This window comes from Elgaria multicarinata, chromosome 11 (genome assembly GCF_023053635.1).
Source record: "Elgaria multicarinata webbii isolate HBS135686 ecotype San Diego chromosome 11, rElgMul1.1.pri, whole genome shotgun sequence".
Classification (NCBI taxonomy): domain Eukaryota; kingdom Metazoa; phylum Chordata; class Lepidosauria; order Squamata; family Anguidae; genus Elgaria; species Elgaria multicarinata.
In genome coordinates this window covers 41,414,108-41,557,280 of record NC_086181.1, presented here as the reverse complement: position 1 = coordinate 41,557,280, position 143,173 = coordinate 41,414,108, and the positions used below count along the sequence as shown (strand labels likewise).

Here is a 143,173-nt window from a genome sequence, read left to right as displayed (position 1 = left end):
AACCCCCTGCCCAGCAATCCAGCCTATCAAGATCACTTTGAAGTTTGTTTCTGTCTTCCAGGGTATTAGCTATCCCATCCAATTTTGTGTCATCTGCAAATTTGATCAGCGTTCCCTGCACCTCCTCATCCAAATCATTAATAAAAATGTTGAAGAGCACTGGGCCCAGGACTGAGCCCTATGGCCTAAGTCTACTCTAAGGATAACTAGGGCTGAATTCCACCCATTCTTTTATGCACAAATATCCACTCTGAAAAAATGATTTTTTAATTTTCTTATTTTGTAGGTTGCAATCACAGAATACACTGAACACAGCACGGATAATGTATGTGACCCCATTCACCAATTATTTGGGAAACAAGTGTTACCTGCCAAGGTTGCAGATTCTTTAGTTCAACACTTTTGGCACCCACCATTCCTCTGTGGTTGGCCCGAGATGAGCAAAGGGCATGTAAAGCATGTGCTACAGCATAAGCTGCATTATAAATACTGTAGCTGTGGCCGGTCATGGGCATTTCAAAAGCATGCGCAGGGAGGTTCTCCAGCCTCTCCTCCCCAGTGCATCTTCCAGAGACCTTGTAAGGTACCAGGGGATCTGGGAAAGAACAGTCAAATGCTTGTTCCCAGAACAGCTCCAGAAAGTCATCTGCTTTTGACCAATCAGGTTTTAGCATCTGAAGAAACTTCTCAAACCCAAAAAGTTCATTTGAGTGAATCTTGAAGTATATGGCACCTTGGAACACTTGCAAATTGGAATCCCGGCTTACATCTGCTAGTATAAAATCAATCTGGGCTGTTATAATCCATACCTTTCCAACAAATATATTTTCCTTATGTTCAGGAATTTCTATTTCATATAAATGATAATACATATGCATTAAGGTATATATTTCACCATAGATGACAAATATTTTAGATTTCCCAAAATTGATAAGCCTATAATAATTATTGGCTATAAAATCTGCTATAGTTGGTTTAACGTTAATATTTCCTCGGGCAGGGATTGGTATTGTGAAGTCTGAACAGATTCCATTCTCGGAAAGCAATGGCTCAAAGTCCTGCAGGAAACGTTCTCCTTGATCATCATCCACCACAAAGAGCCCAACCCACGTCCATCCGAAATACTTAAACAAGCGGATAATTCCCTTATACTGGTGGAATTCACTTGGAACCATGCGGTAAAAAGAGGGGAACTGCATCATTTCACTCTCTGCTTGGGCATATGAGCCATAGGTGAGCTGAAAGAATTGTCATCATCAGCATCATCAGCATCAGCAGCAGCTTCACAACCACCATCACCATCTGTGCTACTAGTATGCTATAATATGAGCAAAATAATAAATTCATCAAATATTATTGAAGCCACAATCAGACTGGGGATAAGTGAGAAACATGAATTCATCCAGAATATTAGGTCCCATTTAAAAACAACAACTCTTAGTTATTTTTTTTAATGAAATATATATGCATCTCTAGGGCATACTAAGAATGAGATCGTAGATTCCTGACTCTTATCCTTAAAAAAGTGGTGGGAGCAAAGTGTCAGTGGTGAAGGGCAGTTGTCCTTCCCAGTTCTACCTCTCTCCCATTTGCTGCCCCAACTGCTCCCATTGCTAGCCTGTAGAGATGTTGACCCCCAAGAAAAGGTCTTACCTGTGGAATCTTGTAGATATTTAATAGTTTTGCCATGTGTAGTGAGGCATCAAAGGCAAGTGCCCCAATGATGGCTATTAGTTTTTTGTTGGCATCACATTCATAGTTGGGGACAAATCTGTGGGATTTGAAGAGAAGGTCCAGGGTGGTACGATAGGTCATCTGAGCATCGTTGTAGCTGTCATAGATGTGGAATCCAAGTGTGACATTCGGTAAGATCTTGGGATTCTTATTGATCTCATTGACAGCAAAATCCAAGGCCAAGATGTGCTGGTAGAACTTTGTCACCACCCTGCAAATCAAGACAAACAGCCTTTCATTGGAGAATTCTACTACACAAAAATTCTAATTGTATTTCTGCTTGGGCCTGATGGGTGTTGGAATCCAGCAACATTTGGAATGACACAGCTCCTCCACCCATGCTTCAGCATCTGTGCATTAAATCCATGCTGCACATGACAATAATGCTGGTGTTCACGTTCCAGTTTGCCTTTAACTATGAAATCAGGCCACCATACATTTTTTTAAAAAAAACCAAAATCATTGCTAATTTTAAGAACACATTACGAGAGCAAGTTAAGAAGTAATTTTCAGTTAAGAAAGGATTATGAGAAAAAAATGTGAGATTGTGGGAAAGGAGTGCAGAAAATTTAATTTGATGAAATGGTATTTATTATTATTATTATTATTATTATTATTATTATTATTATTATCAATTACATTTATATACCACCCCATAGCCGAAGCTCTCTGGACAGTTTACAAAAGTTAAAAACAGTGAACAATTGGAAAAAGGAAGTACAGAGCTATACAAGAGGGGGAAAGGTGTAGAAGTTAACCAGGTGAGAAAAAGTTCCGGATTTGTGTACATAACCGAAAAGAGAATATTGGGGAATCAAGGAAAAGGCATAGTAAGCAATGTAATGTCTAGGAGGCATTAACTTCTACCATTTAAATGCCTAGAAGGTGTTCCATTTCTAATACAGATAACTACATGTGGAGTATTGAGTGGCTCACGTTTTCTACATGTTATCACATCACTGACAGATGAGTATATGTGGTCTATTGCTCCCAAATGGAACATCACATTCTTTGGCTGTAAGATTCATCATTTAGAGAAAGACGTTGGACCTCCAGTTAAACGTATCCTCACCTCGCAGTTGGACAGCTCCAGATCAGAGATCCAGGCAGCCAGACCCCCTAATCCAGGATATTGTAAGCTTTAAGAATCTCAAGCAGAACATTCTGATCTATTCCCACCCAATTGTTCCCTCCCCGCCCCCTGCCGCAGGTGATCCTCATCATTGTCCCTGTTCAGATGAAACACGAAGCCATAGTGATTAAGCACTGTGTAGTTCTGACATCTACACTGATGAGTATTTTTATACAATTTTTGGCTGCTGCTTTATTTATTTTTAGATTTTTATGTTTTCTTGCTTGTTAGACTTAACCTGATTATTATTATTATTTTTAAAAAGTAAAAACTTTTTCTTCTTCTAATTCTTCAAATTTCAATATAGTTTGTAATGTCTGCAAGTGGTGACACACACCCTGAGGAATTATTTCATTTAGACGGAGAATGTATAAGCATATATGTCAAGTGTCGATCCTTTAAATGAAATTGGTATTTAGTGTTTGAGGTTTATGATCTGGCCATGTGGAGGAGGAGAAATTCTTACATTCTGAATTCAGAGAACTCCTGCCAAGGACATTCCTTGAAATTAAATGCTGGGGAAAAGGTACAAATCTGAGAAACCATCCCACCGATAATGAAGTCCCCTGACTGATATGACTCAAATGCAAGAGGGGCAGGATCAATAGTGAGACAATTCATTGTATCGACTTCACACACCAAATGGAGAAGTAGCAGCAACAACAGTAACACTGGAAATCCACTATTTTGATGCCAAGCCTTCTCTCTGGATGCAAACCGTCCTGCATCCATCTTCAGTTTATGCTTGGATTCAGGAGGCTACCTTGGCTGGCACCAGATTTTGCCAATGTACTATGTAGTTGGAGACTTCTCTGCCTTCTCTATAGTAGCAACATGGTTACAAATGCCAACAGAGATTAGAAGCCTGGCCTAGAAAAGGGGGAGGAAAAGCAACCATTGGAGATCAAAGTGACAGAGCCCTGCCTGCCTCTTGCCCTCCATGGCACACGTGGAGGGCTATTTGTAACATGTTTCATGACAGTTTTCAGCTTTCTAAAAACCCATTGGACCTGGGGAAAACAAATTACAGTGGTTTCAGTAATGACAGGGAAGATAATCATTTCTTTTCTCTGAGTGGCAACATGGTTCACAAACATGTTTTTTTCAATTCTGAGAAAAGTTTGATTTGCTCATTAGTGGGACAAAAAACAGATGGGTTTAACGTATCAGTCATGAGGAAAGAGCAGAAGTTATTTCTGGCCATCAGATGAAGTCATCAGCTTGGTGTAATGTTTCCTGGTGAAATGAAGCCCACACTGCAGCTCCATTTAAAAAAAAAAAAAAGTTGTAATCAAATAGGGGTGTGCACGAACCCCCCCCCCGATCCGCTTCTCTTCCAGATTCACAACTTCCGGATTGGGTCCACTCCGCTCCGCCTATGGTCTGCTCCGCATCGCTGCGAAGCTCCGGATCCGGATCGGAGCTCCGCTGTCCCCCTCCATAGCCTTGCATTGAAATCCAAAAAAGCCTACAACTTTTTTTCTGTTAATGTTAGAAACCTCAAACTAGGCACCATGATAGCTTATCCATGTATACACATGCATGCCAAGCCTCAAGCAAATCCAAGCATCCCCTGGTTTTTGGGGAATTTTTGAATATCTTTCACCCCATTTGCAGACATGGGATTTACTCCTACAATTTGACAGATAAAAACTTCAAAGCAGGCACCCTCACAGTTGCCATCTAGATCCACGTTCGTGGCATGTTTCAAGTAAATCCCATCATCCCCTGACTTTTGGCAGGGGTTTAACCTCTAAAGCATCACCCCAATTCACACCCCTTTCGATATCTCTGTCAATTTTCATGTTAGAAATGTCAAATTAAGCACTGTGACACCTAATGCATGTTTACACATGAATGCCAAGCCTCAAGCAAATCCAAGGCTCCCCTGATTTTGGGGGGATTTTTGAAAATTGGACACCCCATTTTCAGACATGGGATTTACTCTGACATTTTGACAGATACAAAATTTGAAGTGGGCACCCTCACAGATGCCATCTAGATCCACATTCATGGCACGTTTCAAGCAAATCCCATCACCCCTGATTTTTGGAGGGGTTTCACCTTTTAACTCAACCCAATTCAAGTCCCATGCTAGAACTCTGTCAATTTTCAAAGAGTACTTATCAATGGAACCTTCTCAAACTGGGGAGAGGCAACGAGTGGGGTACCACAGGGCTCAGTCCTGGGCCCATTGCTCTTCAACACTGTTATTAATGAGGTGCAGGGAACGCTTTTCAAATTTGCAGATAACACAAAATTGGGTGGGATAGCTAATACCCTGGAAGACAGAAACAAACTTCAAAGTGATCTTGATAGTCTTGATAGTGCTGGGCTGAAAACAACAGGATGAAATTTAATAGGGATAAATGCCAAGTTCTACATTTAGGAAATAGAAACCAAAGGCACAGTTACAAGATGGGGGATACTTGGCTCAGCAATACTACAAATGAGAAGGGTCTTGGAATTGTTGTAGATTGCAAGCTGAATATGAGCCAACAGTGCGATATGGCTGCAAGAAAGGCCAATGCAATTTTGGGCTGCATTAATAGAAGTATAGCTTCCAAATCCCGTGAGGTACTGGTTCCTCTCTATTCGGCCCTGGTTACGCCTCATCTAGAGTATTGTGTCCAGTTCTGTGCTCCACAATTCAAGAAGGACGCAGACAAGCTGGAGCGTGTTCAAAGGAGGGCAACCAGGATGATCAGGGGTCTGGAAACAAAGCTCTATGAAGACAGACTGAAACAACGGAGCATGTTTAGCCTGGAGAAGAGAAGATTGAGGGGAGACATGATGGCACTCTTCAAATACTTAAAAGGTTGTCACACAGAGGACAGCCAGGATCTCTTCTCGATCCTCCCAGAGTGCAGGACATGGAATAACAGGGTCAAGTTAAAGAAGCCAGATTCCAGCTGGACATCAGGAAAAACTTCCTGACTGTTAGAGCAGTACGACAATGGAATCAGTTACCTAGGGAAGTTGTGGGATCTCCCACACTAAAGGCATTCAAGAGGCAGCTGGACAAGCATCTGTCAGGGATGCTTTAGGGTGGATTCCTTCATTGAGCAGGGGGTTGGACTCAATGGCCTTGTTGGCCCCTTCCAACTCTGCTATTCTATGATTCTATGATTCTTTTTTCATTTGTATGAACATTTTGTAAATATTTTCTCCAATGTATGCAGCAGTTTTGAATGTCTTGGAATGCACATTTATTTTAGTCATAGAACACAAGAGGAAAGAAAATCCAAGAGTGAATCTGCTATCCTACCACGGGATAATGTGGTTGGGCTTTTTATACTGGTTGTGTTTTTTATACTGTATTTTGTAATTGTGCTTTTAACCTGTTGGTTGTTTTATTGTGGTTTTAATTTTTGTGAACTGCCCGGAGAGCTTCAGCTATTGGGCGGTATAAAAATGTAATAAATAAATAAATAAATAACCACATAGCTCATTCCACCATAAAATCATAGAATAGTAGAGTTGGAAGGGGCCTATAAGGTCATCAAGTCCAACCCCCTGCTCAATACAGGAATTTACATTAAAGCATACTTGACAGATGGCTGTCCAGCTACAACTTGAATGCCTTTAATGTGGGAGAGCCCACGACCTCCCTAGCTAATTGGTTCCATTATTGTACTGCTCTAACAGTCAGGAAGTTTTTTCTGATGTCCAGCTAGACATCATATCTTTCAGCCCTGTGTTCCAACCTATCAAGGCCACTTTGAAGTTTGTTTCTGTCTTCTAAGTTATTAGCTATCCACCAATTTCCAGTTTTTCTTGCCACTGTTGCCTTTTTTAATATGTTGAGACTTGGGAATTTGAAACTCCCTGCACAAGGCTGTCTCATCTCTGCCAGGTGTTTCCATGTAGTTATGATAAGATCAAGGTCTCATAGTCTTGATGTTATGATAAGATCAAGGTCTTGATGTTATGATAAGATCAAAATTTCCCCTGCTATAGCTAGGGAGTGTCTTCAAATTATCCATGAGGCATAGAAAGCGATAACAATTCCAGAACTTCATTTTGGCCACACTTGCCCATGAAACCCAGAAAAAAGTGGATTAAAGCCATGGTGATTAAGCCAGAAAGCCAGGCCATGTTCAGAAGACACCTTAAACCATGGTTTTAACTATGGTGAATAAAGCAAAAAAGCCTCTTTCACTTTGGTTAAAGCTGTGGTTTAAGGTGTCTTCTGAACACAGCCTGGCTTTCTAGCTTAATCGCCATGTTTAAAGACATGGTTTAAGGTGTCTTCTGAACAGGCCCAGTGCATGTTGCTTTCCTTCCCATTTGTGCTTCTAGTCATAGATCTAGGCCTTAGCTAGACCTACCTGACAGTCCGTGATGGAGGGGTGAAGATCTCGTGATGGTTTTATCACAAGATACCCCTCTGTTTACACGTGGCACGCGTCACCCTCAGACGGACAGGCATGTTGCCCACCATTTTCTTTTCTTTTCTTAAAGAGGCAGCAGCACACAAACACTCATGCGCAAAAGTTTGTGGGTTTTTTTTTTAAAATCCCCGCTTCCCCCACCCGAATGGGCAAAGTGCTCCTGAGGATCTCTGTGCCTCATGCGCGGGTCACAGCTCCTCGCGAGTAACTACAAGGAGCTGTGACAAACCGTGGCACCGAACCACTTGTTCTGTTGCCTCAGGCTTAGCCCAAGGCTGAAGAAAAACATGGCCTAAAGGGGAGGGTGAAATCCCGGAGCAAGGGAGGGATGATCCCTCCCTGATCCTGGGATCCCCTGTGTGTCATGTGGATGCACAGGGATGATCCTGGGGATGGGCCAGGGATTTCACCCAGTCTAGCTATGGCCCTAGTTTCTGATGCTTTTAAATAAACAGCTTTTATAAAATTCTAATGGTGATTTTTATTGAAGTACATGGAATTCTTTTAGAGCTTCCCCCCCCCATTTGTATAACAGCTTGATAGTGTGTCTAACTAGTTTCAAAGAGGCTACACATGAATAAGATGGTTTATCTGGGATAGTAGATAGATACTACTATCTCTTAGTAGTAGTTCCATTGCCTCAGTTCCTTAGACACCACAGAAGTAATGCATTGATTGGGAAGAGTGACGGTTATTATTTTCTCCTTATGAGCTGCTCCCTGTTGTTCAACTCAGGATTGAAGAGATTAATATAACATTTGGGGGGAAAGATACAGCCCAACAACTCAGCACTAGAAGCTAAGATAGAGAAGATCTCCTCAGCTACTATGTATGTTCCATTGGTACTCAAGGAGGTTGGAACAAAAGTCAACCAAACACTCCAAAAACCAGCATGCTGAAGGAGACAAACTTGGATTCATTAAAAGCAACTGGCAAATTTCTAGCTAAAAAAAGCCCTTTCCTTTGTGGTGTGTAAAGAGGTCACATACCCCTCTGGAGAGGGGATCCTGGTTCCACCTGGAGTCCATATCCCAATACTACTGATTAGTGCTTCGCCAAAAATTCTCCCACATATTTTTGACCATTCTCATTCAATTGGGCGATATAGAGGTGCAATAAAATAAATAAATAAATAAATAAATAAATAAATAAATTTGATGTAAAATTGCTTTCAAAAAGTAATTGAAAGAAGAAATATTTTGGAGAAATTCTCTTGAGTTTGGTTTGGGGTTCTAGTACTTTCTTGACTTATGAAATGGCTGAGGAGTGTGAATAGTTGTTTTTTCTTTCTTTGTACAATTATCTCTTTGATAGCCTGTAGCCTCCTTGGCTTCCCACATTTCCCACACAGGGGAGGAGGTCATGAATTTATCCCTCTCTAGGGACTTTTATGATCAAGAAGTGCAGGTAGTCTTGGAGACTGCAGAGCAATGTATAGAAAGAAAAAATACAGACAGTACCCTCAGCCAGCTCATGTTGATTAGGTAAGGTAAAAAAATATATATGCCACCAACACACATTCAAAGTAAATTATATAAAAATAAATAAATAAATTCTGGCTACAGGGAGGGATGGAGGGAGGGTGGGAGCCAGAAAGCAAAAGTGGTTTATCCCTGGGTCGCCATGGGGTCAAACCTGTTCATGTAGGTGATACACAGGGGATCCAGTGCTCAGGCAGAAGTGAACCCTGGGTGATCCCAGGATAAACCTTAGGTCTAGCTTTGGCCTGGGTTGCTGGTGTACTTTGCCTTTATAAGCATTGCCCCACCCATACCTCATGCTGCACACATGCTGAGCATGCGTGCAACATATATTCCCCTTCCTTTCCCACCGGCACATGCTGGTAGGTTGGGCTTGGCAGCCCCTGCATTGGAGACAAGATGTAGCCAGAGTTTCCTTTTGGAAATGTAACATTAGGACAACCCTGGGGAAGGTGCTACACCCTGAAGAATGACAAAAAGAGCTCAACAGAATTTCAGTCAAGCAGTTTAAAAACCAAGTTAGGAGAATAGAAAATGCCTATCACGTTTCTTGTTTCTCTATTTTAATTGGGATGACTCTGAGAAGGACCAAACTTCCGGCTTTTGTTCACAGGCAGTACTCCTGTACATTTGATAAGAGAAGTTGATCTTCATGTTTTTGTCCTTATAAGCTGCTCCCTGGTGTTCATCTCAGGCTTCAAGCGAATAATGTAACATTTTGGAGGAAAGATACAGCCTAACAACCCAGCACTAGAAGCTAAGATAGTGAAGATCTCCACAGCTACGATGTATTTGCCCTTGGTGCTCAGGTAGGTTGGAACAAAAGACAGCCAAACACTGCAGAACATCGGCATACTATGGGTGATACATTTGGATTCATTAAAGGTAGGGCTATGCACGGACCCCCCGATCTGCTCTGGATCCCGAACCGCAACTTCCAGATCGAGTCTGCTCTACCATGCACCAATCCGCCTATGGTCTGCTCCGCTCCGCGGTGGGGCTCTGGATCTGGATCGGAGCTCTGCGTTTCCCCCCCCCCATAGACTTGCACTGAAAATCAAATGCTTGTAAGTTTTTTACTTTTAATGTTAGAAACCTCAAAATCAGCACCACAAGAGCTTATACATGCATCCACATTCATGGCCAGTTTGAAGCAAATCTGAGCATCCAGTGATTTGTGGCAAATATGTAAATACCCCCACCCCATTTTCAGAAATGCAAGTATCTCTTTCATTTTTCAATATACAAATTTGAAAATGGGCACTATTATTTATTTATTTATTTATTTATTTATTTATTTATTTTAGAGTATTTTTATCCCGCCCCTCAGCCAAAAGGCTCTTGGAGCGGCTGACAATTTATCAATAAAGAAGACAGTCCCTGCCATCAGGCTTACATTCTAAAAAAGACACAAAGCACAAGGAAAAAGGGATGGGGAGGGAAGAAGGAAACTATCTCAGGTTCCACCTAGATACACGTTCTTGCCAAGTTTCAAGGAAATCCAACCATGTCCTGATTTTTAGCGATTAAAAAAAAACTTTTTAACCCTCCACCCTAACCCCAATTAACAAACCTTTCTACATCTCCATCACTTTTAACGTTATAGAAACCTCAAAACTGGCACCGTGAGAGCTTATCCATGTATCCACATTCATGGCCAGTTTGAAGCAAATCCAAGCATCCAGTGATTTTTTGGAGAATATGTAAAAATCCCCCACCCCATTTTCAGAAATGTATCTATCTCAGGGACATTCTAAAACATAGGACAGTACTTGCCCATGGGGAAACCATACTTGCCCATAGGAATTCATTGCAAAGTGCCTGCCCATAGGGAAACAGGACAATTCCCACCTATAGAGTGCTATGGGCAAGCGCTTTGCAATGGATCCCTATGGGCAAGTACTGTCCTTTGTTTTAGTACATCCCTTTATCTCATGGATTTTGTAAGCTGCAGACAGCTAAATGGGCTTCTAAATAAATAGATGCCTCTTCATGGCCATTTGAAAGGAAATCCCGACATGCCATGAATTGTAGGGAATATTTAAAGATAAACCTAAATAAGAATCTTCAACACTTCAAAAATTAAGAAGGAACTTCAACAGGGTGAGCGCAGCAGCAATGCAGCTGCCTTTTCATCCCCAGGAAGGACTAATGCCCTGAGTCAAAGCAAGACACCCACAAACCAGCCCTGTGAGGTTGGCACAGAAGAGGAGAGGCAGCAGCAGGTGGCAGCTATGCCCTGGCCTGAAACACTGGGAGCAAGCATACAAGAGGCTTGTGGGGTGACCCACACAGCCCATCTACATCTCCCAGGCACCAGGAGGGCAGAGTGGCAGGCAGAGAGGTGACACACACACACACACACACACACACGATATGCCATAGATCCATGGGGAAGTAAGTCCCAGGCAGCAGATCCCAATACTCCACAATGACAGCACCCAGGCGGAGGTAGGAAAGCAAGCATGCAGCAGACAATTCTGGGGGCACAAGTAAGTGAGCCAAGGATTGTTTCCACTTTCCAAGCCATCAAAGCCAGTTAAGCAAACCAGCCCTGTGAGGTGAGAATAGCACAGAGAGATCCCTTTTGCATCCCATAACTAATAGCAGACATTTCTGGTGGCACAAGGAAGTGAGCCAAGGATTGTTTCAAAGCCAGTAATGCAAACCATCCCTGTGAGGCGGGAGCAGCACAGAGAGATGCCTTTCCTTTTGCATCCCATAACTAGGAGGCTAGGAGGATAAGAGTAAAGCTTTGTGATCCTTGCTTCAGAGTTGATTGACTGCACTGTGATCATAGCCATTATTAAACAATGGCTGTCTGTCTGCCTGCCTGCCTGCCTGCCTTCCCCCCGAGGTGCTGCTGTGGTGGGGCTGACTCCCCCATAGATCTATGGCATATCTCTGCCTGCCTCTCTGCCCACCTGGTGCCTGGGAGCTGCACTACATGATGGGCTTTGTGGTTTGTACCCACCAGCCTCTGGCATGCTTGCTCCCAGTCCTACTCCTCTGTGCCCACCTCGCAGGGTTGGTTTGCAATGCATTACTGCTGGCTTAGAAAGAAACAAACAATCCTTGCCTCACTTCCTTGTGCCCCCAGAAATGTCTGCTGCCTGGCTGCCTGGCTGCCTTCCCTCTCTCCTTCTCCTGGGAGCTGCACTACATGATGGGCTTTGTAGTTCGTGCCCACCAGCCTCCAGCATGCTTGCTGCCAGTCCCCCTCCTCTGTGCCCGCCTCGCAGGGATGGTTTGTGTGTGTGTTGCTTTGAATCATGGGATAAGTCCTTCCTGCGCTCACTTAGACTTTTTGACGTTCCAAATAAATTTTTCAAGTGTGGAAGAAGGGTTTAAGGTAATCTTCTCCCCAATTCATATTTAGGGCTATCTGCTCCCCAATTCATGGCATGTTGGGATTTCCTTTGAAATGGCTCCATTGAGCTGCCTGCAGCTTTACATCCCTGAGATATTGGGGTGTCCGATATTCAAAAATTCCCCAAAAATCAGGGGATGCTTGGATTTGCTTGAGGCTTGGCATGCATGTGTATACATGCATCAGGTGTCGTGGTGTCTAATTTGACATTTCTAACATGAAAATTGACAGAGATACCGAAAGGGGTGTGAATTGGGGTTAGGGGTGATGCGTTATTTTTATTTATTTATTTATTTATTTATTTATTACATTTTTATACCGACCAATAGCCAAAGCTCTCTGGGCGGTTCACAAAAGTTAAAACCATCATAAAACAAACAACATGTTAAAAGCACAATTACAAAATACAGTATAAAAAGCACAACCAGGATAAAACTACATAGCAAAATTGATATAAGATTAAAATACAGAGTTAGAACAGTAGAATTTAAATTTAAGTTAAAATTAAGTGTTACAATATCGAGAGAATAAAAAGGTCTTCAGCTGGCGATGAAAGCAGTACAGTGTAGGCGCCAGGCAGACCTCTCTGGGGAGCTCATTCCACAACTGGGGTGCCACAGCATAGAAAGCCCTCCTTCTAGTTCCCACCTGCCACACTTTCTTTGGCAGGGGCTCACAGAGAAGGGCCCCTGTAGATCATCTTTAGGTCCGGGCAGGTACATATGGGAGGAGGCATTCCTTCAGATAACCTGGCCCCAAGCCATTTAAGGCTTTAAATGTTAATACCAGCACTATGAATCGAGCCTGGACTTGGACTGGCAGTCAATGAAGCTGGAAAAGGACTGGCGTAATGTGGCCTCGTCGGCCAGTCCCTGTTAGTAAATGTGCTGCCCTGCTATGTTGAAGTTTCTGGACCATTTTCAAAGGCAGCCCCATGTACAACACATTGCAGTAATCCAAACGAGAGGTTATCAGAGCATGGATAACTGTAGCTAGGCTACCTCTGTCCAGATAAGGGAGTAGTTGGTATATTATTATTATTATTATTATTATTATTATTATTATTATTATTATTATTATTATTATTTTATATAGCACCATCAATGTACATCAACCTAAGCTGATAAAAGGTGCTCTTTGCCACTGAGTTCACCTGTGCCTCAAGTGACAGTTCTGGAGCCAAGAGCACCCCCAAAGTATGGACCCGATCCTTTAGGGAGAGTGCAACCCCATCCAGGACAGGGCAAACATCACCTCGCCGGACAGATGAACCACACACTAACAGTACCTCCGTCTTGTCTGGATTGAGTCTCAGTTTGTTAGCCCTCATCCAGTCCATTACCTTGCCCAGGCACTTGTTCAGAACAGTCACTGCCTCACCTGGGTTTGATGAAAAGGAAATGTTTTAGCTGGGTATCATCCACATATTGATGACACCTCAGTCCGCATCTCCGGATAACCTCCCCCAGCGTCTTCATGTATATGTTAAACAGCATAGGGGATAAGATAGAGCCCTGTGGAACCCCAGGGTTTAGGAGCTACGGCACAGAGTAATAATCCCCCAGCACCACCTTCTGGAATCGGCCATTCAAGTAGGAGCGGAACCACTGCAACGCAGTACCTCCAACTCCCAGTTCAGACAACCTATCCAGAAGGATACCATGGTCGATGGTATCGAAGGCTGCTGAGAGGTCCAGGAGAACCAACAGGGTCGCACTCCCCCTGTCTCTCTCCCGGCAGAGGTCATCCCACAGGGCGACCAAGGCAGTTTCCGTTCCAAAACCAGGCCTGAAACCTGATTGAAATAGATCTAGATAATCTGTTTCATTCAAGAGTGACTGGAGTTGTCCTGCAACCACCTGCTCAAACACCTTGGCCAGGAAAGGGATATTAGCCACCGGCCTGTCGTTGTTAACGTCCTCCGGGTCCAGATTAGGCTTCTTCAGTTAGAGGTTAAAGCCCCGCCAAAAATCAGGGGATGATGTGATTTGCTTGAAACTTGCCATGAATGTGGATCTAGATGGCATCTGTGAGGGCGCCTGCTTCCAAGTTTTTATCTGTCCAAATGTTGGAGTAAATCCCATGTCTTAAAATGGGGTGTCTGATTTTCAAAAATTCCCCGAAAATCAGGGGATGTTTGAATTTCCTTGAGGCTTGGCATGCATGTGTATAAATGGATATGCTATCATGCTGCTGAGCTTGAGGTTTCTTACGTTAACAGGAAAAAAGTTGTAGGCTGTTTTGGATTTCAATGCAAGTCTGGGGGGGGGAATCTGGAAGAGAAGCGGATTGGTGGGTTCGTGCACACCACTAGTGGGTACCTTGCAGTGGTGCATTGCCTATTAGTTATTTTACTTAGTATATGATTTAAGGTTGTGCATGTGAATTTACTGGGGCTACTGCTTCAAAACACTGAAAAAAGTCCAATCAAAAGACAGGGTCACTGCAATTTATATAGAAAATCCAACACAGCTGTAGAATTATACAAAAGGCTTGCATTTATAATTATTACAGAAATAAATTGTCAGATTCAGAACATATGCTTGATATTTGATATGTGAAGGCTATACAATTATGCAAATGAAAGGAAAGTTTTGAATTCCTACACTTCAGAAGGACACTATTATGACATACCAGAAGGGAAGAATGAAAACTAGGGATGTGCTCCGCTCCGATTAGGAGCGTAGAAGCAGTAGCGGATTGGCCTGCTCTGCCTTACCCAGAGGCGGAGTAGGAGCGGACCGTGGACCCCCTAGAAGCAAGGCGAAGAGAAGCGACCATTTTTCGGAGCTCCGAGTTCAGGCGGAGCGCTCCGGTCGCCATCTTGAAAACATTTCACCATAGGATTGCATTGCGGCAAATAATCGCGCATAACTACGTTGTTTTTGAAGCTATCTCTCTGGAAATTCTTGTGCTCAGAGAGTCGTGGATGGGGGTCATTTTGAGACCACTCTCACCTCTCTGCGTTGTCCGTGTTGCGTGCTATATTTTTTTGAAAATCGGGTCAACCGCGCGGCTCAAACTGCGTTTCGGCTTTTCGCCCATAGGATTGCATTAAGGGAAAAAATCGGGGATAACTGGGGGGGGGTTTAAGCTATCGTTCTGAAAATTCTTGTGCACAGAGAGTCGTGGATGGGGGTCATTTTGAGACTACTCTCAACTTTCTGCGTGCTGTGGTTCACGTGCAATGTTTTTGTGAAAATCGGGTCAACCGCACGGCTCAAACTGCGTTTCGGCTTTTCGCCCATAGGATTGCATTGAGGGAAAGAATCGGGGATAACTGGGGGGGGGGGGTTCAAGCTATCATTCTGAAAATTCTTGTGCACAGAGAGTCGTGGATGGGGGTCATTTTGAGACCACTCTCAACTTTCTGCATCGTACGGGTCGCGGGCTAGAAGTTTTTAAAAAATCGGCGGGAAAAATACCTTTTTCAAAGGGCTGAGGGGCAGAGTCAGCTCCCGGTCATGATGATCCCAAAGTTGGAGGAGGGCATAGGCAAAACAGGTAACTTGGGATTCTGGGAAACTTCTCTTTCTTCATCTGAACGGGCTTTTCCCCGTGTTTTTTAACACAGTAGCCCCACCAAATGCACAAACACAACCTGAAATCATATACTAAGCCAAGAATAAGAGATAGAAACACAGCACTGCTCCCCACCCTAACCTTGGTGAACAACTGAATCTATGTGGTGCAAGGGGATGAGCTCCCCTAGGGCATCTCATCGTGGACGTGCCCCCACTCTCTCCTGCACTGGAAGGCCATAGAGCCTGTCTTGAACTGGCAGCTACTTCCCCCTCCCCCGGGCACGTCCCCCTATTGCTTGTAAAAGACAGATATAGCCTTTTTAAAAAAATTCTTCTTGCTGTTTACTGAGCAACACTGCTGCTTTTAATTCCACCCCTCCTTTGTTTATTGATTGATTTATTCCATTTTATATGCATTACTGGCTTATCCTTGGCTCACTTCCTTATGCCCCCAGAAATGCCAGCTGCATGCCAGCCTGCCTTCCCTCCCTCCTCCCCTGCCCACCTCGCAGGGATGTTGTGTGTGGGGTGCCCGATTTTCAAAAATTTGCCAAAAATCAGGGGATGATGGGATTGCTTTGAAACTTGGCATGCGTGTGTATATCCCCATGAGGTGTCATGGTGCCAAACATGAGGTTTCTAACTTGAACAGAAAAAAAGTTGTATAATTTTTTAGCTTTCAATGCAAGCCTATGGGGGGGGGGGAAACGGAGCTCCGGATCCGGATCCGGATCCGGAGCTCCGGGCGGAGCGGAGCGGAAGTGGGCGGAGCGGGGGCGGGGCGGAGCGGCCCGATCCGGAAAATGGCGGATCTGCAAGTGAAGCGGAGCGGGGGGTCCGTGCACACCCCTAATGAAAACCATTTATGAATTATGATAGGGCTGATTTTGCTATGGAGGAGGAATGTTTCCAATACTTTTAAAGGAATATATCTTACTGAACATTTACTGTGGTGCCCCCCCTCTCTCCCCCCAGAGCTGTTTCCACCCTATCTATACCAGCTGGCTCAATTCCAGTGTCAACACATTTTAATGAGACATTGTACTGTTTCCTGAAATAGGGATGGGTGAATTTGTTATCTTTGGCTTCTCTTCCGTTTTGATTGATTTTTAATCAAAACTATTGTTTCATCAAATTATGAAAAAAAATGTTCATTTTGATAAATTCTTATCTAAAAATAAACTGGAAACATGCATACACATCTGTTCCAGCTCATACGGTTGATATAAAATGAAAATTATATGATACACTAGCTGCACCCAGCGTAACATACGCCGTTGTAGCATATCTTAACAATGCTGCCCCTCGCCTGACTCCTCCGGACTTTCCAAGGTAAACCTCAACCCTTTCTGCCTCTTCGCTCCCCCCCACCATGAAGGGGGCAGCACCATGGTCCAGAGCATGAGCAAGGCACGGCTGGGCCTGGGGCTATCAGGAGGCAAGCAGCCTCCCACCCAGCCACCAAGGGCCCTGGCCATGCCTCACTCATACTCTGGAACATGGTGCTGCCCACTTCATGGGGTTGGGGAGTGAAGAGGCAGAAAGGGGGGAGGTTTACCTTGGAAATCCCGGAGAAGTCGGGTGAGGGGCAGCTTTGTTAAGATATGCTACAACGGCGTATGTTACGCCGTGAGCAGCTAGTGTATCATATAATTTTCATTTTATATCAAATGTATTTTGAGCAGCAGAAAGTAAGAGCATCCTGATCATGCTTGTACAGAAGCATTAAGATATTACGTGTTGTTACTGTTGCTTAGCAACCTGTATCAGCTGAAGCCTGTACGGAAACATACCTAAGTGACAAAATGGAGACAGCAGAGGAAGGAACATCAAGTTTGGTTATTGATTTTGTGGTGGCCATCAGGAATGGTGAATGAAGACATAGTTCTGGGAGAGGACGAGTAATATTGATAGTTGGACTCAGCTGACACAGCTGTTGGTCCAAGTTGGGTCTCCTTGGAAACAGCTGCTGAGTTAATCCATTCTGGGAAAGGAGGAGTGAAAGAACATTTGTCTGAAGTGAGGCTAACATGAAAGGTCTCAATTATCGTGGTAATTGCTTACCCAAAAAATTTAGCAGAGTGCGGATAGCAGCAGCAGCGTGGAGCTGGAAATGGTTTCAGCTTGGAGTTAAGAACAAAAAAGAAGCACTCACGGTCTTTGGTCAGTAAGAAACTTTACTGACACTAAATAAATTCCTTACAGAATAAATGGTCATATATACAGTCCTTTCACCAACAGTACAGCAACGTAGCAGCAGTAATAAATCATCAGTAAGATCACATCAGCAGTATAACAGCAGTCTGATAATGTCATAGCAGTAAGAAGCCTTACAACATGGACTTCTTAAATACACTTTTCTCCTTGGCCCAATTAACCAATAGTCTCTTCATCTTGTACTTCTCGTACTGCACGTAGGCCAGGGAAGAATCTGCTTCATACTGGACTTCTCCTGGCAGAGACAATCTGGCCAAGGACATCTTTTTAACTCTTTAGAGTCCTTTTCCTTCTGTGGGTAAAAACCTAACCCCAACACCCTTTCATTTTTAACTACAGAAAAAATACAATTTACATTTCATTACATTTCACCTGTAAGAAATCAACTTTACATGTTTACAACAATCCCATCATTGTAACCTTTCTCTGTGTGTTACATTTCCCAGAGACTTATTTATATGTAAGTTTTTCTTTTCTTCTTCTTCCAAGCACTGTTGAAAAACATGGTGCTTTGGGGCATTGAAGTACTTTGCAATCTTCCAACTTGCAAACTTTCAGCAATTTTTAAACTTTTCTGTTTCTGGCTTTTTAGGTAATTTCCTTTGGAAACTTTTCTACCTCTACACCAAGGTAACACCTAACTTTCCCCAGAGACTTCAGTTTCAACCCTTCCTGCAGCTTTGGGCTGAGTTTTCTTGAATGTGGTCTTGGGAACTCCCTGCCACCAGTAGACGAACCACTAGCTCCACAATCATGTACTCTTTTGCTTGCCCCTTTGCATACAGACACGTGTGTTTGAAAACACCCCCTTTCAGTTTTCGCTGCCTGAAAACACTTTTCTTGCTCTTGTTCAGACAATTTCAACACATCACTGTAACTTTCAGGTTCAGACTTCACGTAACAAACACTGAATTCATCTGAATACTTTAAAGATGGAATTCCTTTGTTTTTTCTTTGTGAACGACGAGGTACACTGGAAATTTCTTCCTCCCTTTCATTTCCCTCCTCCCTTCCACTTTTGGGAGTGGAAACACTTTTCTCAGAGATGTGAGGGCTCTGAGAAGTTAACCCCTGAGTTACTGTTTTCTCCTGGTTGTTCACGGTTTCTAACAGAACTTGGGAACCTTGAATCCTGTCCCAACCTGCCTCCTGAAAAGTAGCAGACCTAGAAACAACCACCTTCCCATGACTTAGGGAAAAACGCCAAGATTTGGATTGCATGCCTGAATAACCCACAAAACGTAATTTCACAGACTTGGCTTCACCTTTGGACCTTTTGGACTTTGGGATATACACGTATGCCCAAGACCCCCATGTTCTCAAGTGAGACAAATCTGGCTTTGAACCAAAAAGAAGACAGTAAGGCGAACTGCCTGTAACCCTGCTCCAGGTTCTATTACACAGATAGTTTGCGGTTAAAAATGCTTCTCCCCACAAATCTTGCTCAGCATTTGCATCAGCCGTGAGAGAATCTTTCTTCATTTGAAGTACTCCAATTCTTCTCTCAACTGATCCATTTTGAAAAGGAGTTTGAGGATCTATTAACCTGTGTGTGATTCCTGTTTTCTTAAACCACTTACAGAACCCTCCAGAGACAAACTCACCCCCACGGTCCGACTGCACGGAAATAATGGGCTTGTTAAAGAACTTTTCCGCCCAAGTTTTCCAATCCTTAAAAGTTTCAAAAGCTTCTGATTTTCGCTTCAGTAAATAACACCAACTAAAGCGTGTGTAATCATCCAGAATTACAAGCACGTAACTGGATCCCCCTTGTGTAGGCGTGAATGGCCCTACCAAGTCAATAAACACCAATTCAAAAGGCTTTTGTGACACCCTGTCACTTTTTTTGCAGATGTTCTGCACCCGGGATTTGGTCTGATGACAGATTGAACAATCCAAGAAATTTTTACAGTTTTGCAAGCTTAACCCTGTACACACTTGAGGCATGTGACTTAACACTTTAAAACTTGCATGACCTAGACGCCTGTGCAACTCATGAACACAATTTTTATGGTCTGGCACGTTACCAGTTTGTGCCACCCTTTCTTTACCTGCACCCATGTCGAACAGTCCATTTTTAACATGTCCCAGTGCCACTTTTTGTCCATCCTTAATCACTTGGCACTCATCCTTCTGAAACGTAACAACGTATCCTTCAGACGTTAGAGCACTAACAGAAAGGAGACAAAAATCTAAATCTGAAACATACAGAACCTGTTCACACTCCTTTTGCAGACATGGAACGTAGCAACAGCCAATTCCTTCCACCCTCGACGTTCGTCCATCTGCAAGCGTGATTGACTTCACCTTGCTTGGTTCCAACTTCCGAAACGCCTCTGGATTATTAGAAATTGTTCTGGACGACGCAGAATCAATCAGCCAAACCTCTTGGGCCTCGTTACACCTCACTGTGGCCGAGACAAATGCATTCGAGCATTCCTTCACCTCTCGAGCCTGTGTAACTCCCTTCTTCTTTTTACAGAAGCGTTTGATATGGCCCGACTGCTTACAAAAGAAACACTTTTTTACTGCAACTGCGGCTCTCTCCATTCCGTCACCTTGGAAACTCTTATCTTTCTGCATTCTTTCTCCGCTGCCAAGGGCTGACTGCTTAACCCTTTCCTGGCAGTTTTCCTCCTTCCTGGAAAGACGCCGTTTCTCTTCTTGAAGCAAACGACCCGTCAAATAATGAAGAGTGAGTTCATCAGTCTTCATACTTTCCAGACTGGTTGTCAGAAAGTCCCAGCTTTGAGGCAACGACCCCAAAATCAGGTAGCACTTATGCTCTTCCGTAAAAATGATTCCGACCTCCTGCAACTGGACAAATAGAGATCTCACCTGTTGGAGATGATTTGCCAAACTTCCAGCCTCCTCCAACTTTAACCGATACAGCTCTCTGGTGAGGCTCAGCCGTGTGCTTGCCGACGCACGCACATAAATCTGTCTCAGCGCATTCCAGCTGTCTCTTGCCATCTCATCTCTGGTGATATGGACAATTTGCGAGTCCTCCATACTCAAGACAATGTTTGCTTTGGCCCTTTCATTCTGCTCTTCCCACACTTGTGCTTCTTGAGCAGTCTGACCAGCCGGCCTCGGGACACTCACGACGTTCCAACATCTGTCCCGCTTCAAAAACATTTCCATCTTGAATGACCACATTAAGTAATTTCTCTCATTCAGCCGTTCCACCGGAATACTGGATGCCATCTGAACCTGGGCCATCCTCACCGGCTGGGCTGGAGCGCGACTCACACTGGATACAGACCCGTCTGAGCTTGATGAACTGCCTGAGCTAGACTCCGTCTTTCCCTCCAGCGTTCCTTTGCTCTCAAGCTTTCCAGCAACCAAAAATTATGCCTTCCAGACTTTCTCTGGGCCCATAACCTATCGTGGTAATTGCTTACCCAAAAAATTTAGCAGAGTGCGGATAGCAGCAGCAGCGTGGAGCTGGAAATGGTTTCAGCTTGGAGTTAAGAACAAAAAAGAAGCACTCACGGTCTTTGGTCAGTAAGAAACTTTACTGACACTAAATAAATTCCTTACAGAATAAATGGTCATATATACAGTCCTTTCACCAACAGTACAGCAACGTAGCAGCAGTAATAAATCATCAGAAAGATCACATCAGCAGTATAACAGCAGTCTGATAATGTCATAGCAGTAAGAAGCCTTACAACATGGACTTCTTAAATACACTTTTCTCCTTGGCCCAATTAACCAATAGTCTCTTCATCTTGTACTTCTCGTACCGCACGTAGGCCAGGGAAGAATCTGCTTCATACTGGACTTCTCCTGGCAGAGACAATCTGGCCAAGGACATCTTTTTAACTCTTTAGAGTCCTTTTCCTTCTGTGGGTAAAAACCTAACCCCAACATCAATGTCCTACTTCTAAGCCCTCTGGTGATAGACAGAGATGATAGGTGAATTCTGTAACATGAGTTGAACACGGTTGTCTGATATCTTTTAAAATTACCCCCACTGCCTCAATGCATTGGACACCAGGGAAGTAATATATTGAACTGTAAAGTTTGATGCTCTAATTCTTTCTCCCCATTATCAGTTCCCTGTTGTTCAGCTCAGGCTTGAAGAGAAGAATGTAACATTTTGGAGAGAAGATACAGCCTAACAACCCAGCACTAGAAGCTAAGATAGAGAAGATCTCCACTGCGACCATGTATTTGCCCTTGGTGCTCAGGTAGGCTGGAAAAAATGACAACCAAACACTGCAGAACATCAGCATACTAAAGGTGATAAATTTGGATTCATTAAAGGTGTCTGGCAAATGCCTAGCTAAGAAAGCCACGGAAAAGCTGATGATGGACAATAGTGCCATGTAGCCTAGGACAAGATAAAACATGATGGCAGAACCTACATGACATTGCATAGTGATTTCTTCAGGGACTGACTGCATGTCTAAATCCAGGAATGGGGGAGAGGTTGTGAGCCACACAACACAAATGCCAACTTGAATGAGGGAGCAAGAAAGGACAATGGAGGTGGCCAGTCTTTTTCCCACCCACTTCCTCATGGTAGACCCTGGCTTGTTGGCCATGAAAGCTACAACCACAGTGATGGTTTTGGCCAACACACATGAAACAGCCACTGAGAAGATCAAACCAAAAACTGGTTGTTGAAGAAGGCAAGTCAGTTTCTCAGGCTTTCCGAGGAACAACAAAGAAGAGAGGAAGCAAAGCAGGAGAGAGATGAGGAGAGTGTAAGTGAGGCCCCGATTGTTGGCTTTGACTATGGGGGTATCCCTGTGCTTAATAAAGGTGTGCAGCACCAAGACTGTGATCAAGGAAAAAGAAACAGCAATGGAAGCTAAACTTTTCCCTAAGGGTTCTTCAAAGGACAGGAAGCTTATGACTTTTGGGATGCATTCATCTTGGTCTTTGTTTGGATATAGATGTTCTGGGCATTCAGAGCAGTCATCAGGGCCTGAAAAAGAAAGAAATGGGTTCTCATCTGAATGCTGAGTTATGTGAACTTAGGGCTTTGCTAGACGAGGCCTTAGCACACCTTGAGACCCGGTTTCCCTGATGACGCACAGGGGAATCTGGGCCCAGGCCGCACTGCGGCCTCCTCTAACGTGCCATAAGCAAGTCGCTTATGGCACGCCTTTTTCGCAGCCCCGGCCTCAGGCTGGAGCTGCAAAACGTCTAGCTACTTCCGTGGCTTTTTGCGGCTACTCGTTTACTCTCGAGTAGCGCCAGAAAGCCGCAGACCTGGCACAGCGCTCATACGAGCGCTGTGCCCATCGTGCCGGGGGTGTGTGTGTGATCTGGGGGGGGATATGGGGGAGGAAAGGCCGGACCGGCAGGAGAGGGGAGGGCGGGGGGCGACGAACAGGAGATCGCGAAGGGGGACGGAGGGCGACGAACAGGAGATCGCGAGGGAGGGCGGGGGACGACGAACAGGAGATCGTGAGGGAGGGCGGATGGGGTGGGTTACATAAAAAAAAACCTTACCTTCTCCGGAGTCTTTGGGCCGCACCTGGCCCCTTTAAACTAAAAAAAAATGGCGGATGCTGCAGGGCTTGCGTCGTCCCTGCGCGTCCGGCGTCTGGAAGCTGAGGCGGCGCGCGCTAACGTTAGTGTGCCTTGGCCCCGCCTCCCTGCCGGAATAAGCCGGCAGGTCTAGCAAAGCCCTTAGTTATGTGAACCCTTTCCACCACTAACTTCATTTGATTTTATCAGTTCTTCTGCAGAAAACTATCTTATGGTTTGAAATTCTGAGTTTGTCTAGTCCACAATTACTTTGGTATACTAGAGGGATACTCCCAAATCCCAAAAGTCGTTACAGTACATGCACATGGTGGGAGTTCCCTCTTCCAGTGTGTTGAAGGACATTAATCTTAGGGCTCAACTACACCAAGCAGCATAGTCCACTATGAAAGCAGTATGAACATGGTATATGAAATAGGCATGTGCTCCACTCCGATTAGGAGCGTAGAAGCAGTAGCGGATTGGCCTGCTCCGCCTTACCCAGAGGTGGAGTAGAAGTGGACCGCGGACCCCTAGAAGCAAGGCGAAGAGAAGCGGCCATTTTTCGGAGCTCCTAGTTCAGGCGGAGCGCTCCAATCGCCATCTTGAAACATTTCGCCCATAGGATTGCATTGCGGAAAACAATCAGGGATAACTGGGTTGATTTTTAAGCTATCGTTCTGAAAATTCTTGTGCACAGAGAGTCGTGGATGGGGGTCATTTTGAGACTACTCTCACCTCTCTGCGTGGTGTGGGTCGCACGCTAGAATTTTTGGAAAAATCGGCGGAAAAAAAAACCTTTTTCAAAGGGCTGAGGGGCAGAGTCAGCTCCCAGTCATGATCACATGATCCCAAAGTTAGAGGAGGGCATAGGCAAAACGGGTAACTTGGGATTCTGGGAAACTTCTCTTTCTTCATCTGAACGGACTTTTCCCAGTGTTTTTTAACAAAGTAGCCCCACCAATGCACAAACACAACCTGAAATCATATACTAAGCCAAGAATAAGAGATAGTAACACAGCACTGCTACCCACCCTAATTTTGGGGAACAACTGAAAAGATGTGGTGCAAGGGGATGAGCTCCCCTAGGGCATGTCATTGTGGACGTGCCCCCACTCTCTCCTGCACTGGAAGGCCATTAGAGCCTTCCAAAGAGAGTAAAACGGTGGAGCAATGCCTATCATGAGTCGAAGTCAGTGTTTACTTCTTAGTGGTGGAGCGATGCCTATTATGAGTTGAAGTGAGCATTTACTTCTCAAGCTCAGAGCTGTTGGTGAAGCAATGGCTTTCTTGAGCTGAACTGGCAGCTGCTTCCCCTTCCCCCGGGCACGACCCCCTATTGCTGGTAAAAGACAGATATAGCCTTTTTAAAAAAATTCTTCTTGCTGTTTATTGAGCAACAATAATGTGCAAATTGATGGAGCTATCGGAAGGGGTGTGAATGGGGTGTTGGATTTTCATAAATTCCCCCCAAATCAGGGGATGATGGGACTGCCTTGAGTCTTGGCGTGCATGTGTATCCCTGGATAAGCTGTCATGGTGGCAAGTTTGAGGTTTCTAACGTGCAAATTGACGGAGCTATCGAAAGGGGTGTGAATTGACGGAGCTATCGAAAGGGGTGTGAATTAGGGTTATGGGTGGTGCGTTAGAGGTTAGAGCCCCGCCAAAAATCAGGGGATGATGGGACTGCCTTGAGTCTTGGAGTGCATGTGTATCCCTGGATAAGCTGTCATGCTGGCGAATTTGAGGTTTCGAACATGCAAATTGACGGAGCTATCGAAAGGGGTGTGAATGGGGTGTTGGATTTTCATAAATTCCCCAAAAATCAGGGGATGATGGGAATGCCTTGAGTCTTGGCGTGCATGTTTATCCCTTGATAAGCTGTCATGGTGGCATGTTTGAGGTTTCAAACATGCAAATTGATGGAGCTATCGAAAGGGGTGTGAATGGGGTGCCCGATTTTCAAAAATTCCCCAAAAATCAGGGGATGATGGGATTGCTTTGAAACTTGGCGTGCGTGTGTATACCCCCATGAGGTGTCATGGTACCAAACATGAGGTTTCTAACTTGAACAGAAAAAAAGTTGAATTTTTTTTAGCTTTCAATGCAAGCCTATGGGGAAAAAAACGGAGCTCCGATCCGGATCCGGAGCTCTGAGCGGAGCGGAGCGGAAGTGGGCGGAGCGGGGGTGGGCGAAGCGGCCCGCTCTGAAAATCGCGGATCTGCAAGTGAAGCGGAGCGGGGGGTCCGTGCACACCCCTAATATGAAAGGCAGGAGCCACACTACTGCTTTATAGTGTAATTGAAGTGCACTGACAACTGTTGGGGCCCATGACACATCTACACCAAGCAGGATATAACACTACAAATGTGGTCTGAAAGCGGTATATGGTATGTGTCATGGCAATAGTTCTCAGTGCACTTCAATACCACTATAAAGAATTAGTAGGGATGTGCTCCGCTTCTAATCGGATCGGAGAAGCAGTAGCAGAGCGGGGGGCTTCGCCTGCCCTTAAGGCAGAGGCGAAGAGGATTGGGGGGCCGGCGGAGCGTGGCGAAGAGGATCGAGGTGAAGGCGGATCCTTCGCCTCGATTCGGAGCTCCGCCAGAAAGGTAAGTGGGGTTTACCGGGCCCTGCTGCTGTCGCTGTCGCCCCCCGCCCTCCTCTCCCTTACCTGCCTCCGTCCGGGGTCTGTCAGCGTCTCCAATTGAGCCCGTGGTTCCAGCAGGAAGTCTGGGCCGCACTTGCGGCCCAGACTTCCTGGTGGAACCACGGGCTCAATTGAAGATGGCGATGGACCACAGACGGAGGCAGGTAAGGCCCCCCTCCTCCTTACCGGGCTCTTCCGCCGTCGCCGCATGGGCGGTGATGGCGGCAGGGCTCGGTAACCCCCCCTATGGGGGGGGGACCGGAGCTCCAATCCGGATCCGGAGCTCTGAGCGGAGTGGAGTGGGCACAGACGGAGTGGGGGCGGGGTGGAGCGGGCCGATCCGAAAATGGCAGATCTTAAAGTGAAGCGGAGTGGGGGGTCCGTGCACACCCCTAAGAATTAGTATGGCTTTTGCTTTTTATACACTGCTTTCATACCGCTTTCATAGTGGGATATCCTGCTGGGTGTAGATGAGCCCTTAGTTACTGTTATACATGGTGCATCATATCACCTACTAGTTTGATTTGAAATCTTCCCTTTTGGACATCGATTACAATCGTAACAGCAAAACTTCTTCCCTTCCACCTTTGTCTTCCGATATCCAGGTTGGCAGGAATCACTACATACAGAAATTGGCAGGATCTGTATTTAAAGATGTACAGTAATTCTGATGAGAGTGTACAATAGGTGTCAGCTGGTATACAAATAAACTGGTGATCATTTGGAATGGAAAAGTGCAGATAATAGTGAATGCAACAGTCAACCAGAACTTTCCAGATCATTTGAGCAATCCAGTCGTGAAAGTGATATTTCTTATTTCTGACTTATAATGATGGCCCCACCAAGAATATTTAATATCATAAAATCCACACCTGATTATAGCCGCTGTGCCAAACAATCATGTCCTTATTAATGGTGAATTCTTCTCCTTCAAGACCATTGGGATCAACCCATCCAATTTTAACTTTAAGGAAGGAGCTGTTTGGAAATGTAACCAAGTTTGTAATATCAAATCCCCCTTGTATTTCCCTGTTATCATTCAAAGATATTTTTTCTCCAGCGGAGTTGTTAAATGAAAAGTGTTGAAGAAATTGGTGGAGCTAGTTGAGAGGGAAAGAGGGAGAGAGAGAGAAAATATTGTTTGCTTAATATAAAAAAATAATCAAAACATCTTAACCTGTTAATATGGAGAACAATCCAGACTTTGGCCATTGCTAGATGAGGAGTTAGTGCGGTATGAGGCCCGGTGTCCCTCATAGAATCATAGAATAGCAGAGTTGGAAGGGGCCTACAAGGCCATCGAGTCCAACCCCCTGCCCAGCACTCCAGCCTATCAAGATCACTTTGAAGTTTGTTTCTGTCTTCCAGGGTATTAGCTAACCCACCCAATTTTGTGTCATCTGCAAATTTGATCAGCGTTCCCTGCACCTCCTCATCCAAATCATTAATAAAAATGTTGAAGAGCACTGGGCCCAGGACTGAGCCCTGTGGCACCCCACTCGTTGCCTCTCCCCAGTTTGAGAAGGTTCCATTGATAAGTACTCTTTGAGTCCGATTCTCTGCATCCAGATGATGCACAGGGGATCCCAGGGTCAGGCCGGGCTAAGTCCTCCCTTGACCCGGGATAACCGAATGTGGTTATGGCCCAGCTTTTCTGCAGCCCCGGGCTGAGGCCAGGGCTGCAGAAGGTCTAGCAGGGTCCATGGCTTTTCCTGGCTGCTCGCTTACTCGTGAGTAGCCGGGAGAAGCCGCGGACTGGGCACACCATTCCATAGGAGTGCTGTGTCCATCGGGCGAGGGGGATCATGGGGGGGGGAGGGGGGCCGGGGGAAAGAGTGGACACGGCAGGAGAGAGGGGGGAGAAGAATGGGGATAGGGCATGGCAAGCGGGGATGGGTATGGTGAGCGGGGATGGGCATGGTGGATGGGGGGGAGAAGAATTGGGACAGGGCATTGTGAGCGGGGGGAAGAAGAACGGGGACAAGGCATGGTGAGCGGGGGGTAGAAGAACGGGTACAGGGCATGGCTCGCGGGGGGAGAAGAAAAGGGACAGGGCATGGCGAGCGGGGATGGGCATGGCGGACGGGGACAGGACATGGCAGATGGGGGAGAAGAACAGGGACAGAGCATGGCGGACGGGGGAAGAAGAACAAGGACAGGGCATGGCTAGCGGGGGTGAGAAGAATGGGGACAGGGCATGGTGAGCGGGGATGGGCATGGCGGATGGGGGTGAGAAGAACGGGGACAGGGCATGATGGACGGGAGGAAGAAGAACAGGGACAGGGCATGGCGGACGGGACAGAACATGGCGGATGGGGGGAAGAAGAATATGGACAGGGCATGGCGAGCCGGGGGGAGAAGAATGGGAACGGCATGGCGGGTGGGGACAGGGCATGGCGAGCGTGGAGAGGACAGGTGAGCCAGTGGGCTGGGGAGCATCAGGCATTGTGGGGGGAGGAAATCAGGGGCACGGGGAGTTGGGTAACCCTTTATTTATTTATTTTTTAAAAAACTTCTTACCTTTCCGTTGGTGTGCTCCTGCGCACATGGCCCTTAAAGTCCTAAAAACACTGGACAACGTGACGGGGCTTTCCCTTACCCTGTCGCATGTTACGTCTAGAAAAGGGCGACAGCGCGCGCTAGCTGTAGCGCAGCGTCGCTCCTACTTCCCACCGGATTATCTGGTAGGTCTAGCAAGGCCCTTAGTCACATGTAGAGTAAATCTACTAAAATCAATAGGACAAGTCAGACATGACAAAAACTTTTAATGTTTTCACCAAGGCCGTAGCTTGACCCAAGGTTTATCCTAGGATTGTCCTGGGGTTGAACCTGTTCAACTAAGTGCCACACAGGGTATCCAGCGCTCAGGCAGGGAAGATGATCCCAGGATGATCCTGGGATAAACCTTAGATCTAGCTATGGCCTAAGTCTACTCTAAGGATGACTAGGGCTGAATTCCACCCATTCTTTTATGCACAAATATCCACTCTGAAAAAATGTTTTTGTAATTTTCTTATTTTGTAGGTTGCAATCACAGAATACCCTGAACACAGCACGGAGAATGTATGTGACCCCATTCACCAATTATTTGGGAAACAAGTGTTACCTGCCAAGGTTGCAGATTCTTTAGTTCAGCACTTTTGGCACCCACCATTCCTCTGTGGTTGGCCCGAGATGAGCAAAGGGCATGTAAAGCGTGTGCTACAGCATAAGCTGCATTATAAATACTGTAGCTGTGGCCGGTCATGGGCATTTCAAAAGCATGCGCAGGGAGGTTCTCCAGCCTCTCCTCCCCAGTGCATCTTCCAGAGACCTTGTAAGGTACCAGGGGATCTGGGAAAGAACAGTCAAATGCTTGTTCCCAGAACAGCTCCAGAAAGTCATCTGCTTTTGACCAATCAGGTTTTAGCATCTGTAGAAACTTCTCAAACCCAAAAAGTTCATTTGAGTGAATCTTGAAGTATATGGCGCCTTGGAACACTTGCAAATTGGAATCCCGGCTTACATCTGCTAGTATAAAATCAATCTGGGCTGTTATAATCCATACCTTTCCAACAAATATATTTTCCTTATGTTCAGGAATTCCTATTTCATATAAATGATAATATATATACATTAAGGTATATATTTCACCATAGATGACAAATATTTTAGATTTCCCAAAATTGATAAGCCTATAATAATTATTGGCTTTAAAATCTCCTATAGTTGGTTTAACGTTAATATTTCCTCGGGCAGGGATTGGTATTGTGAAGTCTGAACAGATTCCATTCTCGGAAAGCAATGGCTCAAAGTCCTGCAGGAAACGTTCTCCTTGATCATCATCCACCACAAAGAGCCCAACCCACGTCCATCCGAAATACTTAAACAAGCTGATAATTCCCTTATACTGGTGGAATTCACTTGGAACCATGCGGTAAAAAGAGGGGAACTGCATCATTTCACTCTCTGCTTGGGCATATGAGCCATAGGTGAGCTGAAAGAATTGTCATTATCGTCATCATCATCATCAGCAGCAGCAGCTTCACAACCACCATCACCATCTGTGCTACTAGTATGCTATAATATGAGCAAAATAATAAATTCATCAAATATTACTGAAGCCACAATCAGACTGGGGATAAGTGAGAATCATGAATTCATCCAGAATATTAGGTCCCATTTAAAAACAACAACTCTTAGTTATTTTTTTAATGAAATATATATGCATCTCTAGGGCATACTAAGAAGGAGATCGTAGATTCCTGACTCTTATCCTTAAAAAAGTGGTGGGAGCAAAGTGTCAGTGGTGAAGGGCAGTTGTCCTTCCCATTTCTACCTCTCTCCCATTTGCTGCCCCAACTGCTCCCATTGCTAGCCTGTAGAGATGTTGACCCCCAAGAAAAGGTCTTACCTGTGGAATCTTGTAGATATTTAATAGTTTTGCCATGTGTAGTGAGGCATCAAAGGCAAGTGCCCCAATGATGGCTATTAGTTTTTTGTTGGCATCACATTCATAGTTAGGGACAAATCTGTGGGATTTGAAGAGAAGGTCCAGGGTGGTACGATAGGTCATCTGAGCATCGTTGTAGCTGTCATAGATGTGGAATCCAAGTGTGACATTCGGTAAGATCTTGGGATTCTTATTGATCTCATTGACAGCAAAATCCAAGGCCAAGATGTGCTGGTAGAACTTTGTCACCACCCTGCAAATCAAGACAAACAGCCTTTCATTGGAGAATTCTACTACACAAAAATTCTAATTGTATTTCTGCTTGGGCCTGATGGGTGTTGGAATCCAGCAACATTTGGAATGACACAGCTCCTCCATCCATGCTTCAGCATCTGTGCATTAAATCCATGCTGCACATGACAATAATGCTGGTGTTCACGTTCCAGTTTGCCTTTAACTATGAAATCAGGCCACCATACATTTTTTAAAAAACAAACAAAATCATTGCTAATTTTAAGAGCACATTACGAGAGCAAGTTAAGAAGTAATTTTCAGTTAAGAAAGGATTATGAGAAAAAAATGTGAGATTGTGGGAAAGGAGTGCAGAAAATTTAATTTGATGAAATGGTATTTATTATTATTATTATTATTATTATTATTATTATTATTATTATTATTATTATCAATTACATTTATATACCACCCCATAGCTGAAGCTCTCTGGACAGTTTACAAAAGTTAAAAACAGTGAACAATAGGAAAAAGGAAGTACAGAGCTATACAAGAGGGGGAAAGGTGTAGAAGTTAACCAGGTGAGAAAAAGTCCTGGATTTGTGTACATAACCGAAAAGAGAATAATGGGGAATCAAGGAAAAGGCATAGTAAGCAATGTAATGTCTAGAGGCATTAACTTCTACCATTTAAATGCCTAGAAGGTGTTCCATTTCTAATACAGATAACTACATGTGGAGTATTGAGTGGCTCACGTTTTCTACATGTTATCACATCACTGACAGATGAGTATATGTGGTCTATTGCTCCCAAATGGAACATCACATTCTTTGGCTGTAAGATTCATCATTTAGAGAAAGACGTTGGACCTCCAGTTAAACATATCCTCACCTCGCAGTTGGACAGCCCCAGATCAGAGATCCAGGCAGCCAGACCCCCTAATCCAGGATATTGTCAGCTTTAAGAATCTCAAGCAGAACATTCTGATCTATTCCCACCCAATTGTTCCCTCCCTCCCCCCTGCCGCAGGTGATCCTCATCATTGTCCCTGTTCATATGAAACACAAAGCCATGGTGATTAAGCACTGTCTAGTACTGACATCTACACTGATGAGTATTTTTATACAATTTTTGGCTGCTGCTTTATTTATTTTTAGATTTTTATGTTTTCTTGCTTGTTAGACTTAACCTGATTATTATTATTTTTTTAAAAAGTAAAAACTTTTTCTTCTCCTAATTTTTCAAATTTCAATATAGTTTGTAATGTCTGCAAGTGGTGACACACATCCTGAGGAATTATTTCATTTAGAAGGAGAATATATAAGCACATATGTCAAGAGTCAATCTTTTAAATGAAATTGGTATTTAGTGTTTGAGGTTTATGATCTGGCCAAATTGAAATGAAGCAGAAAGAAGGAGGAGGAGGAGAAATTCTTACATTCTGAATTCAGAGAACTCCTGCCAAGGACATTCCTTGAAATTAAATGCTGGGGAAAACGAAGCAATCTGAGAAACCATCCCACCGATAATGAAGTCCCCTGACTGATATGACTCAAATGCAAGAGGGGCAGGATCAATAGTGAGACAATTCATTGTATCGACTTCACACACCCAATGGAGAAGCAACAGCAGCAACAGTAACCCTGGAAATCCACTATTTTGATGGCAAGCCTTCTCTCTGGATGCAAACCGTCCTGCATCCATCTTCAGTTTATGCTTGGATTCAGGAGGCTACCTTGGCTGGCACCAGATTTTGCCAATGTACTATGTAGTTGGAGACTTCTCTGCCTTCTCTATAGTAGCAACATGGTTACAAATGCCAACAGAGATTAGAAGCCTGGCCTAGAAAAGGGGAGGAAAAGCAATCACTGGAGATCAAAGTGACAGAGCCCTGCCTGCCTCTTGCCCTCCATGGCACACGTGGAGGGCTATTTGTAACATGTTTCATGACAGTTTTCAGCTTTCTAAAAACCCACTGGACCTGGGGAAAACAAATTACAGTGGTTTCAGTAATGACAGGGAAGATAATCATTTCTTTTCTCTGAGTGGCAACATGCTTCACAAACATGTTTTTTTCAATTCTGAGGAAAGTTTGATTTGCTCATTAGTGGGACAAAAAACAGATGGGTTTAACGTATCAGTCATGAGGAAACAGCAGAAGTTATTTCTGGCCATCAGATGAAGTCATCAGCTTGGTGTAATGTTTCCTGGTGAAATGAAGCCCACACTGCAGCTCCATTTTTTTTAAAAAAAAAAAATAGTTGTAATCAAATAGGGGTGTGCACGGACCCCCAGATCTCCTTCTCTTCCAGATTCACAACTTCCGGATTGGGTCCACTCCGCTCCACTCCACTCCACCTATGGTCAGCTCTGCTTCGCTGCAAAGATCTGGTTCGGAGCTCCGCTGTCCCCCTCCATAGGCTTGCACTGAAATCCAAAAAAGCCTACAACTTTTTTTCTGTGAATGTTAAAAACCTCAAACTAGGCACCATGATAGCTTATCTATGTATACACATGCATGCCAAGCCTCAAGCAAATCCAAGCATCCCCTGGTTTTTGGGGAATTTTTGAATATCTTTCACCCCATTTGCAGACATGGGATTAACTCCTACATTTTGACAGATAAAAACTTCAAAGCAGGCACCCTCACAGTTGCCATCTAGATCCACGTTCATGGCATGTTTCAAGTAAATCCCATCATCCCCTGACTTTTGGAAGGGGTTTAACCTCTAACGCATCACCCCTAACCCCAATTCACACCCCTTTCGATATCTCTGTCAATTTTCATGTTAGAAATGTCAAATTAGGCGCCGTGACACCTAATGCATGTTTACACATGAATGCCAAGCCTCAAGCAAATCCAAGGCTCCCCTGATTTTGGGGTGATTTTTGAAAATTGGACACCCCATTTTCAGACATGGGATTTACTCTGACATTTTGACAGATACAAAATTTGAAGTGGGCACCCTCACAGATGCCATCTAGATCCACATTCATGGCACATTTCAAGCAAATCCCATCACCCCTGATTTTTGGCGGGGTTTCACCTTTTAACTCAACCCAATTCAAGTCCCATGCTAGAACTCTGTCAATTTTCAAAGAGTACTTATCAATGGAACCTTCTCAAACTGGGGAGAGGCAACGAGTGGGGTACCACAGGGCTCAGTCCTGGGCCCAGTGCTCTTCAACATTGTTATTAATGAGGTGCAGGGAACGCTTTTCAAATTTGCAGATGACACAAAATTGGGTGGGATAGCTAATACCCTGGAAGACAGAAATAAACTTCAAAGTGATCTTGATAGGCTGGAGTGCTGGGCTGAAAACAACAGGATGAAATTTAATAGGGATAAATGCCAAGTTCTACGTTTAGGAAATAGAAACCAAAGGCACAGTTACAAGATGTGGGATACTTGGCTCAGCAATACTACAAACGTGAAGGATCTTGGAATTGTTGTAGATTGCAAGCTGAATATGAGCCAACAGTGTGATATCGCTGAAAGAAAGGCCAATGCTATTTTAGAAGTATTAATAGAAGTATAGCTTCCAAATCACGTGAGGTACTGGTTCCTCTCTATTCGGCCCTGGTTAGGCCTCATCTAGAGTATTGTGTCCAGTTCTGGGCTCCACAATTCAAGAAGGATGCAGACAAGCTGGAGCGTGTTCAGAGGAGGGCAACCAGGATTATTATTATTATTATTATTATTATTATTATTATTATTATTATTATTATTATTATTATATATTTATATAGCACCATCAATGGACATGGTGCTGTACAGAGTAAAACAGTAAATAGCAAGACCCTGCCGCATAGGCTTACATTCTAATAAAATCATAATAAAACAGTAAGGAGGGGAAGAGAATGCACCAAACAGGCACAGGGTAGGGTAAAACTAGCAGTATAAAGTCAGAACAAAATCAAGTTTTAAAAGCTTTAGGAAAAAGAAAATTTTTTAGCTGAGCTTTAAAAGCTGGGATTGAACTTGTAGTTCTCAAATGTTCTGGAAGAACGTTAGCAGCAGAGTGGTGAACAGAAACCAACGAACTGATGTGAGAAGAAGGAAGGATGATCAGGGGTCTGGAAACGAAGCCCTATGAAGAGAGACTGAAACAACTGGGCATGTTTAGCCTGGAGAAGAGAAGATTGAGGGGAGACATGACAGCACTCTTCAAATACTTAAAAGGTTGTCACACAGAGGAGGGCCAGGATCTCTTCTCGATCCTCCCAAAGTGCAGGGCATGGAATAACAGGGTCAAGTTAAAGGAAGCCAGATTCCAGCTGGACATCAGGAAAAACTTCCTGACTGTTAGAGCAGTACGACAATGGAATCAGTTACCTAGGGAAGTTGTGGGATCTCCCACGCTAAAGGCATTCAAGAGGCAGCTGGACAAGCATCTGTCAGGGATGCCTTAGGGTGGATTCCTGCATTTAGCAGGGGGTTGGACTCAATGGCCTTGTTGGCCCCTTCCAACTCTGCTATTCTATGATTCTATGATTCTTTTTTCATTTGTATGAACATTTTGTAAATATTTTCCCCAATGTATGCAGCAGTTTTGAATGCCTTGGAATGCACATTATTTTAGTCATAGAACACTAGAGGAAAGAAAATCCAAGAGTGAATCTGCTATCCTACCATGGGATAATGTGGTTGGGCTTTTTATACTGGTTGTGTTTTTTATACTGTATTTTGTAATTGTGCTTTTAACCTGTTGGTTGTTTTATTGTGGTTTTAATTTTTGTGAACTGCCCGGAGAGCTTCGGCTAGTGGGCGGTATAAAAATGTAATAAATAAATAAATAAATAAATAAATAACCACATATCTCATTCCACCATAAAATCATAGAATAGTAGAGTTGGAAGGGGCCTATAAGGCCATCAAGTCCAACCCCCTGCTCAATACAGGAATTTACATTAAAGCATACTTGACAGATGGCTGTCCAGCGACAACTTGAATGCCTCTAGTGTGGGAGAGCCCATGACCTCCCTAGCTAATTGTTCCGTTATTGTACTGCTCTAACAGTCAGGAAGTTTTTCCCGATGTCCAGCTAGACATCATATCTTTCAGCCCTGTGTTCCAACCTATCAAGGCCACTTTGAAGTTTGTTTCTGTCTTCTAAGTTATTAGCTATCCACCAATTTCCAGTTTTTCTTGCCACTGTTGCCTTTTTTTAATATGTTGAGACTTGGGAATTTGAAACTCCCTGCACAAGGCTGTCTCATCTCTGCCAGGTGTTTCCATGTAGTTATGATAAGATCAAGGTCTTGATGTTATGATAAGATCAAAATTTCCCCTGCTATAGCTAGGGAGTGTCTTCAAATTATCCATGAGGCATAGAAAGGGATAACAATTCCAGAACTTCATTTTGGCCACACTTGCCCATGAAACCCAGAAAAGAGTGGATTAAAGCCATGGTGATTAAGCCAGAAAGCCAGGCCATGTTCAGAAGACACCTTAAACCATGGTTTTAACTATGGTGAATAAAGCAAAAAAGCCTCGTTCACTTTGGTTAAAGCTGTGGTTTAAGGTGTCTTCTGAACACAGCCTGGCTTTCTAGCTTAATCGCCATGTTTAAAGACATGGTTTAAGGTGTCTTCTGAACAGGCCCAGTGCACGTTGCTTTCCTTCCCATTTGTGCTTCTAGTCATAGATCTAGGCCTTAGCTAGACCTACCTGACAGTCTGTGATGGAGGGGTGAAGATCTCGTGATGGTTTTATCACAAGATACCCCCTCTGTTTACACGTGGCACGCGTCACCCTCAGACGGACAGGCATGTTGCCCACCATTTTCTTTTCTTTTCTTAAAGAGACAGCAGCACACAAACACTCATGCGCAAAAGTTTGTGGTTTTTTTTAAAAAAAATCCCCGCTTCCCCCACCCGAATGGGCAAAGTGCTCCTGAGGATCTCTGTGCCTCATGCGCGGGCCACAGCTCCTCGCGAGTAACTACAAGGAGCTGTGACAAACCGTGGCACCGAACCACCTGTTCTGTTGCCTCAGGCTTAGCCCAAGGCTGAAGAAAAACCGGGCCTAAAGGGGAGGGTGAAATCCCGGAGCAAGGGAGGGATGATCCCTCCCTGATCCTGGGATCCCCTGTGTGTCATGTGGATGCACAGGGATGATCCTGGGGATGGGCCTGGGATTTCACCCAGTCTAGCTATGGCCCTAGTCATATAGTTCCCATGGAGAGCTGAATGTCTGCCAGAAGCCCACCCAGATTACATTCCAAGGTTTCTGACCTTGCTAAGCTACTAACATTGGTCTTACTTTAGATTATTGGATAGTGTATAGTAGGATCACTGTAATTTTGCATAGTAAGTCCTGCATGGCTGTGCAATTATACAAATGACTTCAATTTATAATCCAAATGCATTGTCACTTGCAGAATCTAAGAAGAATATGAAGATAAGAAGTGATAAAATGGTTTTTATTTGGTACATAATGTTTGTACTATTATGTAACTGGCAGGGACAAACTTATAACAGGAAAGAATGAACAAATGAAAAGTATTTTAAAATTACTTTTTTTATGTATTTCAAATCACCATGCTGTTGTTTTCTACATGAAGAAGGAGTGTTTCTGATGCTTTTAAATAAACAGCTTTTATAAAATTCTAATGGTGATTTTTATTGAGGTACATGGAATTCTTTTAGAGCTGGTTTTTTCCCCATTTGTATAACAGCTTGATAGTGTGTCTAACTAGTTTCAAAGAGGCTACACATGAATAAGATGGTTTATCTGGGATAGTAGATAGATACTACTATCTCTTAGTAGTAGTTCCATTGCCTCAGTTCCTTAGACACCACAGAAGTAATGCATTGATTGGGAAGAGTGACGGTTATTATTTTCTCCTTATGAGCTGCTCCCTGTTGTTCAACTCAGGATTGAAGAGATTAATATAACATTTGGGGGGAAAGATACAGCCCAACAACCCAGCACTAGAAGCTAAGATAGAGAAGATCTCCTCAGCTACTATGTATGTACCACTGGTACTCAAGGAGGTTGGAACAAAAGTCAACCAAACACTCCAAAAACCAGCATGCTGAAGGAGACAAACTTGGATTCATTAAAAGCAACTGGCAAATTTCTAGCTAAAAAAAGCCCTTTCCTTTGTGGTGTGTAAAGAGGTCACATACCCCTCTGGAGAGGGGATCCTGGTTCCACCTGGAGTCCATATCCCAATACTACTGATTAGTGCTTCGCCAAAAATTCTCCCACATATTTTTGACCATTCTCATTCAATTGGGCGATATAGAGGTGCAATAAAATAAATAAATAAATAAATAAATAAATAAATAAATAAATTTGATGTAAAATTGCTTTCAAAAAGTAATTGAAAGAAGAAATATTTTGGAGAAATTCTCTTGAGTTTGGTTTGGGGTTCTAGTACTTTCTTGACTTATGAAATGGCTGAGGAGTGTGAATAATTGTTTTGTCTTTCTTTGTACAATTATCTCTTTGATAGCCTGTAGCCTCCTTGGATTCCCACATTTCCCACACAGGGGAGGAGGTCATGAATTTATCCCTCCCTAGGGACTTTTATGATCAAGAAGTGCAGGTAGTCTTGGAGACTGCAGAGCAATGTATAGAAAGAAAAAATACAGACAGTACCCTCAGCCAGCTCATGTTGATTAGGTAAGGTAAAAAAAAAAATATGCCACCAACACACATTCAAAGTAAATTATATAAAAATAAATAAATAAATTCTGGCTACAGGGAGGGATGGTGGGAGGGTGGGAGCCAGAAAGCAAAAGTGTTTTATCCCTGGGTCGCCATGGGGTCAAACCTGTTCATCTAGGTGATACACAGGGGATCCAGTGCTCAGGCAGAAGTGAACCCTGGGTGATCCCAGGATAAACCTTAGGTCTAGCTTTGGCCTGGGTTGCTGGTGTACTTTGCCTTTATAAGCATTGCCCCACCCATACCTCATGCTGCACACATGCTGAGCATGCGTGCAACATATATTTCCCTTCCTTTCCCACCGGCACATGCTGGTAGGTTGGGCTTGGCAGCCCCTGCATTGGAGACAAGATGTAGCCAGAGTTTCCTTTTGGAAATGTAACATTAGGACAACCCTGGGGAAGGTGCTACACCCTGAAGAATGACAAAAAGAGCTCAACAGAATTTCAGTCAAGCAGTTTAAAAACCAAGTTAGGAGAAATAGGCTTACCGCCCAACCTGAAAGTTTGGGCGGGAAGGCAACAGTTGTGGGTTGGGAGTGGCTGGAAAGGTGCAAGAACTCACGTGGCTCTGGGTGCGAGCCTCGTGTGCTTAGGGCGGCGCCGCGGCTATAAAAGCTGCACCGCCCGAGGCTCGGCCTCTTTTGGTTTTTCGGCTGGCTATCAGGCAGCTCGGGCGAGGAGGCTTTCTTGGCAGCAGCGGCGACTCTGAGGCCAGGCGTCGTCGTTTCCCGCAGCAAGCACCTGAGAAGCGCGGCGGCTCGTACGAGTGGCGTTGACTCTTTAATTTAAAGTGGTTTGGAGCAAAAGGGGGTGGTTTGAAGGGAGCAGGGTGAGGCAGGGCGGCCTTCGGGCGGGCTCTTCGCCCAGCCTTATCGCAGTACGGGGTATGCTGCAGCTTTGGGATAAGTCTCCCGGTGAGGTGCGTTGGTACGGCCTGGTTCATCTATATCACCAACGATTGCCCGTCCTCTGGGGAACTTTGCCACAAGCTAGTATCCCGTACCTAATCTCAGCCTCCTTATTCTTTGTATTACATCGTTCCCGCTTTTCTCCCTTTATTTTAGTGAAGTGCCCTGCTCTTGGTATTTGGGGTTGTGTGCGAACCCTGATTCATTTAGCTCGTTTGCCCCGCGGCAGGGGGCATTGGGTTTTGAATGCCTTAAGAACAGTCATATTGTTGAAGTTAAGAAGAGTTGAGCTTCGTCTGGGTTTGAATAATTTAAGTCTAGTTTCGCTTTTGTTTTACACCCCTGCCTTAGGCAGTTTGCCAGTGTTTGTTTCTGTTTAAATTTCTTTAAGTTTTCTAGTTAAATTAATACATTTAGTTTTATTTGGTGGCCTTGAATAATTTTCCATTGAGTAGTTAAGTTTGTTTTAATTTTATTTGGCTGTTTATTCGATTTACAGTGCCATGTGCATTGATGTTGCTATGTAGGTGGATAGTAATAGTGATAATGGTTTAGGATCACCAGTTTGAATTGGGAGTTGAAATTAGTCGAGTTTAATTGAATCAAATTATCTGAATTTAATTTTTCAAGTTTGGTTTAATTAAAATCGATTGGTTAATTCAAATTAATTGATTTAATTAATAGCTGTCCTAAGTAGATCTCTGAATTAATGGAATTATTGTATTAAATTTTAATTAATTCATAATTAATTAATTGGTTTAATTTTTTTTTAACACTGTAGATTTATATTTTAACTAGTTATTATTGGCTATCTCATTAAATTTTACTTGGTTTAAATTAGGATTAAATTTAATTTATTATTATTATGATTATTATTTTCTGTTACATGCCTCCCAAGTAAGGTTGCGGGGGGAGTAGTGGAAAGGGCAATGCACCTAGTTTGCCTGCAAAGCGCCCTATCCTAGTACCATCGTCATCTTCATCTGACGATGAAGAATCTTCAATTATTGTTATTGTTGTTGTTCATTTGTAGGGCGCCATCAGTGTATAGGGTGCTGTACAGAGTAAAACAGTAAATAGCAAGACCCTGCCGCATAGGCTTACATTCTTGGTCCTTGGTTTTACAACGCATTGCTGTTTTATAGCAAGACAATGCAGCCCTCAAACAACAACTGAAAGCAAGGTATACGAAATACAAGGGTAATAAGCAGAAGAGTAAAAGAGCTAGTGTTTTATCTGTAGTTACTTTTTCAGAACAATCTTCTGTGGTGCAAGCAGCAGACGTCACACAAGACGAGTCAACTTCAGTGCAAGCTTTTGAGGCTTCCCAAGTTACAGAACCCTGCAGCGGTGGCCATGTCCACCTTGGCATCATCTGCAAGTCCTCACATAGTGAGTATCAGTGCACCACAGCAGGTCATACACGTCCACCAGTTGCACTTGGGGGAACGCCTCCGTGGGCCATGAGCCCAGTCTGGCCTTTTCTAGACCCATTGAGTTAGGAGATACACAGGAATTTGAAACCCCTCTGCAGGCAACCCCAGAAGCATGTGTGTCTGTTTGGCAACCCACACCCACTTCTACCAGGCAAGCAGTTTCTGAGACCCAGACATCTGCAACCCCTATTATTGAATGCACTGCTCCTGTGCCAATTAGACCTTCGTAAACTATACAAACTGAATTAGAAACCAATAAAGAGGAGCCAAGGTGTGATCCTTATTCCTCTGCTAAGCGGTGTAATACCCTTATAGAGCAATTTCTACGCCTATCGGATGTCATCTATTACATGCCACCAAAGAAAGATTTGAAAGGGTGATTTTTTGATCTGTCTCTCTCTTATTTAGAGAGGAAGAACAGAAAGACAAAGATAATAACAATGAGAGAAATCAGGAGCGTAGTAAGAAGAGAAAGGTTGAGAGAACCTGGGCCAATTAGTTGGCCGGATATATAATATTCATAAGAGTGGCTTTATTGAAGCACCACGAAAAGGCAACAGTGTTATTTAAATGTTTGGATAATTTAGATGTTATACTGAATATGTATGCCCAGCATGGCTGGGGTAGGATGAGGCTTTTCAGATTGAAGGCCCAGTTTAACCTAGAAGTTAAATGGGACGTGTAAGAGCCAGATTTATGGCTACAATTTATGACCCCAGCTAGACTAATCTCTGGCGAAAGAGCGGATAGTGGGCATATTCTGTCACGCCCGGATGGCCCCTTTCAGCATAAAGGGCATGATGAGCAATCAGTTCAGCCCCAATTATTGTGTGGGGAGTTTAACTCCAAGGGCACGTGTGCGCGGACACAGTGCAAGTTCAAGTATGAATGCTCTATTTGTGGTGGGGATCACCCATACTCTGGATGTCCCAAGATCAAGAAGGGTGGAATGGAATTCCGCCCTAGTAACAAGCCCAATGTATCCAGCCCTGTTACAAAGGGCCCCAGCCCAATTAAGACCCCGAACTATCCTTAGCTTTACACGATTATATACCTCAGGATGTCGCGTCTTTTCTTTTCGAGAAGTTTATGTTTGGCTTTAGAATTCCTTTTCAGGGTCCTCCGATCCAAGTTTCTAAGAATCAGGCTTCCATTAATTCAATGGAGGATCTGGTTCGAGGGGGGGGGGGGAATTCTAAAGGAAGTGATTGCTTGTAGGGTTTTAGACCCTTTTTTGCGCAACCTCCCCTGCCTCGTTCGAGGCTTTCTCACCTGGGCAATGTGCCCAAGAAATCCACGAGAGAATATCGATTGATTTGCTGGATTTCAGTAAGCAGTCTTGCAGTCTGCCCAGAGATAAGCTAGAATATCTCAACGACCTCGTAGAAACCATATCCAAGGCCCATAAGATCACTATGAGGCAACTTCAGGAGCTGACAGGCTACCTGAATTTTACCTACAGAGTGATAGCACCTTGAAAGGCATCGTCCAGGCTATTATACGATGCGATGAAAGGGGTCAAGCGACCCCTTCATCGCATACAGGTATTGGTTGAAAGGAGAGCTGACCTGGTGGTATAGGCGTCTTTTTTGAACCAATTCAATGGCATTCCTTTTCGAGTGCTGACTTTCTTCTAGAAGTTCAGTTACAAGGGCACTCAGATGCGTCTGGGTCATATGGCTTCGGGGTGATCCTTAATGAACGCTGGTGCGCTCAACAATGGCCAATGAGTTAGAGAGAAGAAGACCTTGCTGGAATTTTTCCTATTGTCATAGCAGTCTGGCAGTGGGCTGACCTCCTTTCCAATTCATCCATACACTTCGGTGTGATAACCAAGCCACAATGCAGGTTGTCAATTCTATTTTCCAAACAAGCGAGTAATGAGACTAGTCAGAGCTTTGATGCTCCTTTGCCTCCAGTTTAATATCACCTTTTATGCAAGGCATGTTCCCGGGCTAGATAATGGAATTGCTGATGCCTTGTCGCGCAACCGGATTTCCAGGTTCCCGGAATTGGCCCCAGCAGATAGATAGTTTCCAGATCCCATGCCCAGATACTTGGGGGATCTTGGAGGGACAAAGCGTTGGAAGCCATGAACAGGTCTGTAGCCCCAGGTACCAGAGCGCTACATGAGCGCGCAGGTAGAGAATTCCACGCTTTTCTGATCTCCTCAGATTTAGCAGCTCAATGGCCTATTCCCATGGACCACATAATGCAGTTCCACGTGGCTTCGCACAGTAGAGGCGTAGCCATCGGGACTTTGAAATGGAAATTGGCATTTTTTGTCATTTGAGGCTAAGACTATGGGGTTCGAGGGCACACACCTCGGACACTAGACTCAAGCGTGCGCTTGAGGGCTGGGGCTGGAATTGCTCCAGCCCCTTCCGGCAAACGCAAGCCAAATAACCTGGATATACTGTTGGGACTACGTCAACAGTAGATAGCAATATGTTCATCACCTTATGAACAGGATTTATTTCATGCCAGTGCCTTGATAATGTTTTTTAGTGTGTTCCGAGTTAGCGAGGTACTGGCATTCTCTATGAAGGTCGTGTCTAACAAAGCTTTTCAAATTAAGGACATTCAATTCTCGGGGACGAGATTAGGATTGCCTTTAGGCAATCTAAGATGGATCAGAAAGCTAGAGACTCTAGTATAATAGCGTCTGCTAGATGTTTTGAAATTTGCCCAGTAGCAGCAATGAGAGCCTTGTTTACTAGAAGACTCGGCAGGGCTACCATTCCGACAGGTGGACAAGTCCCCAGTGACCGAGTTCCAGTTTTGGTCTGTAGACAAGAAGGCGTTACAGGCTACGGGACTAGATAATTGCCAATTTGGAACACACCCCTTCCAAATTGGAGCGGCAACTACAGCGGCAGTGGCCGGGATGCCTGAAACAAAGATTGGGGCCATAGGTAGATGGCGTTCCAGAGCCTTCAAGACCTATGTGCGTTACTAATTGGATGTGGAATTAATGTTTTTCATTTCCACCAGATTTTGAGTCAAGATTTGAACCTCCCCTGATTCTAATGTGAACACAGTGTGGTGTTCTGGGCCAGTCGCAGAGCGTCTCAGACAGACATGGGTCTTTGCTGAGGCTTGGACTGGCAGCCGTCGTTCACTGGGTTGGACGACGAGGTTGAGATGGGGAGGTCTATTTCATACAAGATTGGAACATCCCCTGATTCTAATGTGAACACAGTGGTGTTCTGGGCCAGTCGCAGAGCATCTCAGACAGACATGGGTCTTTGCTGAGGCTTGGACTGGCAGCCGTCGTTCACTGGGTTGGACGGCGAGGTTTGAGATGGGGAGGTCTATTTCATACTCTATCACAGTTTGAGGTTAAGTTTGGCCCTCCACAGGTGTTGGTGATTCACCTGGGAGGCAATGATTTAGGCCTTCTAAAAGGAAAGGCCCTGATTATACAGGCTGAAGAGGATTTCGAATATATTTGGAGACGATGGCCACTGTCGTGGATCGTCTGGTCTTGCATGTTGCCTCGGCGCCATGGGCGTGAGGGACTTAATATTAAAGGTTTAAATAGGGCGGTTCACAAGGTGAACAGAGAAATTAGAGAGTTTTGTGGGGAAAGCGGGGATGGGTCATCCCGCACCCCGATATTGCACCGGACAGAACAGAGCTTTATAGGGCAGATGGAGTCCACCTTTCCGATGCAGGAAATGATAATTTCCTGCAGGATCTGAGTGTGGGACTGCGGGATTTTTTCCCTGGTCGGTGGGGGAAAGAGGACCTAAGCTGAGGCTTGGTCCCCTTTTGTGGCAGGAAGGTGCGGGAATCTAAACCTAAGACAGGGACGGTGAGCCCACTGGCACCCTGGGCGGTGAGCTGCATAGCCAGAGGACCTGCTCCTCGGGGTTGTGCGGCTTGCGAGTCAGGCTATGGCGTGCAGTTGGAGACCATACTGACTGCATCTACCCACTGTCCCTTATGGCAGTGGGCGGGGGCTGCAGTGGGATGGTCTCTCCACACTCTCAGAGTGTCGTACAGGCAGGGAGCCGGTGAAACGGCTTCTTGCCTGGAGAGTGGCTCGCCCTTTGGCAGGCAGTAGGCCTGAGTAGATGTGAGATTCCCGCACTGTCACACTCAGATCCGGGGAGGGTTGGATTAACAGAATTATTCAATAAAAGAGGCCCTAGTTATACCCAATGCTCTGGTGTCTGTGTCTTCTTTCATGCGTCCTCCCTCACCCACAATAGAAAATGCCTATCACGTTTCTTGTTTCTCTATTTTAATTGGGATGACTCTGAGAAGGACCAAACTTCCGGCTTTTGTTCACAGGCAGTACTCCTGTACATTTGATAAGAGAAGTTGATCTTCATGTTTTTGTCCTTATAAGCTGCTCCCTGGTGTTCATCTCAGGCTTCAAGCGAATAATGTAACATTTTGGAGGAAAGATACAGCCTAACAACCCAGCACTAGAAGCTAAGATAGTGAAGATCTCCACAGCTACGATGTATTTGCCCTTGGTGCTCAGGTAGGTTGGAACAAAAGACAGCCAAACACTGCAGAACATCGGCATACTATGGGTGATACATTTGGATTCATTAAAGGTAGGGCTGTGCACGGACCCCCCGATCTGCTCTGGATCCCGAACCGCAACTTCCAGATCGAGTCTGCTCTACCATGCACCAATCCGCCTATGGTCTGCTCCGCTCCGCGGTGGGGCTCTGGATCTGGATCGGAGCTCTGCGTTTCCCCCCCCCCATAGACTTGCACTGAAAATCAAATGCTTGTAAGTTTTTTACTTTTAATGTTAGAAACCTCAAAATCAGCACCACAAGAGCTTATACATGCATCCACATTCATGGCCAGTTTGAAGCAAATCTGAGCATCCAGTGATTTGTGGCAAATATGTAAATACCCCCCACCCCATTTTCAGAAATGCAAGTATCTCTTTCATTTTTCAAGATACAAATTTGAAAATGGGCACTATTATTTATTTATTTATTTATTTATTTTAGAGTATTTTTATCCCGCCCCTCAGCCAAAAGGCTCTTGGAGCAGCTGACAATTTATCAATAAAGAAGACAGTCCCTGCCATCAGGCTTACATTCTAAAAAAGACACAAAGCACAAGGAAAAAGGGATGGGGAGGGAAGAAGGAAACTATCTCAGGTTCCACCTAGATACACGTTCTTGCCAAGTTTCAAGGAAATCCAACCATTCCCTGATTTTTAGCGATTTAAAAAAAAGCTTTTTAACCCTCCACCCTAACCCCAATTAACAAAACTTTCTACATCTCCATCACTTTTAACGTTATAGAAACCTCAAAACTGGCACCATGAGAGCTTATCCATGTATCCACATTCATGGCCAGTTTGAAGCAAATCCAAGCATCCAGTGATTTTTTTGGCGAATATGTAAAAATCCACCACCCCATTTTCAGAAATGTATCTATGAATTGTAGGGAATATTTAAAGATAAACCTAAATAAGAATCTTCAACACTTCAAAAATTAACAAGGAACTTCAACAGGGTGAGCGCAGCAGCAATGCAGCTGCCTTTTCATCACCAGGAAGGACTAATGCCCTGAGTCAAAGCAAGACACCCACAAACCAGCCCTGTGAGGTTGGCACAGAAGAGGAGAGGCAGCAGCAGGTGGCAGCTATGCCCTGGCCTGAAACACTGGGAGCAAGCATACAAGAGGCTTGTGGGGTGACCCACACAGCCCATCTACATCTCCCAGGCACCAGGAGGGCAGAGTGGCAGGCAGAGAGGTGACACACACACACACACACACACACACGATATGCCATAGATCCATGGGGAAGTAAGTCCCAGGCAGCAGATCCCAATACTCCACAATGACAGCACCCAGGCGGAGGTAGGAAAGCAGGCATGCAGCAGACAATTCTGGGGGCACAAGTAAGTGAGCCAAGGATTGTTTCCACTTTCCAAGCCATCAAAGCCAGTTAAGCAAACCAGCCCTGTGAGGTGAGAATAGCACAGAGAGATCCCTTTTGCATCCCATAACTAATAGCAGACATTTCTGGTGGCACAAGGAAGTGAGCCAAGGATTGTTTCAAAGCCAGTAATGCAAACCATCCATGTGAGGCGGGAGCAGCACAGAGAGATGCCTTTCCTTTTGCATCCCATAACTAGGAGGCTAGGAGGATAAGAGTAAAGCTTTGTGATCCTTGCTTCAGAGTTGATTGACTGCACTGTGATCATAGCCATTATTAAACAATGGCTGGCTGGCTGCCTGCCTGCCTGCCTGCCTGCCTGCCTGCCTTCCCCCCGAGGTGCTGCTGTGGTGGGGCATCTGTTGGGACTGACTCCCCCATAGATCTATGGCATATCTCTGCCTGCCTCTCTGCCCACCTGGTGCCTGGGAGCTGCACTACATGATGGGCTTTGTGGTTTGTACCCACCAGCCTCTGGCATGCTTGCTCCCAGTCCTACTCCTCTGTGCCCACCTCGCAGGGTTGGTTTGCAATGCGTTACTGCTGGCTTAGAAAGAAACAAACAATCCTTGCCTCACTTCCTTGTGCCCCAAGAAATGTCTGCTGCCTAGCTGCCTGGCTGCCTTCCCTCTCTCCTCCTCCTGGGAGCTGCACTACATGATGGGCTTTGTAGTTCGTGCCCACCAGCCTCCAGCATGCTTGATGCCAGTCCCCCTCCTCTGTGCCCGCCTCGCAGGGATGGTTTGTGTGTGTGTTGCTTTGAATCAGGGGATAAGTCCTTCCTGCGCTCACTTAGACTTTTTGACGTTCCAAATAAATTTTTCAAGTGTGGAAGAAGGGTTTAAGGTAATCTTCTCCCCAATTCATATTTAGGGCTATCTGCTCCCCAATTCATGGCATGTTGGGATTTCCTTTGAAATGGCTCCATTGAGCTGCCTGCAGCTTTACATCACTGAGATATTGGGGTGTCCGATATTCAAAAAATCCCCAAAAATCAGGGGATGCTTGGATTGGCTTGAGGCTTGGCATGCATGTGTATACATGCATCAGGTGTCATGGTGTCTAATTTGACATTTCTTACATGAAAATTGACAGAGATACCGAAAGGGGTGTGAATTGGGGTTAGGGGTGATGCGTTATTTTTATTTATGTATTTATTTATTTATTACATTTTTATACCGACCAATAGCCGAAGCTCTCTGGGCGGTTCACAAAAGTTAAAACCATCGTAAAACAAACAACAGGTTAAAAGCACAAATACAAAATACAGTATAAAAAGCACAACCAGGATAAAACTACATAGCAAAATTGATATAAGATTAAAATACAGAGTTAGAACAGTAGAATTTAAATTTAAGTTAAAATTAAGTGTTACAATATCGAGAGAATAAAAAGGACTTCAGCTGGCGATGAAAGCAGTACAGTGTAGGCACCAGGCAGACCTCTCTGGGGAGCTCATTCCACAACTGGGGTGCCACAGCATAGAAAGCCCTCCTTCTAGTTCCCACCTGCCACACTTTCTTTGGCAGGGGCTCACAGAGAAGGGCCCCTGTAGATCATCTTAAGGTCCGGGCAGGTACATATGGGAGGAGGCATTCCTTCAGATAACCTGGCCCCAAGCCGTTTAGGGCTTTAAATGTTAATACCAGCACTATGAATTGAGCCTGGACCTGGACTGGCAGTCAATGAAGCTGGAAAAGGACTGGCGTAATGTGGTCTCGTCGGCCAGTCCCTGTTAGTAAACGTGCTGCCCTGCTTTGTTGAAGTTTCTGGACCATTTTCAAAGGCAGCCCCATGTACAACACATTGCAGTAATCCAAACGAGAGGTTATCAGAGCATGGATAACTGTAGCTAGGCTACCTCTGTCCAGATAAGGGAGTAGTTGGATTATTATTATTATTATTATTATTATTATTATTATTATTATTATTATTATTATTATTTTATATAGCACCATCAATGTACATCAACCTAAGCTGATAAAAGGTGCTCTTTGCCACTGAGTTCACCTGTGCCTCAAGTGACAGTTCTGGAGCCAAGAGCACCCCCAAAGTATGGACCCGATCCTTTAGGGAGAGTGCAACCCCGTCCAGGACAGGGCAAACATCACCTCGCCGGACAGATGAACCACCCGCTAACAGTCCCTCCGTCTTGTCTGGATTGAGTCTCAGTTTGTTAGCCCTCATCCAGTCCATTCCCTTGCCCAGGCACTGGTTCAGAACAGTCACTGCCTCACCTGGGTTTGATGAAAAGGAAAGGTTTTAGCTGGGTATCATCCACATATTGATGACACCTCAGTCCGCATCTCCAGATAACTTCCCCCAGGGTCTTCATGTATATGTTAAACAGCATAGGGGATAAGATAGAGCCCTGTGGAACCCCAGGGTTTAGGAGCTACAGCACAGAGTAATAATCCCCCAGCACCACCTTCTGGAATCGGCCATCCAAGTAGGAGCGGAACCACTGCAATGCAATACCTCCCACTCCCAACTCAGACAATCTATCGAGAAGGATACCATGGTCGATGGTATCGAAGGCCGCTGAGAGGTCCAGGAGAACCAACAGGGTCGCACTCCCCCTGTCTCTCTCCCGGCAGAGGTCATCCCACAGGGCGACCAAGGCAGTTTCCGTTCCAAAACCAGGCCTGAAACCTGATTGAAATAGATCTAGATAATCTGTTTCATTCAAGAGTGACTGGAGTTGTCCTGCAACCACCTGCTCAAACACCTTGGCCAGGAAAGGGATATTAGCCACCGGCCTGTCGTTGTTAACGTCCTCCGGGTCCAGATTAGGCTTCTTCAGTTAGAGGTTAAAGCCCCGCCAAAAATCAGGGGATGATATGATTTGCTTGAAACTTGCCATGAATGTGGATCTAGATGGCATCTGTGAGGGCGCCTGCTTCCAAGTTTTTATGTGTCCAAATGTTGGAGTAAATCCCATGTCTTAAAATGGGGTGTCTGATTTTCAAAAATTCCCCGAAAATCAGGGGATGTTTGAATTTCCTTGAGGCTTGGCATGCATGTGTATAAATGGATATGCTATCATGCTGCTGAGCTTGAGGTTTCTTACGTTAACAGGAAAAAAGTTGTAGGCTTTTTTGGATTTCAATGCAAGTCTGGGGGGGGGGAATCTGGAAGAGAAGCGGATTGGTGGGTTCGTGCACACCACTAGTGGGTACCTTGCAGTGGTGCATTGCCTATTAGTTATTTTACTTAGTATATGATTTAAGGTTGTGCATGTGAATTTACTGGGGCTACTGCTTCAAAACACTGAAAAAAGTCCAATCAAAAGACAGGGTCACTGCAATTTATATAGAAAATCCAACACAGCTGTAGAATTATACAAAAGGCTTGCATTTATAATTATTACAGAAATAAATTGTCAGATTCAGAACATATGCTTGATATTTGATATGTGAAGGCTATACAATTATGCAAATGAAAGGAAAGTTTTGAATTCCTACACTTCAGAAGGACACTATTATGACATACCAGAAGGGAAGAATGAAAACCATTTATGAATTATGATAGGGCTGATTTTGCTATGGAGGAGGAATGTTTCCAATACTTTTAAAGGAATATATCTTACTGAACATTTACTGTGGTGCCCCCCCTCTCTCCCCCCAGAGCTGTTTCCACCCTATCTATACCAGCTGGCTCAATTCCAGTGTCAACACATTTTAATGAGACATTGTACTGTTTCCTGAAATAGGGATGGGTGAATTTGTTATCTTTGGCTTCTCTTCCGTTTTGATTGATTTTTAATCAAAACTATTGTTTCATCAAATTATGAAAAAAAATGTTCATTTTGATAAATTCTTATCTAAAAATAAACTGGAAACATGCATACACATCTGTTCCAGCTCATACGGTTGATATAAAATGAAAATTATATGATACACTAGCTGCACCCAGCGTAACATACGCCGTTGTAGCATATCTTAACAATGCTGCCCCTCGCCTGACTCCTCCGGACTTTCCAAGGTAAACCTCAACCCTTTCTGCCTCTTCGCTCCCCCCCACCATGAAGGGGGCAGCACCATGGTCCAGAGCATGAGCAAGGCACGGCTGGGCCTGGGGCTATCAGGAGGCAAGCAGCCTCCCACCCAGCCACCAAGGGCCCTGGCCATGCCTCACTCATACTCTGGAACATGGTGCTGCCCACTTCATGGGGTTGGGGAGTGAAGAGGCAGAAAGGGGGGAGGTTTACCTTGGAAATCCCGGAGAAGTCGGGTGAGGGGCAGCTTTGTTAAGATATGCTACAACGGCGTATGTTACGCCGTGAGCAGCTAGTATATCATATAATTTTCATTTTATATCAAATGTATTTTGAGCAGCAGAAAGTAAGAGCATCCTGATCATGCTTGTACAGAAGCATTAAGATATTACGTGTTGTTACTGTTGCTTAGCAACCTGTATCAGCTGAAGCCTGTACGGAAACATACCTAAGCGACAAAATGGAGACAGCAGAGGAAGGAACATCAAGTTTGGTTATTGATTTTGTGGTGGCCATCAGGAATGGTGAATGAAGACATAGTTCTGGGAGAGGAAGAGTAATATTGATAGTTGGACTCAGCTGACACAGCTGTTGGTCCAAGTTGGGTCTCCTTGGAAACAGCTGCTGAGTTAATCCATTCTGGGAAAGGAGGAGTGAAAGAACATTTGTCTGAAGCGAGGCTAACATGAAAGGTCTCAATGTCCTACTTCTAAGCCCTCTGGTGATAGACAGAGATGATAGGTGAATTCTGTAACATGAGTTGAACACGGTTGTCTGATATCTTTTAAAATTACCCCCACTGTCTCAATGCATTGGACACCAGGGAAGTAATATATTGAACTGTAAAGTTTGATGCTCTAATTCTTTCTCCCCATTATCAGTTCCCTGTTGTTCAGCTCAGGCTTGAAGAGAAGAATGTAACATTTTGGAGAGAAGATACAGCCTAACAACCCAGCACTAGAAGCTAAGATAGAGAAGATCTCCACTGCGACCATGTATTTGCCCTTGGTGCTCAGGTAGGCTGGAAAAAATGACAACCAAACACTGCAGAACATCAGCATACTAAAGGTGATAAATTTGGATTCATTAAAGGTGTCTGGCAAATTCCTAGCTAAGAAAGCCACGGAAAAGCTGATGATGGACAATAGTGCCATGTAGCCTAGGACAAGATAAAACATGATGGCAGAACCTACATGACATTGCATAGTGATTTCTTCAGGGACTGACTGCATGTCTAAATCCAGGAATGGGGGAGAGGTTGTGAGCCACACAACACAAATGCCAACTTGAATGAGGGAGCAAGAAAGAATAATGGAGGTGGCCAGTCTTTTTCCCACCCACTTCCTCATGGTAGACCCTGGCTTGTTGGCCATGAAAGCTACAACCACAGTAATGGTTTTGGCCAACACACATGAAATAGCCACTGAGAAGATCAAACCAAAAACTGGTTGTTGAAGAAGGCAAGTCAGTTTCTCAGGCTTTCCGAGGAACAACAAAGAAGAGAGGAAGCAAAGCAGGAGAGAGACGAGGAGAGTGTAAGTGAGGCCCCGATTGTTGGCTTTGACTATTGGGGTATCCCTGTGCTTAATAAAGGTGTGCAGCACCAAGATTGTGATCAAGGAAAAAGAAACAGCAATGGAAGCTAAACTTTTCCCTAAGGGTTCTTCAAAGGACAGGAAGCTTATGACTTTTGGGATGCATTCATCTTGGTCTTTGTTTGGATATAGATCTTCTGGGCATTCAGAGCAGTCATCAGGGGCTGAAAAAGAAAGAAATGGGTTCTCATCTGAATGCTGAGTTATGTGAACTTAGGGCTTTGCTAGACGAGGCCTTTGCGCACCTTGAGACCCGGTTTCCCTGATGACGCACAGGGGAATCCGGGCCCAGGCCACACTGAGGCCTCCTCTAACGAGCCATAAGCAAAGTCGCTTATGGCGTGCCTTTTTCGCAGCCCCAGCCTCAGGCTGGAGCTGCAAAATGTCTAGCTACTTCCATGGCCTTTTGCGGCTACTCGTTTACTCGCGAGTAGCCACAGAAAGCCGCGGACCTGGCACAGCACTCATACGAGCGCTGTGCCCATCGTGCCGGGGTGTGTGTGATCCAGGGGGGAGATGGGGGAGGAAAGGCTGGACCGGCAGGAGAGGGGAGGGCGGGGGGCGACAAACAGGAGATCGCAAAGGGGGACAGAGGGCGATGAACAGGAGATCGCGAGGGAGGGCGGGGGCCAACGAACAGGAGATCGCGAGGGAGAGTGGGGGGCGACGAACAGGAGATCGCGAGGGTGGGCGGATGGGGTGGGCTTACATAAAAAAAAACTTACCTTCTCCGGAGTCTTCGGGCCGCACCTGGCCCCTTTAAACTAAAAAAAAATGGCGGACGCTGCAGGGCTTGCGTCGTCCCTGCGCGTCCGGCGTCTGGAAGCTGAGGCGGCGCACGCTAACGTTAGTGTGCCTTGGCCCCGCCTCCCTGCCAGGATAAGCCGGCAGGTCTAGCAAAGTCCTTAGTTATGTGAACCCTTTCCACCACTAACTTCATTTGATTTCATCAGTTCTTCTGCAGAGAACTATCTTATGGTTTCAAATTCTGAGTTTGTCTTGTCCGCAATTACTTTGGTATACTAGAGGGATACTCCCAAATCCCAAAAGTCGTTACAGTACATGCACATGGTGGGAGCTCCCTCTTCCAGTGTGTTGAAGGACATTAATCTTAGGGCTCAACTACACCAAGCAGCATAGTCCACTATGAAAGCAGTATGAACATGGTATATGAAAGGCAGGAGCCACACTACTGATTTATAGTGTCATTAAAGTGCACTGACAACTGTTGGGGCCCATGACACCTCTACACCAAGCAGGATATAACACAACAGAAGTGGTCTGAAAGCAGTATATGGTATGTGTCATGGCAATAGTTCTCAGTGCACTTCAATACCACTATGAAGAATTAGTATGGCTTCTGCTTTTTATACACTGCTTTCATACCGCTTTCATAGTGGGATATCCTGCTGGGTGTAGATGAGCCCTTAGTTACTGTTATACATGGTGCATCATATCACCTACTAGTTTGATTTGAAATCTTCCCTTTTGGACATGGATTACAATCGTAACAGCAAAACTTCTTCCCTTCCACCTTTGTCTTCCGATATCCAGGTTGGCAGGAATCACTACAGACAGAAATTGGCAGGATCTGTATTTAAAGATGTACAGTAATTATGATGAGAGTGTACAATAGGTGTCAGCAGGTATACAAATAAACTGGTGATCATTTGGAATGGACGAGTGCAGATAACAGTGAATGCAACAGTCAACCAGAACTTTCCAGATCATTTGAGCAATCCAGTCGTGAAAGTGATATTTCTTATTTTTTACTCATAATGATGTCCCCACCAAGAACATTTAGTATCATAAAATCCACACCTGATTATAGCCCCTGTGCCAAACAATCATGTCCTTATTAATGGTGAATTCTTCTCCTTCAAGACCATTGGGATCAACCCATCCAATTTTAACTTTAAGGAAGGAGCTGTTTGGAAATGTAACCAAGTTTGTAATATCAAATCCCCCTTGCATTTCCCTGTTATCATTCAAAGATATTTTTTCTCCAGCTGAGTTGTTAAATGAAAAGTGTTGAAGAAATTGGTGGAGCTAGTTGAGAGGGAAAGAGGGAGAGAGAGAGAAAATATTGTTTGCTTAATATAAAAAATAATCAAAACATCTTAACCTGTTAATATGGAGAACAATCCAGACTTTGCCCATTGCTAGATGAGGAGTTAGCGCGGTATGAGGCCCGGTGTCCCTCATAGAATCATAGAATCATAGAATAGCAGAGTTGGAAGGGGCCTACAAGGCCATCGAGTCCCACCCCCTGCCCAGCACTCCAGCCTATCAAGATCACTTTGAAGTTTGTTTCTGTCTTCCGCGGTATTAGCTAACCCACCCAATTTTGTTTCATCTGAAAATTTGATCAGCGTTCCCTGCACCTCCTCATCCAAATCATTAATAAAAATGTTGAAGAGCACTGGGCCCAGGACTGAGCCCTGTGGCACCCCACTCGTTGCCTCTCCCCAGTTTGAGAAGGTTCCATTGATAAGTACTCTTTGAGTCCGATTCTCTGCATCCAGATGATGCACAGGGGATCCCAGGGTCAGGACGGGCTAAGTCCTCCCTTGACCCAGGATAACTGAATGTGGTTATGGCCCGGCTTTTCTGCAGCCCCGGGCTGAGGCCAAGGCTGCAGAAGGTCTAGCAGGGTCCGTGGCTTTTCCTGGCTGCTCGCTTACTCGTGAGTAGCCGGGAGAAGCCGCGGACTTTGCACACCATTCCATAGGAGCACTGTGCCCATCGGGCTGGGGAGATCACGGGGCGGGGGGGAGATGGGTGCCGGGGGAAAGAGCGGACACGGCAGGAGAGAGGGGGGAGAGGAACGGGGACAGGGCATGGCAAGCGGGGATGGGCATGGTGAGCGGGGATGGGCATGGTGGATGGGGGGAGAAGAATTGGGACAGGGCATGGTGAGCAGGGGGAAGAAGAACGGTGACAGGGTATGGCGGAGGGGGGGAAGAAGAATGGGGACAGGGCATGGTGAGCGGGGGGAAGAAGAACAGGGACAGGGCATGGCTAGCGGGGGGAGAAGAACAGGGACAGGGCATGGCGAGTGGGGATGGGCATGGCGGACGGGGACAAGACATGGCAGATAGGGGGAGAAGAACAGGGACAGGGCATGGCGGATGGGGGAAGAAGAACAAGGAGAGGGCATGGCAAAGGGGTGAGAAGAACGGGGACAGGGCATGGTGAGTGGGGACGGACATGGCAGACGGGGGGAGAAGAACGGGGACAGGGCATGATGGATGGGAGGAAGAAGAACAGGGACAGGGCATGGTGGACGGGACAGAACATGGTGGATGGGGGAAGAAGAATGTGGACAGGGCATGGCGAGCGGGGGGGAGAAGAATGGCAACGGGCATGGCGGGTGGGGACAGGGCATGGCGAGCGGGGAGAGGACAGGTGAGCCAGTGGGCTGGGGGGCATCAGGCATTGTGGGGGGAGGAAATCAGGGGCAGGGGGAGTTGGGTAACCTTTTATTTATTTATTTTTTAAAAAACTTCTTACCTTTCCATTGGTGTGCTCCTGCGCACATGGCCCTTAAAGTCCTAAAAACACTGGACAACGTGACGGGGCTTTCCCTTACCCTGTCGCATGTTACGTCTAGAAAAGGGTGACAGCGCACGCTAGCTGTAGCGCAGCGTCGCTCCTACTTCCCACCGGATTATCTGGTAGGTCTAGCAAGGCCCTTAGTCACATGTAGAGTAAATCTACTAAAATCAATAGGACAAGTCAGACATGACAAAAACTTTTAATGTTTTCACCAAGGCCGTAGCTTGACCCTAGGTTTATCCTAGGATTGTCCTGGGGTCGAACCTGTTCAACTAAGTGCCACACAGGGCATCCAGAGCTCAGGCAGGGAGGAACCCGGGATGATACTGGGATAAACCTTAGATCTAGCTATGGCCTAAGTCTACTCTAAGGATAACTAGGGCTGAATTCCACCCATTCTTTTATGCACAAATATCCACTCTGAAAAAATGATTTTGTAATTTTCTTATTTTGTAGGTTACAATAACAGAATACCCTGAACACAGCATGGAGGATGTATGTGACCCCATTCACCAATTATTTGGGAAACAAGTGTTACCTGCCAAGGTTGCAGATTCTTTAGTTCAACACTTTTGGCACCCACCATTCCTCTGTGGTTGGCCCGAGATGAGCAAAGGGCATGTAAAGCGTGTGCTGCAGCATAAGCTGCATTATAAATACTGTAGCTGTGGCCGGTCATGGGCATTTCAAAAGCATGCGCAGGGAGGTTCTCCAGCCTCTCCTCCCCAGTGCATCTTCCAGAGACCTTGTAAGGTACCAGGGGATCTGGGAAAGAACAGTCAAATGCTTGTTCCCAGAACAGCTCCAGAAAGTCATCTGCTTTTGACCAATCAGGCTTTAGCATCTGAAGAAATTTCTCAAACCCAAAAAGTTCATTTGAGTGAATCTTGAAGTATATGGCGCCTTGGAACACTTGCAAATTGGAATCCCGGCTTACATCTGCTAGTATAAAATCAATCTGGGCTGTTATAATCCATACCTTTCCAACAAATATATTTTCCTTATGTTCAGGAATTTCTATTTCATATAAATGATAATACATATGCATTAAGGTATATATTTCACCATAGATGACAAATATTTTAGATTTCCCAAAATTGATAAGCCTGTAATAATTATTGGCTATAAAATTTCCTATACTTGGTTTAGTGTTAATACTTCTTCGGGCAGGGATTGGTATTGTGAAGTCTGAACAGATCCCATTCTCGGAAAGCAATGGCTCAAAGTCCTGCAGGAAACGTTCTCCTTGATCCTCATCCACCACAAAGAGCCCAACCCACATCCATCCGAAATACTTAAACAAGCGGATAATTCCCTTATACTGGTGGAATTCATTTGGAACCATGCGGTAAAAAGAGGGGAACTGCATCATTTCACTCTCTGCTTGGGCATATGAGCCATAGGTGAGCTGAAAGAATTGTCATCATCATCATCATCAGCAGCAGCAGCAGCTTCACAACCACCATCACCATCTGTGCTACTAGTATGCTATAATATGAGCAAAATAATAAATTCATCAAATATTATTGAAGCCACAATCAGACTGGGGATAAGTGAGAATCATGAATTCATCCAGAATATTAGGTCCCATTTAAAAACAACAACTCTTAGTTATTAATTTTTAGGAAATTTATGTGCATCCTAAGGGCATACTAAGAATGAGATTGTAGATTCCTGACTCTTATCCTTAAAAAAGTGGTGGGAGCAAAGTGTCAGTGGTGAAGGGCAGTTGTCCTTCCCAGTTCTACCTCTCTCCCATTTGCTGCCCCAACTGCTCCCATTGCTAGCCTGTAGAGATGTTGATTGACCCCCAAGAAAAGGTCTTACCTGTGGAATCTTGTAGATATTTAATAGTTTTGCCATGTGTAGTGAGGCATCAAAGGCAAGTGCCCCAATGATGGCTATTAGTTTTTTGTTGGCATCACATTCATAGTTGGGGACAAATCTGTGGGATTTGAAGAGAAGGTCCAGGGTGGTACGATAGGTCATCTGAGCATCGTTGTAGCTGTCATAGATGTGGAATCCAAGTGTGACATTCGGTAAGATCTTGGGATTCTTATTGATCTCATTGACAGCAAAATCCAAGGCCAAGATGTGCTGGTAGAACTTTGTCACCACCCTGCAAATCAAGACAAACAGCCTTTCATTGGAGAATTCTACTACACAAAAATTCTAATTGTATTTCTGCTTGGGCCTGATGGGTGTTGGAATCCAGCAACATTTGGAATGACACAGCTCCTCCACCCCTGCTTCAGCATCTGTGCATTAAATCCATGCTGCACATGACAATAATGCTGGTGTTCACGTTCCAGTTTGCCTTTAACTATGAAATCAGGCCACCATACATTTTTTTTAAAAAAACCAAAATCATTGCTAATTTTAAGAACACATTACGAGAGCAAGTTAAGAAGTAATTTTCAGTTAAGAAAGGATTATGAGAAAAAATGTGAGATTGTGGGAAAGGAGTGCAGAAAATTTAATTTGATGAAATGGTATTTATTATTATTATTATTATTATTATTATTATTATTATTATTATTATTATTATCATCTATTACATTTATATACCACCCCATAGCCGAAGCTCTCTGGACAGTTTACAAAAGTTAAAAACAGTGAACAATAGGAAAAAGGAAGTACAGAGCTATACAAGAGGGGGAAAGGTGTAGAAGTTAACCAGGTGAGAAAAAGTTCCGGATTTGTGTACATAATCGAAAAGAGAATAATGGGGAATCAAGGAAAAGGCATAGTAAGCAATGTAATGTCTAGGAGGCATTAACTTCTACCATTTAAATGCCTAGAAGGTGTTCTATTTCTAATACAGATAACTACTTGTGCAGTATTGAGTGGCTCACGTTTTCTACATGTTATCACATCACTGACAGATGAGTATATGTGGTCTATTGCTCCCAAATGGAACATCACATTCTTTGGCTGTAAGATTCATCATTTAGAGAAAGACGTTGGACCTCCAGTTAAACGTATCCTCACCTCGCAGTTGGACAGCTCCAGATCAGAGATCCAGGCAGCCAGACCCCCTAATCCAGGATATTGTAAGCTTTAAGAATCTCAAGCAGAACATTCTGATCTATTCCCACCCAATTGTTCCCTCCCTGCCCCCTGCCGCAGGTGATCCTCATCATTGTCCCTGTTCAGATGAAACACGAAGCCATGGTGATTAAGCACTGTCTAGTACTGACATCTACACTGATGAGTATTTTTATACAATTTTTGGCTGCTGCTTTATTTATTTTTTTAGATTTTTATGTCTTCTTGCTTGTTAGACTTAACCTGACTATTATTATTATTTTAAAAAAGTAAAAGCTTTTTCTTCTCCTAATTTTTCAAATTTCAATATAGTTTGTAATGTCTGCAAGTGGTGATACACATCCTGAGGAATTATTGCATTTAGAAGGAGAATGTATAAGCATATATGTCAAGTGTCGATCCTTTAAATGAAATTGTTATTTAGTGTTTGAGGTTTATGATCTGGCCAAATTGAAATGAAGCAGAAAGAAGGAGGAGGAGGAGAAATTCTTACATTCTTAATTCAGAGAACTCTTGCCAAGGACATTCCTTGAAATTAAATGCTGGTGAAAAGGTACGAATCTGAGAAACCATCCCACCGATAATGAAGTCCCCTGACTGATATGACTCAAATGCAAGAGGGGCAGGATCAATAGTGAGACAATTCATTGTATCGACTTCACACACCCAATGGAGAAGTAGCAGCAACAACAGTAACCCTGGAAATCCACTATTTTGATGGCAAGCCTTCTCTCTGGATGCAAACCGTCCTGCATCCATCTTCAGTTTATGCTTGGATTCAGGAGGCTACCTTGGCTGGCACCAGATTTTGCCAATGTACTTTGTAGTTGGAGACTTCTCTGCCTTCTCTATAGTAGCAACATGGTTACAAATGCCAACAGAGATTAGAAGCCTGGCCTAGAAAAGGGGAGGAAAAGCAACCACTGGAGATCAAAGTGACAGAGCCCTGCCTGCCTCTTGCCCTCAATGGCACACGTGGAGGGCTATTTGTAACGTGTTTCATGACAGTTTTCAGCTTTCTAAAAACCCATTGGACCTGGGGAAAACAAATTACAGTGGTTTCAGTAATGACAGGGAAGATAATCATTTCTTTTCTCTGAGTGGCAACATGGTTCACAAACATGTTTTTTTCAATTCTGAGAAAAGTTTGATTTGCTCATTAGTGGGGCAAAAAACAGATGGGTTTAACGTATCAGTCATGAGGAAAGAGCAGAAGTTATTTCTGGCCATCAGATGAAGTCATCAGCTTGGTGTAATGTTTCCTGGTGAAATGAAGCCCACACTGCAGCTCCATTTTTTTTTTTAAAAAAAAAATAGTTGTAATCAAATAGGGGTGTGCACGGACCCCCAGATCTGCTTCTCTTCCAGATTCACAACTTCCGGATTGGGTCCACTCCGCTCCACTCCGCTCCACTCCGCTCCACTCCACTCCACCTATGGTCAGCTCCGCTTCGCTGCAAAGATCCGGTTCGGAGCTCCGCTGTCCCCCTCCATAGCCTTGCATTGAAATCCAAAAAAGCCTACAACTTTTTTTCTGTTAATGTTAGAAACCTCAAACTAGGCACCATGATAGCTTATCCATGTATACACATGCATGCCAAGCCTCAAGCAAATCCAAGCATCCCCTGGTTTTCGGGGAATTGTTGAATATCTTTCACCCCATTTGCAGACATGGGATTTACTCCTACATTTTGACAGATAAAAACTTCAAAGTAGGCACCCTCACAGTTGCCGTCTAGATCCACATTCATGGCATGTTTCAAGTAAATCCCATCATCCCCTGACTTACAGCTTCTTCAAATGCGTAGGCCTCTAAAGGACAGGATCAAGAAAGGAGGTCAAAAGGGAAAGGGAAAGCCTGGTCAATGGAAAAGGTGTTCGTGTTTCACCTCTCTCCTTGATGCTTCACAGAAATTTCAGGTGAAAAGCAATGGTGTGAATGTGATGTCTGGTATCTCAAGCCAGTAACTCTTAAGAGTAATAGTACTTTCTCACTGCATTAGACACCATGGAAGTAATAGGTATCAATGGAAAAGTTGATGCTTTAATTCTTTTTTCTTATGAGCTGCTCCCTGCTGTTCAACTCAGGCTTAAAGAGAATAATGTAACATTTGGGGGAAAAGATACAGCCTAATAAACCAGCACTGGAAGCTAAGATGGAGAAGATCTCTACAGCTACCATGTATTTCCCTTTGGTGCTTAGGTAGGCTGGAACAAAAGACAACCAAACACTGCAAAACGTCAGCATGCTGAAAGTGATGAACTTGGCTTCATTAAAACTGTCTGGCAATTTCCTGGCAAGGAAAGCCACCGAGAAGCTGATGATGGACAGAAGTCCCATGTAGCCCAAAAGAAAAGAAAATATGATGGCAGAGCCTGCATTACATCGTACTGTGATTTCTTCAGGGACTGAGTGCATATCTAAGTCTGGGAATGGGGGAGACATTGTGAGCCACAAAGCACAAATGCCAGCTTGAATGAGGGAGCAGGAAAGGACAATGGAGGTGGCCAGTCTTTTTCCCACCCACTTTCTCATGTTAGAACCTGGCTTGGTGGCCATGAAAGCTACAACGACAGTGATGGTTTTGGCCAAGACACTAGAAACAGCCACCGAGAAGATCAAACCAATCACTGGTTGTTGGAGAAAGCAGTTCAGTTTCCCAGGTTGGCCAATGAATAGGAAAGAAGAGAGGAAGCAGAGCAGGAGAGAGATGAGGAGAGTGTAGGTGAGGCCCCGATTGTTGGCTTTGACTATTGGGGTATCTCTGTGCTTAATAAAGGTTTGCAGCACCAAGACTGTGATCAAGGAAAAAGAAACAGCAACAGAAGCTAAACTTTTCCCAAAGGGGTCTTCATAGGACAGAAAGCTTATGACTTTTGGGATGCATCGATCTCGGTCCTTATTTGGATACTGATCTTCTGAGCATTGAGAACAGTCATCAGTGTCTGAAAAGAGAAAGGAAGAGGAGTCATCACAATGTAAAATAATATGTGAAGATAATTTCCATGACAAATCTGAACACTGGTGTCACTGCTACTGCTGTGTATGTGTTGTTGTTGATGTTGTTGTTGTTGTTGTTGTTGTTGTGGAGTTTGTCTTTTGAAAAGATACCTATTTATATCAGAAGGATACTACTGATCTCTGCTGAATTTCTCCTTGGAATATACTTTTCTGACTTTTCTGTCTTAAATGCTGAAAATAATCAAACGTGAGAGGTTTTTGCCTTATTCGTATTATATTGTCTTGATGAAGAAACATATTTCATTATGTATACTCATGCTCTAAGTCCATCTCTTTCCCCACCCATCCAACCCTCAATGGTATATATTTGTTATACTAGTATCCCAAAATTACCCTCTCATACGTGGCTATGATTAGAAATGTTCAGCATTATGAACTACCCTCCTAATGGTTTAAAGAAGTTTCCAGAGTAAGTGTTAAAGTGGTCCCAATTATCCTTGGACAAGCACTGTGAGAAAGTGCTTCTTCTGGACATATGATCCATCTCTTGGCCATTAGCCTGTAATATGTTGCAAGGTTTCATCTCCCCATGCTTTTCAACATCTACATGAAACTGTTTGGTGGAACCACCTGGAACTTTGGGCTGAAGTGTCATCAGTATGTGGATAATACTCAGCTCTTTCTCTCATTTCTAACTACAGATCCTTGGAAGGGTGTGGAAATTTGAACCATGGTATTGGGGCTGTTTGGGGTGGATGAGAGTGAAAAAGCTGAGACTTAATCCAGATGCCACAGGGGTACTGTGGGTTGGAAATCAATAACTTTAGAATGATGTTTACAATTCAACTTAGGTGGAGTTACCCTCCCCCTCCCCATGACATCAAGTGCATATATTACAAGTCCTCCTGGGTTTTGAACTAACTGAGGAAACCTAGGCCTCATCTACACCAAGCAGCATATAGCTGTATGAAAGTGGTTTATGGTGTGTCAATGGGCCTCAACAGCTGTCAGTGCACTTCAATTCCACTATAAAGCAGTAGTGTGGCTCCTGCCTTTTACATACCGCTTTCATAGCACAATATCCTGCTTGGTGTAGATGAGGCCTTAGATGGCTGCTGTGTCCATATCTGGATAGGACAGATGTTGTCTGTTATCCATGCACTAGTTACATCTGGGATTGACTATGGCAACATCCTGTATGTGGGTCTCCCTTTGAAGATGTGCCAGAAACCTCAGCTGGTGCCGAATATGACCACCCAATTGTTGGTGCGGCTGAGACAGTCAGATTATATACTGCATGAGCTGTACAGGTTGCCATTGGGTATTCAAGCCCAATTTGAAGTGTCGCTTTTGACCTTTCACCAGGTTCCCCATATATACAAATGACACCTGCTGAAATTCCCTTTTCAATACAAATGTTAAAGAGCACTGTCCTCCTTTTCATATGGTCACCCTACCTAAACTTTAAGATCAGCAACAGAGCTACTTCTCATTTCCCCACCTTTCAGGGCTCTTAGGTGGGCAAGTACACAATAGGAGGTGAGACTCTAAAAGAGGCAAAGAGTAGCTCAAGGAGTCCATGACACAGAAAGAACTTTGACACTGGTATTTATTGTTTTATGAATGTATGCTGTAATATTACCAAATTGTTGTTGTTCTTGTTGTTATTCTGAAAATGTTAGGGTTGTAAGCTGCCTTGGGTGTGCTCTCACCTTGAAAGGAAAGGTAAGATAGGAATTGAATAAATTTTAATCATTCCAATTGTAATTTCTAACAATCACTTTCGCCAAAATCAGAGGGAATCATATTGTATCTTAATTTGGTAAAAACATTCTGATACAATACTAAAGTACTGTGTGTCTAAATAACTGGCTATTTAATGATCTGACTACATAAAATGATACATTCAAGAAGAGTAAATGGTTAAACATATCAGTCAGAAATTATATCCGAAAAAAGAAAAGACTTGCATTTTAAAATCAACTGAATCTTAGGATTATAGGAATCTGCTTTATATCCTGTAAGACCATTGGTCCATCAAGCCCAGAATTGCCAACACTGACTGGCAGCAGCTCTCCAGGATTTAAACAGGAGTTTGCCAGGCCTTCCCGGAGAAGCCAGGAATTTAACCTGTGACCTCCAAATTAGATTGCTGCAATGCCCTTTAAATGGGGCAGCCTTTGAAGATGGTTCAGAAGCTGCAGCTTGTGCAAAATGCAGCTGCCAGATTGATAACTGGAACAAGGAGGTTTGAACATATAACACCGATTCTGGCCTGTTTGCATTGGCTGCCTAGATGTTTCTGAGCCCAATTCAAAGTGCTGGTTTTAACCTATAAAGCCCTATATGGCTCGAGACCACAATACCTGATGGAACACCTCTCCCGACATGAACCTACCCATACACTGCGCTCAACATCTTAGGTGCCACTCCGAGTGATTACTCCAAGGGAAGCTAGGAGAATGGCAGCAAGGGAGAGGGCCTTTTCGGTGGTGGCCACCCAACTGTGTAATGATCTTCCCAATGAGGGTCGCCTGGCACCAACATTGTTATCTTTCAGATGCCAGGTCAAGTCTTTTCTATTCTCCCAGGCATTTAACAGCATTTAATAATGCTAAGTTTGTTTTTTAACAGACCCCAGAACTGTTTTTTTTAAATGGATACTTTTGGTTTTTTTTAATGGTTTTTATGGTTTTAAATTTTGTATACTTTTAAGGTTTACTGTTTTTTACTTTTGTAAACTGCCCAGAGAGCTTAGGCTATGGGGTGGTATATAAATGTAATAAATAAATAAATAAATAAATAAATAAATTCTGCATGGAAAACATGCAGTCCTACTACTTAGCTCAATTGGCAATCAAGAGTTCTAGTAAGTGGTCATGATAATACAGATAAATTTCTGACTGTTACCATGTGGTTGCATGCAAACTAGAGGATCTAGCACTTCCAAAATGATAGTAAGGATTAGCCCTAATGGAATATTGGATGCATCACATCACCTACCAGTTTGGTTTGAAATCTTCCCTTCTGGACATGGATTACAATCATAGCAACAAAACTTCTCCCCTTCTTTCATTATCTTCTGATAACCGGGTTGGCAGGAGTCACTACAGACAGAAATGGGCAGGACCTATCCATAAAGATGAAGAGTATTTATGGAAGCAGACATTAGAAACATTGGATATTTTTAAAAATCTTTTACTTTGATTTGTCTAAACATTCCCAAAGTTTCATCAAGGCATAGGAAACAATTATCACGGCTCTTGTCATTATCCCTGACCTTGAGTGCTTTTGGACAGAGGGAAATTTTGTTTCCTTACAGGTTCATTGCTTCCTGCTTTTCTTTTGCATTTGAAACCTGCTGAATTACACTGCAAGAGAACAGCGTCCAAGTGGCCAGTAATTTAAAACCTCCCAGGCCATATAGTTCAATGGGATAGTGCTCTTTAGTGGGCACATCATCATCATCATCATCATCATCATCATCATCATCATAACAATAATAATAATAATAATAATAATAATAATAATAATATTTCTTTCCCACCTCTCCATTCTGATCGAGGCGGGGAACAACCATAAATGATAAAATACATAAACCTCAATTAAAACATAATGTACATTTTTAAAAACATCCAAAAAACATCCTAAAAACATTTTAAAAACATCTTAAAATTCCACTGGATAGGCCTGCTGGAAGACATCAGTCTTTATAGCTTTCTTGAATGCTACTAGACTGTTAAGCTGATGAGTGAGTCTCTTCCGGCAAGCCTCTTTTCCCAGGCATTTAACAGCATTTAACAATGCTAAGTTTGTTTGTTTTTTAACGGACCCCAGAACTGTTGTTTTTAAATGGATACCATTGTTTTTATACTGTTTATTTTTTAATGTTTTTACGTTTTGTATACTTTTTTTTGTATTAATATTTTTATTAATTTTCCACATAAACAGAACACATAAGGAAAGGTAAAACAACAATACAAACTATACAAACTACATCACAATATAAACAACTATTAAAATAGTCACAAATACATATGGTATTCCATTTAAAGCGATCTTCATGTCAGATGGCAAGTATCATATTTCTAGTTTACGAGATCCGGACTTTATCAGAGCAAGCAAGTATATTTATCAAATGCCAGAATACAAGTTATATATAAAATCCACATACAAATAAATCATCCTTTTCCAGTTGTTTTATATATTCAATAAAAGGTTTCCAGTCCATTACATATGAAGCTATTGTTCTTTCTTTTACTAACACCGTTAATTTCGCCATCTCCGCCAATTCCAACTTATACTTTTTAATGTTTACTTTTTAATGTTCACTGTTTTTAACTTTTGTAAACCGTCCAGAGAGCTTTGGCTATGAGGCGGTATATAAATGTAATAAATCAAATCAAATCAAATCAAATCCAAATTCCACAGTCTGGCAGCAGCAGAAGAGAAGGTCCTCTGGGTTACAGTTGTTAATCTAGTTTTTGCCAGCTGAAGTAGATTTTCCCCAGAGGACCTGAGTGTGCAGGGCAGATTGCAGTGCAACTTGGACTGCACATGGCAGGAAATTGTGACATATTTCAGAAGAGTTGGGTTTCCCAAGGTTTAACTGGGAATTGGAGTGGGATACCCACATGAGACTCACAATGTCATCAAAATGACCCATGAACTTCTGTGAATGGCCACTCCTGAGCATGCTATAAATCACTCGTTTAAAGACACTCTGTGGCCGTTGCTAGATGAGGCCTTAGCACGGTATGAGGCCCGGTCTCCCTCCTGTGCATCCAAATGACGCACAGTGGATTCCGGGGTCAGGCTGGGCTAAGACCTCCCTTAAGCCAGGATAAGCGGATTCGCTTATGTCCCGGCTTTTCCGCAGCCCCGGCCTGAGGCCGGGGCTGCGGAAAGTCTAGTGACTTCCATGGCAAGTAGCCGGAAGAAGCCATGGACTGGGCACAGCACTCCATAGGACTGCTGTGCCCATCGGGCCGGGGGAGTCATGGGGGAGAGGGGGGCTGGGGGAAAGACCAACCTGGCAGGAGAGGAGGGGGAGAAGAGCATGCCCGGGCACGGGCATCGTGGACGGGGGGCGGGGGAAGAGGAGCTGGCATGGGCACGGGCATTGTGGACAGGGTCAGGGGAAGAAGACCGGGTATAGGCTTGGCAAGCGGGGGGTGGGGGGAGAAGAGTGGGCACAGGCATGGGCATGAGCACAGGCATCGGGGACAGGGGACAGGGGAAGAAGAGCAGGCATGGGCATGGGCCTGGCAAGTGGGGGTGTGGGGAGAAGAGTGGGCATGGGCATGGTCACGGGCATGGGCATTGGGGACGGAGGTCAGGGGAAGAAGAGTGGGCATGGGCATGGGCCTGGCAAGCGGGAGGTGGTGGAGAAGAGTGGGCACAGGCATGGGCATGGGCACAGGCATCGGGGACAAGGGAAGAAGAGCAGGCAAGGGCATGGGCATCAGGGATGAGGGTCGGGGTAGAAGAGTAGGCATGGGCACGGGCCTGGCAAGTGGGGGTGAAGAGTGGGCATGGGCACGGGCATCAGGGATGGGGGAAGAAGAGTGGGTACAGGCATGGGCATCGGGGACGGGGGTTGGGGACGCAGAGCGGGCACAGGCACAGGCCTGGCAAGCAGGGGGGAAGAAGAACAGGAACGGGCCTGGCGGATGGGGGGAGGACGGGTGAGAGAGTGGGCAGGGGGGCATCAGGCATTGGGGGGAATCAGGGACAGGGGGAGCAGGGGGGACTTATTTTTTTAAAAAACCACTTACCAAGTGCGGTGGTGCGCTCCTGCGCACATGGCCCTTTAACTTGAAAAAAAAATGGCAGACGCGATGGGGCTTCCCCTTGCCCCATCACGTCTTACGTGTGGAAAAGGGCGACGGCACGCACTAGCTGTAGCGTGCCGTCACCCCGACTCCCGGCCAGATGATCCGGTAGGTCTAGCAAAGCCCTGTGACTTTTTAGTGTTATATATGGCTCTAGCTTGACAGGGTCAATTCCGGTAGCAAAGTATATGTTTCTGCTTCTGGATCCCAGTTCACACACCCTCATAATGGTGTACCTAACATGACGATTAAATATCACATGATTCGCACCTGATTAAAACTCCTGTGCCAAATGATTGTGTCCTCATTAATGATGAATTCTTTGCCTTCGAGAGCATTGGGATTTACCCATCCAACTTTTACTTTAAGGAAGGACTTGTTTGGAAATGTGACAAAGTTTATTATATCAAATCCACCTTCCATTTCCCCATTATCGTTCAAAGAGACTCTTTCTCCAGCAGAATTGTTAAAGGAAATGCCGTGAAGAAATGGGTGAAGCTTGTTGAAAAAGGAAATAAAGAACAAAATAATAAAACTGTATTGATGACCATGGCTAGACCTACGGTTTATCCCTGGATCGTCCAGGGGTTAAACCTGTTCATCTAGGTGCCACACAGGGGATCCAGTGCTCAGGCAGGGGTGAACCCTGGATGATCCCAGCATAAACCTTAGGTCTAGCTGTGGCCAATGTTCTTACAGAAAACAAAACCGTCTTTCCTTGCTAATATGTGGTTATATTAAACACAGGGCTAATCTACACCCAGCAGGATATTCCACTATGAAAGCATTATGTAAAAGGCAGGAGCCACACTACTGCTTTATAGTGGTATTGAAGATCTTTGCAGGATCTACACTCCTGCTTTATAGCAGTACTGAACTGCACTGACAACTATTGGGGCTCATGACACATCATCTACACCAAGCAGGATATAACAGTGGCATGAAAGTTGTATATAGTATGTGTCAAGGGCCCCAAGAGTTGTCACTGCACTTGAATACCAATATAAGGTGGTAGAATGGCTGCTGCCTTTTATATAACGCTTTCATGCTGCTTTCATAGTGGAATATCCTGCTTGGTGTAGATGAGCCCATAGACACAAAGAGCACACTCACTAAAATTAAGGGAAAGTATTAGGAATGACTAATGAAATGATTGCACTGGGTCTATTCAAGACATGGCCATGGCTAGATGCCAAATATTGTTTCAGAAAAAAGTTCCAGAATGAAAATTATTTTTTTCAGTGACATGCTGATAAAATGTATGATTCTTTTATTGTTGGCTGCAAGAATAGAGAAATTTGAACACATCTGTCATTGTGAATGAACAAGGTTTATTACACTATTGACCAATTATTCATGGAAGAGAAAATGGAATACATGTGCTAATCAATTCATAAAAAAACCCTCAGACCATTATGGAGAGATTACCTGCCATGGCTTCAGATCGTGGAGTTCATCTTGCTTGCCATGGAGAGTTCCTCTGTGGTTGAATCTAGAAGAGTACAGGGCATGTAAAGCATGTGCCACAGCATAGACAGCATTATAAATACCGTAGCTGTGGCCAGTCATTCGCATCTCAAAAAAAGGTCCACGAAGGGTCTCCAGTTTCTCCTCCCCAGTACATCTTCCAGTGACCTTGTATGGCACCAGGGGATCTGGAGCTGAACAGTCAAAAACATGCTCCCAGAACTCCTCCAGAAAATCATCTGCTTGTCTCCATGTGGGTTTTAGGATTTGAAGATATTTTTGGAACCCCAAAGGTTCATTTGAGTGAATGGAGAAGGCAATGGCTCCATGGAACACATGTAAATCAGAATTCCGTAGTAGGGTTGATATGATAAAATCTATCTGGGCTGTTATAATCCATACCTTTGCGCGCAAGATACTTTGCTCATGTCCAATACCTCCTAAATCAATTGTAAAATACCATATATACATCATCACAGATGTTTCACCATAAATTACAAATATTCTGGATTTCCTAAAATTGATAAGTTGATAAATATTATCAGCCAGATCAGTTCTTATATCTCTAGAACTAAAATGGATTTCATTGGGGATTAGTTTTGTGAAGTCCACACAGATTCCATTGTTAGAAAGCAATGGCCCCACGGCTTGCAGGAAACGATCTCCCTGATCATCATCCACCACAAAAAGTCCAACCAACATCCATCCAAAATGCTTTAGCAAACTGATAATTCCATTATACTGATAGGCTTCATTTGGGACCATGTGGAAAAAGGAAGGCAGCTTCCTCATCTCACTCACTACTGGGGCAAAGGAGCCATAAGTGAGCTGAAAGCATTAAAAATAACTGTAAGTGAAAGTATTTCCATTAAATAATTTGCCAAAAGGTTTACTTTATGTATCATTTATACTGAGAGATAAATTACATTAGAACCACAGTTCTAAGTATCATATGAACATATGCTCTTTTATTTATTTAATCTTACTGTATTTGCACATGCCTAGTTAAGGATCCTTGCGAGTGTAAGCGGAAGCATGGAATAAAGACATGGACACAAGAGCTTGGGTTAACAAAGGCCTCTTTATTTATAATAAATAGAATTCCACCCTCCCTGGATCTGCACTTGGAAGTCCGGGAATTAAATCCTTATCTCTGTTCACTTGCCTTGCTTATGGGTGAGCCATTTTCCAAAGCAAGGAGTCCATAAAATTGGCTTCTTGCTTATATGACACTTTGTAAGTGTGGGGAGACCGCCCTACAACACCCCCACCCACTGCCTTAAGGGAGAGCAAGTAGGTGAAGACAGGAGGGTCTCCAAAGGCACACCATATCCTGGCGCGTGAGCCACACAGCCCGCAAGGAGCAGGTCCTCCGGATATGCCGATCACCTGAAAGGTGTCAAAGTGCTCACCGTCCCTATCTAATACAGTCAATTCCCGCACATTTCCTGCCACAAATTAACCTAATTATACACCCTTCCACAATAATGCCACCAGTATGAAATAGGGAAAAACCACGAATGGAAAAAAATATTCCTACTTAGCCTTCCCTCCAAAGGGAGAGGCTGGCTAATCCCATACTACGAACAGGGCAGGAGGGTGGGAGCTGAAAACAGAAGAGGCCGAGCCTCGGGCAGGGCAGCCTTTTATAGCTGCAGCCACACCCTAACTCATGTGGCTCATGTTTCTCAGCCACATGAAGTGTCTCCTTCCTGCTCCTCCCACCTGCAACGGCCACTTTCCCACCCAAACCGTTGGCTGGCCGGGGAGCGAATTTCTGCTTGTACAATATGGAGAAAGATATCATTTTTGAGAAAGAAATCATGCAGAAGAAGCTGACCATTCTGCTTCCTTCCCCTGTTCCTGCTTTTCTCATTTTGTGTTGTACCTTAAATACCAGATTCACATAATACTTTGCTTTTCAGCTTCCCTCTTTCTAAACTTTTCAAAACCACGGCCATAGAGACAAGAAATGGAACACATTGCATATGAGCATTGGAGGTCTCAGGTCTATCACTAACTACCTGTGGAATCTTGTAAGGATTTAAGATGTATGCCATGTTGAGTGAGGTATCAAATGCAAGTGCCCCGATGACAGCTATTAGTTTTTTGAGGGTATCACATTCATAGTTGGGGACAAATCTATGGCTGTTGAAGAGAAGTTTCATGGTGGTGCGATAGGTCATCTGTGCATCATTGTAGCTGTCATAGATGTGGAATCCAAGTGTGAAATTCGGTAAGATGTTTGGGTTCTTGTTAACCTCATTTACAGCAAATGCCAAGGATAAGATGTGTTGGTAGAACTTTGTCATCACACTGCAAAGAGAGATACTCGTTACTTCGATAATACTATAATACACAGAGGTCTTTTACTACATTATCTGTCAATACCATTCCATTTTAGTTCCTGATTGTAATATTTTTTTTCCATTTGTTACAAATGGCTTTAAAGTAACATACAATTCTCTTTCTTAAGCCAAAATTATGTTTCTGATACATAAGAAACCTAAACTGGGGAATGAATTAACACACATAGGGGGAAATAGTTTATATTTATATATTCCTGTTTTCTTGTCTTTCAGTTATTCCTCCCTAACCTTCAGTTCAGAATCTCTTGAATTATGGAGCAGAATAAGCAAAGGCCTTGTGCAGGACTGCTTGATCATTACTACTCTGTTCAAGTCACCATCCACAGGCATCTCCAAGAGGTTTGATTCAATTCTGGAAATCATTACCACCTATATGCACTTGTTGAAAGTGCATCTGTTTTAGGGCTGTGCCCCGCTTTGCTTCAGAGCTGAGAAGCGATAGCGAGGCGGCCTGATTTGCCTCTGGAAAAGGCGGAGGAGAAATGAGTCAGGGGCAAAGAGGATCACCTTGATCCAGAGTGCCAAACACAGGTAAGTGGGAGGGAGGGGACTCATCTGGCGCAGCCGCCGCCACCACAATCCCTGTGGCGATGGTGATGGAGCCAGGTAAGGGGGCAGGGAGGAGGGAGGCTTACCTGTGTCCAACGTCGTCTGTCGCAGGGTTCAATTAAGGCCCCAGTTGAAGCTAGAAATGAAGGTCGAGGCCTCTTCTGGCTTCAAGCCGGGGCCTCAATTGAAGACTGTGATGATGGACACAGGTAGGGGGTGGGTGGTTGGCTTCCCTGGTGCCACCATCACATCCATGCAGCGATGGCGGTGGAGCCGGATCTCGCTCTGCAGATTGGCCCCAAGCAGATTGTGCCTGATCCGGAAGTTCTGGACAAGGCCATGAAGTGGATTCAGGGGGTCTGTGCACAGCCCTAATCTGCTTTATATATTTTCTTCACTGCATATTTTACAGCCTGAAAATTATTTTTCCAAACACAAGTTGCCATTTTCCAAATATGGTGCAATGGAAATAAAGAAAACAAACCAAATCCTCATCCCAACAGACACACATCACGGTAAGATCACTCATTATGAAAGAAGGAAATCATGGATAAGCAGGTCGGGATATATATTGTTTATTGCTTATCTGTTTATTTGTAACATTTATATACCATGAATTATAATCTCTCAGTGGATCACAACATTAAAGGACAATATTAAAACACAGTATTAAAATATTCCATAAAAACACAGTTTTAACCACTTCAAGCAACATTAAAAGAGTGGTAAAATATTAAAAGTGCTAACAATTGAAAATGCTGGTGCCTGAAAAGAAAAGCTGTAATCAATCTGGCCAAGTTCAAATGATGCGGGGAAGAAAAGACAATTCCTTACTCTTTAAAATAAGAGAACTCTTGCCAAGGTTGTTCGATGAATGAAAATTTTGTTAAACAGAAATTGATCACAGAAACCATCCCACCAATAAGGAGGTCTCCTGACAGAAATGACTCATGCAGAACAGGGGTAGGATCAGAGGCGGGACATTTCAGTGTATCTACTTCACACACCCAATGCAGAAGCAGAAGCAACAACAGCATCACTATCAGCCCAGTATTCTGGCAGCAAAGCTTATCTTTAGATGGAAATGCTCCCACATCCATCTACAACATCTGCTTGGTTACCGAAACTCCCGGAGTTGGCACATCACATGTTTTTGACAATAATACTTCAACGACAGAGGCTTATTTGCCTTTTCCATAGCAGCAGCAGAGTTACACAACCATGGCTTAGTCAGGCGACAAAGACTGCCAGGACACTGATGAATCCTGGCCAATGAGGCCAACACAAACAAGTGTCAGGGATCAAACTGACAGATCCCTGCCGGCCTCTTGCAGTGAATATCACAAGTGGAAGGGTTTATGTAACCACTTCAAGACTTCCTTCATGGTTGTTTTCTCACATTCTGAAAATCCACTGGGCCTTTCTCAGGGGAAAAATAAATTAAAGTGAATTGGATAATTACAGGGGAGAGAATGATTTTTTAGCCACAAGAGGCAGCATGGATGACAAACATGATTCTCAGATCTGAAGAGAAGTTTTCTTTGCTTCTGAGGCCATAGCTAGACCTAAGGTTTATCCCTGGATCGTCCAGGGGTCAAACCTGTTCATCTAGGTGACACACAGGGGATCCAGTGCTCAGGCAGGGGCAAACCCTGGATGATCCCAGGATAAACCTTAGGGGCCTTCCTAGACGAGGCCTTAGCGTGCTTCGAGACCCGGTTTCCCTGCTGTGCATCCAGATGACGCACAGGGGAATCCGGGCCCAGGCCGTACTGAGGCCTCCTCTAATGCACCATAAGCGAAGTCGCTTATGGCGCGCCTTTTTCGCAGCCCCGGCCTCAGGCCGGAGCTGCGAAACGTCTAGGAAGGTCCGTGGCTTTTTGCGCCTACTCGTTCGCGAGTAGCCGCGAAAAGCCACGGACCTGGCACAGCGCTCATACGAGCGCTGTGCCCATCGGCCGGGGGGGGGGGAGAGAAGGGCAGGGGGAAGGATGGCAAGGGGGGATGGCAAGGGGGGAGGGCGGGTGAGAGAGAGAGCGCCATGCGCCACCACCCGAGCAAGCAGGCGAGCAGCACTGCCAGGGCAAGGCCTGGCATGGGGCGGCATTGCCCGGGCAAGCGTCGCCGCCCGAGCAAGCAGGCGAGCGGCGCTTGCCCGGGCAATGCTGTCCCATGCCAGGCCTTGCCCTCGCAGCGCCGCTCACTTGCTTGCTCGGGCGGCAGCTCGCAGCGCTTTCTCTCTCACCTGCCCTCCCCCCTTGCCATCCTTCCCCCGTTTAAAAAAACAGACTTACCTGGTCCGAAGTCTCCGGGCCGCACGTGGCCCCTTTAAACTAAAAAAAATAAAAATGGCGGACGCTGCAGGGATCCCGACGTCCCTGCGCGTCCGGCGTCTGGAAGCTGAGGCGGCGCTCGTTAACGTCAGCGCGCTGTCGCCCCGCCTCCAAGCCAGCTTATCCCGGCAGGTCTAGCAAAGCCCTAGGTCTAGCTGTGGCCTGAGTATAACAACATGGAGATGGGTTTCACTTCATGAGGAAAGACCAGCAGCAATTTATGGACCTAAGATGAAGTTCTGAGCTTGACCGAAGGAAGGCTATATTTAAGGATGAGCATTTAAACAAAACTCAAAGTTGTCAAAGTTTTCTAAATTCCACCCATTCCATTATGATTCATTGTGATCTTTCCTTTTCCACTTTTATGAACATTTTATAAATATTTTCCCCGATGTATGCAGCAGTTTTGAATGTCTTTAAATGCACATTTTTTTAGTCATAGAACACTAGAGGAAAGAAAATCCAAGAGTGAATCTGCTATCCTACCACGGGATAACCACATAGCTCATTCCACCATAAAATCATAGAATAGTAGAGTTGGAAGGGGCCTATAAGGCCATCAAGTCCATCCTCCTGCTCAATACAGGAATTTACATTAAAGCATACTTGACAGATGGCTGTCCAGCTACCACTTGAATGCCTCTAGTGTGGGAGAGCCCACGACCTCCCTAGCTAATTGGTTCCATCATCGTACTGCTCTAACAGTCAGGAAGTTTTTTCTGATGTCCAGCTAGACATCATATCTTTCAGCCCTGTGTTCCAACCTATCAAGATTACTTTGAAGTTTGTTTGTGTCTTCCAGGTTATTAGCTATCCACCCAATTACCAGTTTTTCTTGCCACTGTTGCCTTTTTTAAATATATTGAGACTTGGGAATATAAAACCCCCTGCACAAGGCTGTCTCATCTCTGCCAGGTGTTTCCATGTAGTTATGATAAGATCAAGGTCTCATAGTCTTGATCTTATGATAAGATCAAGGTCTTAATCTTATGATAAGAACAAAGTCTCCCCTGCTATAGCTAGGGAGTATCTTCAAATTATCCATGAGGCACAGTAAGTGATAACAATTCCAGAACTTCATTTTGGCCACACTTGCCCATGAAACCCAGAAAAGAGTGGATTAAAGCCATGGTGATTAAGCCAGAAAGCCAGGCCATGTTCAGAAGACACCTTAAACCATGGTTTTAACTATGGTGAATAAAGCAAAAAAGCCTCGTTCACTTTGGTTGAAGCTGTGGTTTAAGGTGTCTTCTGAACACAGCCTGGCTTTCTAGCTTAATCGCCCTGTTTGAAGACATGGTTTAAGGTGTCTTCTGAACAGGCCCAGTGCATGTTGCTTTCCTTCCCATTTGTGCTTCTAGTCATAGATCTAGGCCTTAGCTAGACCTACCTGATAGTCCGTGATGGAGGGGTGGAGATCTCGTGATGGTTTTATCACAAGATCCCCCTTCTGTTTACACGTGGCACGCGTCACCCTCAGACGGACAGGCATATTGCCCGCCATTTTCTTTTCTTTTCTTAAAGAGGCAGCAGCGCACAAACACTCATGCGCAAAAGGTTTGTGTTTGTTTGTTTTTTAAAAAAAATCCCGCTTCCCCCACCCGAATGGGCACAGTACTCCTGAGGATCTCTGTGCCTCATGCGCGGGTCACAGCTCCTCGGAAGTAACTGTGAGGAGCTGTGACAAACCGTAGCACCGAACCACCTGTTCTGTTGCCTCAGGCTTAGCCCAAGGCTGAAGAAAAACTGGGCCTAAAGGGGAGGGTGAAATCCCGGAGCAAGGGAGGGATGATCCCTCCCTGATCCTGGGATCCCCTATGTGTCATGTGGATGCACAGGGATGATCCCAGAGATCAGCCTGGGATTTCACCCAGTCCAGCTATGGCCCTAGTCATATAGATCCCATGGAGAGCTGTATATCTGCCAGAAGCTCACCCAGATTACATTCCAAGGTTTCTGACCTTGCTAAGCTACTAACAGTGGTCTTACTTTAGACTATTGGATAGTGTATAGTAGGATCACTGCAATTTTGCATAGTAAGTCCTGCATGGCTGTGCAATTATACAAATGACTTCAATTTATAATCCAAATGCATTGTCACTTGCAGAATCTAAGATGAATATGAAGATAAGAAGTGATAAAATGGGGTTTTTTTGGTACATAATGTTTGTACTATTATGTAACTGGCAGGGACAAGATTATAACAGGAAAGAATGAACAAATGAAAAGTAATTGTAAGTTACTTTTTATTATATTACAAATCACCATGCTGTTGTTTTCTACATGAGGAAAGAGTGTTTCTGATGCTTTTAAATAAACAGCTTTTATAAAATTCTAATGGTGACTTTTATTAAGGTACATGGAATTCTTTTAGAGCTTCCCCCCCCCATTTGTATAACAGCTTGATAGTGTGTCTAACTAGTTTCAAAGAGGGTACACATGAATAAGATGGTTTATCTGGAATAGTAGATAGATACTACTATCTCTTAGTAGTAGTTCCATTGCCTCAGTTCCTTAGACACCACAGAAGTAATGCATTGATTGGGAAGAGTGATGGTTATTATTTTTAGAGGTGTGCAAGGATCCCCCACTCCGCTTCACTTGCAGATCTGCGATTTTTGGAGCGGGCCGCTTCACCCCGCCCCCGCTCCGCCCATTTCCGCTCCGCTCTGCTTGGAGCTCTGGATCCAGATCAGAGCTCCGTTTTTCCCCCCATAGGGTTGCATTTAAAGCTAAAAAAGTAATCAACTTTTTTTCTGTTCAAGTTAGAAACCTCACGTTTTGCACCATGACACCTCATGGGGGTATACACAAGCACACCAAGTTTCAAGGCAATCCCATCATCCCCTGATTTTTGGGGAATTTTTGAAAATCGGGCACCCCATTCACACCCCTTTCCATAGCTCCGTCAATTTGCACGTTAGAAACCTCAAACTCGGCACCATGATAGCTTATCCATGTGTCCACATGGATGCCAAGTTTCAAGGCAATCCCATCATCCACTGATTTTTGGGGAATTTTTGAAAATCGGGCACCCCATTCACACCCCTTTCCATAGCTCCGTCAATTTGCACGTTAGAAACCTCAAACTCGGCACCATGATAGCTTATCCACGTGTCCACACGGATACCAAGTTTCAAGGCAATCCCATCATCCCCTGATTTTTGGGGAATTTTTGAAAATCGGGCACCCCATTCACACCCCTTTCCATAGCTCCGTCAATTTGCATGTTAGAAACCTCAAACTCGCCACCATGAAAGCTTATCCAGGGATACATAAGCATGCCGAGACTCAAGGCAGTCCCATCATCCCCTGTTTTTTGGCGGGGCTTAAACCTGCAGACCTCTCAATGGGGCCATTTCAAAGGAAATCCCAACATGCCATGAATTGGGGAGTAGAGATCAACCTATATGAATCTTCTTCCACACTTGAAAAATGGATTTGGAACTTGAGCACAGGAAGGACTTCTCCCCTGAGTCAAAGCCACACACACACAACATCCCTGCAAGGCGGGCAGGGGAGGAGAGAGGGAAGGCAGGCAGGCAGGCAGCAGACATTTCTGGGGGTATGAGGAAGTGAGCCAAGGATAAGCCAGTAATGCATATAAAATGGAATAAATAAATAAATAAATAAACGAAGGAGGGGTGGAATTAAAAGCAGCAGTGTTGCTGAATAAACAGCAAGAAGATTTTTTTTAAAAAAGGCTATATCTGTCTTTTATCAGTAATAGGGGGACGTGCCCGGGGGAGAGGGAAGCAGCTGCCAGTTCAGCTCAAGAAAGCCATTGCTTCACCAACAGCTCTGAGAAGAACTTGAGAAGTAAACGCTCACTTCAACTCATTATAGGCATCGCTCCACCACTAAGAAGTAAATGCTCACTTCGACTCATGATAGGCATTGCTCCACCGTTTTACTCTCTTTGGAAGGCTCTGATGGCCTTCCAGTACAGGAGAGAGTGGGGGCACGTCCACGATGGCATGCCCTAGGGGAGCTCATCCCCTTGCACCACATCTTTTCAGTTGTTCCCCAAAGTTAGGGTGGGTAGCAGTGCTCTCTTATTATTGGCTTAGTATATGATTTCAGGTTGTGTTTGTGCATTTGGTGGGGCTACTGTGTTAAAAAACACTGGGAAAAGTCCATTCAGATTAAGAAAGAGAAGTTTCCCAGAATCCCAAGTTACCCATTTTGCCTATGTCCTCCTCTAACTTTGGGATCATGTGATCATGACCGGGAGCTGACTCTGCCCCTCAGCCCTTTGAAAAAGGTATTTTTCCCGCCGATTTTTTAAAAAATTCTAGCGCGACCCGCACCACGCAGAGAGCTGAGAGTAGTCTCAAAATGACCCCCATCCACGACTCTCTGTGCACAAGAATTTTCAGAACGATAGCTTAAAAATCAACCCAGTTATCCCCGATTCTTTCCCGCAATGCAATCCTATGGGCGAAAAGCTGAAAACCGCCGTTTGAGCCGCGCTGTCCCTGTTTGTTGACCTGATTTTTAAAAAAATATAGAACGTGACTCGCACGACGCAGGGAGGTGAGAGTAGTCTCAAAATGACCCCCATCCACGACTCTCTGTGCACAAGAATTTCCAGAACGATAGCTTCAAAAACAACCTAGTTATCCGCGATTATTTCCCGCAATGCAATCCTATGGCGAAATGTTTTCAAGATGGCGACCGGAGCGCTCCGCCTGAACTAGGAGCTCCGAAAAATGGTCGCTTCTCTTCGCCTTGCTTCTAGGGGGTCCGCGGTCCGCTCCTACTCCGCCTCTGGGTAAGGCAGAGCAGGCCAATCCGCTACTGCTTCTCCGCTCCTAATCGGAGCGGAGCACATGCCTAATTATTTTCTCCTTATGATCTGCTCCCTGTTGTTCAACTCAGGCTTGAAGAGATTAATATAACATTTGGGGGGAAAGATACAGCCCAACAACCCAGCACTAGAAGCTAAGATAGAGAAGATCTCCACAGCTACTATGTATGTACCATTGGTACTCAAGGAGGTTGGAACAAAAGTCAGTCAAATACTACAAAAAACAGCATGCTGAAGGAGACAAACTTGGATCCATTAAAAGCAACTGGCAAATTTCTAGCTAAAAAAACGCACTTCCTTTGTGGTCTGCAAAGAGGTCACATACCCCTCTGGAGAGGGGACCTGGTTCCACCTGGAGTCCATATCCCAATACTACTGATTAGTGCTGCACCAAAAATTCTCCCACATATTTTTGACCATTCTCTTTCAATTGGGCTATATAGAGGTGCAATAAAATAAATAAATAAATAAATAAATTTGATATAAAATTGCTTTCAAAAAGTAATTCAAAGAAGAAATATTTTGGAGAAATTCTCTTGAGTTTGGTTTGGGGTTCTAGTACTTTTTGACTTATGAAATGGCTGAGGAGTGTGAATAATTGTTTTGTCTTTCTTTGTACAATTATCTCTTTGATAGCCTGTAGCCTCCTTGGCTTCCCACATTTCCCACAAAGGGGAGGAGGTCATGAATTTATCCCTCCCTAGGGACTTTTATGATCAAGAAGTGCAGGTAGTCTTGGAGACTGTAGAGCAATGTATAGAAAGAAAAAATACAGACAGTACCCTCAGCCAGCTCATGTTGATTAGGTAAGGTAAAAAAAAAAATATGCCACCAACACACATTCAAAGTAAATTATATAAAAATAAATAAATAAATTCTGGCTACAGGGAGGGATGGAGGGAGGGTGGGAGCCAGAAAGCAAAAGAGGTTTATCCTTGGGTCGCCATGGGGTCAAACCTGTTCATCTAGGTGATACACAGGGGATCCAGTGCTCAGGCAGGAGTGAACCCTGGGTGATCCCAGGATAAACCTTAGGTCTAGCTTTGGCCTGGGTTGCTGGTGTACTTTGCCTTTATAAGCATTGCCCCACCCATACCTCATGCTGCACACATGCTGAGCATGCATGCAACATATATTCCCCTTCCTTTCCCACCTGCACCTGCTGGTAGGTTGGGCTTGGCAGCCCCTGCATTGGAGACAAGATGTAGCCAAAGTTGCCTCTTGGAAATGTAACATTAGGACAACCCTGGGGAAGGTGCTACACCCTGAAGAATGACAAAAAGAGCTGAACAGAATTTCAATAAATCACTTTAGAAACCCAGTTAGTAGAATAGAAAATGCCTTTCACATTTCATGTTTCTCTATTTTAAATGGGATGACTCTGAGAAGGACCAAACTTCCGGCTTTTGTTCACAGGCAGTACCCTTGTACATTTGATAAGTGAAGTTGATCTTCATGTTTTTGTCCTTATAAGCTGCTCCCTGGTGTTCATCTCGGGCTTCAAGTGAATAATGTAACATTTTGGAGGAAAGATACAGCCTAACAACCCAGCACTAGAAGCTAAGATAGTGAAGATCTCCACAGCTACGATGTATTTGCCCTTGGTGCTCAGGTAGGTTGGAACAAAAGACAGCCAAACACTGCAGAACATCAGCATACTATGGGTGATACATTTGGATTCATTAAAGGTAGGGCTGTGCACGGATCCCCCGATCTGCTCTGGATCCCGAACCGCAACTTCCAGATCGAGTCTGCTCTACCATGCACTAATCTGCCTATGGTCTGCTCCGCCCCACGGTGGGGCACTGGATTTGGATCGGAGCTCTGCGTTTCCCCCCCATAGACTTTCACTGAAAATCAAATGCCTGTAACTTTTTTACTTTTAATGTTAGAAACCTCAAAATCAGCACCACAAGAGCTTATACATGTATCCACATTCATGGCCAGTTTGAAGCAAATCTGAGCATCCAGTGTTGTCTGATATCTTTTGAAATTACCCCCACTGCCTCAATGCATTGGACAGCAGGGAAGTAATATATTGACCTGTCAAGTTGGATGCTCTAATTCTTTCTCCCTATTATCAGTTCCCTGTTGTTCAGCTCAGGCTTGAAGAGAAGAATGTAACATTTTGGAGAAAAGATACAGCCTAACAACACAGCATTAGAAGCTAAGATAGAGAAGATCTCCACTGCGACCACGTATTTGCCCTTGGTGCTCAGGTATGCTGGAAAAAATGACAACCAAACACTGCAGAACATCAGCATACTAAAGGTGATAAATTTGGATTCATTAAAGGTGTCTGGCAAATGCCTAGCTAAGAAAGCCACGGAAAAGCTGATGATGGATAGTAGTGCCATGTAGCCTAGGACAAGATAAAACATGATGGCAGAACCTACATGACATTGCACAGTGATTTCTTCAGGGACTGACTGCATGTCTAAATCCAGGAATGGGGGAGAGGTTGTGAGCCACACAACACAAATGCCAACTTGAATGAGGGAGCAAGAAAGAATAATGGAGATGGACAGTCTTTTTCCTACCCACTTCCTCATGGTAGACCCTGGCTTGTTGGCCATGAAAGCTACAACCACAGTGATGGTTTTGGCCAACACACATGAAACAGCCACTGAGAAGATCAAACCAAAAACTGGTTGTTGAAGAAGGCAAGTCAGTTTCTCAGGCTTTCCGATGAACAACAAAGAAGGTTAAGCATCATGGTTTTTTATATTGTCTGAACCAAACCAATGAAAACCAATTAAAAGCTGACCATATTATGAATGTTTCCAGTATTTTTAAAAGACATATCTCTGTGGTACTTCTCTGCCTCTCTCTCTAGAGCTGTTCACCCCTCTTTACTATCCAGCACTATACCAGTCTCAAGAAGTCGTCATAGGTATCAAGAGCATGAAAACACATTTTAAAGAGACATTGTACTGTTTCCTGAAATAGGGATGGGTGAATTCATTACCTTCGATTTCTCTTCTATTTTGATTGGATTTTTTTTTTTGGGGGGGGGGGAAACACACACAAAAACAAAAGCTTGTTCCAATATCAAGAAATCTGTGCATTTTGATAAATTCTTATAAAAAAACAACAACTGGAATAATATACACATATCTGCACCAGCAAATATATTTGATACAAAATATAATGATATGATAATAGATAAAATACAAAATGGAGACAGCAGAAGAAGGAATATAAAGTTAAGTCGTTGATCTTTTAGTGACCATCTGGAATGGCCAAGGAAGACATAGTTCTGTGATAGGAAGAATCAAAATGATTCAGTCCAAGCTGAAACAGCTATTGGTCCAAGCTGGGTCTCCTTGAAAACAGCTGCTGAATTAACCGGTCCTGGGGAAGGAGGAATGAAACAAGAGCTGTTCCAAGCCAGGCTAATGGGAAACATCTTAATGTCCCATCTCTGAGCGCTCTGATATGACAGAGTTGATATGTGAGTACTGCAAGATGAGTTGGACTGGGATAGCTGATGTCTCAGTTAGTCCCACTGCCTCAAAGCATCAGACACCACAGAAGAAATACATTGAACTGCAATGATTAATGCTCTCAATTCTTCCTCCCCATTATCTTCTCCCTGTTGTTCATCTCAGGCTTGAAGAGAAGAATGTAATATTTTGGAAAAAAGATACAGCCTAACAACGCAGCACTGGAAGCTAAGATGGAGAAGATCTCCACTGCTACCATATATTTCCCCTTGGTGCTCAGGTAGGCTGGAACAAAAGTCAACCAAACACTGCAGAACATCAGCATACTGAAGGTGATAAACTTGGATTCATTAAAGGTATCTGGCAAATTCCTGGCTAAGAAAGCCACAGAGAAGCTGATGATGGACAGAAGTGCCATGTAGCCTAGGACAAGATAAAACATGATGGCAGAACCTCCATTACATTGCACAGTGATTTCTTCAGGGACTGAATGCATGTCTAAATCTGGGAATGGGGGAGAGGTTGTGAGCCATGCAACACAAATGCCAACTTGAATGAGGGAGCAAGATAGCGCAATGGAGGTGGCCAGTCTTTTTCCCACCCACTTTCTCATATTAGAACCTGGCTTAGTGGCCATGAAAGCTACAACTACAGTAATGGTTTTGGCCAACACACTAGAAACAGCTACGGAGAAGATCAAACCGAACGCTGGTTGTTGGAGAAAGCAGTTCAGTTTCCCAGGTTGGCCAATGAATAGGAAGGAAGAGAGGAAGCAGAGCAGGAGAGAGATGAGGAGAGTGTAGGTGAGGCCCCGATTGTTGGCTTTGACTATTGGGGTATCTCTGTGCTTAATAAAGGTTTGCAGCACCAAGACTGTGATCAAGGAAAAAGAAACAGCAACAGAAGCTAAATTTTTCCCTAAGGGGTCTTCATAGGACAGAAAGCTGATGACTTTTGGGATGCATTCATTTCGGTCCTTATTTGGGTACAGATCTTTTGAGCATTCAGAACAGTCATCAGTGTCTAAAAAAAGAAAGAGGAGTCATCTCAAAGTTGAGTTATATTTGAACCAGAATGCATTTCCACAAGTAACAAGAATGATTTTGTCAGTTCTTCTGCAGACAACAATTTCATTGGCCACAGCTAGACCTAAGGTTTATCCCGCGATCGTCCAGGGGTCAAACCTGTTCATCTGGGTGACACACAGTGCTCAGGCAGTGGCGAACCCTGGATGATCCCAGGATAAACCTTAGGGCTAGCTGTGGCCCTAGTTTCAGATTTGGAGTTTGTCTTGTCCACAGATTATTTGGTATACAAGAGGGATGATCCCAAGTCTGTCCCTCCATTTAATTTCCCTCTTGAATCTTCTTTTCTGATCTTCTCAGTCCTATATACCCCCATATGGTTCCAGAGGTTGAATAATTACTGAGATACAATTCCTTATCAGGTTTGGTAATGCTTTTAAATGGTCAAGATGATACAAAACAATGTTTCTTTATCAAATTGGTTACAGCACATGCACATGGCGGGAGTTCCCTCATCTAACATGGTATTAGGGTATTAATCTTAGGCCATTGCTAGACCAGGCCTATATGCCGGGATTGTGCCGGGATCATCCCTGTGCATCCAAATGACACACCGGGGATCCAAGGAGCAGGCAGGGATGACCCCTCCATTTGCCTGGGATAATCCTTAGGTCTAGCTGAGGCATTTGTTGCTTCTATATATGGTGCATCACATTACATACTGGTTTGGTTTGAAATCTTCCCTTTTGGACATGGATTACAATCATAGCAACAAAACTTCTGCCCTTCCACCTTTCTCTTCCGATATCCAGGCTGGCAGGAATCTGTACAAACAGAAGTTGGCAGGACCTGTATATAAAGATGAACAGAGATTAGGATCAAAGTATTCTATCTATCTATCTATCTATCTATCTATCTATCTATCTATCACTGCTGTACAAATAATCCTGTGCTCACTTGGCCTGGAAGAGTGAAGATCAAAGTGAATGTAACCATCAACCAGAATCTTCCTGGACATTGAAGATTTTTTTTTTTTTTGAAGACTGTAGCTTGGTTAAGGAAAATCTGGTGCCTGAACAAATGAAATGTCCCATTTAGCTAAATGTCTCATCTTACAAAAACTAGGATGACCCCATGGTGGTCCACAATCCAGTTTTGCCTATAAATATCCCCCCTTAGGTTTCTCTCAATTCAACTAAAACTTAATTAAGGCATCATACATGTTTATAATCAGTGGGGTGAAGACATGCCTTGTATACAACCCTTGATGTTATGGAATGTTTACTCTGTGTGGCCTCTGTGAGGCAACACTGTATGTGAATATTCTTGAAGCCTTGTTTGGACAATGACCTTTGTAGTAGCTGCTTAATGACATTTTGCCGTGGTGGGGTTAGAGGCAATCACTTTGAATATTGTTAGATTGGGCATGGAACAGATAATTTAATTCTGATTGGCTGGGAATTCTAGCTAGGTGGAATAGAGTGGTTGGGAAATTAAGTAGTGGTGAGGATTTGATTGTGTCTGTGGATAGTCAGAGAGGAAGGAGAGAGGCTATGGAGACTGATGTTATTTGCATCTGCACTTCAACACTTTCCAGGATAGAACTGTTCACCATGCTACACATTTACATATATATGGGGGGTCATAGAAGGGATGTCTTTCTTGCTAAGTGTAAGCCACTCCGAGAGCCTTTTTTGGCTGAGGAGCGGGGTATAAATATGATAAATAAATAATAAATAAATATGGGCAACGTTCCCTGAGTCCTGTTATTGATTTTCTCACCAGCTCCTGCCAATTTCCAGATGCCAGGGTTCACATGAAGCTATCCTATTGAGAAGAAGTAGCTTAACATTCAGGCCTCAGGTACATTTTCTCTTCACATTTTTCCTAGTCAGTGTCACCATTCAGACAACACACTAAACCCCGCTGCTTAACCAAAAAATGTTTAACAGAATGCTTTACCTTGATTAACGGTGTGGTCTGACAAACGTTTTACCTAAGCCAAGGCCATTGCTAGACGAGGGTTTAGCCCGGTGCGAGGCCCGGGCTCTCTGCTGTGCATGGAGATGACACACAGGGCATCCCGGTGTCAGGCCAGTCTAAACTCTCCCTTGACCCGGGATAACCGGATCCACTTGTGGCCCTGTTTTTCCGCAGCCCTGGGCTCAGCACGGGGCTGCGGAAGGTGTAGCTGGTTCCATGGCTTTTCCCGGCTACTCGCTTTCTCGCGAGTAGCTGTGAGAAGCTGTGCACTAGGCACAGCGCTCCATAGGAGTGCTGTGCCCAACGGGCTGGGGTGTGTGTGTGTAAAATCGTGCATGGGAGATGGGGGCCGGGGAGGAAAGAGCGGACCCAGCGGGAGAGATAGGGGGAAGAGCGGAGCCAGGGTGGGGAGATCACAGATGGGGGGCAGAGGGGGCATCAGACATGGCGGGCGGGTGATCGGACGGGCGGGTGATCATGCGGGCATGGCGAGTGGGTGGGCGAGCGGGCAGGGGGGCATCAGATGTGGCAGATGGGGAAAAAGAAGAACAGGGCCAGGGCAAGCAGATTGGGGACGGGGTTAGCATTAACTGCAGTGGAACATGGTTAAGCTAACCACGAAGCCCTGTGTTTCGTATGGACCAGGCCTATGTATCTCACATCAATCAACAACCTTCTGTGACATAACTGAATGAGCATGCTTGTAATTGGCCACTCATGCATGTTTTCAGGTCCATTACATAACATCTATGACCTGGAGATGTTCCATGCTTTCCCCTGGAAAACTCACTATTAAACAACTGGTAATATCTCACTGGTAATATCTGGGAAAAAGTGGAAACGTCTATCACCAGATGGTGCTATCTCAATGGAAGTGAAGGAGGTGCTGTCTCAATGGAAGTGTCTGTCTCAATGGAAGTGAGACAGATGGTGAGACAGATGGTGCTGTCTCAATGGAAGTGAAGGAGGGAAGTATGCAATTCAAACCATGTCATTGCTCCACCCATGTAATGAGGCCCATAAAAACTGCACAAATGAATGAGGAAGCATAAAGTCCAGGGTAAGTGATGTGATTCCCCCTTAATAAAGGCCATGGCTAGACCAGGCCTATATCCTGGGATTGTCCCAGGAACATCCCTGTGCCTCCAAATGACACACAGGGGATCCAGGGAGCAGGCAGGGACGACCCCTCCATTTGCCTGGGATAATCCTTAGGTCTAGCTAAGGCCATTTATTATTATTATTATTATTATTTATTTATTTATTTATTTATTTATATAGCACCATCAATGTACATGGTGCTGTACAGAGTAAAACAGTAAATAGCAAGACCCTGCCGCATAGGCTTACAATCTAATAAAATCATAGTGAAACAATAAGGAGGGGAAGAGAATGCAAACAGGTACAGGGTAGGGTAAAACTAACAGTAGAAAGTAACAGTAGAAGTCTGCACAACATCAAGTTTTAAAAGCTTTAGATTGAAACGCAATGGAACTTTGGCTGTAATATGTCATTTTCCAACTGCTCTTTTCCACCTAGCTAGATCCCTGATATTTCCCAAAAAATTCATATAGAATTTTCCAAACTGAGGCCAGTCTAAGATATTAAAAGTAATCCTGCCCCTCTTCCCCCTTCAAACATGGTTACCTAGCAGCTACTATTATCACAGGCCTTCAACACAACAACAACAACACAATTACAAAGAATTTGCATATTTGGGTTATTAATGTTGCAATGGCTTTGAAATCATTGCATAGACTTATTTAGAATATTTATTTATTGAGAATATTAGCCTTGTCACCCGTGATGGATGAATCTTGTCATTAATATTTCTGATTTTTGACTTATAATGATGTGCCCACCAAGAATATTCAGTACCACAAAATCCACACCTGATTATAGCCCCTGTGCCAAACAATCCTGTCCTCATTAATGATGAATTCTTTTCCTTCAAGAGCATTGGGACCCACCCATCCAACTTTCACTTTAAGGAAGGAGTCATTTGGAAATGTAACCAAGTTCATTAGATCAAATCCACCTCGCATCTCCCTGTTATCATCCAAAGATACTTTTTCTCCAACAGAGTTGTTAAACGAAATGCGTTGAAGAAATGGGTGGAGCTAGTTGAGAGACAAACAACATCAAAAACAGCAACAGATTATTGATTGCTAGATACCAAAAATTTATCAAAACACCTTAACCTACTAATATGGAGTTCAATACAGAGTTAGGCCAAATCAACACCAAGCAGGATGTTGCACTACGAAAGCAGTATGAAAGTGGTCTATAAGAGTCAGCAGTATAGCTAGACCTGCAGCTTTAACAGTTGTGATTAAGAGTGAATTTCAATGTGTGTTGCATGCACACAGATGTCTGCTCATAAGCAAGTCCCACTGTCTTCAATGGGGCTCACTCCCACTTAGGTGTGCTGAGTGCCTTGTGTCTGGGCAGGATATTGACCAAAAGTTGAAACTGCCTGGCACATGCTCTAGTTCTAGATCTACAAAAAAAAGTGTCCCTTTTGTTATCATTTGTGCTGCTACGTGTGAGTTGTGTGTGAGAGAAAAGTATTGGGCAGCCCCTGTATTTGGTAAGGATATAGAACAGCATTCCCCATCCTGCTGCCATCCAGATGTTTGAGATTACAAGTCCCAGTATTCCTGACCATGGGACAAATTGACTTGCAATGTTGGGAGTTGTAGTCCAACACCTTTGGAAAGCACGAGGTTGGAGAAGTGCTGCTCTAAACAAAAAAAGAGAAGTAGGTGGCCCTAAGTTGTTCATCATCAGTTTTCCACAACCCCACTGTCACCTCTGCATATCCTATTCTCCATGCTGTCCTCATGGTTTATCTCCTTTGGGCGAATGAGAATTTCACTTGCAATTTTTGCCTCCTTAGGGGGGATGTGGCATTAAGGCTTGTGAGCCTTAACTCCCAATTTTCCTGCTTTTGGGAGCTTGGTTGAAAACAGTAGAGCCTTAGCCTTGTTTTGTAAAACGTAGGGTTTTTGTTTAATGAATTATTATTATTATTATTATTATTATTATTATTATTATTATCATCATCATCATCATCATCATCATCATCATCATCATCATCCAGTCTTTTGCCCAGTGCTGGGCCTCAAGGCAGCATTTCAAAATTAAAACATATACAATTAAAACTTACAAATAGAAATATACAAAAGTTAAAAGTATATTAACTACATTCCAATATTAAAACATTTCAACATTTAAAATACATGACAATTTTAAAAGTCCTAGGAATAGACGGAGTTCAAGAATATTTGCCAAAGGCCTGCCAGAATAAGAAAGCTTTTGCCTGCCTTTGAAAGCAAATCAAGTGGCCAGATCTACACTAAGCTAGGTATGACACTTTGAAAACGTTTTGAAAACCGCATATGGTATGTGTCCTGGGCCCCAACAGTTGTCACTACTGTTATAAACTGTTTTAAAGCAGCAGTGTAGATCCTGACCCAGTCTAGTTTCCTTGGGAAGAGAGTTTAAAGAGCACTGGAGTGGCCATTGAGAAGGCCCTTTCTCTTAGTCCCACCAAGTGTGCCTGTGATGGTAGTGGGACTAAGAGAAAGGCCTCTCCTGAAGATCTTAAAACATGGGCAAGCTCATAAAGGAGAATACGATCTTTCAGATAACCTGAACCAGAGCCATCTAGGGCTTTTTAGGTCATAACCAGCACTTTGAATTGTGCCGGAAACAAACTGGAAGCCAGTAGAGCTGTTTCAACAGGGGAGATGTACGCTCCCAGTAGGACATGAAAAAATATCGTGTTTTCACCAAGCATAACTAGGGCTGAATTCCACTCACTGGTTTATGCAGTTTTGTCAAACAAGAATCCAGTCTGAAAAAATGGTTTTCAGTTACACATGGTTAAAAAAACTATCTATCTATCTATCTATCTATCTATCTATCTATCTATCTATCTATATTAAAAATGTAAGCTGTAAGGCCAGAGAATTGTGAACACAGAACGGATAATATATGCAACCCCATTCACCAATTATTTGGGAAAATTAAAGGTAGATGTTGGCCAAGTCTATAACTGCTGGCCTTCCAGATCTGGGGCTTCCCATCTTCCGGGATCATTCCCCAGAGTCCAAACACCAGTGTGGTGTCCCGGAACTGAAGAGGGACATTTCAGCATGGCGTTGATTTATTTTTAAAGAGAGATTGTGCAATTGTACCGGTGCAATCCTGCACTAAAAGTATTTTTTTTTAAATAACAACAACACAACAACAATAACAACAACCCTGCAAACTTGAACTAAAAACTGGCAAAAGCCATCCTAGGGATAGTGGAAATGCTCCCCCCTCTCACCCCCAATAGGCATGGACTCCCCCCATAGAGCTCAGTGCATTTTTGGTGCACCCAAAAAGAAGGGACGAGCCCAAGAGTGAGTGCCACACCACCCGCAGACCTTGGGGTGGTCCTGAGACCATGGGAAAAAAGGGGGAAAACCCAGTATCAGTTATCCTGGGAAAACTGAGAGTTCATCCCTGGTTGGCCCTGGGATCCCCTGTGCGTCATTTGGATGCACAGAGATGATCTTGAGCCGACCCCAGGATAACTCGCTGGTGTAGACATGGCCACTGTCTAATGTTGTACAAACCTATTCATGGAAAGAATGGCATTTCATTCTGGAAGTGTTACCTGCCAAGGTTGCAGATCTTGAAGTCCACCATTTTTGGCACCCACCATTCCTCTGTGGTTGGCCCTAGATGAGCAAAGGGCATGTAAAGCATGTGCTACAGCATAGACTGCATTATAAATACTGTAACTGTGGCCAGTCATGTGCATTTCAAAAGCATGCGCAGGGAGGTTCTCCAGCCTCTCCTCCCCAGTGCATCTTCCAGAGACCTTGTAAGGTACCAGGGGATCTGGGGGGAAACAGTCAAATGCTTTTTCCCAGAACAGCTCCAAAAAGTCATCTGCTATTGACCAATCAGGTTTTAGCATCTGAAGAAACTTCACAAACCCAATGAGTTCATTTGAGTGAATCTTGAAGTATATGGCACCTTGGAACACTTGCAAATTGGAATCCCGGCTTACATCTCCTCGTACAAAATCAATCTGGGCTGTTATAATCCATACCTTTCCAACAAATGTATTTTCCTTGTGTTCAGGAATTCCTACACCATATAGAAGATACCAAATATACACAAAAGTAAATATTTCACCATAGATGACAAATATTTTAGATTTCCCAAAATTGATAAGTCTATAATAATTATGGGCTATAAAATATGGTATAGTTGGTTTAGTGTTAATACTTCCTAGGCCCGGGATTCGTTCTGTGAAATCAGAACAGATTCCATTCAGGGAAAGAAACGGCTCCAGAGTTTGCAAGAAACGTTCTCCTTGATCATCATCTGCCACAAAGAGCCCAACCCATGTCCATCCAAAATAATTAAACAAGCTGATAATTCCCATATACTGGTGGACTTCACTTGGGACCATGCGGTAAAAAGAAGGCATCTGCAACAATTCACTCTCTGCAAGGGCATATGAGCCATATGTGAGCTGAAAATAGAGTAATCGTCATCATCATCATCATCATCATCATCATCATCTATGACACTACTATGCTAGAATGTGAGCAAAATGCTGAATTCAATAAGTCATCAGATATTCTTTATGTAGCATTCAGACTTGGAGATAAGTTAAATGAGAATGATGAATCTATACAAAGTATTAGGTCCCTTATGAAAAAGAAGAAGTGTTATTCATTTAATTTTAGCAGATTTTCACCCATACAACATACTAAAAATGAGATTGTAGATTTTCATCATCATCATCATCATCATCATCATCATCATCATCATCGTATTTATTTATATCCCACCTTTTGCCTAATGCTGGGCCTCAAGGCAGCATTACGATATTTTAAACGTATACATTTAAGACCTATAAATACAAATATACAGAAATTAAAAATAAATTGAATAAGTTCCAGTATTAAAACATGTAAACATTTAAAATGACAATTATTAAAAGTCCTTGGCACAGCCAGAACAAAAAAGTTTTTTCCTGCCTCCTTTAAAAAAATATATTAAATCAACTTACGAGTCCTTTGTACAGAGAAAAGGAACCTAGCCATTGCCTCTGTTGCTGGTTTGTTCATTCCTGTGAGGAAGTACTTCCAGGGCATTTCCTCATGATAAGGTCCAGAAGTCTATTTCGTTCCTCCCTGTGGAGGCTGCATTAAAAAAAATGTCCTAATGATTCAATTGCTTCATCACCTCAGCCACACAAGCGATCCTCATGTGGTGTGCCTTGGAAGCACCCTACTAATATTCTTACTTACTTATTTAAGAATTTATTACGGTCGCAGGCGAGCAAAATCAACACCAAAACATCCAAAGGATAGATTTAAAAAGTGACATAAAAAGGGAGGCAGTTAAATGTTGCCCTTGAAAAAAAATATGGTGGTACTTGGGGATGGTCAAATAGTCCAAATATCTGGCATATCTAGGAAATTCAAAATTTAGACCCAAGTGTAATCGAGAGCAGGATCTATGTGCTTTTGACAGAGCATATTGAAGATCAATGTCCTTAATCCATTGTTCTACAATAGATTGTGCCACAGGGTAATCTCGTGTATAGAGAAAATCCATAGATAAATCTAGTAAGCACAGTTTGACCATGAAGCCTTTGGACCATGAGTTTGTAAAAACATCCCTTTGCAGCAGATAAAGATAGCTTTATCAATGGATTTGTAGATTCCTGACTCTGATCCTCTGAATTGTAGTGGCAGCAAAGTGGCAGTGGTAAGGGACAATTGTCCTTCAGAGTTCTATCCCTTTCCCATTTGCTACCACAACTGCTCCCATTGCTAACCAGTAGAGATATTGATTGCAAATACCCTACCTGTGGAATCTTGTAGATATTTAATAGTTTTGCCATGTGTAGTGAGGCATCAAAGGCAAGTGCCCCAATGATGGCTATTAATTTTTTGTTGGCATCACATTCATAGTTGGGTACAAATCTGTGGGATTTGAAGAGAAGATCCATGGTGGTGTGATAGGTCATCTGAGCATCGTTGTAGCTGTCATAGATGTGGAATCCAAGTGTGACATTCAGTAAGATATCGGGATTATTATTGATCTCATTGACAGCAAAATCCAAGGCCAAGATGTGCTGGTAGAACTTTGTCACCACCCTGCAAATAAAGATAAACAGCCTTTCATTGGAGAATTCTACAACATACAAAACAGGAGAATTCTAAACTATGGCAAAATATGAAACCACATTGCAAATAAACCACAATGCTGAGAATAAGGCACCAACTGTGCCCATTCTTAGAGATGTCTGTTTTGGCCATGGTCACACATGTGTTAGTTAGATCCTGTTTGGACTACTGTAATGGGTGCTACCTGGTGCTGCTTCCAAAAAGTGTTCAGAAACTTCAGCTGATGCAGAATGCCAGCTCATTTGTTGTTCTGATATGATATATAGCACTCTGGTTTCACATGCATTGACTGAACACTTCCCTGCATCTCCCTGCCTCCCAGCATCTGGTACCTGAGGCAGCTGTCACATTCTGCCTAATGCTAGGACCAGCCGTCACCAGCAGGCAGGGATTTTTTACATCCTCCTCCTCATTATATTGCAGTTGGGAACCAAAGTTGTGCCACAGAGTTCTGATGCCGTTCCAGTAATCATTTAAGAGAGCAAGTTAAATTAAGAGATCAAGTTAAGACATAATTTTCAGTTAAGAAAGGAGTATGAGAAAAACTGTAAGATTATGGGAAAGGAGTGTAGAAAATCTAATTTGATGCAATGCTATGTAAATAGGAGGAAGTATAGAGTTATACAAGAATTGGAAAGTGAAGAATTTAACCTGGTAAGAAAAAGTTCTGGATTTGTGTACACAGCTGAAAAGAGAATAATGGCTGAATCAAGGAGAAGCTTAGTAAGCAATATGTTCTACAACCTCAATGCCTAGGAGGCGTTTTATTTCTAATCCAGATAACGATATGTGGAGCCTTTAGTGAGTCATAGGCCATAGCTAGATGGTGTGAAATCCAAGAGTGATCCCCGGGATCATCCCTGTGCATCCACATGAAACACAGAGAATCCCAGGATCAGGGAGGGATGATCCCTTCCTTGCCCCGGGATCTTGCCCTCCCCGTTTAGGCCTGGTTTTTCCTCAGTCTCGGGCTGAGCATGAAACCATGGAACGTGTGGCCGGGTGCCGCAGTTTGTCCCAGCTCTGCATGGTTCCTTGCAAAGAGCAGGGACCCGCATACAGGGCACAGAGATCCTGAGGAGCTCTGTGCCCATCAGGGGTGGGTTTGGGAGAGTGGGGAAAGCAATTATTTTTTAAAAAAATCACTGTCGTGTACTGTAGCTGCTCCAACTTTCTCTGGGAGACTAATGAGGCAAAGTGCTAGGCAATTTATACAACTTTCTTGCAAGCAATAAACACTTCTGTAACATAAACTAGGCACTTTAAGTGAAACTTTTTTTAAGGTAAAAACTATGTAAACGAAGCAAGACAATTGTCAGTTCAAAGAAAAGAAAAGGCTTTTCAAATGTCTATAACTTCAAGGTGGTTGATGTGTGGACGATTTTTCATGCAATCTGTCCGACTGTCTCTTTGCTGCTAATTTCACTGAATGTTTTAGTTTCTGGTGATTCTTAGCATCAAGTAAGGTTTCTGAATGCTCATTCCTGGAAGTTGACTCTCTGTCTACTGAAAGCATAGAATTTGGCCTTGAAGAGATAGATTCTGGAGAGGGCAGATTCTCAGCTGAAGCTTCTCCCATGTGAACTTCCTCTTCTACTGGCTCTAACTGCTTTTTGTCTGGTTTGGCATCTTCTGAGGCTGAATTTGTTTCTGATTGATTACCTGCATCACCTGCTCCCAATACAGGAGCAGTAGGGCTATAAATGACAATCACTTACCTTTTGTGCACGAGTGTTCATGCACATCTTCCCGTTTAACAAAAAAAATAAAAATGGTGGATGCGATGCCTCTCCATCTGACGGTGTTGCATGTGAATTTAAGGGGAGATCTCGCGATAGAAAAATCATGAGATCTTCACCCCTCTGTCCCGCTAGACCTCTTGGTCTAGTGAAGGCCATAGTCTCTACAAGTGTGTCCCCATAAATTCTCTTATGTTTTCACAACACGGATATGCAGCAACAGCAGCAACAGAAACAACAACAAGAATAATAATAATAATCAACAGCAACAACTATGGTCCGCTGTAAAACTGCTCCCAGCTAGAACATTATATTCTTTGGCAGTAAGATTCATCATTTAGACAAAGACATTGGATCTCCAATTCAATATATCCTCACCTCCCAGTCTGTCAGCTGCTTTTCAGAGATCTAGGCAGCCAGAGAGCCTCATCCATGATATTGTAAGCTATAAGAATCTGAAGTAGGACACTGTTATCAAGTGATTACCAGCCGATTCTTATCATTGACCCTGTTAAGATGACATGCTAAGCCAGAGCGGTTAAGCATTTTGAGCTCAACTTTAAGGCTTAGCATGTCGTGTGTATCGTGACTTTAAGTGCTGTCTGAACTATTCCTAACCATGGTGGCCACATGGTGGTTTATACATGCTCATTAACAATTTTCTGCAAAAGGGATAGTACCCTTGCCATGGCTTTGTGTGTTGTTGAACAGGCCCATTCCGTGGCAAGTGAACATTCATATCCCTCACTGGGCCTTGGTGTGTGTATCCCCTTTATAATGTGTTTTGTTTTAGATTTTTTATACTTCTGCAAACATTAGGGTTGATCCAAGTATGCCATCATCTCCCTCCTGTTTCTTAGTAGATTCACTTTGGCTCCATTTCTGCAAGCATCCATTTCTGTTCATTATTAACGGGAGTGATTTTCAGAACTTCAACCAATCCAAGGCCATCATCTTATACTGACTTCTACACTAATGCATTTTTATGCAATTTTTGGCTGCTGGTTGATTTATTTTCAGATCTATTTAGACATGTTTTCTTGTTTGTCAGTCTTAACCTGATCAAACTTGACTTTCCCCCCTCTAATTGTTTGATTTACACACATAACGAAGAGTTATTTCATTTTAGAAAGTCAAAGTACAAGCATGGTATAATGCATTCAAGTGTTAATGCTTGAAATAAAAAAGTCTATTTCATATTTACTTTAGTTGAGGTTTATGATCCAGCCAAATTCAAATGAAACAGAAAGGAGGAGGAGGAGGAGGAGGAGGAGGAGGAGGAGGAGGAGGAGAAGAGGAGGAGGAGGAGGGGGAGGAGGAGGAGGAGAAGAGGAGGAGGAGGAGGAGGAGGAGGAGGGGGAGGAGGAGGAGGAGGAGGAGGAGGAAGTGGAAGTGGAAGTGAAAGCAGCAGCAGCAATTCTTACGTTCTAATATTAGAGAACTCCTGCCAAGGACATTCTGTAAAAGTAAAATCTGGGTCATAGGAAATGATGTGAGAAATCATCCCACCAATAATGAAGTCCCCTGACTGATATGACTCAAATGCAATAGGGGCAGGATCAATTGTGAAGCAATTCATTGTATCAGCTTTGCACACCCACTGGAGAAGCAGCAGCAGCAACAGTAAAACCGAGACTCCACTATTTTTATGGCAAGCCTTCTCTCTGAATGCAAACCTTCCTGCATCCATCTACAGTCTATGCTTTGATTCAGGAGGCTACCTTTGCTGGCACCTAATTCTGTCAATGTACTTCTCTGCCTTCTCTATAGCAGCATGATGGTTACAAATGCCAACAGAGATTAGAAGTCTGTCCTAGAAAAGGGAAGGAAGAGCAGCTGTTGGAGATCAAAGTGATAGAGCCCTGCCTGCCTCTTGCCCTCAATGGCACACGTGGAGGGCTATTTGTAACATGTTTCTTGACTGTTTTCAGCCTCCTAAAACCCATTGGACCTGGGGAAAACAAATTACAGTAGTTTCGATAATAACAGGGAAGATAATCATTTCTTTTCCCTGAGTGGCAACATGGTTCACAAACTTGTTTTTCAATTCTGAGAAAAGTTTTATTTGCTCATTAGTGGGACAAAAAAACAGATGGGTTTAATGTATCAGTCATGAGGAAACAGCAGAAGTTATTTCTGGCCATCAAATGAAGTCATCAGCTTGATGTAACTTTTCCTGGTGAAATGAAGCCCACACTGCAACTCCATTTAAAAAAATAATAATAGCTGGATTCAAAGTATATTGTGGGAATGTGGAATGTGGGAAATAATGAGACGAACACAAGATTGGGATTTAAACAGGGCAACATTTATTAACAGATCCGCAGAAAGGGAAAACCTAAGCGCGCATCTTCTCTCATCTGGTCTAATGCCGTGGTTTTATCGATCGAGACATTCACGGCCTGAGAGTGCCGCCTCAATGTTGCCCATCTCCCAGGCTTCCCCTTTTGGGGTAGGGAGGCCTTCCATGTCAACCGCACCTCGGGACTCCGAGTTGGTGAGGAAGGCTGGCCTCAAAGGTAACCCTTATCACTGCCATCTGGGCCACAGGACTGGCGGCTGATGTATCTCAGGAATTACCGATCACCGCAACGGTGCCCTGATTGATAGGACTCATACGGAAATGGTTCAGGATCAATTATGAGGCAATGCATTGTATCTACTTCGCATACCCAATAGAGGAGAAGAAGCAACTACAGTAACATAGGCAACCCACTTTTCCAATGCTGAAGCTTCTCTCTGGATGCAAACCCCCCCCCCCCTGCATCCACCTACAGCCTATGCTTGACTTCAGGAGGCTCACTGCCCTGGCAACTGATCTTGCCACTATTCTTCCTAGAGGGAGAGTTCTCTGGCTTCCCTATAGGAGCAAAATAAAAGCTGTTCTGTCACTTCCTACATACTCTATATGACAATTTAGTTGATGTCATCACACATTACAATGGGGATTCTACTTCATGCTATTACATCTCCTAATTGTGCTCTTTGGAAAGTCATATAGCCTATGGAGGGCTGAATGAGATGTCATCTGGAAACCCACCCAAATTAAGTTCCCACCCCTGCCAATTTACACAAACCAGTTTATCCAATCAGAGGAAATTCAGATACCAGAAATTTCAAATATTATGTTTTTCTCTCTCCCTGGGGGGATCTACACCACTGCTTTAAAGCACTTTATAACAGTTTTGACAACTGTTGGGGCCCAGGACACACTGCATATACAGGTTTCAAAACATTTTTAAAGCCCTTTAAAGCGTTTTAAAGCGCTTTAAAAGCATTAGTGTAGATCCCCCCTCCCTCCCCCATCTCTCTCTGGCTGGGCTTCCAGTGCAGGGGGAGGAGGGCTGCCCAATAGATCTGAAGGGCATGAGGTTGAAGAAGGCTGGAGTAGGAACTTTTACCAGTACAGTAGGGCTCTGCATCAGAAAAGTAAAGGACAAAAGCTCCCTCCATAAATGCCCAAAGCGGATTAACCTGTGTGCGTGTGTGCGTGTGTGCGTGTGTGTTTGTGTGTCTGTCTGTCTGTCTGTCTGTCATCATTGGCAGCCCTGAAAGATGGGGTCATGCTCTGTAAAGTGATACTTTCTGCTTTTCCACAATCTATTGTGAATTTTCCTTTTATTTAAGATTTTACTGAAGAAGGATTACTGGAGTCTCCATTGAGCAACAACATCCCTGCTATAAAGAAGTCAAAGTCTTTAAAAAAAATCATATAATGAGTGGCGGTAATCCTATACTAGAATTTCCATCACTGTGTATAGCAGGGTCACTGCAATTTATACAGGAACTCCAATACAGCTGTACAGTTATGCAAGAGACTTGAATGTATAAGTATTACAGATGCAGAATCTAATATGAATATGAAGAGTTGAAGTGATAAAGTGGTTGAGATTTGGCATGTGAGGGCTGTATAATTATGTAAGGAGAAGGAATAATTGGAATTCTTAGACTTCTGGAGGACAATATTAGGACAGGCAAGAAGGAAATAATGCCCCCACTGAGACAACACGCTAAACCATGCTGCTTAACCACAACATGTGAGTACTGCAAGATGAGTTGGACTGGGATAGCTGATGTCTCAGTTAGTCCCACTGCCTCAAAGCATCAGACACCACAGAAGAAATACATTGAACTGCAATGATTAATGCTCTCAATTCTTCCTCCCCATTATCTTCTCCCTGTTGTTCATCTCAGGCTTGAAGAGAAGAATGTAATATTTTGGGAAAAAGATACAGCCTAACAACCCAGCACTGGAAGCTAAGATGGAGAAGATCTCCACTGCTACCATATATTTCCCCTTGGTGCTCAGGTAGGCTGGAACAAAAGTCAACCAAACACTGCAGAACATCAGCATACTGAAGATGATAAACTTGGATTCATTAAAGGTATCTGGCAAATTCCTGGCTAAGAAAGCCACAGAGAAGCTGATGATGGACAGAAGTGCCATGTAGCCTAGGACAAGATAAAACATGATGGCAGAACCTCCATTACATTGCACAGTGATTTCTTCAGGGACTGAATGCATGTCTAAATCTGGGAATGGGGGAGAGGTTGTGAGCCATGCAACACAAATGCCAACTTGAATGAGGGAGCAAGATAGCGCAATGGAGGTGGCCAGTCTTTTTCCCACCCACTTTCTCATATTAGAACCTGGCTTAGTGGCCATGAAAGCTACAACTACAGTAATGGTTTTGGCCAACACACTAGAAACAGCTACGGAGAAGATCAAACCGAACGCTGGTTGTTGGAGAAAGCAGTTCAGTTTCCCAGGTTGGCCAATGAATAGGAAGGAAGAGAGGAAGCAGAGCAGGAGAGAGATGAGGAGAGTGTAGGTGAGGCCCCGATTGTTGGCTTTGACTATTGGGGTATCTCTGTGCTTAATAAAGGTTTGCAGCACCAAGACTGTGATCAAGGAAAAAGAAACAGCAACAGAAGCTAAATTTTTCCCTAAGGGGTCTTCATAGGACAGAAAGCTGATGACTTTTGGGATGCATTCATTTCGCTCCTTATTTGGGTACAGATCTTTTGAGCATTCAGAACAGTCATCAGTGTCTAAAAAAAGAAAGAGGAGTCATCTCAAAGTTGAGTTATATTTGAACCAGAATGCATTTCCACAAGTAACAAGAATGATTTTGTCAGTTCTTCTGCAGACAACAATTTCATTGTTTCAGATTTGGAGTTTGTCTTGTCCACAGATTATTTGGTATACAAGAGGGATGATCCCAAGTCTGTCCCTCCATTTAATTTCCCTCTTGAATCTTCTTTTCTGATCTTCTCAGTCCTATATACCCCCATATGGTTCCAGAGGTTGAATAATTACTGAGATACAATTCCTTATCAGGTTTGGTAATGCTTTTAAATGGTCAAGATGATACAAAACAATGTTTCTTTATCAAATTGGTTACAGCACATGCACATGGCGGGAGTTCCCTCATCTAACATGGTATTAGGGTATTAATCTTAGGCCATTGCTAGACCAGGCCTATATGCCGGGATTGTCCCGGGATCATCCCTGTGCATCCAAATGACACACCGGGGATCCAAGGAGCAGGCAGGGATGACCCCTCCATTTGCCTGGGATAATTAGGTCTAGCTGAGGCATTTGTTGCTTCTATATATGGTGCATCACATTACATACTGGTTTGGTTTGAAATCTTCCCTTTTGGACATGGAATACAATCATAGCAACAAAACTTCTGCCCTTCCACCTTTCTCTTCCGATATCCAGGCTGGCAGGAATCTGTACAAACAGAAGTTGGCAGGACCTGTATATAAAGATGAACAGAGATTAGGATCAAAGTATTCTATCTATCTATCTATCTATCTATCTATCTATCTATCTATCTATCACTGCTGTACAAATAATCCTGTGCTCACTTGGCCTGGAAGAGTGAAGATCAAAGTGAATGTAACCATCAACCAGAATCTTCCTGGACATTGAAGATTTTTTTTTTTTTTTGAAGACTGTAACTTGGTTAAGGAAAATCTGGTGCCTGAACAAATGGAATGTCCCATTTAGCTAAATGTCTCATCTTACAAAAACTAGGATGACCCCATGGTGGTCCACAATCCAGTTTTGCCTATAAATATCCCCCCTTAGGTTTCTCTCAATTCAACTAAAACTTAATTAAGGCATCATACATGTTTATAATCAGTGGGGTGAAGACATGCCTTGTATACAACCCTTGATGTTATGGAATGTTTACTCTGTGTGGCCTCTGTGAGGCAACACTGTATGTGAATATTCTTGAAGCCTTGTTTGGACAATGACCTTTGTAGTAGCTGCTTAATGACATTTTGCAGTGGTGGGGTTAGAGGCAATCACTTTGAATATTGTTAGATTGGGCATGGAACAGATAATTTAATTCTGATTGGCTGGGAATTCTAGCTAGGTGGAATAGAGTGGTTGGGAAATTAAGTAGTGGTGAGGATTTGATTGTGTCTGTGGATAGTCAGAGAGGAAGGAGAGAGGCTATGGAGATTGATGTTATTTGCATCTGCACTTCAACACTTTCCAGGATAGAACTGTTCACCATGCTACACATTTACATATATATGGGGGGTCATAGAAGGGATGTCTTTCTTGCTAAGTGTAAGCCACTCCGAGAGCCTTTTTTGGCTGAGGAGCGGGGTATAAATATGATAAATAAATAATAAATAAATATGGGCAACGTTCCCTGAGTCCTGTTATTGATTTTCTCACCAGCTCCTGCCAATTTCCAGATGCCAGGGTTCACATGAAGCTATCCTATTGAGAAGAAGTAGCTTAACATTCAGGCCTCAGGTACATTTTCTCTTCACATTTTTCCTAGTCAGTGTCACCATTCAGACAACACACTAAACCCCGCTGCTTAACCAAAAAATGTTTAACAGAATGCTTTACCTTGATTAACGGTGTGGTCTGACAAACGTTTTACCTAAGCCAAGGCCATTGCTAGACGAGGGTTTAGCCCGGTGCGAGGCCCGGGCTCTCTGCTGTGCATGGAGATGACACACAGGGCATCCCGGTGTCAGGCCAGTCTAAACTCTCCCTTGACCCGGGATAACCGGATCCACTTGTGGCCCTGTTTTTCCGCAGCCCTGGGCTCAGCACGGGGCTGCGGAAGGTGTAGCTGGTTCCATGGCTTTTCCCGGCTACTCGCTTTCTCGCGAGTAGCTGTGAGAAGCTGTGCACTAGGCACAGCGCTCCATAGGAGTGCTGTGCCCAACGGGCTGGGGTGTGTGTGTGTAAAATCGTGCAGGGGAGATGGGGCCAGGGAGGAAAGAGTGGACCCAGCGGGAGAGATAGGGGGAAGAGCGGAGCCAGGGTGGGGAGATCACAGATGGGGGGCAGAGGGGGCATCAGACATGGCGGGCGGGTGATCGGATGGGCGGGTGATCAGGCGGGCATGGCGAGTGGGCGGGCTAGCGGGCAGGGGGGCATCAGATGTGGCAGATGGGGAAAAAGAAGAACAGGGCCAGGGCAAGCAGATTGGGGACGGGGTTAGCATTAACTGCAGTGGAACATGGTTAAGCTAACCACGAAGCCCTGTGTTTCGTATGGACCAGGCCTATGTATCTCACATCAATCAACAACCTTCTGTGACATAACTGAATGAGCATGCTTGTAATTGGCCACTCATGCATGTTTTCAGGTCCATTACATAACATCTATGACCTGGAGATGTTCCATGCTTTCCCCTGGAAAACTCACTATTAAACAACTGGTAATATCTCACTGGTAATATCTGGGAAAAAGTGGAAACGTCTATCACCAGATGGTGCTGTCTCAATGGAAGTGAAGGAGGTGCTGTCTCAATGGAAGTGTCGGTCTCAATGGAAGTGAGACAGATGGTGAGACAGATGGTGCTGTCTCAATGGAAGTGAAGGAGGGAAGTATGCAATTCAAACCATGTCATTGCTCCACCCATGTAATGAGGCCCATAAAAACTGCACAAATGAATGAGGAAGCATAAAGTCCAGGGTAAGTGATGTGATTCCCCCTTAATAAAGGCCATGGCTAGACCAGGCCTATATCCTGGGATTGTCTCAGGAACATCCCTGTGCCTCCAAATGACACACAGGGGATCCAGGGAGCAGGCAGGGACGACCCCTCCATTTGCCTGGGATAATCCTTAGGTCTAGCTAAGGCCATTTATTATTATTATTATTATTATTATTATTATTATTATTATTATTTATTTATTTATTTATTTATTTATTTATATAGCACCATCAATGTACATGGTGCTGTACAGAGTAAAACAGTAAATAGCAAGACCCTGCCGCATAGGCTTACAATCTAATAAAATCATAGTGAAACAATAAGGAGGGGAAGAGAATGCAAACAGGTACAGGGTAGGGTAAAACTAACAGTAGAAAGTAACAGTAGAAGTCTGCACAACATCAAGTTTTAAAAGCTTTAGATTGAAACGCAATGGAACTTTGGCTGTAATATGTCATTTTCCAACTGCTCTTTTCCACCTAGCTAGATCCCTGATATTTCCCAAAAAATTCATATAGAATTTTCCAAACTGAGGCCAGTCTAAGATATTAAAAGTAATCCTGCCCCTCTTCCCCCTTCAAACATGGTTACCTAGCAGCTACTATTATCACAGGCCTTCAACACAACAACAACAACACAATTACAAAGAATTTGCATATTTGGGTTATTAATGTTGCAATGGCTTTGAAATCATTGCATAGACTTATTTAGAATATTTATTTATTGAGAATATTAGCCTTGTCACCCGTGATGGATGAATCTTGTCATGAATATTTCTGATTTCTGACTTATAACGATGTGCCCACCAAGAATATTCAGTACCACAAAATCCACACCTGATTATAGCCCCTGTGCCAAACAATCCTGTCCTCATTAATGATGAATTCTTTTCCTTCAAGAGCATTGGGACCCACCCATCCAACTTTCACTTTAAGGAAGGAGTCATTTGGAAATGTAACCAAGTTCATTATATCAAATCCACCTCGCATCTCCCTGTTATCATCCAAAGATACTTTTTCTCCAACAGAGTTGTTAAACGAAATGCGTTGAAGAAATGGGTGGAGCTAGTTGAGAGACAAACAACATCAAAAACAGCAACAGATTATTGATTGCTAGATACCAAAAATTTATCAAAACACCTTAACCTACTAATATGGAGTTCAATACAGAGTTAGGCCAAATCAACACCAAGCAGGATGTTGCACTACGAAAGCAGTATGAAAGTGGTCTATAAGAGTCAGGAGTATAGCTAGACCTGCAGCTTTAACAGTTGTGATTAAGAGTGAATTTCAATGTGTGTTGCATGCACACAGATGTCTGCTCATAAGCAAGTCCCACTGTCTTCAATGGGGCTCACTCCCACTTAGGTGTGCTGAGTGCCTTGTGTCTGGGCAGGATATTGACCAAAAGTTGAAACTGCCTGGCACATGCTCTAGTTCTAGATCTACAAAAAAAGTGTCCCTTTTGTTATCATTTGTGCTGCTACGTGTGAGTTGTGTGTGAGAGAAAAGTATTGGGCAGCCCCTGTATTTGGTAAGGATATAGAACAGCATTCCCCATCCTGCTGCCATCCAGATGTTTGAGATTACAAGTCCCAGTATTCCTGACCATGGGACAAATTGACTTGCAATGTTGGGAGTTGTAGTCCAACACCTTTGGAAAGCACGAGGTTGGAGAAGTGCTGCTCTAAACAAAAAAAGAGAAGTAGGTGGCCCTAAGTTGTTCGTCATCAGTTTTCCACAACCCCACAGTCACCTCTGCATATCCTATTCTCCATGCTGTCCTCATGGTTTATCTCCTTTGGGCGAATGAGAATTTCACTTGCAATTTTTGCCTCCTTAGGGAGGATGTGGCATTAAGGCTTGTGAGCCTTAACTCCCAATTTTCCTGCTTTTGGGAGCTTGGTTGAAAACAGTAGAGCCTTAGCCTTGTTTTGTAAAACGTAGGGTTTTTGTTTAATGAATTATTATTATTATTATTATTATTATTATTATTATTATCATCATCATCATCATCATCATCCAGTCTTTTGCCCAGTGCTGGGCCTCAAGGCAGCATTTCAAAATTAAAACATATACAATTAAAACTTACAAATAGAAATATACAAAAGTTAAAAGTATATTAACTACATTCCAATATTAAAACATTTCAACATTTAAAATACATGACAATTTTAAAAGTCCTAGGAATAGACGGAGTTCAAGAATATTTGCCAAAGGCCTGCCAGAATAAGAAAGCTTTTGCCTGCCTTTGAAAGCAAATCAAGTGGCCAGATCTACACTAAGCTAGGTATGACACTTTGAAAACGTTTTGAAAACCGCATATGGTATGTGTCCTGGGCCCCAACAGTTGTCACTACTGTTATAAACTGTTTTAAAGCAGCAGTGTAGATCCTGACCCAGGGCGTTGCTAGACCTACCGGGTGTTCCGTCGTTGAGGAGCGGTGAAAGCGGCTTTTCCCGTTCAGCCGTGACGCCTCATGATCCACACCTGCCTTCGATTTATGGCGGAAGTTTGCGCCGGTTGTGCTGCTGCCGCCGCGAGAACGGTTGCGCAGCCACACCGGCCTGATTGCCGCGGTTTTTTTTTTCGCTCGCTGCACGGTTTGCGCACGTCCGAAAGACCGCAAACTTGCGCAGCCGTCAGCGATGCCGCCGCCGGCCCTGGCGGCGGCAGCGGCGGCAGTGCCAGTGCCAGCTGAAGTGCTGCTGGTGCTGTTGAGGGTCAACATTGATGCGCTCACTTCCTGATGGGGGTCGTGGCGGGTGTCATATGACCCGAGGTCAATCGTCTGCATGGCCACTCTGTGCCTACATCTCCCATCATGCCTCTGAGGTGTCGGCGGCGATGACCGCCTCTGTGCCCTGTGCCCCATCCCAAGGAGCCAACCCACATCTGGCAGAAACAGCTGCGCCAGCGGAAGCGCATTGTCCGGATGCAGCATATCAGGGCAGCAGAGGTGGCTGTGTGTGCGCGTCTGTGCGGGAAACGATAGCCAAGAGAGGGCAACTATGCTCCCTGACGAGGACCGTGACGATCTTTGCGCGGCCATAGCCATGCTGATCTTGCTTCTGTCGGAGTATCAGCGCCTCCGTGCACAGGTGGCTGCCAGGCGGCGGCAGTTGCGGGAACAACTGGGGAGGTGGCTACTCCGCCGCAGCAAGCTGCGGGCCGCCCTCTGCCGAACGAGGCTAGCCATGCTGGCCGCGTATGGCGACTACGTCCGCGAGACACGCCGCCGCTTCTGGGTCCGGCCGAGGAGCAAGGACTGCTGGGAGAACTTTGTCCTGAAGGAGTGGGACGATGAGCAATGGCTGAGCCATTTCCGCATGAGCAGGGGCACCTTTTTTGAAATCGTGGAGGAGTTGCGGCCGCATCTGGACAGGAGGTTGACTGTCATGCGTAGACCTATCCCAGTGGAGAAACGCCTAGCCATCACCCTATGGAGGCTGGCTACCCCTTGCGTCTACAGGACCACAGCAGAGCAGTTCGGGGTAGGCTGCTCTACGGCGGCACAAATAGTCCTGGAGGTGTGCTTTGCCATGGAAGTGACCCTCCTATCTCGTACAGTCAAGATTGGGAACGTGGCAGAGGTGAGTGGGGGATGGGGGATGGGGTGGGGGAATGCGCTGGGAACAGGCACTCACTTTTGCGGAGGTCCGCAACTTCGGAACAATGGCGCTGTCACTAATATGCCCTTTGTGTTTTCTGCCCCACAGATCATGCATGGTTTTGGGGAGCTGGGGTTCCCTCATTGTGTGGGCGCGGTGGATGGCAGCCATATTCCTCTCCAATCTCCGATACACCAAGCCTCAGAATACATAAACAGGAAGGATGAGTACTCCATGATTCTGCAGGGGACCTGCGACCACAAGGGGCGGTTCATCAATGTGGAAATAGGATGGAGCGGCAAGAACCATGATGCCTATGTCTTTGCCAACTCAGGCCTCTGTGAGACGATGGATGCAGGTGTCTTCGTGCCTACCCATCCAACAATCAGATTGCACGGCCAGCAGATTCCACCCCTCATTATTGCGGATGGCGCGTACCCTTTGCGTGAGTGGTTGATGAAACCCTATGGTGGGGCACTCACTCCACAGCAAGCCCACTTCAACCGCTGTCTTAGGCGAGCACGCCTTGTGGTGGAGCAGGCGTTCGGCCGCCTCAAGGGGAGGTGGCGGAGCATAGGCGTGCGCCTGGAGCTGGCCGAAGAAAACATCCCTTCGGTCATCAGTGCTTGCGTCATCCTGCACAACATCTGCGAAACCAAGGGGCACGCCATGCTCGTGGAGGCGGCGGAGCACAATTCTGTTGAGCTGGCTACTCTGGGCGAGCCCTACGTCAATGAGGCCAATCGCCACACCCGGGAAGGGCACAAGGTGCGGGATGCTGTCAGAGAGTTCCTGTGGGCTAACCGCCGCTGACAGCCTGCCTCATAAAATTGGACTGTGCTTCTTCCCCTGTGCAGTCCTTCCAGTCCTTTACCCCAGAGTAACAGCCGTATGCCCACTTGTGTGCAATCAACTCTAGGCTATGTACGCCCACATGTATGCAATAATATATATGCTATGTACGCCCACATGTATGCAATAATATATATGCTATGTACGCCCACATGCATGTTATTTACTGTTTACTCTGTACAGCACCATCTACAGTGATGGTGCTATATAAATTAGTAATAATAATAAACTCCAGTCAAACTGCGCAACGTGAAATCATCCTAAATGTAGCCCGAAGGGCAAACCGTGCTTATCACCATCGTCCGCTTATTTGCGGACGTCCGCAATCTCGGAAAACGTCAACAGGGGGAGCGTATGTCTCCGAAGGGCAAACCGTGCTTATTGGCATCGGCCGCTTCTTTGCGCATGTACGCAGTTCCGAAAAACGTCAACAGGGGGCGCGTACGTCAGGCCTACCCCGGTCAAGATGGAGCCTCGGAGGGTCGCCTACTGGCAGGAGCCCGAGATGGAGATGCTCCTTGAGCTCCTCCTGCAGTCTGGAAGGTCGGAGCGCCTCATGAGGAGCTCCAGCCTCCAGACTATTGATATTTTCAGGAGGGCTGCAAGGAGCCTCTCCATCGCGGGCTACTCCCGCACTGCTGAGCAGTGCAGGAGCAAGTTTAAAGGCCTAAAGGCGGCCTTCTTTGAGGCTCTGGAGTGCTACCGGGGTAGCCCTCCTAGGAGAGCCCAGCCCCCCTTCTACACCCTCCTGCACGAGTTGTGGGATCGGGCTGGGCGACCCTCGTGGGAGGAGCGCCGCCCAACAAGTAAGTACCCTTTGTATCACTGTGCCCCATCCCCCAACACTGCAGCCATGCTGAAGCTGCCCTGCACCACCTGCTATAATCATTGCCTGCCCCTCTGTGTGGTGGTTGCACTCAGCCTCATGCCAGTGCCTTGGCCAACTTGTCATTTCTCCATCCCAGCCCATGTATAATGCATGTTGGCAGCCAGGTGCAAAGCCCATCCCCCATCCTGGTTCCATGTAGGCAGTGGCCCCTAGAACTGCTTACCATGCCCATGTAATGTGGGTTCCAATGTGGCATCTCATTGCGCAATGAATGTCCTGGCCCACTAACTGATGCATACCTGCCTATTACCTTCACAGGGCTTCAACGTGCCCGCCTCCGGGCTGTGTGCCAGGAGGAGCCTGTTGCAGCTGAGGAGGAGCAGCACCCAGCAGAGGAGGGCAGTGGGGAGGGAGGCCCCCCTCCTGAGGCGGCCCCCCCAGAGCAACCTCCCTGCAGCCCACCCACCGCACCACCTGGTAAGTCCACAGCCCTACCACAAGCAGGGGTTGGTGCTGGTTCCACGCACCTTCTGTTTGGGGGCTTGGGGAAGAGGCTGCATTCATTGGAGAGGGAGTGGTGCACATCAGTCTAGTGGCATCCAAATGAACACGTATGTGGCCTCCTCCCTGCCAGGTTGTGCACCATTCCACCTGCCCACCCACTCCCTCACTACAGTTCTGGTTGTGCACTCCCCACTCCCATCCCTCACCTCCTCAACACCCCTTCTTTTCTGTGACAGGTGATGGAGCTGCTGTGGCTGTGACGCCAGATCTCATGCGGTCCTTCAGCCGCTTAGAGGGGGCGGTGCGCAGAACAAGTAAGTAGTGACTCTAGTGTTTGGTGTGCTCATGGGGGGGTGCTGCAGCATACATCACTAATACCATCTTTCCTTTCGCAGTGCGCTCCTTGGAACGGAGGGTCACCCGCCTGGAGCGGGACGTCCGGGCCATAAAGACATCCTGCAGGCAGGATGCTCACGACCAGCAAGGCCCCTGACTGTGGCGTTTTTATTTTTTTATTACTGTGTTTGAAAATAATGGTTTTCATTAAAATAAAGCTTTCCTTTGTTGTTGTTATAAAAAATTAAAAATTTTCTAATGTTTATAAAAAAAAAAAAATCTAATATATTTTGCTTAAAGGTGTGTGTGCGCTTCTATGCAGTGCTTGGCCAGGGTCCCTGGCAGGAGTAGGAGGAATGGTGAGCCACCCCACCCCACTCCACCCCACACTCAATACTACCTTCCCCCCTTCATGGGGAGTAGGGCTGGCGCTCCTTGGGATTACGCTTCGGCCACTCCCTGCGCTGCTGCTTGGCAGGTGGGCTGTGTGGTTCCCCACGCACTGCAGGGGGAGGTGCTGCAGGCTCCAGGTGCCTGCTCCTGGCCTTTCCATTCCCCCCCACCGCTGCTGGGGCTGCCTTGGCCCTGGTCTCAGGCCCCACAGCCGGTGGGGCTGCCTTACCCTTGCCGTGAGTCCCCCCAGCCGGTGGGGCTGCCTTGGCCCTGGTCTCAGGCCCCACAGCCGGTGGGGCTGCCTTGGCCCTGGTCTGAGCCCCCCCAGCCGGTGGGGCTGCCTTGGCCCTGGTCTGAGCCCCCCCAGCCGGTGGGGCTGCCTTACCCTTGCCGTGAGGCCCCCCAGCCGGTGGGGCTGCCTTGGCCCTGGTCTCAGGCCCCACAGCCGGTGGGGCTGCCTTGGCCCTGGTCTCAGGCCCCACAGCCGGTGGGGCTGCCTTGGCCCTGGTCTGAGCCCCCACAGCCGGTGGGGCTGCCTTGGCCCTGGTCTCAGGCCCCCCAGCCGGTGGGGCTGCCTTGCCTTTTGCCCTGCCTTTCCCCCCCTGGGATGGGGCACAAAGAGGTTGCTCCTGGGGTGGGGATGGGGTGTCCTCCCTCTGGGGTGGGGATGGGGTGTCCTCCCTCTGGGGTGGGGATGGGGTGTCCTCCCTCTGGGGTGGGGATGGGGTCTCCTCCCTCTGGGGTGGGGGTTCGGGAGCCTCCTCCCAGAGTGGGCCAGGGAGTAAGTGTTCCGCTGGGTCCCTGCCTCTCACTCCACCAGTTTGTGGGCCAGTAAGAGGCAGTGCCCTCACAGGGCGATCCCTATGCCTAGGGGGGCCAGTCCTCAGACCACGCATGCCACCGACCAGCTCCTCCAGACAGGTGGCTACCCTATCCACACAGCGCACCATTGCTGCCGCATTTTCAGCATCTACTTGGAGTTGCTGCCTTGCGATGTCCAGATATTCGCTGAAGTTGTCAGAGTCACGCTCAAGGATTTGGAGAATGCGGGCGTTGTCTGCTGCTGCCTGGCGCATGATCTCCAGAGCAGCATCTCCTCCTCTCCTCTGGGAGCGACGGTTGCGAATCTCTGCAAGGCGAGAGGCAGGTGACAGGGTGGCCCTGGGGTTTGCCACCCCTGGATCTGTGTGGAGAAGGTTGGCTATTCAGACACATGCGGCAGCACTGAACAGGGGAGGTGAGGATCAGGTGGAGTGTGCAGTGCCATACAGATACACCACCACCTTAGGCAAGCACACTGCTGCACATCTAGCCGCCCAATTGCACAAGAGGGCACAGCAGGTGAAGTGCCCCTTCCTGCCTGGCAGCGAAAGGGTGTGGTTGTGCGCCTAGAACTGCCCTTAGCAACTAAGCAGCTGGCAGTGGTGCTGGTGGGTGGCTAACTCACAACATTGCATTCCAGCCCCAGACTTCTGCTGTTCTGTTATCTGTGAGAGCCGTTCCCATGGCTGAGGAATGCTGACTCCCACTCCCACTCCCACAGCATCGACCTTGGTGCATCTGGGGAATTGCAGGCTCCTTCCCAAGATCTTCCCCCACTGCTCCCCTCCTGTTGGTGTGATGGACTGAAGGCAGTTCAATCACACCCACCCACCACACTAACTGCACCTTCCCCCATTCAGGGCATTCAGCACAGGGCACCTGCCAGGGTGCCGTGTAGATCCTTGCCTACCTACATCTGGCCACACACCTGTGTGTTAGTGCTGCCATGTCCCCAGCATGTCTGAGTGGTTGCAGGAGCACACATGCACACCTGAGGAGTGCAGAGTACTCACCAGGAGCACGTCCTCTATCTGGGCTGTCCCTGGAGCCACCTTCAGTGGGTTGTGGGGGGCCTGTCAAGGCAAAGTCAGGCCTATGTCACACTCATACCTCACCATTTGCCAGTCCACCCTCTACCAAGGATCAATGCCCATGGTTGTGGGGATGCTGTATGGTGGGCACATACTCACAGTTCAGTCCAGTCTGCCTGCTGGTGCCTTCACCTGCTTCGCTGTCAGAGTCTGCAGCTACATTACCGGATTCTTCATCATCTGGTGGCATGTAGGAGAAAGCATTGGAGGTAGGGGGAAGGGCAGCTTCCCCTCCCCAGAGATGCAGGGGCCTCAAATGCAGCCCTTCCAGGCCCCCCTCCTCCAGGCATTTTGCGTGGAGAAGAGAGGATTCCCACTGGCATGGGATGCTGTGCTGGTGCCCCCACCTCCCGCCCCCTACCAGCAAGCCTTTGGGGTGGCTCTGCAGTCCCATTGCCGAAGTTGGTGGGGAGGTGTAGGGGTGGGCTTGGGGAGGCAGACGGGCACACTCACCAGCTGATGTGTCTTCGTCCACATCCCTGCTGAGTGAGGTGGTTTCGCTGGCGTCCTCACACATGTCCTGGGAGCCCACAGGAAGAGAGGGTGGTGGCTGAGTGGCTCGGGAAGTTACACGTGTGGACTGTGTCCGAGTAATTGTCAGACTGCCTGCCACGCGTTTGGGGCGCGTCGTGGTATCCCCACGGAGAATGGAATGTAATTTCTCATAGTAGGGGCACGTGGTGGCATTGTTGCCTGACCTCTCATTATGGTTCCTTACACGCCGGTACTCTGACCGCAAGCTCTTGGTTTTAGTGCGACACTCTTTGGCGGTTCGGTTATGGCCTCTCCTGGCCATCTCCCGTGCCACTTCTTCAAACACATTAAAGTTGCGGTGGCTAGCCCTCAGCTGCTGCTGAATCCTTTCTTCTCCCCAAATGTCCAGCACATCTAGGATCTCATGGTGTCTCCATGTCACGCCCCGCCCTTTTGGCCCCATGCCTGATACCTATTCAGGGGCTAAGCAGAGAGAACGGGGCTCGTTACTTTCCGCATCGGAAGGGCAGGGGAGTGCAGTGAACCATTTTAAAGGGGCTTCCCTCACCTGCTGCCGGGTGGCCGCTGGAAGATGACCGCCCACCCTCGCTTGCTGCCCTCTGGCAGCCGGTTCCCTCCAGCTGGCTGCCCACCCACACCCACAGTAGCTCACCAGCCACTTTTCCGGTCCTCCGGTCCTGCGCGAAATGTAGTTATGGGAATAAAATAGCCGCTCCGCCGTGCTGCCCCAGCTGGCGGACTGCGCGCAAATGGTGGAGGCGGCTTGACCGAAGCCGCTGGCCACTCCCCTAAGCACGCCTTTTCCTGACCCTACATCTGCATGGGCACTCTGCATGGCCACTCTGTGCCTACATCTCCCATCATGCCTCTGAGGTGTCGGCGGCGATGACCGCCTCTGTGCCCTGTGCCCCATCCCAAGGAGCCAACCCACATCTGGCCGTAGCCATGGCAGCAGCCCACAAACAGCTCTGCCCTCTGCCAGCCTGGTACCCACACTAACAGGCAGCGTACAGCACCGCCATTATGCGGCCACGGTAGCTGCCCACCGCAAGGAGTCACCAGCCACTTTTGCGGTCCTCCGTTCCTGCGCAAACTGTCACTGGGGAAATAAAAAAAAAAAGCCGCTCCGCCGCGCTGCCCCAGCTGGCGGACTGCGCGCAAATGGCGGAGGCGGCTTGACCGAAGCCGCTGACCACTCCCCCTTAGCACGCCTTTTCCTGACCAGTGCCGACCGCAGTGACCTCACATCCTCCCACACGTACTCCGAATTACCGCGGGACAGCAGGAAAAGGCGCACTACAACTCACTTTTTTAAAGTCGGGAGAAAGAGGCTTCACCGCGGGATAACGGCGGATCCTCGTGAACGTCATCTGGAAGCCTCGACGTGGCTGCGGAAGGTAACGCGCGCTAGAGCCTCGTCTAGTAACGCCCCCAGTCTAGTTTCCTTGGGAAGAGAGTTTAAAGAGCACTGGAGTGGCCATTGAGAAGGCCCTTTCTCTTAGTCCCACCAAGTGTGCCTGTGATGGTAGTGGGACTAAGAGAAAGGCCTCTCCTGAAGATCTTAAAACATGGGCAAGCTCATAAAGGAGAATACGATCTTTCAGATAACCTGAACCAGAGCCATCTAGGGCTTTTTAGGTCATAACCAGCACTTTGAATTGTGCCGGAAACAAACTGGAAGCCAGTAGAGCTGTTTCAACAGGGGAGATGTACGCTCCCAGTAGGACATGAAAAAATATCGTGTTTTCACCAAGCATAACTAGGGCTGAATTCCACTCACTGGTTTATGCAGTTTTGTCAAACAAGAATCCAGTCTGAAAAAATGGTTTTCAGTTACACATGGTTAAAAAAACTATCTATCTATCTATCTATCTATCTATCTATCTATATTAAAAATGTAAGCTGTAAGGCCAGAGAATTGTGAACACAGAACGGATAATATATGCAACCCCATTCACCAATTATTTGGGAAAATTAAAGGTAGATGTTGGCCAAGTCTATAACTGCTGGCCTTCCGGATCTGGGGCTTCCCATCTTCCGGGATCATTCCCCAGAGTCCAAACACCAGTGTGGTGTCCCGGAGCTGAAGAGGGACATTTCAGCATGGCGTTGATTTATTTTTAAAGAGAGATTGTGCAATTGTACCGGTGCAATCCTGCACTAAAAGTATTTTTTTTAAAATAACAACAACACAACAACAATAACAACAACCCTGCAAACTTGAACTAAAAACTGGCAAAAGCCATCCTAGGGATAGTGGAAATGCTCCCTCCTCTCACCCCCAATAGGCATGGACTCCCCCCATAGAGCTCAGTGCATTTTTGGTGCCCCCAAAAAGAAGGGACGAGCCCAAGAGTGAGTGCCACACCACCCGCAGACCTTGGGGTGGTCCTGAGACCATGGGAAAAAAGGGGGAAAACCCAGTATCAGTTATCCTGGGAAAACTGAGAGTTCATCCCTGGTTGGCCCTGGGATCCCCTGTGCGTCATTTGGATGCACAGAGATGATCTTGAGCCGACCCCAGGATAACTCGCTGGTGTAGACATGGCCACTGTCTAATGTTGTACAAACCTATTCATGGAAAGAATGGCATTTCATTCTGGAAGTGTTACCTGCCAAGGTTGCAGATCTTGAAGTCCACCATTTTTGGCACCCACCATTCCTCTGTGGTTGGCCCTAGATGAGCAAAGGGCATGTAAAGCATGTGCTACAGCATAGACTGCATTATAAATACTGTAACTGTGGCCAGTCATGTGCATTTCAAAAGCATGCGCAGGGAGGTTCTCCAGCCTCTCCTCCCCAGTGCATCTTCCAGAGACCTTGTAAGGTACCAGGGGATCTGGGGGGAAACAGTCAAATGCTTTTTCCCAGAACAGCTCCAAAAAGTCATCTGCTATTGACCAATCAGGTTTTAGCATCTGAAGAAACTTCACAAACCCAATGAGTTCATTTGAGTGAATCTTGAAGTAAATGGCACCTTGGAACACTTGCAAATTGGAATCCCGGCTTACATCTGCTAGTATAAAATCAATCTGGGCTGTTATAATCCATACCTTTCCAACAAATGTATTTTCCTTGTGTTCAGGAATTCCTACACCATATAGAAGATACCAAATATACACAAAAGTAAATATTTCACCATAGATGACAAATATTTTAGATTTCCCAAAATTGATAAGTCTATAATAATTATGGGCTATAAAATATGGTATAGTTGGTTTAGTGTTAATACTTCCTCGGCCCGGGATTCGCTCTGTGAAATCAGAACAGATTCCATTCAGGGAAAGAAACGGCTCCAGAGTTTGCAAGAAACGTTCTCCTTGATCATCATCTGCCACAAAGAGCCCAACCCATGTCCATCCAAAATAATTAAACAAGCTGATAATTCCCATATACTGGTGGACTTCACTTGGGACCATGCGGTAAAAAGAAGGCATCTGCAACAATTCACTCTCTGCAAGGGCATATGAGCCATATGTGAGCTGAAAATAGAGTAATCGTCATCATCATCATCATCATCATCATCATCTATGACACTACTATGCTAGAATGTGAGCAAAATGCTGAATTCAATAAGTCATCAGATATTCTTTATGTAGCATTCAGACTTGGAGATAAGTTAAATGAGAATGATGAATCTATACAAAGTATTAGGTCCCTTATGAAAAAGAAGAAGTGTTATTCATTTAATTTTAGCAGATTTTCACCCATACAACATACTAAAAATGAGATTGTAGATTTTCATCATCATCATCATCATCATCATCATCATCATTGTATTTATTTATATCCCACCTTTTGCCTAATGCTGGGCCTCAAGGCAGGATTACGATATTTTAAACATATACATTTAAGACCTATAAATACAAATATACAGAAATTAAAAATAAATTGAATAAGTTCCAGTATTAAAACATGTAAACATTTAAAATGACAATTATTAAAAGTCCTTGGCACAGCCAGAACAAAAAAGTTTTTTCCTGCCTCCTTTAAAAAAATATATTAAATCAACTTACGAGTCCTTTGTACAGAGAAAAGGAACCTAGCCATTGCCTCTGTTGCTGGTTTGTTCATTCCTGTGAGGAAGTACTTCCAGGGCATTTCCTCATGATAAGGTCCAGAAGTCTATTTCGTTCCTCCCTGTGGAGGCTGCATTAAAAAAAATGTCCTAATGATTCAATTGCTTCATCACCTCAGCCACACAAGCGATCCTCATGTGGTGTGCCTTGGAAGCACCCTACTAATATTCTTACTTACTTATTTAAGAATTTATTACGGTCGCAGGCGAGCAAAATCAACACCAAAACATCCAAAGGATAGATTTAAAAAGTGACATAAAAAGGGAGGCAGTTAAATGTTGCCCTTGAAAAAAAATATGGTGGTACTTGGGGATGGTCAAATAGTCCAAATATCTGGCATATCTAGGAAATTCAAAATTTAGACCCAAGTGTAATCGAGAGCAGGATCTATGTGCTTTTGACAGAGCATATTGAAGATCAATGTCCTTAATCCATTGTTCTACAATAGATTGTGCCACAGGGTAATCTCGTGTATAGAGAAAATCCATAGATAAATCTAGTAAGCACAGTTTGACCATGAAGCCTTTGGACCATGAGTTTGTAAAAACATCCCTTTGCAGCAGATAAAGATAGCTTTATCAATGGATTTGTAGATTCCTGACTCTGATCCTCTGAATTGTAGTGGCAGCAAAGTGGCAGTGGTAAGGGACAATTGTCCTTCTGAGTTCTATCCCTTTCCCATTTGCTACCACAACTGCTCCCATTGCTAACCAGTAGAGATATTGATTGCAAATACCCTACCTGTGGAATCTTGTAGATATTTAATAGTTTTGCCATGTGTAGTGAGGCATCAAAGGCAAGTGCCCCAATGATGGCTATTAATTTTTTGTTGGCATCACATTCATAGTTGGGTACAAATCTGTGGGATTTGAAGAGAAGATCCATGGTGGTGTGATAGGTCATCTGAGCATCGTTGTAGCTGTCATAGATGTGGAATCCAAGTGTGACATTCAGTAAGATATCGGGATTATTATTGATCTCATTGACAGCAAAATCCAAGGCCAAGATGTGCTGGTAGAACTTTGTCACCACCCTGCAAATAAAGATAAACAGCCTTTCATTGGAGAATTCTACAACATACAAAACAGGAGAATTCTAAACTATGGCAAAATATGAAACCACATTGCAAATAAACCACAATGCTGAGAATAAGGCACCAACTGTGCCCATTCTTAGAGATGTCTGTTTTGGCCATGGTCGCACATGTGTTAGTTAGATCCTGTTTGGACTACTGTAATGGGTGCTACCTGGTGCTGCTTCCAAAAAGTGTTCAGAAACTTCAGGTGGCGCAGAATGCCAGTTCATTTGTTATTCTGATATGATATATAGCACTCTGGTTTCACATGCATTGACTGAACACTTCCCTGCATCTCCCTGCCTCCCAGCATCTGGTACCTGAGGCAGCTGTCACATTCTGCCTAATGCTAGGACCAGCCGTCACCAGCAGGCAGGGATTTTTTACATCCTCCTCCTCATTATATTGCAGTTGGGAACCAAAGTTGTGCCACAGAGTTCTGATGCCGTTCCAGTAATCATTTAAGAGAGCAAGTTAAATTAAGAGATCAAGTTAAGACATAATTTTCAGTTAAGAAAGGAGTATGAGAAAAACTGTAAGATTATGGGAAAGGAGTGTAGAAAATCTAATTTGATGCAATGCTATGTAAATAGGAGGAAGTATAGAGTTATACAAGAATTGGAAAGTGAAGAATTTAACCTGGTAAGAAAAAGTTCTGGATTTGTGTACACAGCTGAAAAGAGAATAATGGCTGAATCAAGGAGAAGCTTAGTAAGCAATATGTTCTACAACCTCAATGCCTAGGAGGCGTTTTATTTCTAATCCAGATAACGATATGTGGAGCCTTTAGTGAGTCATAGGCCATAGCTAGATGGTGTGAAATCCAAGAGTGATCCCCGGGATCGTCCCTGTGCATCCACATGAAACACAGAGAATCCCAGGATCAGGGAGGGATGATCCCTTCCTTGCCCCGGGATCTTGCCCTCCCCTTTTAGGCCTGGTTTTTCCTCGGTCTCGGGCTGAGCACGAAACCATGGAACGTGTGGCCGGGTGCCGCAGTTTGTCCCAGCTCTGCATGGTTCCTTGCAAAGAGCAGGGACCCGCATACAGGGCACAGAGATCCTGAGGAGCTCTGTGCCCATCAGGGGTGGGTTTGGGAGAGTGGGGAAAGCAATTATTTTTTAAAAAAATCACTGTCGTGTACTGTAGCTGCTCCAACTTTCTCTGGGAGACTAATGAGGCAAAGTGCTAGGCAATTTATAAAACTTTCTTGCAAGCAATAAACACTTCTGTAACATAAACTAGGCACTTTAAGTGAAACTTTTTTTAAGGTAAAAACTATGTAAACGAAGCAAGACAATTGTCAGTTCAAAGAAAAGAAAAGGCTTTTCAAATGTCTGTAACTTCAAGGTGGTTGATGTGTGGACGATTTTTCATGCAATCTGTCCGACTGTCTCTTTGCTGCTAATTTCACTGAATGTTTTAGTTTCTGGTGATTCTTAGCATCAAGTAAGGTTTCTGAATGCTCATTCCTGGAAGTTGACTCTCTGTCTACTGAAAGCATAGAATTTGGCCTTGAAGAGATAGATTCTGGAGAGGGCAGATTCTCAGCTGAAGCTTCTCCCATGTGAACTTCCTCTTCTACTGGCTCTAACTGCTTTTTGTCTGGTTTGGCATCTTCTGAGGCTGAATTTGTTTCTGATTGATTACCTGCATCACCTGCTCCCAATACAGGAGCAGTAGGGCTATAAATGACAATCACTTACCTTTTGTGCACGAGTGTTCATGCACATCTTCCCGTTTAACAAAAAAAATAAAAATGGTGGATGCGATGCCTCTCCATCTGACGGTGTTGCATGTGAATTTAAGGGGAGATCTCGCGATAGAAAAATCATGAGATCTTCACCCCTCTGTCCCGCTAGACCTCTTGGTCTAGTGAAGGCCATAGTCTCTACAAGTGTGTCCCCATAAATTCTCTTATGTTTTCACAACACGGATATGCAGCAACAGCAGCAACAGAAACAACAACAAGAATAATAATAATAATCAACAGCAACAACTATGGTCCGCTGTAAAACTGCTCCCAGCTAGAACATTATATTCTTTGGCAGTAAGATTCATCATTTAGACAAAGACATTGGATCTCCAATTCAATATATCCTCACCTCCCAGTCTGTCAGCTGCTTTTCAGAGATCTAGGCAGCCAGAGAGCCTCATCCATGATATTGTAAGCTATAAGAATCTGAAGTAGGACACTGTTATCAAGTGATCACCAGCCGATTCTTATCATTGACCCTGTTAAGATGACATGCTAAGCCAGAGCGGTTAAGCATTTTGAGCTCAACTTTAAGGCTTAGCATGTCGTGTGTATCGTGACTTTAAGTGCTGTCTGAACTATTCCTAACCATGGTGGCCACATGGTGGTTTATACATGCTCATTAACAATTTTCTGCAAAAGGGATAGTACCCTTGCCATGGCTTTGTGTGTTGTTGAACAGGCCCATTCTGTGGCAAGTGAACATTCATATCCCTCACTGGGCCTTGGTGTGTGTATCCCCTTTATAATGTGTTTTGTTTTAGATTTTTTATACTTCTGCAAACATTAGGGTTGATCCAAGTATGCCATCATCTCCCTCCTGTTTCTTAGTAGATTCACTTTGGCTCCATTTCTGCAAGCATCCATTTCTGTTCATTATTAACGGGAGTGATTTTCAGAACTTCAACCAATCCAAGGCCATCATCTTATACTGACTTCTACACTAATGCATTTTTATGCAATTTTTGGCTGCTGGTTGATTTATTTTCAGATCTATTTAGACATGTTTTCTTGTTTGTCAGTCTTAACCTGATCAAACTTGACTTTCCCCCCTCTAATTGTTTGATTTACACACATAACGAAGAGTTATTTCATTTTAGAAAGTCAAAGTACAAGCATGGTATAATGCATTCAAGTGTTAATGCTTGAAATAAAAAAGTCTATTTCATATTTACTTTAGTTGAGGTTTATGATCCAGCCAAATTCAAATGAAACAGAAAGGAGGAGGAGGAGGAGGAGGAGGAGGAGGAGGAGGAGGAGGAGGAGGAGAAGAAGAAGAGGAGGAGGAGGAGGGGGAGGAGGAGGAGGAGAGGAGGAGGAGGAGGGGGAGGAGGAGGAGGAGGAGGAGGAGGAGGAGGAGGAAGTGGAAGTGGAAGTGAAAGCAGCAGCAGCAATTCTTACGTTCTAATATTAGAGAACTCCTGCCAAGGACATTCTGTAAAAGTAAAATCTGGGTCATAGGAAATGATGTGAGAAATCATCCCACCAATAATGAAGTCCCCTGACTGATATGACTCAAATGCAATAGGGGCAGGATCAATTGTGAAGCAATTCATTGTATCAGCTTTGCACACCCACTGGAGAAGCAGCAGCAGCAACAGTAAAACCGAGACTCCACTATTTTTATGGCAAGCCTTCTCTCTGAATGCAAACCTTCCTGCATCCATCTACAGTCTATGCTTTGATTCAGGAGGCTACCTTTGCTGGCACCTAATTCTGTCAATGTACTTCTCTGCCTTCTCTATAGCAGCATGATGGTTACAAATGCCAACAGAGATTAGAAGTCTGTCCTAGAAAAGGGAAGGAAGAGCAGCTGTTGGAGATCAAAGTGATAGAGCCCTGCCTGCCTCTTGCCCTCAATGGCACATGTGGAGGGCTATTTGTAACATGTTTCTTGACTGTTTTCAGCCTCCTAAAATCCATTGGACCTGGGGAAAACAAATTACAGTAGTTTCGATAATAACAGGGAAGATAATCATTTCTTTTCTCTGAGTGGCAACATGGTTCACAAACTTGTTTTTCAATTCTGAGAAAAGTTTTATTTGCTCATTAGTGGGACAAAAAAACAGATGGGTTTAATGTATCAGTCATGAGGAACCAGCAGAAGTTATTTCTGGCCATCAAATGAAGTCATCAGCTTGATGTAACTTTTCCTGGTGAAATGAAGCCCACACTGCAACTCCATTTAAAAAAATAATAATAGCTGGATTCAAAGTATATTGTGGGAATGTGGAATGTGGGAAATAATGAGACGAACACAAGATTGGGATTTAAACAGGGCAACATTTATTAACAGATCCGCAGAAAGGGAAAACCTAAGCGGGCATCTTCTCTCATCCGGTCTAATGCCGTGGTTTTATCGATCGAGACATTCACGGCCTGAGAGTGCCGCCTCAATGTTGCCCATCTCCCAGGCTTCCCCTTTTGGGGTAGGGAGGCCTTCCATGTCAACCGCACCTCGGGACTCCGAGTTGGTGAGGAAGGCTGGCCTCAAAGGTAACCCTTATCACTGCCATCTGGGCCACAGACTGGCGGCTGATGTATCTCAGGAATTACCGATCACCGCAACAGTGCCCTGATTGATAGGACTCATACGGAAATGGTTCAGGATCAATTATGAGGCAATGCATTGTATCTACTTCGCATACCCAATAGAGGAGAAGAAGCAACTACAGTAACATAGGCAACCCCCCTTTTCCAATGCTGAAGCTTCTCTCTGGATGCACCCCCCCCCCCTGCATCCACCTACAGCCTATGCTTGACTTCAGGAGGCTCACTGCCCTGGCAACTGATCTTGCCACTATTCTTCCTAGAGGGAGAGTTCTCTGGCTTCCCTATAGGAGCAAACTAAAAGCTGTTCTGTCACTTCCTACATACTCTATATGACAATTTAGTTGATGTCATCACACATTACAATGGGGATTCTACTTCATGCTATTACATCTCCTAATTGTGCTCTTTGGAAAGTCATATAGCCTATGGAGGGCTGAATGAGATGTCATCTGGAAACCCACCCAAATTAAGTTCCCACCCCTGCCAATTTACACAAACCAGTTTATCCAATCAGAGGAAATTCAGATACCAGAAATTTCAAATATTATGTTTTTCTCTCTCCCTGGGGGGATCTACACCACTGCTTTAAAGCACTTTATAACAGTTTTGACAACTGTTGGGGCCCAGGACACACTGCATATACAGGTTTCAAAACATTTTTAAAGCCCTTTAAAGCGTTTTAAAGCACTTTAAAAGCAGTAGTGTAGATCCCCCCTCCCTCCCCCATCTCTCTCTGGCTGGGCTTCCAGTGCAGGGGGAGGAGGGCTGCCCAATAGATCTGAAGGGCATGAGGTTGAAGAAGGCTGGAGTAGGAACTTTTACCAGTACAGTAGGGCTCTGCATCAGAAAAGTAAAGGACAAAAGCTCCCTCCATAAATGCCCAAAGCGGATTAACCTGTGTGCGTGTGTGTGTGTGTGCGTGTGTGTTTGTGTGTCTGTCTGTCTGTCTGTCTGTCATCATTGGCAGCCCTGAAAGATGGGGTCATGCTCTGTAAACTGATACTTTCTGCTTTTCCACAATCTATTGTGAATTTTCCTTTTATTTAAGATTTTACTGAAGAAGGATTACCGGAGTCTCCATTGAGCAACAACATCCCTGCTATAAAGAAGTCAAAGTCTTTAAAAAAAAATCATATAATGAGTGGCGGTAATCCTATACTAGAATTTCCATCACTGTGTATAGCAGGGTCACTGCAATTTATACAGGAACTCCAATACAGCTGTACAGTTATGCAAGAGACTTGAATGTATAAGTATTGCAGATGCAGAATCTAATATGAATATGAAGAGTTGAAGTGATAAAGTGGTTGAGATTTGGCATGTGAGGGCTGTATAATTATGTAAGGAGAAGGAATAATTGGAATTCTTAGACTTCTGGAGGACAATATTAGGACAGGCAAGAAGGAAATAATGCCCCCACTGAGACAACACGCTAAACCATGCTGCTTAACCACAACATGCATTCAAATAACCATTCTGTGGTTAAGCAGCATAGTCTAGCTTGTTGTCTGAACCAGACCAATGAAACTGACCATATTATGAATGTTTCCAATATTTTTAAAAGACATATCTCTGTAGTACATCTCTCCCTCTCTCTCTAGAGCTGTTTTTCGCCCTCTCTATACCATCCAGCACTATACCAGTCTCAACAAGTTGTCATAGGTATCAACAGCATGAAAACACATTTTAAAGAGACATTGTACTGTTTCCTGAAATAGGGATGGGTGAATTCATTACCTTTGATTTCTCTTCTATTTTGATTGGATATTTTTTTGGGGGGGGGCAGGGAAACACACACAAAAACAAAAGCTTGTTCCAATATCAAGAAATTTGTGCATTTTTATAAATTCTTATAAAAAAAAAACAACTGGAAAAATATACACATATCTGCACCAGCAAATACATTTGATACAAAATATAATGATATGATAATAGATAAAATACAAAACGGAGAAAGCAGAAGAAGGAATATAAAGTTAAGTCGTTGATCTTTTAGTGACCATCTGGAATGGCCAAGGAAGACATAGTTCTGTGATAGGAAGAATCAAAATGATTCAGTCCAAGCTGAAACAGCTATTGGTCCAAGCTGGGTCTCCTCGAAAACAGCTGCTGAATTAACCAGTCCTGGGGAAGGAGGAATGAAACAAGAGCTGTTCCAAGCCAGGCTAATGGGAAACATCTTAATGTCCCATTTCTGAGCACTCTGATATGACAGAGTTGATATGTGAGTACTGCAAGATGAGTTGGACTGGGATAGTTGATATCTCAGTTAGTCCCACTGCCTCAAGGCATCAGACAACACAGAAGAAATACATTGAACTGCAACGATTAATGCTCTCAATTCTTCCTCCCCATTATCAGCTGCCTGTTGTTCATGTCAGGCTTGAAGAGAAGAATGTAACATTTTGGGAAAAAGATACAGCCTAACAACGCAGCACTGGAAGCTAAGATGGAGAAGATCTCCACTGCTACCATATATTTCCCCTTGGTGCTCAGGTAGGCTGGAACAAAAGTCAACCAAACACTGCAGAACATCAGCATACTGAAGGTGATAAACTTGGATTCATTAAAGGTATCTGGCAAATTCCTGGCTAAGAAAGCCACAGAGAAGCTGATGATGGACAGAAGTGCCATGTAGCCCAGGACCAGATAAAACATGATGGCAGAGTCTACATGACATTGCACAGTGATTTCTTCAGGGACTGAATGCATGTCTAAATCTGGGAATGGGGGAGAGGTTGTGAGCCATGCAACACAAATGGCAGCTTGAACGAGGGAGCAAGACAGGACAATGGAGGTGGCCAGTCTTTTTCCCACCCACTTTCTCATATTAGAACCTGGCTTAGTGGCCATGAAAGCTACAACTACAGTAATGGTTTTGGCCAACACACTAGAAACAGCTACGGAGAAGATCAAACCGAACGCTGGTTGTTGGAGAAAGCAGTTCAGTTTCCCAGGTTGGCCAATGAATAGGAAGGAAGAGAGGAAGCAGAGCAGGAGAGATATGAGGAGAGTGTAGGTGAGGCCCCGATTGTTGGCTTTGACTATTGGGGTATCTCTGTGCTTAATAAAGGTTTGCAGCACCAAGACTGTGATCAAGGAAAAAGAAACAGCAACAGAAGCTAAATTTTTCCCTAAGGGGTCTTCATAGGACAGAAAGCTGATGACTTTTGGGATGCATTCATTTCGGTCCTTATTTGGGTACAGATCTTTTGAGCATTCAGAACAGTCATCAGTGTCTAAAAAAAGAAAGAGGAGTCATCTCAAAGTTGAGTTATATTTGAACCAGAATGCATTTCCACAAGTAACAAGAATGATTTTGTCAGTTCTTCTGCAGACAACAATTTCATTGTTTCAGATTTGGAGTTTGTCTTGTCCACAGATTATTTGGTATACAAGAGGGATGATCCCAAGTCTGTCCCTCCATTTAATTTCCCTCTTGAATCTTCTTTTCTGATCTTCTCAGTCCTATATACCCCCATATGGTTCCAGAGGTTGAATAATTACTGAGATACAATTCCCTATCAGGTTTGGCAATGCTTTTAAATGGTCAAGATGATACAAAACAATGTTTCTTTATCAAAGTGGTTATAGCACATGCACATGACGGGAGTTCCCTCATCTAACATGGTATTATGGTATTAATTTTAGGCCATTGCTAGACCAGGCCTATATGCCGGGATTATCCCGGGATCATCCCTGTGCATCCAAATGACAGGGGATCCAGGGAGCAGGCAGGGATGACCCCTCCATTTGCCTGGGATAATCCTTAGGTCTAGCTAAGGCATTTGTTGCTTCTATATATGGTGCATCACATTACATACCGGTTTGGTTTGAAATCTTCCCTTTTGGACATGGAATACAATCATAGCAACAAAACTTCTGCCCTTCCACCTTTCTCTTCCAATTTCCAGGCTGGCAGGAATCTGTACAAACAGAAGTTGGCAGAACCTGTATATAAAGATGAACAGTGATTAGGATCAAAGTATTCTATCTATCTATCTATCTATCTATCTATCTATCTATCTATCTATCACTGCTGTACAAATAATCCTGTGCTCACTTGGCCTGGAAGAGTGAAGATCAAAGTGAATGTAACCATCAACCAGAATCTTCCTGGACATTGAATATATATATATATATATATATATATATATATATATATATATATATAGACTGTGGCTAAGGAACATGTGGTGCCTGAACAAATGAAATGTCCCATTTAGCTAAATGTCTCATCTTACAAAAACTAGGATGACCCCATGATGGTCCACAATCCAGTTTTGCCTATAAATACCCCCCCCCTGAAGTTTCTCTCAATTCAACTAAAACTTAATTAAGGCATCATACATGTTTATAATCAGTGGGGTGAAGACATGCCTTGTATACAACCCTTGATGTTATGGAATGTTTACTCTGTGTGGCCTCTGTGAGGCAACACTGTATGTGAATATTCTTGAAGCCTTGTTTTGACAATATGTTTGCAGTCCGTCAGTTGACTGAGGCATATTTGGGGGTCGGGAAAAAGAAATTACCTACTCAGCTGAGCCCCTCATTCCAGAAATGCAAGGATGGCCCTGTGGGAGTCCACAATCCTATTGTGGTCCATTCAGAAACTCAGGACTCTCGTGTTTCAACTATCTTTAGTTTTTGAGTGTGATATCTGGCTATAGCCTAATCACTAGGGATGTGCATCAGTCCTGGAAGAATCCTGAAGCCCAAGAAGAATCAGGTCATTTTCATCTAGGAATGGGACCATCAAGCTTGCCAAGACCCTCATGGCTCGACTTTTCCCAATTTTTACTCACTGTTTATTTTGCAAGAATGGGGAAATTGTGCAAAACAAACTGCAATCAAACATGGAAGTTGTGCAAAAAACCAACAAGCCCAAACTTATGCAAATTCCCCCCCTCGACTAGAGTCTGGGTGCTTTAAAAGTTTGGCATTTAAATAAAGTTGTTCATTTTGAGAAAGTTCTGTATTTTGAGAAAGTTGTAAGTTTCCCCCCCCCAAATCCTAGCTGCTATAGGAAGGGAGAAAGGGGGTCATTCTGACCTCCCTGTACATCACAATATTTTCCTTTAAATAAAATAACTCTCCAAATTCCTACCAAAGACATAGGGCATGTCCAGACCATGCCGTATCTTGGGGATCACCCAAAGATCATCCCTGTATGTCCATATGACACACAGGGAATCCTGTTGGGCAGGGAGGGAAGATCCCTCCATTTCCCCAGGATAGCCAGAACGGCTTTTAGCCCGGTTTTTCCCCACACTTTGGTCACTACATTTGCCAGCATCATCCACTGTTGCCTAAAAGTTAAAAAAGGGACCCTTGTATCTGTTATTGTATTTCCCATGATAGTCAATGGCAAGTATGTCTGATTTCCAAATTTAACTTGTGTTCAGTACTGACTTGAAGCAAACAGGCCCCAGTGCACATTATTATTATTATTATTATTATTATTATTATTATTATTATTATTATTATTATTATTATTTTATATAGCACCATCAATGTACATGGTGCTGTACAGAGTAAAACAGTAAATAGCAAGACCCTGCCGCATAGGCTTACATTCTAATAGGCTTACATTCTAACTCTATTAATTACCCACCAGAGGGTCAATTTATGCAGAACATATATTTCTTCTTCTGTTTCTGAATTCACCCATTGTCATAATGGTATCGCCAACAAAGAATATTCAGTATGATATAACACACACCTGATTAAAGTTCCTATGCCAAATAAGCATGTCCTCATTAATGATGAATGCTATTCCTTCAAGTGCTTTGGGATCTACTATTCCTTCAAGTGTTTTGGGATCTACCTGTCCAACTTTCACTTTAAGATAGGACTTATTTGGAAATGTAACCAAGTTCATTATATCAAATCCACCTTCCATTTCCCTGTTAGCATTCAAAGAGATTCTTTCTCCGGCTGAGTTGTTAAATGAAATGCCTTGAAGAAATGGGTGGAGCTAGTAGAAAGAAAGAAAGAAAGAAAGAAAGAAAGAAAGAAAGAAAGAAAGAAAGAAAGAAAGAAAGAAAGAAAGAATCAAACCACATGGAAGTGTTTACATAGAAAAAATTAAAGAAAACAACTTCCCTTGCTGAAGGGGGTTTGTTCCGGACTTATAAGGGCTCATCTACACCAAGCAGGATATTCCACTATGAAAGCAGTATGAAAGTGGTATATAAAAGGCAGGAGCCACACTACTGCTTTATGGCAGTATTGAAGTGCACTGACAACTGCTGGGGCCCATTGACACATGCCATATACCGTTTTCATACCACTTTCATAGTATTATATCCTGCTTGGTGTAGATGTGTCATGGGCCCCCAACAGTTGTCAGTGCATTTCAGGACCACTATAAAGCAGTAGTGTGGCTCCTGCCTTTTATATAATGCTTTCATTGTGGAATATCCTGCTTGGTGTAGATGAGCCCTTTGTCACATGTAAGTAGGGCTGTGCACTGCTTGGAATCTGGATCTGAATTCTGAACTGAACCAGGGCAATTTGGACCACTTCATTCTGAATCTGAAGTGGGCCAGGATTGTTCCAAAGCAGTCCAAAGTGGGTCAGATTGATCTGAATAGCTTCACAGCACTTTGGAGTGCTTCAGGTGATTCTGAAGCCCAGATAACCTGTGTGGGAAATGTAACAATTTGCTGAAGAGTAGGGAGGCAGAGAGGAAGAGTTGGGATGGGGGAACAGAGCCTTGGCAAGTGACACCTCTAGGTGCCGATATAGGGGTGAACTTCTGCAATTCCTCCTGTGTGCTGAGTGAGTGCAGCTTTCACATTATTGTGAGAAAGAAAACTGTGTGTCCAGAGCAGTATACACAATTCAATATATATTCAGGGGCAAAGTACTTCTCACAATACACTTCCCACCCTCCTTGTGTACATCAAAGGACCACAAAGAGAATATGATCAGGCTGGGCTATATGCATTAAAAAATGTTTCACTTTATCCTTCCTTTTAGAAATTAGGAAAAGATATGTCAAACTGATGAGCAGGCTGGAATAATTCACCTAAAAAGAAAGGCGTTTTTGTTTGTATTATTTAATTTTTGGGGGGAGGGAGGACAGATAATGTGTATTTCAGCCAAGGAAAGGACAACATCCTCCTAACTGTGACATTAAACACCTTCTGGTTAGGATATCCAATTCCCTGCGTAGCTTGGCAGGTTTTTGTTTTTTACGTTTTTGTTTTAGTTTATGAGATAAGGAAACTTTATGCATAGATATCACAAAAGCCACTTTTTAAAAATGTGCCAGGTTAATTCACCTACATAAGGACTGCCATGTTGCCAAATTCTATGTTCTTATGTAGAAGCATCACAGATTTTCCTTAAAAAAAGCAAATTTATCTTAGGATAGCACAAAATACACAGAACCTACCTATCTGAAATTTGAAAGACTTCAGTTACCTCCTTAGGGACTCCCAGGTATCCAGATTTCCTGTATTTTTCTAAAAATAAGGTATGGCTGTTTCTATTTCCCAATGCCAGTCAATGGGAACATGTTTCATTCCAATTTCTGAATCTTGCTTTGGATCTGGAGTCCCAAGTGGGTTTGCTTGGGTCCAAATCAGTCTGGAGCAGATTGGGCCAAATCTGGAGCTCTGAATCACCCTCTGAAGCAAGGTGGTGTTCTGTGCACAGCTCTCTATGAAAGTACAACCACTGAAATCAATGGGGCAAGTAGAACATGACTGAACATGTTCCCATTGATTTCACTGGATCTGGATATCTAAGCATTTTAGATCCCACTCATTGCTATATGCAGTTTCATCTAACAAGGTTCCAGAGTGCGAAAAGTGTTTTCATTGGGAGAGTTATGAAAAGTTACATCTTAATATTTTTTGCAAGATTCAAGGGCAGAGATATGCCAAAGCCATAAAGCTTTCTAAAAGAATATTGTCTGTTATATATTCCATCAATGATTTGAGGAAGGGCAAGTTAAATTCTGTCTACACTGGAAATACTGACATTACCTCCCAGGAATTTACCTCCCAGGGCTGAAGATCTTGAAGGTGAACTTTCCCCCCACCAATTCTTGTTCTGTGATTGGATCGCAATGTGTACCTGACATGTAAAGCATGTGCCACAGCATGGACCGCATTATAAACACTGTAGCTGTGGCCAGTCATCTGCATTTCAAATAAAGGCCCATGGAGGGTTTCCAGCCTCTCCTCCCCAGTACATGTTTGAGCGACTTTATATGGCAACCTGGTATCTGGAACTGAACAGTCAAATGCTTGCTCCCAGAACTCCATCAGAAAATCATCTGCCTGTTTCCAATCATGTTTTAGAGTCTGAAGAAATTCCTGGAACCCCAGAAATTCATTTGAATGAATGGAGAAGAAAATGGCACCATGGAACAGTTGGAAATCCGCCTGCTGGTTTAAGCTTAGTGTTGCAAAATCCATCTGAGCTGTCATAATCCACACCTTTCCAACAGATGTGTTTTCCTTATTCCAAGTACCTCCTATACCACTCATAAAAAAACGTATAAATAATATGGTATTAGTGTCACCATAGGTGACAAATATTCTGGATTTCCTATAATTGCTAAGTAGATACATTTTATACACTGTGACATTCATCACATCTGGAGTCCTAATTGGATGTTGAGGTGGGATTCGTTCTGTGAAGTCTGAACAGATTCCATTCTGGGAAAGCAATGGCTCCAGGGCTTGTAAGAAACGTTCTCCTTGATCATCATCCACCACAAAGAGCCCAACCCATGTCCATCCAAAGTGCTTAAGCAGGCTGATAATCCCCAGATACTGAAGGGCTTCATTTGGGGCCATGCGGTAAAAGGAAGGGAGCTGCAGCATCTCATTCTCCACTGTGGCAAATGAGCCATACATGAGCTGGATTTTTGTTTTATTAAGAGAGAGAGTGCTATTAGCAAATGCATTTGAGAGAGAAAAATCTATGTTTAATAAATTGACAAAGATACAGTATATGTAACATCTACACTGGGAGATAAGTGAAACATTAATCTATCATTTATTTATTTATTTATTTATTTATTTATTACATTTATATACTGCCCCATAGCTGAAGCTCTCTGGTAAATTTATAAATTCTACAGGTTCAGTCAAAAGATTAAAATGTTATTTGAATGCATTCCATATTTAAATACCATTTTTCACCCATACTGGTGTAAAAGCAATTTCTGAGATTTGAAGAGAAGATCTAGGGAGGTTCGATAGGTCGTCTGTTCTCTGCGCTCTGTACCCTGAAATGTAGACTCAAAATATCTGTGCTGATGGCGGAGGGGGGCATATTGTCCTATCTCCTGTCTACCTGGTGTTCCAACTGCTACTGCTTGCTTGGGGAAATAATGCTTTTTGTTGTTGTTGTTGTTCTATCACTATGATCCATAATTTGTCTATCTATTAACAACTGTTTAATAGTCTTCATTTTGGAACCAAATGTCCCATCAATGTAGCAATGGTTTAGGAGTGTGCATAAGGTCATGCGCATTTTAACGCAAGTGATTTTTGCTACTGTAAATCCTGATATGAATTGGTAGCTATTGCAAGTGTTGGTGATTCTCATGACTAAAATGTGGCGATGCAATTTCTGATATGGGAAACTTTGCTTCCTCTCCACATTTGGTATGTGTTTTTCATTCAACACAAGTTAAGTCTTGTTCTTTCGGTTTCTCTCTTTCTAAAAGGTTAAAAGTAACAACAACAACAACAACAACAGAACAATGCTGGAAAGATAAAAGAAAGAGTGTATTGCAGACAAGATCATGGAAAGTGCCAGAACCGCAAATGAAGACATCCTACATGTGGAATCTTGTAGAGACTTAAGATGTGTGCCATACGGAATGAAGTCACGGAGGCCAGTGCCCCAATGACAGCGATTATTTTTTTGTGGGTATTACATTCATAGTTGGGGACAAATCGATGAGATTTGAAGAGAAGATCCAGGGTGGTACGATAGGTCATCCGTGCATTGTTGTAGCTGTCATAGATGTGGAATCCAAGTGTGGCATTCAGTAAGATCTTGGGAATCTCGTTGATCTCGTTGACAGCAAATGCCAATGACAAGATGTGCTGGTAGAACTTTGTCATCGTACTGAAATAAAGATAAACAGTCTTTCATAGGAGAATTTAATAACACAACAATTGTTTTGTTACAGTATTGGCCTGTTCTGCTTGCCTAACTGTAATAATTCCCTTTTATTTGTTCATTATGGCTGTGAAGTGGCTATAGCTGTCTTCCTTAAGCCCATCTCAGATTTCTGATGTGCATTGTCTCTGCACATCACTGCAAATGCCTGCCTCTGAGCATCTGCCGCCTGAGATAGCTGCCACACTCTACCTAGTGATAGAGCTGGTCCTTGCCAGGACCTGACTGTATTGCAAGGTCATTATCTACATAGAGTAGTTGGCAACCTACACTTTACCACAGGGATTTGATGCTCTGAAAGTGTGTGTGTGTGTGTGTGTTCTGGTTTGATTTTTGTTTTGTATTTAATCTATTTATTCATATTTCTCAGCTCAACAGCCCAAACATTATCAATCATGTTTTTTTCTTTTTCTTTACCCCACTCAAAGTTTTGCAATTTCAGTAAGACTATTCTGTTGCATCAACTTCTTCCACAAAATTATTCCTATCTTGCTCCCGATTGCCCTATATGAATGCTGCACTTACACAAATATGGTGCAAGGAGTGAAAGCACAATTCCCTCAAACATAAACACATAAACACACACACACACAATACAGTGAAATCGCCTCTTATACATACTGTAAACTGGGTAAGATTGAAAATAAATTGTCCCAGAGAGAGATGGTCAATGCTCCTTCGGCCTTTTTGTATTTACAATAGAAAAAGAGGACAGAGAATTCCTTACATGGTAAAGTCAGAGAACGACTGCCAAGGAAGTTCCTTGAAAGAAAATTCTGGGAAATGGTGAATGATCTGAGATACCATCCCACCAATAATGAGGTCCCCTGACTGATACGACTCATGGGGAACAGGGTTAGGTTCAGTTGTTAGGCATTTCATTGCATCTACTTCACAAACCCAGAAAAGGAGTAGAAGGAACACCAGATCATTATTTAGGCAGCAAAACTTTGCTCTTGATGCAAACCTCCCTGCATACATCTGAAGCACCTGCTTTGTTATGGAGACAACCTTGATTGTCACCTGAATTTGACAATACTTCAGAAAGGCAGATTTACCTGCCTTCTGCCTAACAGCAGAAGGGTTACCAATCCATGCCTTAGACAGCCAACAGAGACTGCCAATACACTAGTGAGAAATTAGGCAAACATGACCTGAATCAACATGTGTCAAAGATCAACATCATAGAGCCCTGCCTGCCTATTGCCCAGAATGCCACAGCTGGAAGGACTTTATGTAACCACTTTACAACTTCTTTCATTGTTGTTTTCTAGTCTTCTGAAAATCCAGGGATCCTCCCCGCCCCCCTTAGAATTACAGTGATTTGGTTAATGACAGGGAAGATAATTACTTCTAGGCTGTTTGTGACAACTTAAGTGACAAAGCTGCTTGTTTGGTTTTTCTTTCAGACATAACCACAAGTTTTCTTTGCTACTTAGTGGGACTAGAAGCAGATGGGTGAGGAAATATCACTAGCAATTTCTGGCCATAAGATGAAGTAATCAGCTTGATAATGTAGTTCTACATGTGGAAATACCCTGGGGCCATCTTCAAGAAGTTGTTGGGAGTCATATTAGTTAAGGGTGATACTACATTTTTGTGCCTTAAAAATATTTATTCATAGAACACAAGAAGAAATACAATTTCAGAGTTTGTCTGCTATCTTGTCAAGGCCCGATGCAGACTCTACAGCAGTGGTTCTCAACCTTCCTAATGCCGCGACACTTTAATACAGTTCCTCATGTTGTGGTGACCCCCAACCATAAAATTATTTTCGTTCTTCTCTACACGATCCATTGTCATGGGATGGTTTGCTAATAAAAATAATACATAACAATAGCTTTAATAATACAAAAGATGATACATGACATAGTTCAGTCAATACAGTTTCCTAAGACCATTGGAAATATGTGTTTTCCGATGGTCTTAGGCGACCCCCGTGAAAGGGTCATTCGACCCCCAAAGGGGTCCCGACCCACAGGTTGAGAACCGCTGCTCTACAGTGTTCCTGATGGTGATGATGATGATGATGATGATGATGATGATGATGATGATGATTTACATTTCTATACTGTCCCATAGCCAAAGCTCTCTGTGCAGATTAAAAACAATTAAAAGAAATTTACAAAAATTAAAACCACAAAAACATGCAATATACACAGAAACATATATCTAATCATACAATTATACAATTATATGATTATAAAAACAGATCCAGGATCTATGAATCTTATTACTTTTTGCTAATTGCCTGGGAAAAGAGAAAAGTTTTATCCTAGTGACAAAATGATAGCAATGTTGGTGCCAGGTGGGCCTCGGTGAGGAGACCATTCCACTGCTGGGAAGGCCTTCTTCCTCGTTGCCATCCTCCAAGCTTCTGATGGACGCACAACCATCAAAGTGTTTGACTCAAAAGGAACCAGTGACCTAGGGAGGTCGTGCGCTCTCTCACACTTAGAGGCATTCAAGAGGCAGCTGGACAACCATCTGTCAGGTATGCTTTAGGGTGGATTCCTGCATTGAGCAGGGGGTTGGACTCGATGGCCTTGTAGGCCCCTTCCAACTCTACTATTCTATGATTCTATTATTCTATAAACAGTAGTATGGCACCTTCCTTCCATATATCACTTTCATACCACTTTCATAGTGGAATATCCTGCTCGGTGTAGATGAACCCTTGGAGAGATGACTGCTGCCAGCAGTGTCCACAGCAAATATTTTGCCCTTCCATTGCACTTGGACCTGATATGTGATGAGTTTGGTTATATAACTTTTAATCCGAAGAGTTCACATCTATCCATACCTTCCCACAACCACCACCACAAATTGATCACACATTTCTCCCAGGAGTTTATATCCACTGAAAATGCCACAAATTTACACATCAAAGTTATTGCACTGTCTCCCAGATAATGTGTAGTGTGTTTGAATACTGAGATACAGGTCATGGAAATAGCTTTGAATAAAAGGGACTGAATTGGCATATTTGGAATTCCATAAGAGTAGCTCCACACCCTTAATGCATTAGATGCTTCAAAATTGAAATATTGAACTGGACATGTCAATTCCTTAATTATTTCTCTTTATTAACTGCCCCTTCTTGTTCAGTTCAGGTCTGAGCACAATAAAATAGATACAAGCCCGTAAACCAGCACTGGAAGCTAAGATAGAGAAGATCTCCACAGCTACCATGTATTTCCCCTTGGTGCTCAGGTAGGTTGGAACAGAAGACAGCCAAACACTGCAAAATATCACCATACTGAAAGTGATAAATTTGGCTTCATTAAAAGTGTCAGGCAAATTCCTGGCCAAGAAAGCCACAGTGAAACTAATGATGGCCAGAAGTCCCATATAGCCCATGACGAGATGAAATATGCCTTCTTCCCCGCTGGACATAGATTACAATCATAGCAGCAAAAATTCTCCCCTTCCCTCCTTTTCTTCTCATAACCTGGATGGCAGGAATCACTGCAGACCGAAAGTGGCAGGGCCTATTTGTAAAGATGAAAAGAGTTTACAACGAGGGAAATTAGGCATTTTTTAAAAAAAACAAAACAAAAACTTTAGCTGTCGTACAAATAAACAATCATGTGTCAAAGAAGAATGCAGAACATAGTGCACACAACTATCTACCAGATCTGTTCTGAAGAGGGCAGATATTATGTTTGTAGTCTGTTTTTGGATGAGGAATAATTGGAGGAAGGGTAGAGATTATAAATGGCCAACTCAGCTGGGTACCTCTTTCCATAAAACACTGCGGTCTAACAGAGGGCCACATTTCTATTTTGGTCTACAAAGATCCTCCCCACTTTGCTTGTTGTCAATTGGATAAAGTTTCATTGCAGGCTAGTAAATCCAGGACTTTATTATTTCATCTCTCTTTAGTTTTTGACTCTGATATGATTTTATGGCTTTATTATGGAGTCTATTTGAATAAATTGAATGAAGCCTGAGTCCCACTTCCATCTAGTTTTGTTCCTTCCCAAAATGAAGTATTTCACCCCAGGGATGGCAAAATTGCTGCCCACCCCACCACCATGGGCACAGAGCCACCCCATGCCAGTTTGAGGACCCGGGAGGTTGCGCCACACCAGCCACAGTCCTCAGGGTTGTCCCATTTTTTCGCACAGTCTCGGGCTGAGCCCAAGACCGCAATCATGTAGCCCGTTCTGCGGCTTTTCCCGGCTCTGCGCAATTACTCATGCGAAGCCGGGAGAAGTCGTGCACGGGGCGCAGCCCTCCCCAGGAGGGCTCCGCCCATTGGGGGCAAGGTGGGGGAGCGGGGAAACAATTTTTTTTTTTAAAAAAAAAGCTTACCTGGGTGCACGAGCATTCGTGCGCATCCTCCCTTTAAACAATTAAAAAATGGCAGGCGAGATGGCTCTCTTCGTGAGTTTGTCATGCCTGATGTATAGACTAGCGCGACAGCCTGTGATAGTTGCAACACGGGCTCTCCCCTCCTCCATCATGCTTTTTAAGGTAGCTCTAGCAAAGGCCCAACTCTCCCCCCCCTTTTTTTACATTTTATATGATGGAAATGATGGTATTTTTATATACACAATCAATGGGTTTCTTTTTTTCTGGTTTTATGATATATTTTCTGTTTTGTTTGTTAATATTCACAATAATTTTTAAAAAACAATTAAAAAGATATATGCTTGAATCTGGAGCTCCGTGTGACTACTTCACTTCGGGGTGTGTGTGTGAAAAAGAAGTGTAACCAGAATGAATCAAGCTTGTTACAAACCATGCATAACTGAACATAAGAGTTTTGCCCTTTGCTTTTCCTTTGAGAGAAGAGTTCCAAGACAGCTATTTCATGTGGTAGAATTAGATTTTCATCTCAGTTTTCTCTCCTAATTGGTGTTTGCAGTAGTCAGCCATTTTCCTCTGTTGTCAATGCTATGGAACATGATTGCCACCTGCTGGGAATTCTTCCTGATATTATACAACAACAGCTGTCCACGCTCCTGGATTTTGTATTGGGGAAAAACACAGTGTAGCCCATGTCCACGGTGATGAATGCTGAGACATAAAAGCACAGCTGCTAGAAGAGTGGAGGAGGAAGTGGTGCCTCTACATTGTTGTCCTCAGGACTCCGCTGTTCTCTCAAGGGACATGGTTGGAATGTACAGATGACCGAGTTCGGATGGATATAGAATCCTGATTGACTAACTTGAATCCTGATTAGGATGACCATATTTTGGAAACCAAAGAGGAGGACAACATGGCCACCCCCAAGGGGGCATGCCAATCTACATGTCAAGCACCAAGGGGGGGGTGCCCACCTGAACATAACCATGGTCACATGTCTGATTTCACAGCGCACAATTAAGGCAAATGAGTTCTTCACAACAGTGTAATGTTCAATCACTGAAATAAAGAAAAAGTGAGACATTCAATGTATCTGAAATTAACTTTACAGCTTTTGCTGTACTTTGAAGCTTTTGCTATACTCTGTGTGATACCGGCTGTGTCTACACCAGCCTGATAGACTGGGCGGGTCATGGCTGAGACCCTGTGCTTCCATATGCGGCACAGGGACTGCTGGGGTTAGGGGTGGGCAGGCATGGGTTTTCCCAGAGATAAAGAAACCATGGGAAAACCCAGTTCTTCCCATGGTCTTGAGAGCTTTGGAAGTGTGGGCACCCATCCCACCTGGTGCTGCACTTACTCATGAGTAAGTGTGGCACCAGAAATGGGCATGGAGTCACACTGTGCAGCTCTGTGCCCAGCAGGGGAGGGTGTGGCAGCAATTTTGGGGGGGGGGTGAGTGCAAGGTGTTTCTTTAAAAAAAAAGTTACAATTTCACTGGAGCACTCATGCCCTCCTGTTCCTTTAAGAAAAATTAATTCAAAATGGCAGCTGTGATGTCGCGCATCGCATGTAGACGAGGGTGATTATCTTGCAATCGTAAAATCATGAGATTGTCACCGTTCAATCCCCTCATCAAGCCATGGCCTTAGAACTACTTGGAGACACCTGGGACTGAACCTTGGACTTCCTGCATGCAAAGCATTTTTGTTTTGACTGATACATGTTAGTTGCCTGGTCAGCCAGTTGTTCTGAGTTGCAATGAGATATCTGGGCAGGTTACATTAATTGGATTAAACATGATTTTGGGAAACTTCACTGGAAACCCAACTCTAAACTATATCAATGTCTTTAAAAAATGAGAACAGTCTCAGAGCATAATTGTGGCTGCACAGGAGCCTTTTAAAAATGATCTGCAGTCCAAAAGGGAAGCTTATAGGAAGTGGATGGAAGGATTTATTATTTGGAGAACTCATGGGAAACTGGCAACTCTCCAGAAGACTGCAGAAGAACAAACACAGAGTTTTTGTAGCTTTAAAAAAAGGAAACCTATGGAATTTTAGGTCAGTTGTTGCACCATAGAATCCATTGGTGGAAATGAAAACTAGGGATGTGCTCCGCTCCGATTAGGAGCGTAGAAGCAGTAGCGGATTGGCCTGCTCCGCCTTACCCAGAGGCGGAGTAGGAGCGGACCGCGGACCCCCTAGAAGCAAGGCGAAGAGAAGCGACCATTTTTCGGAGCTCCGAGTTCAGTCGGAGCGCTCCGGTCGCCATCTTGAAAACATTTCGCCATAGGATTGCATTGCGGCAAATAATCGCGCATAACTACGTTGTTTTTGAAGCTATCGTTCTGGAAATTCTTGTGCACAGAGAGTCGTGGATGGGGGTCATTTTGAGACCACTCTCACCTCTCTGCGTGCTGTGGTTCACGTGCAATATTTTTTTAAAAATCGGGTCAACCGCGGGGCTCAAACTGCGTTTCGGCTTTTCGCCCATAGGATTGCATTGAGGGAAAGAATCGGGGATAACTGGGGGGGGGTTTAAGCTATCGTTCTGAAAATTCTTGTGCACAGAGAGTCGTGGATGGGGGTCATTTTGAGACCACTCTCAACTTTCTGCATCGTACGGGTCGCGGGCTAGAAGTTTTTTAAAAATAGGGTCAACCGCGGGGCTCCGTTTCGGCTTTTCGCCCATAGGATTGCATTGAGGGAAAGAATCGGGGATAACTGGGGGGGGGTTTAAGCTATCGTTCTGAAAATTCTTGTGCACAGAGAGTCGTGGATGGGGGTCATTTTGAGACCACTCTCAACTTTCTGCATCGTACGGGTCGCGGGCTAGAAGTTTTTTAAAAATAGGGTCAACCGCGGGGCTCCGTTTCGGCTTTTCGCCCATAGGATTGCATTGAGGGAAAGAATCGGGGATAACTGGGGGGGGGTTTAAGCTATCGTTCTGAAAATTCTTGTGCACAGAGAGTCGTGGATGGGGGTCATTTTGAGACCACTCTCAACTTTCTGCGTGCTGTGGTTCACGTGCAATATTTTTTTAAAAATCGGGGTTTGGGTTTTTTTTTTTTATTATTATTATTTTTTTGGAAGCGATGACAGGCACATTCAACTCCCAATCCTGATGAGAATTCATCTCCTCAGAAAGCATCCTCCTCCAATCCCAGCGTTGGAGGGGGGACTAAGGCAGACCCACCCTGAGAACTTTCTGTTTTGTGTCTCTTTGTGGGTTGGCGTTCGTGGAGGGAACACTTACTTAGCTAGTGCTCCTGCTTTGGAGATAGATTAATTTAATATAGGTTTAGTTTGGCGCGTGTGTGTGTTTGTTTGCTTCTTTCTGACTTGTAGCTTAGTTTGCCCTGTGTTTTCCCCTTACTTTGATTTAATATAAACTTTATTTTTGAATTTTGGAGTGTGTGGTTGGGTTGGTTGCCCCCCCCCCCTTCCCTGTATTAAAGCCTGACTGTTCTGCTTTTGTGAAAGCTTTCTTTTGAAAGCATACACACACTTTTTGTCCCATTTCCCTACATTTATATTCTTAAACATATTTTATTATATTCTTTCACATAGTCCATTAGTATATATTCTCATACATATTATATTAGTATTCATATTTTGTTCTTCTTATAGTAGTGGTTGGTTCTTTTTCCCCCTCCCCTCTCTTAAATCCTGATTGTGTTTCCTTCTATCTTCTATATACCAAATATACCAAAAAAATTGGATTCTCTTTTTCTTCTCTGTGTAACTTCGACGGAGTGGGCTGCTTTTGTCAAGTTCAACAGGCAGCCACAGATTGAGCATTTTGGGGAAAGCATACGCACACCATTTCCCTATTCTTAAACATATTATTATTATATTCTTTGACATAGTCTTAGTAGTCTATTAGTATACATTCTCATACATATTAGTAGTAGTATTCATATTTTGTTCTTCTTATAGTAGTGGTTGTCCCATTTCTTGTCCCATTTCCCTACATTTATTAGTAATATTCTAAAACATATTATTATATTCTTGTAGATATTCTTAGTAGTATATTCTCATACATATTAGTAGTAGTATATTTTATTGTTCTTGTCCCATTTCCCTACATTTAAACATATTATATTCTTCTTATACATATTCTTAGTAGTACCTTATACATAGTATTAGTAGTATTAATATTTTGTTAGTCATCATGAAAAGAGAAAGCAGGCGTGCTGAAAGCAGCAAGGCTCAGTCTGCCAGCAGGGCTTCCTCTCCTCCTGTGAAACTCAAACGGGCAACTCCTTGGCTGACTGCTCCAAAACAGAAGCAGGACAAGCAGCAGGCAGAGCCACTCTCTTCTGCAACTTGTGCCCGGCGTTCTCTTTTTGAGGGTGGGAATGGGAAAAGTGCCCGTTTGCAAGAGGCACGTGGCAGCAGTGCCATTAGAGGAGGAGGAGTATCCCCAACTCCTTCATTCTCCTTTCAGCCCACGAGCCCGCTGATGGACCTAGACGAGGTCCTCAGCACAGTGGAGGGGGGGGAGGAGGAGGAGGCGGTGGGCCTCCAGGATGTGGGGGCTGAGGAGGAGCAGCAGCAGGCCGAGGCTCTCTCCCCAGTCTCATCCCACACCCCTGTTTCTGTGGCAACACCAGAGAGCTCAGGCGGGCAATTGGTGGTGTCACCACAGAAACGAAAGACAAGCATCGTGTGGGACCACTTTGAGTTGGGAGCGGATCCCCGCTTTGCTGTCTGTCGCCACTGCAAACTCAGCCTAAGCAGGGGTTCATCGACAGGGCATTATGGAACCAGCAGCATGAAGATGCATCTTCATAGGCAGCACCAGGCGATCTTGCTGGGGAAAGAGGCGGGCAAGGCGACTGGTTCCAGGGGAAAGCCGAAGGCTGCTGCTGGCACTGCCACTCTAAGCTCTCCATCTCCCATCCCCACAAGGGTTAGGCAGGCAACCCTGCAGGACATGGGGTGGGGGAAGTATTGACCCACAAGATGGCGTTTTCCAATGCCCACCCAGGGTGCTACTGTGTTGGGGCATCTGCCGGGACTGACTCCTCCCCAATACTAGATCTATGACATGTCACTCTGCCTGCCCCTCTGCTAGCCTGTCCTCCTCGGTGACCGACTCGCTGGGATGGTTTGCGTTTGCAATGCGTGACTAACTGCAATGCTGGCTTAGAAACCAGCCATCACTTCCTTGTGCCCCCAGAAATGCCCGCAGCCTGCCTGCCTGCCTGCCCGCCTCCCCCGGGGTGCTGCTGTGGTGGGGCATCTGCCAGGACTGACTCCTCGCCTACTCTGCCTGCCTCTCTGCCCGCCTGGTGCCTGGTTTGCTCCCAATCGTCCTCCTCTGTGCCCCTCAAGGCGTAACTGCTGGCTTAGAAAGAAACAACCAGCCATCTTTGCCTCACTTTGCGCCCACTTATGGGTTGGTTTGCTATGCGTTAGTGCTCAAGCCATCCTTGCGGCACTACAATGCATGCTGCCTGCCTGCTTTCCATTGATGGTGCTATATAAATAAATAATAATAATAATAATAATTCTCCCCTTCCCGCCTTGCAGCGATGGTGTATGTGTCTTGCTTTGACTAAGGGGAGAAGTCCTTCCTGCGCTCACTTAGACTTTATCAAATTCAATAATCCCTTTTTCAAATGTGCCAGAAGATTTAGGGTTATCTCGTGGCATGTTGGGATTGCCTTGGAACTGGCCCCATTGAGCTGTCTGCAATTGCAACTTTAAATCCCTGACATACTGGAGTGTTCAAATTTCAAAAGTTCCCCTAACATCAGGGGATGATGGGATTGCCTTGAAACTTGGTGTCCATGGGGACACATGGGTAAGCTGTCATGGGACCAAAGGATAGGTTTCTAACGTGCAAATTGACGTAGTTGTAGAATGGGACTTGATTTGGGGTGAGTTAAAAAGTTTAAGCCGCGCCAAAAATCAGGGGATGATGGGATTTGCTTGCAACTTGGCGTGCATGTGGACACATGGATAAGCTCTCCTGGTGCCGAGTTTGAGGTTTCTAACATGCAAATTGACGGAGCTATCCCAAGGGGTGTGAATGGGGTGCCCGATTTTCATAAATTCCCCAAAAATCAGGGGATGATGGGATTGCCTTGAAACTTGGCGTGCATGTGGACACGTGGATAAGCTATCATGGTGCTGAGTTTGAGGTTTCTAACGTGCAAATTGACGTAGTTGTAGAATGGGACAATTTGGGGTGAGTTAAGCCATGCCAAAAATCAGGGGATGATGGGATTTGCTTGCAACTTGGCGTGCATGTGGACACATGGATAAGCTCTCCTGGTGCCGAGTTTGAGGTTTCTAACATGCAAATTGACGGAGCTATCCCAAGGGGTGTGAATGGGGTGCCCGATTTTCATAAATTCCCCAAAAATCAGGGGATGATGGGATTGCCTTGAAACTTGGCGTGCATGTGGACACGTGGATAAGCTATCATGGTGCTGAGTTTGAGGTTTCTAACGTGCAAATTGACGGAGCTATCTAAAGGGGTGTGAATTAGGGTTATGGGAGGTGCGTTAGAGGGTAGAGCCGCGCCAAAAATCAGGGGATGATGGGATTTGCTTGCAACTTGGCGTGCATGTGGACACATGGATAAGCTGCCCTGGTGCCGAGTTTGAGGTTTGTAACATGCAAATTGACGGAGCTATCCCAAGGGGTGTGAATGGGGTGCCCGATTTTCAAAAATTCGCCAAAAATCAGGGGATGATGGGATTGCCTTGAAACTTGGCGTGTGTGTGTATACGCCCATGAGGTGTCATGGTGCCAAACGTGAGGTTTCTAACTTCAACGGAAAAAAAGTTGTTTACTTTTTTAGCTTTCAATGCAAGCCTATGGGGGGGCAAAAACGGAGCTCCGGATCCGATCCGGAGCTCCGGGCGGAGCGGAGCGGAAGTGGGCGGAGCGGGGGCGGGGCGGAGCGACCCGCTCCGAAAAATGGCGGATCTGCAAGTGAAGCGGAGCGGGGGGTCCGTGCACACCCCTAATGAAAACACAATCAGGGTTGAATCCACATCCAATTGGAATCAATGGCAAAGTCCCCATTGATTATAATGGAACTGGGCTGCAACCTCAATGCATCAGCACTTAAAGAAAATGGAGAGATTGCAAGCAGTCAGCATGGCTTTATTAAGCACAACTCATTCTTGCCAGACTAACCTACTTTCTTTTTTTAAAGCTGGTTTAGAATACAAGGGGGGAGCACAGTGGGACATGTACCTACTCCAATACACCATCCTGAAAAGGAGGTTTGAGAAAGATGGACAAGGGGCAACTACCAAGCAAAGAAAAAAACTTCCTGACTGTTAGAGCAGTACGACATTGGAACCAGTTACCTAGGGAGGTTGTGGGTTGTCAGGAATGCTTTAAGGTGGATTCCTGAGTAGGGGGTTGGACTCAATGGCCTTATAGGCCCCTTCCAACTCTACTATTCTATGATTCTATGAAAGACAGCTGTGCAAGTGGTTTGTTTGGCGAAATGCACGCACACACGCATGCTCAGGGAGTAGTGATAAAGCCATCTATCTTAAATGAGAGTAGTATTCTGCAGGGAGGAAGGTTACTTCCAATGCTGAATCGACCCTAATGACTTGGCTGAAAAAGTACACAGAACACATATCAAATCCCCAGCTGGAAAGGACTGCAAACATTTTAGAGGATAGACTTTGAGGGGGTGGGGGGGAACACCTGAATTTTAATCAACCAGTGATGTGGGTTGCTACCAGGAAGGGGAAATTCAGGATGGGGAAATCTAAAAAGTTACATGTTCATAACAGAACTGCTACGCAAAATTAAAAAT

At 44.4% G+C, this 143,173-nt stretch overlaps 8 protein-coding genes across 8 annotated transcripts in view; 1 reads left to right on the top strand and 7 right to left on the bottom strand.

Moving 5' to 3' along the window:
* LOC134405904 (vomeronasal type-2 receptor 26-like) overlaps window positions 1-3,487 on the bottom strand; it is a 10,291-nt gene extending 6,804 nt beyond the window's left edge. Inside the window, exons 1-3 of the mRNA XM_063137154.1 lie at window positions 3,333-3,487; window positions 1,654-1,945; window positions 369-1,238 (exon numbers count right to left, since the gene is read on the bottom strand). Of these exons, the coding sequence (XP_062993224.1) occupies window positions 369-1,238; window positions 1,654-1,945; window positions 3,333-3,487 (1,317 nt within the window). The remainder of the gene's footprint in view (window positions 1-368; window positions 1,239-1,653; window positions 1,946-3,332) is intronic.
* An 18,402-nt stretch (window positions 3,488-21,889) lies between these two features.
* LOC134405903 (vomeronasal type-2 receptor 26-like) lies at window positions 21,890-32,243 on the bottom strand. Its single transcript, XM_063137153.1, has 5 exons — window positions 32,089-32,243; window positions 30,381-30,672; window positions 29,094-29,963; window positions 26,503-26,629; window positions 21,890-22,641 (listed from the first exon to the last, which is right to left on the bottom strand). The coding sequence occupies exons 1-5, from the start codon at window positions 32,241-32,243 to the stop codon at window positions 21,890-21,892; spliced, it is 2,196 nt and encodes a 731-aa protein (XP_062993223.1).
* A 12,141-nt stretch (window positions 32,244-44,384) lies between these two features.
* Window positions 44,385-59,444, bottom strand: LOC134405902 (vomeronasal type-2 receptor 26-like; the record flags this gene model as incomplete). The annotated part of the gene is made up of 7 exons (XM_063137152.1): window positions 59,290-59,444; window positions 57,576-57,867; window positions 56,287-57,156; window positions 54,012-54,239; window positions 53,655-53,781; window positions 51,472-52,354; window positions 44,385-44,406 (listed from the first exon to the last, which is right to left on the bottom strand). Coding segments are annotated over exons 1-7 (2,577 nt in total), but the record flags the coding sequence as incomplete, so codon positions are not given.
* Window positions 59,445-60,840: 1,396 nt separating this feature from the next.
* LOC134406072 (vomeronasal type-2 receptor 26-like) lies at window positions 60,841-69,824 on the bottom strand. Its single transcript, XM_063137319.1, has 4 exons — window positions 69,021-69,824; window positions 67,863-68,090; window positions 64,762-64,888; window positions 60,841-61,742 (listed from the first exon to the last, which is right to left on the bottom strand). Exons 1-4 carry the CDS (start codon window positions 69,822-69,824, stop codon window positions 60,841-60,843), a joined length of 2,061 nt encoding a protein of 686 aa, XP_062993389.1.
* A 12,863-nt stretch (window positions 69,825-82,687) lies between these two features.
* LOC134405901 (vomeronasal type-2 receptor 26-like) lies at window positions 82,688-96,100 on the bottom strand. Its single transcript, XM_063137151.1, has 5 exons — window positions 95,946-96,100; window positions 92,461-92,752; window positions 87,467-87,694; window positions 84,314-84,440; window positions 82,688-83,589 (listed from the first exon to the last, which is right to left on the bottom strand). The coding sequence occupies exons 1-5, from the start codon at window positions 96,098-96,100 to the stop codon at window positions 82,688-82,690; spliced, it is 1,704 nt and encodes a 567-aa protein (XP_062993221.1).
* Window positions 96,101-98,671: 2,571 nt separating this feature from the next.
* On the bottom strand, window positions 98,672-103,494 carry LOC134405899 (vomeronasal type-2 receptor 26-like). The gene is made up of 3 exons (XM_063137149.1): window positions 103,342-103,494; window positions 100,160-100,286; window positions 98,672-99,573 (listed from the first exon to the last, which is right to left on the bottom strand). The coding sequence occupies exons 1-3, from the start codon at window positions 103,492-103,494 to the stop codon at window positions 98,672-98,674; spliced, it is 1,182 nt and encodes a 393-aa protein (XP_062993219.1).
* A 1,775-nt stretch (window positions 103,495-105,269) lies between these two features.
* LOC134406383 (uncharacterized) lies at window positions 105,270-108,788 on the top strand. The gene is made up of 5 exons (XM_063137775.1): window positions 105,270-106,098; window positions 106,225-106,884; window positions 108,116-108,274; window positions 108,538-108,615; window positions 108,697-108,788. The coding sequence occupies exons 1-4, from the start codon at window positions 105,517-105,519 to the stop codon at window positions 108,559-108,561; spliced, it is 1,425 nt and encodes a 474-aa protein (XP_062993845.1). The 5' UTR covers window positions 105,270-105,516; the 3' UTR covers window positions 108,562-108,615; window positions 108,697-108,788.
* A 14,450-nt stretch (window positions 108,789-123,238) lies between these two features.
* On the bottom strand, window positions 123,239-131,001 carry LOC134405898 (vomeronasal type-2 receptor 26-like). The gene is made up of 4 exons (XM_063137148.1): window positions 130,714-131,001; window positions 126,732-126,881; window positions 124,726-124,852; window positions 123,239-124,140 (listed from the first exon to the last, which is right to left on the bottom strand). The coding sequence occupies exons 1-4, from the start codon at window positions 130,999-131,001 to the stop codon at window positions 123,239-123,241; spliced, it is 1,467 nt and encodes a 488-aa protein (XP_062993218.1).
* Between the last annotated feature and the right edge of the window lie 12,172 nt (window positions 131,002-143,173).

Bases quoted from the DNA above. Each gene is read 5' to 3' on its own strand.
- LOC134405899 (XM_063137149.1), bottom strand. From the start codon at position 103,494: ATGCGAGGTGGATTTGATATAATGAACTTGGTTACATTTCCAAATGAC. The intron at 100,287-103,341 runs GTGTGGATTTTG...CTTTATATACAG, and splicing joins GGCACAGGGGCTATAATCAG to GTCCTGCCAACTTCTGTTTG. The intron at 99,574-100,159 runs GTATGTAATGTG...TTCTTTTTTTAG, and splicing joins GAAGATTTCAAACCAAACCA to ACACTGATGACTGTTCTGAA.
- LOC134405903 (XM_063137153.1), bottom strand. From the start codon at position 32,243: ATGAATTGTCTCACTATTGATCCTGCCCCTCTTGCATTTGAGTCATAT. The intron at 29,964-30,380 runs GTAAGACCTTTT...CAATTCTTTCAG, and splicing joins ATATCTACAAGATTCCACAG to CTCACCTATGGCTCATATGC. The intron at 26,630-29,093 runs GTAACACTTGTT...CTTTAAATACAG, and splicing joins AGAATCTGCAACCTTGGCAG to ATCCTGCCAATTTCTGTATG.
- LOC134406383 (XM_063137775.1), top strand. From the start codon at position 105,517: ATGCTCCCTGACGAGGACCGTGACGATCTTTGCGCGGCCATAGCCATG. The intron at 106,099-106,224 runs GTGAGTGGGGGA...TCTGCCCCACAG, and splicing joins AGATTGGGAACGTGGCAGAG to ATCATGCATGGTTTTGGGGA. The intron at 106,885-108,115 runs GTGCGGGATGCT...TTACCTTCACAG, and splicing joins ACACCCGGGAAGGGCACAAG to GGCTTCAACGTGCCCGCCTC.
- LOC134406072 (XM_063137319.1), bottom strand. From the start codon at position 69,824: ATGGTCCCAAATGAAGCCTATCAGTATAATGGAATTATCAGTTTGCTA. The intron at 68,091-69,020 runs GTAATCTCTCCA...TTTTTCAACAAG, and splicing joins ACGATCTGAAGCCATGGCAG to CTTCACCCATTTCTTCACGG. The intron at 61,743-64,761 runs GTAGGTGATGTG...TTCTCTTTTCAG, and splicing joins GAAGATTTCAAACCAAACTG to ACACTGATGACTGTTCTCAA.
- LOC134405898 (XM_063137148.1), bottom strand. From the start codon at position 131,001: ATGACAAAGTTCTACCAGCACATCTTGTCATTGGCATTTGCTGTCAAC. The intron at 124,853-126,731 runs GTAGATCCCAAA...CTTTATATACAG, and splicing joins TTAAAGTGAAAGTTGGACAG to GTTCTGCCAACTTCTGTTTG. The intron at 124,141-124,725 runs GTATGTAATGTG...TTCTTTTTTTAG, and splicing joins GAAGATTTCAAACCAAACCG to ACACTGATGACTGTTCTGAA.
- LOC134405901 (XM_063137151.1), bottom strand. From the start codon at position 96,100: ATGAATTGCTTCACAATTGATCCTGCCCCTATTGCATTTGAGTCATAT. The intron at 92,753-95,945 runs GTAAGAATTGCT...CTTTATTTGCAG, and splicing joins GAGTTCTCTAATATTAGAAC to GGTGGTGACAAAGTTCTACC. The intron at 84,441-87,466 runs GTGTGGATTTTG...CTTTATATACAG, and splicing joins GGCACAGGGGCTATAATCAG to GTCCTGCCAACTTCTGTTTG.